The sequence below is a fragment of the Lactuca serriola genome, chromosome 3 (genome assembly GCF_051521515.1).
Source record: "Lactuca serriola cultivar US96UC23 chromosome 3, Lser_US96UC23_V15, whole genome shotgun sequence".
NCBI classification, from domain to species: domain Eukaryota; kingdom Viridiplantae; phylum Streptophyta; class Magnoliopsida; order Asterales; family Asteraceae; genus Lactuca; species Lactuca serriola.
Window position 1 is genome coordinate 136,991,813 of NC_136410.1, and position 144,179 is coordinate 137,135,991.

General features: G+C 38.0%; 1 protein-coding gene across 1 annotated transcript; it reads right to left on the reverse strand.

Annotated features, from left to right (window-relative positions):
• Positions 1-103,527: 103,527 nt before the first annotated feature.
• Positions 103,528-103,905, reverse strand: LOC145095733 (uncharacterized). The gene has a single exon (XM_079033565.1). It carries the CDS (start codon positions 103,903-103,905, stop codon positions 103,528-103,530), a length of 378 nt encoding a protein of 125 aa, XP_078889691.1.
• Positions 103,906-144,179: the final 40,274 nt, after the last annotated feature.

Genomic DNA, 144,179 nt, shown 5'->3' on the forward strand with positions numbered 1-144,179 from the left:
GATCTCACGCTTCCTGGCATTCGCCTGAAGCTCAGCAAAAGTATGGTAAGTGGAGTTTGACACAAACTCCCGGATATCTCTTCTCAACACTCCCAAGTACCGGCTCATCCGAGCCTGATCAGTGGACACCAGCTCGGGGCAGAACATCGCCCTCTCATGAAACTTTCGCGTGATCACCGCAACAGAATCAGTACCCTGCTTGAGGGTTAAGAACTCCTGAACCAATCGTTCCCTCTCCACCGGGGGAACGTACTCATCTCTGAACATGGCAGTAAACCCCTCCCATGTTACTGCTGTAGTCTCTGCCAAAGTGAAGTTCGCCGTCACGAACTTCCACCAGTCCTTCGCTCCCAGACGGAGCTGGTTCAATGCGAATCGTACCCTCAGGTGCTCCGGGCATGAACAAGTATAGAAGCACCCCTCTATATCCGCGATCCACCTCATCGCAGCAATCGGATCCTGCGTCCCATCGAACTCTGGTGGCTTCGTGTTGCTGAACTCTCGGAACAGCAACGAGTCACCCCCCTGTGGCCTAGCAGCGGCCACAGCTGCGGTAGCTGCAGCGGTTGCAGCCTCAGTCAATGCGGCGTACCGCTCATCAAATGTCTCCATCAGGGTGGTCTTAATAGACCCAAACATCTCTGGGATCTCAGCCCGGATCGCCGCCGCTACTTCCTCGTGAATCATCTGACGAATCTCCTCGTCACTCACACCGCTCGTACTCGCTCCGTGGCGTGGTCTAACCATGATGTCTCTGAAATACAACATAAACCATCAGAGACTCCATCGAGTATAATCATACTCGATACGCAACCCTACTCAGTCCCCGACATCCAAGGATTCTTACTTGGGTCTCCCACTGACCCGGTGTCCTCGGTAGTACGGGCCCAATACTACCGACCACACTGCATCAGCGTTCATCCCAAGTCTTCCTCCCCAAACTCCGGATAGTGAGTACTCTACTTCTGATATGCACTATCTACCCGCATACTAGCAACGCAGCTCATATAGGCAAACTTCCCTAGACTAAGGCATTACAAATCAGGCCACCCTAGTCCTATCATGGGTACCTAGTCTTCTAGCATGCATAACAATTCATATCATATAATATTGTAAGGTATTTTGGGGATCTTTACCGTTCGGGCGCTAACTGATCGTACACACTGCTTCTTTCTTGCTTACCACAAAACCATTTACAAAAGTTTATGCCTTTATTTAAAAAGTTTTCCTCAAATCCTCGGTTTGAGTTCAGTTACTCCCGAATGTGCACCTGAATCCCTCAAACCTGGCTCTGATACCAATTGTAACAACACAAGTTTTCAAACAAATTTTTCTTTTTAAAAATATATTTATATCCATTCATAACAAGGCATAAATAGTTTGAGTATTCCGCCAAATACAAATAGTCAAAATCCCAAGATCATAAAAGCAGTCTTCAGTGTGTATCGATCACGCCGGCGCCTTCCCACGGTCCTCGCTAGTACCTGAAATACATGTACAACAACTGTAAGCATAAATGCTTAGTGAGTTCCCCAATATACAACTTACGCACATACGCCTTTCCAGGCCCGACCTTCCGGTCCATGTGTCTCAGGGGACATCCGTCCCTGCTGGGTAAACCTTCCGGTCCTACCCACGCCGACCTTCCGGTCCATCACACAACATATCGCCTTCCGGCCCAAAACATATTGCCTTCCGGCCCATAATATAATCGCCTTCCGGCCCATGACATACATAGCATGCATATAACAAATAACTTACCACATATAGCATACATATCACATATCATATCCGACCTTCCGGTCACACAGTCAAACCCTTCCGGGTACAGTATAGTGAGAAGACTCACCTCGTAAAGGCTGAACGCTAGCAAATCCCGAAATGACTCGTGCACAACCGACGAGCTACAACCTCCCTATAACATCACATATCTCATTAATACTTATATCTTCTAAGTGTGACTATCCCTAAGAAGTCAGACTTAGGTCAACTCTGGTCAACGGTCCACGGTCAACTCGACCGGACTCGGCGAGTACCATGGCGACTCGGCGAGTCTAGACGTCCTCCAACTTTCTGAGATTCCTTATCTACTCGTCGAGTATCCTCCTCAACCCAACGAGTTACTCCTGGAAGAATCGCGGGGCCACCCCGACTCCACTCGCCGAGTCTGAAGAACAACTCGGCGAGTCCCAGTAAATCTTCAAGCTACTCGCCGAGTCTGAAGAACAACTCGGCGAGTCCATGCCATGCAGACGATCAACTGCTTCCTGAATTACGTATGGTCCCGAGATATACAATCATGGGACTTTCTGGACTTCTAAACACCTTATTACTGGGGTATAAACGTCTGGGTAATAACATCATAACCCATCTAATCACTAAATGGGTTTCATAAACCCTAGATTCGTATACACATCAAAATAACATAAAGGAATCCGAAATATTACCTGGAATATGCCCCCTCTGTGTCTCCAAACCGCAGAACTCGAATCCCTTGCTGTTCCTTTAGCCAAAACCCTTCTCCTCCTTGCCCAACAATTTCTTCAAGCCCTAATATCCTCCAATCTTGCTCTAGATGCCCACAGCCGTTTAGGGTTCCTCTCAATCGACTAAAGACGGACAATGACGGCATATAAGAGCATTATATACGATCCAAAACCGAACGGTTAGGGTTTCTGCTGAACAGCGTCGACTCGCCGAGTCCATATCTGGACTCGTCGAGTCCAGTCGCGGACCCGTGACCCAGTCTGCGATCCTACTCGGCGAGTCTAGGCTCCAACTCGCCGAGTCCCCTCTTAACTCACCCCAAAAACATAATTAAACAATACCTGAGATTTCGGGCTGTTACACCATGGACCATTCCTCATGGGTTTATAGCCGTAAACTCTATATGTTCATGGTCTTTTTGATGTTTAAGGTCCGTTGTTCAATGGTGGTTGGTTCTAGTCTAAGTTCTAGTCAATAGGAAGGAAAAGAGGGCATCATTGCACATTTATAGGGAGTTTACGGCCTTGGGAGATCCTTGGCCGTAAACTCTCTTCCAACCCATGATTCTTGATGTTTCTAAGTCCTAAACAAGTTCAATCTAGTACATAACAAGCTAGGACAAGAGTACTTACGATATAGGAGCTTGAAAGGGTCGGTTTTGGCCAAGAACAATAGTGTGTGTTCTTGGTGAAACTTGAAGATCTATGAAAACATGATTTTTATGGATGGAATCATGAGAGAATGCTAGATTAAGAGGTGTAACAACAAGTCAAGGAAGAATACTTACTAGTTTTGAAGATCTAAGGTGAAGATCGAGATGATAGTTGAGAGAGAATGAGGAAAAATCGGCCAACGAACGAAAGAAATGAAAGAAATGGCCAAATCTTGTATATATGGGGTGAGTTTACGACTCACATGGAGTTTAAGGTCGTAAACTCCAATGTGGTGGCCGTGAACTCATGGTCATGGTGTTTTAGGCTTGATCATTGTACTATAGCTTCAGCAGATAAATGATAGCAGGAACGGTCTGACACTATGTTGAGTTGACTGACTGAGCTTTCAAAGCAGTAGAAAATTTCAGGTTGTCACAATTTACTTGGGGATCGGCCAAGTACTTTAGATGTCAACACGAAAATATCAGGTGGACCATAGACATCGTTTCTCAGTTATGAGAAGGAACACATAAACTTTGACTATATAGTTTTTACCTACTCATCTAATCATATATGGAAATACCCTTTATGACTACCCATTAAGGATAGTGTAGGAGCACACAATGCACAACATATTTTTTAAACAAAACCCTATATGCATCTTTGTTTGAAGAGTTTGTTTCTTAGTTTAATTAATAGTAGTTACTTTCTAAATTGAAATTTAGTTCCTTGTGTTTGACAACCGACTTACCTAAACAATCCTATAAATTGACTAGGTACATTGCCTAACTGCAATGAGTTAGTTAAGTAGGTTAGGTTTATAAATTTAAAAGTTGAGAGATATATTTTTGCACATCACTTATATTTATAGTCATAGTCGTTATTATGCACCTATAAATAAGATTTATTAGTGATTCGAAGTCAAAATACTAACTGATCTACTTATAGGAGTAATGTCTAGGCTGGATTTAGTGAGGTGTTCAAAGTGGGATTTCCAAACAGTATACTTTGTATACCAAACATACCCTACCTCCGATATGATCATACATGGTTATTCCTTATTTGATAGATCTTGATGTAGACATTAGGATCATTGAGGAATCTAAACTATCATAATTATAGTCACATGGAATATGAAAATAGACTAATACTTAGTGCTATATACTTCTAGGCCTTTTGAAAATATGTTATGGCAAATCGTTACCGTAACCACAAATCACCCACTTTTCTCAGGTGAGTGCGTAGTTACTTTCAATAGCACAATTTAATTAAAGTATTTATTAAATGATAATTGTATTAGTTATAATTTATGTTGCTTGTATACTATAATAGTACTTCTTATTAAGAACTGTTTTGGAAACAGATTTACCTTTACTTATAGTCTTGGTTAGTTATAGACTTATAAAGGGTGCTTAGTTCCAAATAAGTTGATTATCTGTGAAAGCAAGGCTCCGCGGGGACAAGGTTTGAGAACTCAAATCTTGAATTAACTTAAGATCAATGTCTGCTAATAATAAGGATCCAGTCAACTCTGGTAAACCAGTCTTTTCTCAGAATTAAGAAGTTCAAAAAAGTGCTCAATGATACAAAGGTGACTACTCCTTAAATAGTTAACGAGTAACTACAAGACAAATCTGATAAAGTGCATGGACTAAGAGATATCTGAAGATCAACAGACTGACACAATCATTGTTATTGATCTTGTCTCTTGTAGTATACTAACATACAAAAGGCACAATACAAAATAGTACTTGTGACAATAAATGCACATTACAAACTGAGAATAACTTCAATAAAAGATGCATCTTGAAAAGATCTTCATTTTGGAATGGACTCCACTTCGGAACACTCTCGCCTCAGACATGCTTCATCTCAGATTGCTAAAGGATCACTTTTCATGTATCAACAATATCCCCGTAAGTGACCTTAGAAATCAATCGACTCATCACTTAGCTTCATCAAGCACAAACAGATAACCACTTTGGAGCTAGCTTTGGACTTCGATGTACCATTCGAGATGCTTAATGAATTTCTTCTTGACGTGTTCAGAGGAATCATTCTTGGCAACATTTGAAATAAACTTCTCAAGAATCTTGGTGGGAACGAGGTGTTTGTCAAGAACTCTAAAGAATTATTTTCGATTAGTCTTTTTCTTGAGATTGACATAACCAAGTTTTGATTCTTCAGTCGGTCCTTCTGCTTAAATCTAGGCTTCAGGAAGCTCAGTGGTGATTTTGTCTAAGAGATTGTCCTTTCCGAAAAGATGAGCAAACTCCACATCAGATCTACATAATTCACCAATGTAGTCCCTAAGAAGGTTGTTTGTGGCATTGTATGCTCAATGCTTGATTCATTTGTTTGGTGATCTCGGAAATGAGCAGCTATAGTGAGGATGTCCTTTGGATTCATCGAGGGAAAGTCTGCATTATTGATGGTGGTAGTGGATTGTTTGTTATGAGATATGAAATATATGTGAAAAATATAGTTGAGATCAAACTCGCTTTAAACCTTATTACCATATCCAATGATGTTGGTAATTACTTTCCGAAACCACACTTTGTTTTGGGGTCGTGCATTGGTGGAAGAGAAGGTTCTCGATCTCTCGTGCTCAGTTCAGATGATGGTTTGTGGATCATCTAATGGATGCAAAGGAGCGAACTTGATGTAGAAGCATCCATGAGGAGAGATTGGTAAATCAAGTTGGTTTTCATCAATTGTTGGATGATCGAAGTACAATAAGGGGACAAAATGTATGTCGTGTAAGATTCCTTCTCGGAAGAGAGGAGAAATGCCCAACATCGGATTAGGATTGTCTTTGAGTGCTTGAATTCGGATGATTTCTTCAAGTGCTTGTTGTCTTTGTTCGTTAGACCTGCCCACATACTTTTTAAACAACTTCACTGGGCTGTCTGAGCTAGTTGCTATCTTCTTGCCTTTGTCTTTTGATTGGTCAGCTTGAGAATAGATGGAAGTGATGATTTGTTAACCAGATTGGGTAATAAATTGCTCGGATGGAAGAGGAATCAGAGGATCTTTAGGGATCTCATTAGGTTTCCAAATGGGAGAACCTTCATCTATTTGGAAAATCCTCAGAGTAGGAATTAGAGGAGGCATTGGTTGAGTGGCTATGAAGGCATTGATTTTAAGCTTGGTTTTGACCTTATCCATGTCTTGGCTCCTTTTAGAAGCTTTGGATAAAGATTATGGCCAAAAAACTGAGGACCATTTCATCTTCTCTGCTTCCGAAAGGACTTTGGTAGGTTTTTCCCTTGATAGCTTGAACTCCCAAAATATCTTTTTCATTAACATCTTCCTCTTCAAGAATTTCAACTTTCAAAATTTCTTCATCTGAAGATTCATCTTGGAGCGTGTAGTTCGAGATTGTTTTCCATTGTACTTGCTTTTGTTCTCCCCCTCTTGCATAGGATGGCCAAGCCTCCAATGCAAGCACCGTATTAGATTTTAACTCACTTAAACGTTCGAACACCATTTGAAATCTCATGTGGATATGATTGGAAAGAAAATCATAAGCCTCGACAGTTGGAGCTTGAGCTTTAAGATGAGAGAAAGTTTCATCTAAAATAATGAGCATTTCAATGAATTTGTGGTTCAGAACATCCACAATATGGTAAGTTGAACGGATGAGTTTGATGTGAACCTCTTGCATGACCATGTTCATGGCATCTTTTTGACGAATTTCTTTTTCCAACCTTTGAATTTTCTTCTCATATCAAGCATTAGTCTGCTTTATAAGTTCGTTAGTAGCAAAGATCATGTCATCATGGATCTTGAGCATTCTGTTGATGGTGAAGAGGTGATGATCCAGATTATCCTTGTAACATTCCTCCGCTTTTTCTAGTGTACGGTTTAGGCGAATAGAGATAAGTTGGTCTAACTGATTGGCCCTGTCAAGTTCCAAGGGACCATCAGCTTTAATCTCAGAAAGAGACTTGAGGACAAGTTCATGTTCTAAATTAAGACTTGCGATTTGCTTAGTGACATTGTCAACTTTAGAGATAGTAGTGCCAATGATGTCTTGGAGTTCCAACAAGGCAAGCGAATCCGCAATTTTTCATCGAAAGATCATGTGTCCAAGGTGGAACTCTCAGAATTCTTATCATCATCATCTTCATCATCATTTGATTCTCTGGATTGCAATCATCAATTGGATCACCTTGATTTTGATTGGATTGGTCACCTTACAAGGTAGCTTCTGGATGAGGAGATAAGAGCTTGTTTCCTTCATGATTTCCTTCTTCTTCAGATTCCTCTGAGGAAGAGGAGAGACCAAAATCAAAACATGGTTTTGAGGATGAAGGTTTTTGCAACAGGTTGAAGGCAGCGGGAACTGGAATGACACCAATAGTGGTATTATCATCTTCAAACACAATCTCATATGAAAGATCATCTTTGGCAGTAGGCTTAGGAACTTCTGCACTAACAAATGATGGAGGAGGATCATCCAAAGCATTTATGGAATCAGGAACATCTCCTTTAGCAACAACTTCATTCCAAGGAGGATCTTGTGACAACCCGAAATTTTTTATCCTGTACAGTCAAACACTTCATTGAAATTCAAACTCATTTCTGTTACCTTTTAGCACAATTAGGAGTTTATTTGAGCATTTTGAGCCTTGTACACTTAAGGGATAAGTGTCGGGGTTTATCTGCTGAAGTTATAGCTCAAAGAACAATCCTGATACAACTTGACAAGGAGTTCACGGCCACCACAATGGAGTTTACGGCCGTAAATTCCACCTTATATGATGAGTTGTTGGCCATTAGTTCACTTCTTTCCTTCCCTTGGCTGAAATCCTCTCAAGTATCATCCCGATCTTCGTCCCCAATCTTCAAATCTTGTAAGTTTCTTGTCCTAACTAGTAGATATCTTACATGAACTAGTGATCTTACATGATTTCATCCGTGAAATCATTCCATTTGTGTAGATCTTCAAGTTTCACCAAGAACACACACTAGTGTTCTTGGCCAAAACCGACCATTCAAGCTCCTAGATCGTAAGTACTCTTGTTCTAACTCCTTGTACACTAGGTTTAACATGTTTAGAGCTTAGAAATCACAAACAAACACACGATTAAAGGAGTTTACGGCCAAGACATGTTCCTGGGACGTAAACCCCTATAAGTGAGGCAAAATGCACCCTAGTCCCTTACCAAACCTTGGAACTTAGTCTAGAACCATACCCCATTGAACTAGGGACTTCAAGCAACGAAATGGTACTTCATACCATGAGTTTATAGCCGTAAACTCATGGGGAAGTGGTCCCCAGGCCTTAAACTCAAATTAAGGTCATTCTTGGACCTTAAACTCACCTAGCCTCTTATTTAAGCCTTGGAACACTTAACCACTTAAGAAATCAAAGCTTTAAGCCTCAAATGGAGACCCATTAGAGAGTTTACGGCCAGGAGTAAACTCCCCTAGGCCATAAAATCCATTAAGTATGGTCCATGGACCATAAACTCAATTACAAAGCCTTATACTCCTTTGTTGCAACCCAATGGCCTCTTAACACTTTAACCAAAGTGTTTTCCACACATTAGGGTGTTTATACTTGTCTAATTAGTTTTATAATCACTATCTATATATACATATGTCTTTATATGTTATTAGGATCATTGTGTGTGTTTAAGTCTTCATTTGACACCAAGCACTTATCCGACACTTCCATCCGATCCACTCACTACAGGTGAGTTCATACCCCTTAATTAACCTTTTAAGTGTTTTTAAATGTTTATAAATGCTTTTATGAGGGGGAATACAAGTTGAATCATGCTATTTAATATATCAATCATGTGATTAATAATTAGCATACAAATGGATTTACTACACGTTTAGCTGTTTTACCAAACTTACTACTTCAAATGACTTTCTCAAACGTTTTTACATGATTAAAACTCTTTATCATACTCTCTTACATACTGTATGTTTCCTTTCAAACTCAGTTACAATTATGTTTCAAACAAAGGTTTTTCTTATACTTAAAATTGTCTTATCAAACAAACTACTTTCAATCGTTTTATAAACTGACATGAAGTCATCATTTCTTAGTTATTAAATCTTTCAAAGGTTTTACCAAACTTCTTTTATATTTTTATATTTTCAAATGCATGCCCATATATGTATAGTTATATAAGTAATGCTTAAAGGACTTAGGACGGCTAGCTCGCTTTATTTCCTTTTCCTCGTTGGGATGTGGCCTTAGGGCATCGGTTACTCGTCCGAATGTCGTCTAAATATTAGTTATATATATATATATATATATATATATATATATATATATATATATATATATATATATATAAGTTCCATCAGTCATTTCAGTACCTTTGGGTAGCAAAGGCATACTTTCGGTTATACACATACATTACTAGTAACTATAATAGGTATAGGTAGGAGATACTACTTACCATTCCAAGTACAAAGAATCACACAAGAGTCAGTTCATTCATGAGTCTATACTGATACAATACATACTATATGAAGAGATACAATTACAGAAATATAATTACAATACGAGATAACATAAGAGAACACACAATAAAGTGAAACAGGGAGGAAGATACAATACACGAGAACAGAACAAACATAATAAGGTGCTATAGCATGGAACAAGTACATGATCTAACTATACCAATGAATCACTAACACATTGTTTTAAACAAAAGGTGATAGTTATATTGGGTATACATGATCATATAATCGTAAGGTGGATGTTCACGGCTTGCAATCATTGCAGGGGTCGCGTTTGGTTCCCAAAATCTCTTGACAGGCGAGCGTTTAGTATAGGATCTAGCCATCACATTATACCTTAATACTCAATTAAGGCAATTAGTAAAATAGTAGTCACTTAATACAATACTAGAGTACTACTTTAATTTACCCCTTTACATTTATTTGGTGACTACTTCACTTAAACATTAATGTACAAACTATATTTTGATAATGATAGTTACACTTGTAAAAATTACACACTTTTACAAGGAACAAACATACAAAACAATCGAGTCTTGGTAGAAGACTACTTTCAAAACAGTCGGGTCTTGGTAGAAGACTACCTTTTATGCTAGTAGGAAATATGGGATTTTCTAGGGTTTTCAAATGTTTACAATTACTTACAAACATGTTCATACTTAGCCAAACTTTTATTCAAACATTTACAAGTATTTTCCTTACAGTTGTACAAATCAAATACACATTAAAATACTTATGAATTCACTAGCTTTATTGTTGATACTCGCTTGCAAAATAACTTGTATTCTCAGGTCACAAATAGATAGGTACGATGACCAGTTTTTGTGAAGACGGAGCAGTCAAGACTCATCTTTTACTTTAAATATTCATTATGTTGTTTTATACTATGAAAGAACACAGTTGTAATTAAAATTATACTATTAATGCAATGGATGATGTTGTTGCTTGTTTACTACTTTACATTATTGTGATACTTTACATGACGTCCTCCGCCCCAGAACGTTTCCGCCGTTATCAGTTTTGGCGTGTTACAGATTGGTATCAGAGCATTGTTTATAGTGAATTAAGTATATCAACCCATAAAAGATATACTAACTATAAATACAATGGGATGAAAAAATACTCTGACCAAGAGTTTATACTTTTAAATAATAAAATATTTAACTAAGTATACATACCTGCATTCATACTAAAATCCGTGTCACAATGACTAGAACAAAAGTATTACGATTGTTGAATATCACAAGTAAGCTCGGGGATGTATGGTCAGTCTTGGGAGTGGCATAGCCTGATCAACTATGCTGGTCCGAGGAGTGATTTGCACATGCCCAAGAATGGTTGTGATGTGGCAACAAGTCTAAAAATTACCAACACTACCACAATGAGAACATTAGAACATAGCATATGTCTAAAATACTATAGGAGTATTTTGTGTTACCATAATTACTTACTTGAGAACTAAAAAGATCTTCATTACTAGGTCAATAGTTGCTAACTGGATACACTCAGGTTACATGTAACTAGGATGTCATAGACTTAGAATCTGTGAATTTTTGCTTTACCCCTGTTCCTTGTGAATTCGGAGTTAAGGTCACTTATTCGAAGGCCTATCCTTTTTTGAATTACATATAACTGGTATGCACTTTACAAATAGTGATGTAACCAATGAAGATTATCTAATAATTATCTAGTTAGTTCGTCTAATAATTATTTCCTTACCCTAATTCTCGCGTAGATAACATGGCTGGACTCCATCCCCACGGTAACCCGTACCTTCCGAACGAAGGCAATGATGGATGGTTTGGAGAAGAACCAGAGGAAGATCATCCAATTCCTTTGAATGATTACCATGCTGAAGACCTTTCGGATGATGATAACTCCGAGCCTGAGGTTGAGAACCTACCCCCAGTAGCTCCCATTCCAAATCCTAACCCTCGTCCAACTTTTCATGGCTCGATGCCTCCTTGGGTAGAATGCTTGGAAACATGGAGCGTAGAGCAAGATCAACCAATGTCGTTTAATGGAGAGCGAAGCTTCTACAACTTAAGCGGAGGGAGCTCAGCAGACAGAGTTCTACCAACCCTGATCCGTAGAGTTGCCCGAAACGAAATTCAAGGTAGGACGACTCTCCATCGTATCGCAGAGGTTGATGCGAATGCAAGAATGCATACCATCCACACCAATCGCCTTGTACACACTCGTGACAGATCTGAGAGAGACCATGAGACCCTACTGCAAGCACTAGCCGAAGTCATAGAGCTCCGAGTACGCCAGAGGGTGTACGGAAGACACTTGCTCGATATGGAACGTCAACTAGCTGAACTAAGGGTTCACCATATGGGTGACCATCGCTAGTAGGAGATGCTTTACTTTCCTTCTTTGATTTAAAGAACCGTGTTCCTATCTATGTCCTATGTGGAATTTTCCTGTGTGACTACCTTGTACTGTAAGTACTTTTAGTTAGGCCTTTATGTTGTCAAATACTTTTCTACTCCGGATGTGATGTAAGACCTACTACAAGGTCAATTTTCCCAATCTTATTACATCTTAAACATCGATGATATTGACAGTCGGCTAACTTCCGTGTCACTCTTTGTTCAAATACTTTCATCATACTATCGTTGGATTCTATTTGAAACCCACTCTAATCAAGTTATTGGACTAGGGTAATTTAACTCGGGAATCATTTCCAAGTCTCTTTCAAAGGTTGGATCATGTTATCCACCAACCAATGGTACCCCGGTTTGGACGACAAGCGTCTTGTGACCATTCAATGAACTTACTTCTACTCCGCACTAGGACTGCATCATAGGGATGTAGGTCAAACCTTCGAGAACATACTTCTACTCTTTACGTGAACGATCAGAATACATCTAGGTTCAATGGTACCATTTACTAGGAATTCTAGTTCATTAAAAAGGATTCGTAAGAAGGTTATTATTATGATTTCCTCGCTGATACATTCCCTAGTTATATATAACGAAGACCTAGTAGACAATAGACTGTGAGATTTCTAACTTAGTTTCTTTTCCTCGTTTGGATGTGAAACTAGAGTAGAATCACACATTTTACTATCCGCCCAATCTTGATTATATCATAATGTGTATAAGCTAAGTTTTCATGTATAATAACTCATCTCTTAGTCAGAATCAAAATAATATAGGTTCAATCATAATAGCTCACGAACTCCTTTTCTTTCCGTATGACAGAACCATGTCGTCATCAAGAAATAGCCAACGGAGCAACGAAACCTCTATCCTTCATATCGATGCTGCTACGTTACAAGCCGTGGTAACAGTTGCCACGACAGCTTTCCTTGCACACCTTAGCTCCGACAACGCAAACAAGACTCGCAAAGGAGTTGACAATTCCGATTATTGTACCAATCCGGGAAGCCAACAAATGACAAAAATCACGGACTTGAAAAGCCGTAAAACAGAGAAGAAGAAACGAAATCGCTAGGCCCGAAAGGAGCGCAAGCGGTCCCAAAGACTTGCCATGCAACAACAACAAGTGGTAACTCCTGGCATTTCAGTACCGGCACGACCCATTTCCCAAGTCCCTGACATCGAGATCAGCCCTGCACATGATGGTGGTGGTAAAACTGAACCCTATAAAAGGAAATTTTCAAAGTGGATGAACAAAGAAAACACCCGTGTCCACGTAACTCTGACTCAAAACCTCACTTCCACCACCAATGCTAGTACAAAGAACTCCGGTGCAGACGGGAAGATACTAAGGATCACTGCCGCAGGAGAAACTACTCCGGACCCTCGTTAAAGTATGAAGGATTTTCGTTGTAACAAACCCATAAACCATTTAAAACTAGTGCAACTAGAGTCTTATCTTTTGCGAGATCCCGTCAGTAAAGGGACCCTCGTGCTGCGTATACTTGCCTTTTGTAGTATACCTTGTTCGCAGCAATAGTCTTGTAGTAAATCTAAAGTACTGTAACTCTGTTAAAAGTTGCACTATTATGTTTTGTCTGTAACGCCTTTATGATCAAATCTAGTGCCTTTATTTCCAAGGTATTCTGATATTATCATTCAACTTGAGTCAATTCAATCCCCACAATACCAGTTTCGTGCGTAAATCTTTTTCTCCGTAAACATGTTTCTAGCGAAGCCGTCATTTTAGAACTCTGAAGTACTCATGGTAGAGTACCTCATGATTCTTATCCTTTCCGAGGAAACCTCAGCAAACCTCCCCGGAGTACCACACGTACAGTACGTCAAGTTCAAACCAAGGACCCTCACGGTTGATCTATCGCTGAAGGATGTATACACAAAGGTGGTATATAATCAAGGTTCTACATGTTTATAATTGATGATTCCCCTTTAACTTCTTTTCCTCGTTGGGATATGAGCTTAAAGAAGAATCATTTATTCAACTACCTTTTCAATCTTAATTATATACGACTCGTATACACGAGACTGTGATTGATGAACCATGTATGACTTCTAATATGAACTTCAGGACGGAGACTGCCCAAGACTACGAGTAATCGCATTGTCACGTGAACAAACTTAGAACCCAATACAACTCCTGTAACCAGATCGCCCTACAGTCTAACGCCCACGGAGATACAAGAACCGTCCGGACAACATAACGACTACTCAACAATGGAATTGGAAGACCAGGCTTCTCACCCTAGAGAGCTCCGATCTTATTCTTCAAGAAGGTAGACAGATTGTTTCGTAGGTGCATCGACTAACGGAGACCTCGATAAGATTTCCATTAGATTTCATTACCCTCTGCCTCGCATAGATGAATGAGTTGACCAACCGCAAGGAACAATTTACCTTTCAGAAATGGACCTGAGATCCGAATATCACTAGTTACGAGTGTTAGAGAAGGATGCCCCGAGGACAATCTTCCAAACTCGATGCGGACGCTATGAGTCTGTAGTGATACCCCTCGAATAAGACCAATGCTCCTGTAGTATTCATGAACTTAATGAATAGGGTACGCTATCCTTACTTGGATCAGTTCGTCATTGTCCTTGTAAATGACTTACTTATCTACTCTCGTAGTAAGAAGAAAATCATAAAAAGCATCTACAACAAACCATGGAAACATTACGATCAGAGAAGCCCTACGAGAAGTTGTCTAAATACGAATTTTGGAATTGAATAGTCAAATTCCTAAGGCACACTATTAGTGATGTCGGAATTCTTGAGGACCCTTCTGAAAATCAAAACCGTTGGGAATTGGTCAACACCGAAGACGCCTACGGGAATTTTCCAAATTCTAGATCTCGATGACTACAGTCTTAGGATCATTAAGAACTCCTCTTGGATTATGGAACCTCTTACGACTTTGACCCAGAAGGGAATGGCCCTTGACTGGGAAGAGAAGCAAGAGGAAGAAACCTTTGGAATTCTAAGTGAGTGACCAAATTCTTTGGGAAAATATCACCCTGGGAAGGCTTGACACGCTTCGGAAAGCATGGAAAGCTACATCCAAGATAGTTAGGACCTCGAGATTCTTGCCAGAATCAGCCCTGTAACTCGCAAACCCAACTTACCCCGCGAACTCAGTAACGTACATTTTACCCTCCATTTTTCGTACTTGAAAAAGTACCTTTCCGTCAGGACTCTTGTAATCCCACTCGACGAGATCGAGACCAACAAGAACCTCACCTTTGTGGAAGTACCGTAGTCACCATAGACCCAGAGATAAGATGAACGAAGCAAAGCCGCTTCCCATTAGTGAAGGTTCGTTGGAATGCCAACCGAGGACCTGAATTCACTTGGGAGCGCGAGAATCAATCGAATAGGAAGTATCCCCACCTCTTTTCTCGATTATTCATACCTACTTCCTTACCTAAATTCTAATTTCGAGACGAAATTCCCTCTAACGGGGGGATAATGTGACAACCCAAAATTTTTTATCCTGTACAGTCAAACACTTCATTGAAAGTCAAACTCATTTATGCTACCTTTTAGCACAATTAGGAGTTTATTTGAGCGTTCTGAGCCTTGTAGAAGACTACCTTTTATACTAGTAGGAAATATGGGATTTTCTAGGGTTTTCAAACATTTACAATTACTTACAAACATGTTCATACTTATACAAACTTTTCTTCAAACATTTACAGGTCTTTTCCTTAAAGTTTTACAAATCAAAGACACATTAAAATACTTTTGAATTCACCAGCTTTATTGCTGATACTCGCTTTCAAAATAACTTGTATTCTCAGGTCACAAATAGACAGGTACGACGACCAGGTTTTGTGAAGACGGAGCAGTCAAGACTCGTCTTTTGCTTTGAATATTCATTATGTTGTTTTATACTATGAAAGAACACACTTGTAATTAAAATTATACTATTAATGCAATGGATGATGTTGTTGCTTGTTTACTACTTTACATTGTTGTGATACTTTACATGACGTCCTCCGGCCCAGAACGTTTCCGCCGTTCTCGGTTTTGGGGTGTAACAAATCATCCACTATTTTGTCGGGAGTTGAAACTTCTGCACTCGTAGTCTTCTTTAAAGAGTCATGAAATGGTTGAAGCTATTGATTTTTCTCCTCGTTCAATGGAAAAGTGAAGGAGAGGCGATTTCTGATAGCTCGTTGGCGCAAGAAAATTAACGCATATTCAACTCGGTCTCGAGAGAGCTCATGATGCCTGGTGTGAGTTTTGCTAACATAATCAATCCAATCATCATTAAAACAGCCGATCGTCCTTTACCTGTGGTAGGTGTTGGATTGGTTATGGCTTCTGAGGTGAGAGGGACAACTCCTTGCTCAGTTAGCTTGTAATTAGAGGCAGGGGCCCCTGATTGTGCTTGTGTAGAAATGAAAGGGATATTCAAGATGACTAGTGAGTGTGTTATAGGGGTCACCAAGGGACTTTGTTCAATACCAACACCATATTTTTTAGAAGATGAGGATTGATCATGAGCAGACTCCCTGTGTGTGTAGATGTCATTTTGAAATTTCGAAGGGTACTTTGGAAAAGTGGCTGGATGGGGTAGGTTGAGACCCAGAATCAGGTCAAATGTCGATTTGTGAATCCTGTTAAGAGGATGCACCAACTTTGGTTCTCTTTTTGGCTTGGAATTTAGAAGGAGATGCCTTTTGTTTGGAAATATGTTTGATGCGTCCTCCCGAGGTTGTTGATTTGTTATCATCCAAGGCTGTCTCATCTGAGATCGGTGTAGGTTGTGTTAGATTGAACAAGAACATCTCCAAATGTTGTTTGAGATGTGGTGAGTCGGAAGGAACAGTGGGCAACATACGCTGAGGTAAATGTCTAATAGGTCAAAAAGAAGAGTAAATTACACGAATAGTCCCTATGGTTTGGGGTCATTTGCACGTTTGGTCCCTAACTTATTTTTTTAACTTGGAAGGTCCCTATTGTTTGTTTTTGTTACACGCTTGGTCCTTACTGTTTGCTTTTGTTATGCGCTTGGTCCCTATCTTATCTAAAAAGACTATTATTTAAATAGGAAAAAATGGTGGGGTAGGTAAGGTAAGGTGATGGGGTGAGTTTGGGGTGTGTTTATCTAATTTAAATTAAAAAATCAAGGCCAAAATAGTATTTTTAGATAAGATATGGACCAAGCACGTAACAAAAACAAACAATAGGGACCTTCCGAGTTAAAAAAAGAAGTTAGGGACCAAATGCGCAAATTACACTAAACCATAGGGACCATTCGTGTAATTTACTCCAAAAAGAATTTTGAGTAGGCAACCTATAAGTTTTGATACTCTTGAAAGAAGAGTATACCTCTCAAATGTCTAAATTGAGTGGAATGGCTTCATGTCTCTTAGAGTACAGTTGTTGAAACTTCAGAGCCTAGAATCTCGAACTTGGGATCTCGTTTGGTTTCCTCTTGACAGAAAACTTCCTGAAATCTTGCCATAACTCTTCTGGCAGATCAACAACGTTGGCTTTTCCAATGAAGATGTTGTATACCACATAAAGCGAGTCTTTGCTCTTAATGTCTGTACCACCATGTTTTCCAGACAAACCTCTAATTGGGTTAAAAATATGATCTTGAGTGTTGTATGTAACCCATGCATGTGTTAGATGGTCTTATTGGGTTAAGAACATAGGGTCTTGGACATTAAACATGTTATAGCCATGCAAAGTCATAAAGTTGGAAACTTTATGACTTAGGATATCATTTTGGGCTTGGATCTGTGTTTTCGATGGAAGGGCTTAATGGAATAAGCTCTTAATAAAGTTTCGGGACTGGGCAACATATGTTAGGCGTATCTGGAGGTACGCTGCACGTACATGCTCAGCGTCCCATTTTGGTCAACATCAGAGTACGGTGGGCATACTCTCTTGGTATGCAGGGCGTACTCTGCTGTAAAAGAATATTGACTTTTGGACCTTGACCATTGACTTTGACTTCGAACAGGGTTGACCAAGTTTGACTTAAGGGTATTTTGCGTATTTTGAATTATAGTTAAGCCTTAGTCTCTATCTGTTGAATAGGTAACCAATAGAGTTGGTATTCGAAGCAGTTTATTGTTCAACTATTTGTCAGACTATGAGGTGAGTTTTCCCCACTGTACTTTCGGGTCAAAGGCACCAAGGTCGGCCTATTGGATTGATATCCAGGTTTGCTGTATGTTGCGATGTTGTAGTGATCTAATAGATCGGTATCCTAGTATATAGGATGTTTCTATGTTATAGTAATCTTTTTGATATGTATCCTAGTATTTAGGATGTTGTTATGCGCTAGTGATCTGTAGATCCACCTGTTATCTATTTATTGGCTATATGTTTATCTGTTGCATATGTCGATACATTATGGTTGGGTTGAGACTGTATTTCTTTGTGCTGCCAGTTAACAAACCCGGTAATGTCATATCGATATGTTGTTATGGTTTACTGGGTTGAGGCGGACCAGCTAAGATTGAAGGCTAAGACACTAAGGGTGGTCCGGATAGACTAAAGGCCTGTGAGGCAGAACAGTCAATCTGAAGGCCTAGAGAGCAGTCCAGATAAGCTGAACACCCGATGAGGCAGACCAGTCAGCCTAAAGGCTCTGTATGCACAATGTTGTTTGTGATGTTATGTGGTGGTACATTGGGGGAGCTCGCAAAGCTTTGTGGTTATAGTTGTTTGTTATGGTTTCAGGTACTTCAGATGATCAGGAAAAGCAAAGGCATGATCATGCACATTCTTCGGATTTTATGTCATTGGATTTTAGGATACTCTGATTTACGAGCTATACTTTTGAAACAACGTTCTTGTAAACAATTATTGACTTGGGGTTGTTTGAAAAAATTAAAATTTTACTCTGTTTTTGGGGACATTACAAGTTGGTATTAGAGCCCTAATTTGAGTGAATTGGATGAACATCCATGTGAATCCATACTCAAACAAAGGATCTGTGAAACTTTTCAAATTAAATTCAATTTATTTTCAAAAGTAACAAAGGCAGGATGAGATGTGTATGATCAGGCAGAGCAAGAAAGTTTACCTTAAGTTACCACACTGTTATTTGTTATGATATGATAGAACTATATGCTAGTGATAGGCTAGGGATCTTTAGGAATTGAATGATATAATTTCCTGAAGTATGATGCCTGATAGCCTAGGAGGAATTCTTATATGCTATATGAAATTGAGATCATTATTATGGTCGCTTAGTGTGTGCATCATAGTTTTACGTAACAAAGATTCTATAGCTTGAGAATGTTTGATTTAGCTTTATTTAATGTTCTTGTCTGATTAAGGGATTAGAGTACAGTTAATTATTCGATTGTCTATGGGATCCAACATTATGTATAATTAACATGCACAAGTGGTTGCACGGTTGGTGGAAGTTTGATGGGTGGGTGTAGTTCATAGCAAGTCAGCATGCAGAATGATTAGCCACTCTTGAGAGATTAAGGACAGGATGCATGTGTATCCTAGATGCTTGAGCCTAGAGCTCGGGAATTTCGTATGAGGATCCACCTCATTTTAGTGTGTCTTAGTTCTAGTTGACTCCACTACTCGAATGCTACTTGCTTTATGCTTTGTAGGCCTCATATTGATGTGAGTTAAATATCAAATGAATACAATAATTATATGCTATGAAGGTTAAATAATCTTAGAGTGAAGGATTTGGTCCTATTGTGTAGCTCTTGTTTGAGTCCAACCGTAGTAGGGTTGAGTCTTTTTAGTCGAAATATTATTTAAGTTTTGTTGTATGTAATTATATTTATGAAGTGGTTAGCTGACATTAATAGGGGTTCTTTAGCAGCTGTTGACAGGGGGGTGGGGAATCCTTGGAGGGACTAAGAAGTGCTTTAGTGTGGTTTTTATTCTATTGAGCATGTATTGGAAGTATTATTATGAGTAAATGACTTAGAAGACTCGGGATGAATCTTGAGGAAAGTATGGATAGGTGTGGAAGGTATTATTGGGCCCGTACTATTGGAAGCACATGATTCGTACTTGAATCGACGAAAATTCTGGGGATTCTAAGGAGCCGGTAGGGAAAGATAGCATGGTTTCATACCATGACCCAGGGCAAGTGTTTTTGTATATGTTGATCTGATTGGTGATGGTTGTTCAGACGGATAATGGGTCTGGTGGTTGTTTGGGATTTAGCAGCCATGTCAGTTTGGGTTTGAATGGTGCTGATCTAGGTTAATTAGTTGAATTTGAAGTCTTGAGTGACTTGCTCGAGGTAATGTCGATTGGGTCGTAGGACTAAAGAAATAAGAAATTTTTATGACCGCCTCGGGGATTTCAACAGTAGGTTGAGCAGTTGACAGATGGATTGGAATGTCGAATTCCTAAAAGCGGTTAGGTTCTTTCAGCTTGTTTTGTTTGAAGGAAAGATAGAGCATACATGTGATCTTTAGAGTTGGGGTGTAGACCTAGCTCAGGGATAGACGATTGCAGTTTTTTGTAGAAGTACGGTGCTTTTGGAATTCACAAGAGGATCTTTGTCGTATGGTTGTTTGAGATGAGATCAAGGGTTTGATTTCCATGGATACATGCAGGTCAGGTGCCAGCTGATGGGTTTCAGGCGAGCAGTGTAGTAATTCATTTGTTTCTAGATAGGAAACTGGTGTTTCTATTGTGCATTTGTAGGAAATTCTTGATGTTAGAGGCATCCATGATTGCGGAGTTTCCGAGGTTTCCATATGAGATTCAGAATCTTTTGAATTTGCTTGGTCTTTATCTGGATGATTATCTTCCATTGAGATATATCCCAAGGATCAGGGATGCTATGTATCTGGGTGAGTTGATTAGGATTTTTGTTGTTTGTAAGTTCAGTCAGTGGTAGTTCAAACCTAAGTGGGGGAGAGTTGGATGCCAACGTTTAGAAGATCAACGACCTCTTCAAGTTTTTGTTCTAAGAGAATGGATCATAGGGAATTATGGTTCGGGTATGAGAAACTTTGGTTCAAGATTTAGGCATGATAAGAGTACAGAGCAACTTGCCATAAGATGTATGTGGACATGAATCCAAGAGTTGTCTTCGTGGAAAGAAGCTATTGGACAAGGGGCTCCTGGTAATCAGCGGCTCTTTTTGGAAGCATCGAGGAATAGATCAAGAGGATTTTGGGTTGCTCAGGTTGAGTATCGATTGTTGCTATATTTGTCAGCCTGTAATATAACTTAACATTTATAGTCTAGGATGGGAAATTAGTGATTGGTCGATTAGTTTTGGAGTTTGGTATATTTAGTTTTGCATGGGTATGTTCAATTGTATATCGGGTCATGGGATTAATTTATATGCATCTTTGATAATTGATCATTTCATTTATCATCTATATGGCGGAGGTTCTTCGAAAGTTTCGAGTTGTGTCAGTTGAATTTCAATCGAGGTGTCAACCTATCATCAAGTTCCGTATGTTCTATATTTTATTTGGTCTATGGGTATGTTACCCCCAATTGTGGTGTGGAATTTTGGTTCATAGCAAGCTCAAGTTTGGAAGTTGCCCTTCATTATTGGAAGTTTGGATGTTGGGGCAGTGATGTTCAATTTCCCAGGTGTGACTTTGATCTACGTAGAATCTAGTTTTTGGCATGTTTTTTCGGTAGGATTCGTAGTGGGATTGATCCAACTAAAGTTTTGGCAGCATTTCTATATCACCTTAGAAGTATTCTTGATATAGTTATGTATTAATAGGGACTGTGCAGTCCCCATCGAGGTATGGGATCTTGTTTTGATTGTCCATGAGAATGTTTTCCATTATTGATTGAGGTTCTTCGTCTCGTTAGAGCTTCTATTACTTCAACTTTGAATAAGGTTGTAGGTTCCTTAATGGTGTGTATTATGGTAAGATCTTTAGATATTGTCGTTAAGGGAGTGTGTGGGCTGGACAAGATAGCAGCGAAGTACTTGTTTCGAATTATATGCATGGTGGTTATTTGGGTTATAGCCTTTGAATTCTAGAAAGAATGCGGCCATCTGTCCCATTTTCGGGTTATGTGTGACCATGTGTCATCAGATTTTGTGTTGGTAGCAGCCCATACTATGAAATGGATTGTGCATGATAAAAGTGTATCTCATTATGGTGCTTGGTTAGCGTTGAGAGGGATGTTGATTTAGGTTTCTGTAAGGAGGTAGAATGATGTCAAGTACCTTTAGGCCCCGTGGTGTTGATTTTGATCATGTGGACAGGAAAATTTATTTAGAATGGTATACTATTTGTGCACCGGAAGTTGCTTAATTAATGGTTGTTATGGTGGACACTATTTTCTTGTGGGTTGTCCATTAGGAGTCTGGTATGAGGTGATGGTTCTAAAATCCCACGTGATTTGTTAGGTGGAGGTACACCTAAGTTGATGAGAGATTTTGATGCAATGTGTGATTTCTTGGATTGACCATTCTTATGCATATGGAGGCAGCGGGTTGGTAATGGCATGTTAGGAAGTCAAGAGTATATTTAAAGCTTTTGGGAAAAATTCATGATCGGAATGTTTTGATCAGTTTCTTTTCAGCACATTTTGGTGGTATACCTAGTTAGGGACTAGGGGTAGGTTCGAAGAATGGATGATCATTATTCTTAAGGTAAGGTTTCTGAGAACATACAGATGGATTCCTGGTTTCAGTAAGTATAGTGACGAGGATGGTTTGTGGTTACAGTACTAAGAGTCCCCGGTTTGTGTGATTTCTCTGGAAGTTGGGTATTCAACATTAGAGAGCGGTCGGGGTTATGTTTCGAATATCAGTGGATAGTTCAGGTCGGATATGGTCGATCGGTTCGGCTTGCAACGTTCTTAGAGATGCTATAAGGTAGTTGGGGAAGTGTTATAAGGGTTCAAGTGGCTCGTGTAGTGTTTGGATTATGCTTAAGGAATGGTTATTTGGGTTTCTACAGATTATTAGGCTGTCAGTTGAGAATCTTTATACTCTATGGTTTTGGCCGCACGTCGTCATGTTAGTGTTGGTATGAAAGCAGTATCGGTATAATATCGGAGGGTAATCTAGACATATGGTGAGTATCTTGCAGGGGTATTCTAGACATAAGTTGTGGACCCGGTGCATATGATCGCGCTTTCAAGGGAATCTTAAGACTCAGTGATTAATTGGTTGGAACCATGTGGTTAGTCAAGGTTGTGCTAGTGGGGGTAAAATCATTCAGTTCAACCGCATCAGTTAGATGTTTTTATGGCTAAGGGATAGAACCTAGGGTTCGCTCGTCGTTAGGGGTGGGTTTCCAACAAATTTTGAGTTTAGACAACAATATTGTAGTTGATTGGCGGTGTAGAGGTGATTCTCAAGATGTATCTAGAACTAGATAGTTCGGTCAGACCGGTTTGTCGTGGTAAAAGGATGTAGAAAGGAATGATTTCGAGGACGAAATCTATTTTAAGTGGGCGGGAATTTTAATACCTCAATTTTCAAATATTACATTGTAACCTTTGGAGTGAGATTTATTTGGAAAAAGGGTCCCATGTGGAAAATTAGGGAAAAAGACGTGCCTACATGAGTACGTTGGGCGTATTCCTATGGTACATTGGGCGTACTATGGCCAGTCCAAACCCTAATTATTTAGGGTTTATGCATTATATATTCATTTTTATGGCTCAAGACCCCTTCCCCTCCTCAGGCTCCACTTTCCATTTCATCCATCTAAAACCCTAATCCACCTTGAGAGTGTTCTTGAGCTTTTGTGGGTACTTTTGATGATTTAGAAGGAAGGAGAAGAAGAGAGGGCCACCTAGGATTAGTGAAGGACCTTAGATTCATAATATTATCACCAATTAACATCATTTAAGGTAAAAAGCTTTGAACTTGATGATGATTTGCTTAAGATCATGTTAGTCATGAAGTTGTGAACATTTTGGTCCTATTAGCTTGGCATTTTGAGTATGGTTTACTCTAAGTCATTTTAGCCGTACTTTTAGACATTTTAGAGTGTTGTTATGAATATAAATATGATCTTGAGTGTTGTATGTAACCCATGCATGTGTTAGATGGTCTTATTGGGTTAAGAACATAGGATTTTGGATATTAAGCACATTATAGCCATGCAAACTCATAAAGTTGGAAACTTTATGACTTACGGCATCATTTTGGGCTAGGATCTGAGTTTTGGATGGAAGTGATTAATTGAATAAGTTCTTAATGGAGTCTTGGGACTACGCAGTCAGCGCCCCGCTTTTGGTCAACATCAGAGTACATTGGTTGTACTCTCTTGGTACGCAGCGCGTACTCCGCTGGGAAGGAATATTAACTTTTAAACCTTGACCGTTAACTTTGAATTTGACCAAGGTTGAGCAAGTTTGACTTAAGCGTATCTTGAGATATAGTTAAGCCTTGGTCTCTATCTGTTGCATAGGTGACCTGTAGAGCTAGTATTTGGGGTAGTGTATTATTTAGCTATTCGTCAAACTACGAGGTGAGTTTTCCTGACTGTACTTTCGGGTCGAATGCACCAAGGCTAGCCCATTGGATTAATATCCTAGTTTGTTGTATGTTTCTATGTTGTAGTGATTTGTTAGATTGGTATCTTAGTATATAGGATGTTGTTATGTTATAGTAATCTGTTAGATATGTATCCTGGTATTTAGGATGTTGCTATGCGGTAGTGATCTGCAGATCCACCTGTTATTTGTTTAGTGGCTATATGTTTATCTATTGCATATGTCGACATAGTGCGGTTAGGTTACGATTGTACTGCTTTGCGTTACTAGTCAATAAACTCGGTAATGTTATATCGATATGTTGTTATGGTTTATAGGGTTGAGGCGAACCGGCTAAGATAGAAGGCCGACACACCCAAGGCAGTCCGGATATCTTGTGAACAATTATTGAAAATTTTACTATATTTTTGGGGCGTTACAAAGCTAATGTCAAAGGGTTCTTGACTTGTTGAAGAGTTAAAAAAAAGGTTTAGTTGTTGGTGTCGAGACAAGTTGTTCAAGCAGATCAAGGTTTCAAAGAAAGTAAATATGTGTCTCAAGGAAGAGTATGGACCGATGGGAAAAGAAGGAAGAGTTTGGATTGTTGGGCAAAGCCAAGAAAAACATTGTCATTGTCTCTTTTCTTGGCCAAACAAAGAAAAAAAAATACTACAGATGGTCACGAGACTTTTCTTGTGAAAGGAAGAAAGAAGGGCTAGTGACAACGTCAAGTCTAAGTTAAACGTAACTTTCTTCAATAAGAAATAATTAAATATGTAAAATATTGATATAAAAAAATACTTTTTTTTGTTTTAATTTAATTTAATTTTTCCTTTTTGTTAAATATAAAAAATATAGTTTTTCAAAACTTTTTAATCAATTTTCGTTTAGTTATTTAAAAAAATTGTTTTTCAAAATTATTAGTCAGTTTTTATTTCTTCTTGTTAAATTTATTTCCTTTTAGTTCAATGAAATTTATTTTTTATCTTTATTCTATTTTTCTAATTTTGATTTAAATCTAAAACAAGTGTTGTGTAGGTATTCTCTGCAAAGGTCTTCAAATGTATATTTTATATCAGTTTGATAAAAATACAAATAGCAGAATGCACTAGAATCAAATCATCAACTTTAGGGGAAAACTTTTAATGATGTGTATGGTATTCAACTTATTTATGAACATTAGAACTTATTTACCCCCTAAAGTTCCTACCAGTTACATTTTCCTTGTGTGTACAAAGTTCTTTGGTTTCAGGCACTGATTCATAGTTGAAAAAGAGATAGCATGTGTAGGGTCCATTATATGTTGCGTCTTGGGCTCGTTCTTTAGTCCAATTTTGTATCCGGATTGGGCCTGTCCATCCGTGAGTTATTTTCTAGGTTTTAGTATTTATAGATGCTTGCATGCATCTTAGTACGTAAGATTTGGAGTCGATCATTCATAGAAATTTTCTGTTTATCGTTTGTAACCCTAGTAACCTCTACAACAGAAGTTCTTTGTCGAGCTCTGCTGAGGCTTGAATCTATTGAATCATTCGACATATTTTGATTCACTCTTGTGTTTGATATTTCTGTTTATGTTTTTGTGATTAACCTGTTTAAAGATCTAAACGATCAAATAGTTTCTTAACTCATCAATTGGTATTAGAGCGGGAGACTGTGTAATTCATACACATCTCTTCTGTGAAAGAAGTGATTAGGGTTTATTCTACATTCATTGATATTTATTGAGCCGTCACTCATTATTGACGTATCTCATTAATTATTCATCTTGCCCTAATATTACGTATTACAAAGTTTGATATTATAACAGGTTACACGATCAAGCATGGACAATTCTCAATCCAATCCCATCAACATATCTAACAGCATCGGATCAACAACCAAGATTCCAATTCTATATACTCAAGACTATGAAATATGGACACACCACTTTGAAGACTACGTTATTGGATATGAAGATAATGGGTATCTGATATGGGAAGCTATCATATCTGGCCCTTTTGCTCATTCAGGCACATCTAGAATTATTAAAACTCAAAAGGAGTACAATGATTTGTTGAAAGATGTGAAAGACGTCACTCAGGATGAAAAGGAGAAGTTCCAATGCAACATTAAGGCATTGAGACTAATTCGATTTGCTCTTCAGTCCGACACATTTTGATTAGTTAGTTCTTGCAGTACAGCAAAAGAAATCTGGGATCGGCTGCGAGAGTTGTACTCCACAAATGAAGATCTAGAGCATTCAATTCAGACCCTACTTCTCTTTGAATTTGAAGAATTCAAGCAGATGCCGGATGAGGTTGTTACACAAAAATTTGATCGGTTCAATCATCTTCTCAGCAAGATGATCAAGCATGGCATCGAAAGAAAGCTTATCAAACAGAAGGTCACATTCTTAAATGGTTTGAGACCCAAATGGAGGGCTGTTGTGTCGACGGTTAAAGTGCATGAGCATTTTAAATCATATTCCTTGGCAAAACTGGTGGGGATTCTGAAATCCCAAGAAAGGATTGTGTTGCAAGAGAAAAGCGTGGTTTCAAACTTGGGGTCTTTGGCGCTTTTGTCCAAAGGTAAGAATGCAGAAGAAGAAGAAGATTTGAATCTAGGAGATTACGATTTAACAGCTGAAGACTATGCTATGATGGTATCAAATCCCAGAAGGTTCATTAAGAAGAAGTTCCCTAACAACAAGAACCGAAATTGGCAGGGAAGCTACAGTTCTGAGAAAGTGAAAGAGGAGCCGAAAGTTGAAGAATCAAAGAAAGAAGCGAAAGGTGAAGCTGACTCTGGTGTCAGTTGCTTTTACTGTGGTGGGAAAAATCATTACGCAAAAGATTGTGTGTTGAAGAAGATGGCAGAGAAAGATGAGGAGAAAGATGAAGAAGCAAGTATTATGAAAAGAGTGGAAGAGATAAAGAGGAAGAAAGCTGCTACTAATCCCTCTATGAATGCTCTTATTGTGCAAGGTTCGGTAGATGATGATGAGTTCCGTGGCGTACTGGTGTGGTCAACCGAATCAGAGGATGATGAAGTGAGAAAACCTTCTCATGGAAAGGCATATGTGGCGAAGAATAGTGATGTGAGTGGAAGATGTCTGATGGTGACAGATGTATCTCAGATGAGGGGATACAACACTGATGGTGGAAACGAAGAGGCTAAGGAGCGAGAGGACGTATGCTTTACAGCAAAGCCCCTTAGTGTGCAGATCAGTGAGCTTGATGAACTGATCAATAAGGTACAATCTATTTTCATTTCATTTAAAATTCCACAAAAATCATATGAAAAGGAATTAAATAACTTGAATTCAAGAATTTCAAATCTAGATAGTTGTTTAACTCAAACACGGGTCATGAATTCTAATCTAACTGACCAAATAAGCAGGGTGTCATCCAAGAGTGAGGAGCGAAGGATGTGGATAGAGCAGAAAGAGTTGGAGCTAATTAAGTCTAGGGATGAAAACATTTATTTGCAAAAAGACAATCTCAAATTATTAAAACAAAGGAATGTTTTTTGTTTGATTGCCAAAAGGCTTTATGCTAACATTACTCAGCTGCATTTAAATTGTGAAATAGGACAGAAGATACATCGCATGATTTTACCCTTCCTTGAGTTTAAGGAGGATGAAATTGATGCCGAAGCATACAACTGTGAAAGTGTTGTATCTTCTGTCTTATGTCAAGATCAAGAATTCTGAACTGAAGCGAAAGCCTCCCAAATAAGCCTTATTAAAAGATGCCTTTCAACACTTCTTAACTAGTAATTGATCGTAATTCAACGGGAAACCACACAAACACTTTAAGGTATCTCTTGACTTTGAAGGAAGAGATTCGTGCCCGGGATCCACAGTTTCATGTCTTTATTGACATCACAAATTCCCACATATATATAGATTTATTTCTTTATCTTTGACACTCTATGCACGAAAATCTTTTTGATTTTCCAAAAATATGGTTTCCTTCATTACAAGCTATTTTTTTTGGCTCCGGGATTTAATGCTATATTCTAAACGGGATGTGGTTGTTAATGCTACATGTGTTCGCTTTTATTTAGTGAAGACAACTAAGTTTAAGGATTATCTGCTGACTCAGCCGGGAGCTTATTGGTTCAGGAATTCAAAAGGGCATTTGATGGGAACGCGTGCAAAACGGAAGAGTTTTTCTCTCTCATGCGTAATCATAGGGGTTGCTAAACTGTCACGCGTCAATCACCTCAGGAAACACTTCGTGTTTCAAGAAGATTCGGGGCGGATTCTTCTCTCTCCTCTACCCACGGTATAAAGGGTAAATCCTAAATTCTTTTACCTCTTTACTGCACTAAATATTCAGAGAGCAAGAAACGATTATTTCTCCCACTGTTCATCTTCTTCTCCAAAACACTCTTCAATGGTGGATTCTTCTTCTGTTCACGCTACCTCCCACATTCTGCCTATCCGACCTCAACAAAGCCTGATCATTGATCTCACCCCTCATGCCTACGACGCCTTCATGTTCCCAATTGTGGATGTTCTTAAGCACTCTCCACTGGTTCAAGCATTAACCAAGGCTGAAATCGTTCCAATGAAGTACTTGTCGCAGATCTTCTCAACTGCCCACTATGACAAGTATGTAGATCGTATCTTCTTCGACATTCTTGATACGAAATCCTCCATCTCCAAACAGTGATTCTGTTCGCTTCTAGGGTGCGAGCCTGATGAATCAAGGGTTAACCCTAAGTCTATTCCTGTGGGACAATTGTTCTCCATGTTTTACAATATGGGTTACACCGAGATTCTAACCACTGTGACCAAGTTCAAGAAATCATGTCTTCCTCCTCAGTGGAATGGCTTGTTCACTGTGCTGTTCAAAGGATTATCAGAACGAAGTGCAGGTTCTGATGGGGCTAGCCGACTGTTTATGACAATTCTCTATGGGCTGTACCACGGCGTCAATCTCGACTATGGCTCCGTTTTATGGCAGAAGTTGATTCAAAGTCTTGCTTCTACTTCTCGCCATTATGATATTTCTTATGCCAGACTCCGGACACTGGTCACAAAGTGGGCAATGGACAAGTATCATGTCCCTGTCGTTGTTGATTCTCCACTCTCCTCAATCACAGTTTTCCACACAACGAATATTATTGTAACTGATGCTTCCAAATTTCAGTTCGTTGGCTCAATCCCTGAGTCAATGTATGCGTGTGTTCCAAGAGATAGTCGCATCATCAATACTTACAAGGAGTTTCTTCGATCAGGCCCTAGAGAGCTCACTCTAGAAATGATCCAATCTATCCACGATGCTGACAGGCCTGCTCCCAGGGGAAAGAAACTAGAAAAGGGGAAAGACAAGAAAGTTGTCAAAGGAGCGAAAGGTCCTTCTCCAAAGAAGCGAAAACCATCGAAGGCAGCTCAATCACCTCCACCTAAGAAGAGAAAAACTCAGCTCAGGCGCAAACTCATTCTTGCCTCTTCCTCCAGTGAATCAGAGGATGAGACTTCAGACTCTGAGGAGTCGCTTCGAGGTGACACTCCTCCTCATTCGCCTTCACCTGAGGTACTTGTTTCAACTACACCAGTGTCTCCTCCCCCAATCTCTATCTCTATTTCCATTCCCCCCATAACCTCCGCTACTCATATACCGCCCACCTCTATCCCTGTACCACCTCCTATCTTCACAGAAGCTACGACAACAACCACCACTGGAGTTAGAACCAACGTATCTGATACAGGGGCTCATACTTCAGCACCCAAACACACACCCGCTACTGAACATACTTCCATACCCGAACCTACTCCCATAGCCGAACCTTCACCTTCACCTTCTTCTCCCAACCACTCAGCAGATGATGAAACTTTTCTTGGAGGAGAAGACATGACGTTTGACTCGGTCAACTATAGTTCGTATCAGGTTCAAAGTGATGATGACGATGATGCTCCAGTCACCAAAAAGAATCTCAAGGAACTTCATGAGAAAATCGACAGTCTCATCGCTTCCTCCTCTTCCTATCTGTCCACTATCTCAGAGGCTGCCATTCAGGGGCTAGTTGATATGTTCAACAAGGCACATGAAGCCTCCATCAACTCTGCCACTGCTGCTATCGACGCATCTACCAAGGCGTGTGCTGTTGCGACCGAAAAAGTCGAAAAACTATTTGCCGATGCTAACAATCTTTTGCAGTCTTTTTAGGGAGCCGCAGAAACCAATGCAGCAAAGGTTGACTCTCTTGTCGAGAAGCTGGCCACTTCATTCGCATCCGAATTGCAATCCTTTTCCAGTCTTCGTCAGTCTCTCGACGATGACAATAAAACCTTCCAGGCAACTGTTGAGGAACGTTTGAAAAAGCTGCAAGAAGATCTCGCTTCAGAGAACTCCGTGATGGATGCTCTAGCTCGCAAGACCACTACTCTCAAGGTCAAGAGTCTTCAACTTTTCCAATCAGAAAAGGAAGTTGCATCTCTCCAATCTGAGCGAGCGGTCATCTCCACATGTGTTTCGAATGTCCACGCCGCCCTCTCCAACATTATCGAAGCACATGATCCCATTTTGAACTATTCTGTGAGACGCACTCTTGCTGAGAAGCTTGCTCCCGCCCTTTCCCTACTCAACAAACTTGAAGGGCTTCTTGAGTTCGTGGCCCATCCAGAACAAGGGGGAGAAGATGTGTCTCAACCGCCTCCTGCCTCTACATCAACTAAAGCAACCGAACCTCCTCCAACAGGTCAACCTTCAGGTTCGGATGCTAAAGATAAAGGGAAGAATATTGTTGAAGACAGTGATGGTGATGATGACCATCGCTGATCTCTTCAAGAAACAAGGTCGGGAAAAGGATGCAGACATGAGTGCTTGTGTTGCCAGAGAGGCCGAGGCGAACGAAAGAAAAATGAAGGAGGCTCATGATCTTCTTGAGAGTAGAAAAACTCTATTTCCTCCGTGGACTCTCGAGAAGCTCATCAAAGAGGCTATTGATACTTCCAGCATCCTATGGCTCGAACCGGTGATTTCCTTGGACAGGGTCAATTCTGTCGACTCTCAGTTTGATATGCCCCTGACCCGAAAGGCCTTCATTTTTCATGCTTTCTCTCATGTTGCTGATGTCCCTTATCCTCACCCACAAGTTGATAGGGAGCTCGTTGAATTTTATCTGAGGTCTGCTCAGCCTCAGTATCAGACATGGAGTGCTCAGAAGATAATTAACGTTCGGGGTCCTCAAACCGTTTCGGGAGGGGGACTTCACAAACGTTCGGTTCAAAGTGTTGAGGGGGTCTGCTAAAACAGAACATGCTATTTCGCTTGCTGATCTTCCCAACCTGAATCCACATGATTGGATCATTCTGCACAACATCCTCCTCACCAACGAAGCTGAATATGGGCCAATCATAGATCACTTCAAAAGGATGTTAGTTTGCTACATCATGGAGGTCGACAAGATGGATCAGGAGATCGCAAGTATTTTCAAGAAAAAGCCTACCGTCTCTCCTGTTGGTTCTGCAAGTAATTTAAATATGATGCAGATGGGAAGAATCGACCCGAAGCGGAACTCTGTCATGTTCACAAGGAATGAAGGCCAAAAATGCCTGTTCGCCTTGGCAGATAAGCATCTGTATACCACTGCATGCTTGGAATATGTTCTGGGAATCATCAATCGATGCAAGCAGAACTCTGCAGATGACAAGAGTATTTTGATGACATGATCCAGTGGTATATTCAGTTCAGACAGACCATCCTTGCTCTCATTCCTCGTCTGTTCGAAACCATCAAGAAAGTTCCTGCAGCTGGACCTAGCAAGCCGAAGTAGAATCTCACTCCAATTGACGCAAAGGGGGAGATTGTAGGGTCCATTATATGTTGCGTCTTGGGCTCGTTCTTTAGTCCAATTTTCTTTCCGGATTGGGCCTGTCCATTCGTGTGTTATTTTCTAGGGTTTAGTATTTATAGATGCTTGCATGCATCTTAGTACGTAATATTTGGAGTCGATCATTCATAGAAATTTTCTGTTTATCGTTTGTAACCCTAGTAGCCTCTACAGCGGAAGTTCTTTGTCGAGATCTGCTGAGGCTTGAATCAATTGAATCATTTGACATATTTTGATTCACTCTTGTGTTTGATATTTCTGTTTACATTTTTGTGATTAACCTGTTTAAAGATCTAAACGATCAAAGAGTTTCTTAACTCATCATCATAGATGTTTGATCATGTGATGTTTTTAGATAGTTTTAAATGGGTCTTGGTGACGGTCTACCTAATGTGTCGATACACATTTGGTTCAAGATTTGCAAATTCACTTCACCATTTTAATGAAACTGAATAGAAATGTCATGATTTATAATCATACAATATGTTCATAAAGCGTCTCAAACAATTGAGTCACAAGCGTAGGGGAGCATGCAAGTTCAAGAAAGATAAATGAGCTAAGAAATGACAAGCCGGTAGAAATGGTTTTAAAGCTAAGACCTATGCTTCATATGGTTTGGTCTCTTGTGCTAAAATCATTGTAACTTTTACGTTTTGACGATGGTTTTTCATAAGCCAAGTATGTAACTGTTCACAATTCATTATCCATGGAACAGATGAAGTTGCATATGGCTTATGTCTCGTGTCTTCTAGCAGTTAATGACCTAATGAGACTTCACTTCAGAAGTCTTTAACCCAACAGGTCTTGTTTATATCTGTTGAGACTAAATGAGCCATCCATCTCTTGTGTTGAATCTGATAGCAAGGTCTATCGTTCACCTAGAGATATTTACCTAGACACAAATGAAAATTCTTATAAGGCAAGGATGTTATTCCCTCTCTTAGCTAAACTTTTTCTCATGTCGTTGACCTCCTAGACTGAGGTATGGCATGATACCATTGAATGAATTGACAGTGAATATTTGATTCTAGACTGCAACTAGCTCTATGATGCAAGGATTAAACCAGTTCTTTCTGACGGTTTATCACTATCAATGATTCACACTGATTTCATCTCAGCATGATAAAGAGATCCTACTCCTTTCCCACAGTTCTTCTTTATAGAACTTAACGATTCATTGAGCAATACCACTCATTGATAAAAGTTCAAAACGGTATGCCGTTGGGGACATTTAAAAACTAAAATGTATTACACACATCATTCCCTTCTTGTCCTTATTCTTTTAATAAAAAAAGTTAATGATTCATCGTATAAAACCATATGCTGATGAGACTACGCAAAACTGTGTAAATGATCTACTATTGCAACAAAACAACATTGTGATACATCTATCATATTCTATTATATTTGTTTGATGTTTTCTTCTCATTTCAAGTTACTTGGTGTCTTAAAAAATTCAATAAAAGAAGGCATTGACTATTGATGTTGTCATAAAGGGGGATAAATGTTTAGTTCTGCTACATTATTACTTGATCATTCAAAGAATAGCATACACTCTTGAAAGAAGAAGATTATACATATGAGGGGAGCAGACCTCAGACGTTATTTATCTTAGGGGGAGCAAATATTAACATTCTACTTCAGATATAGTTAGTTCATTTATTATTTCATTCTTTATTAGTTGGGTTTTGACATCATCAAATAAGGGGAGATTGTTGGGTCATATATTTTTATAGATTTGATGATGCAAAATATATACATTATACTTATAGTTTATCTGATCATTGTAGACAATTAGTCTTGTCTAAGGAAGTGAAAATAATACACTTCGACAAACGGATCGGTCAGGGTTTGTTTAGTTAGTTAATATGAAGATATACTAATGGAAGTTCATATGTCACGGACTGAAGAACATCCCCTGATGACTGAAAGACCCTGCAGACACTATCAGCACGAAAGGCACGAAGACACCATTCACTGAATACTGATCAGTGTGTCCATACTTTGAAGGTCGTACACTAATGACACACTGCTTAGGTAATACACTGATGACAGATGTTGATGGTTATACACTGCTAAAGCTTAAGCTTCTCTAGCTGAAGCTGAAGCTGCTCATCATGACCCTGACACTGACGCTGGAACTGAAGCTGATCAGCGTGATGATGTGCTGGTGTTATCAGATTTACTTGGTAAAGAAGTATTTTGAAGATCTGATCTGATCCATTCCTTATATACCAGATCTACAATTATCATCGAAGAATCAATCCCATCAAATTAGGGATTTGATATATTTATAAGATATGTGTATCTATAGAATCATCTATCTCCTAGGTTTAGACTAGTATTTATACTAGCTTCTCTCATTACTTGATAGTTGATGATTTGTATTGTATTATGAAAGTTTTAGGTTCTGTAGAGACGGGTCTGAGAGTTATTGGAGAGCTCACAGATTATACACGTTGACTTTGTGTCAACTGTTTTGTGCACCTGTTTTCTTTGTAAAAACCTTTCTTAGTGAAAGATATCTTTGCCATAATCCTTTTTTCATCTATATTTTTTTCTTATTTGTATTCCATCTACGAATCTACAAAGGGTTTGGGACCAACCTCAGATTACTGGAATCTATAAATTGTACCTAAATGAAGACACTTATTTCTTCTATTGTTCTTTCTTATATGCACTTTCCTTTTAGTCCTTGTCGAGTGAATTAACTCACATTATGCACCATACTTCTATTAGCAAACGGATATAAGTAAAGGATGTGGAAAATGCAATAAAGAAATCAAACATGTCTTCTGTTCTTTTCCCCTCTACCTATGACTTTTCTCTTAGAAAGGGAACAAAAAATCCCAGCTAACATATCCATGAAAGAATTCATCACTATTAAAATACTTCTTTAATACATATTTTCTACTTTCGTGTGTATGTTATATCATAGTGTAGTATATATGCTTCTAAACTATGACACATTCAATATAATAAGCATTATGGACAACAACTAGTTCCCATAACTAGTCTTTAGAATTTGTCTTCGAAATTGGAAGAGTAATTCGCATTTAGTTTATTTTCATTATTTATAAATCATATGTAACTAGTTTATATACAATAGAACCCTTATATATAAACAATATACATAACTTATATAAATCATTCCTTATGATTTATTTTGATACGTAATATTATAAATTAATATTGCTATTAAATAAATAATTTCCAATTAATTACAAGAATTATATTTATTTATCAAGGATCGGATTCTTATAAATAATATATATGCATCAAGTTGGTGTTAGTGTGGCCCTTTAGGATCATATATTATCCATCAATACCATTCTATAATGACTCTTAGGCATATGAATCTCTTAATCTCCCACATACACAAGACTCATTTAAGATTAATATAGATAGTGGTGAACATCTAGCAAGATTTCATTTCCCCTAGTAATATACAACGTAGTGCCGTTCTATCATCATCCAATTCCGAAAAGCTCAAAGCCTTAGTTTATGTAAAAGGTAAGTTTAGCAGTTGTTCCTTTGTTACATACATCCTGTTGAACATGAGACTTGGATCGCAATCAATCTCATTTGGTGATCAACTTTGGGTAACACATGTTAGATGTCTAGCTCTCAACACATAGTAGGAACAAATCCCATCTTGACTACATAAGCCTCTTGAGTAGTTCACACCGTACCCGAAAATCGTCTTTATAACTATTCGGTTAAGGATCAACATTTAACCACATGCAAGCACAACACTCCTTAAACTTAGGTACCACTATGTATCTCAGGTATTAAGGATACAAAGATAGTACCTTTTATCAAGTATCTCTCACAAAAGTGATCCATGAGACGATCTTGATGCGGGTCAGTTCAATACTAGTTCTCTAACAGGTACCTAAGAATCTTGGTTACAACCACTTGCCTACTCTCATGTTGTGAGAGTCAAATAATCCAGTTCATATTAGTATTACTTCATAATTCCCCCCATGATCGTCTCCATATTTAACATTATTCTAAGTATAGTTGTATATCTTGGAGAATATGATTGGTGTTTTGATGTGAAATAGAGTTTATTAGCTTGATTAAGTATACACTTGAAGTCACAAAATATTTCTAGGTTATCCTTGAATGGAAAGACTCAACTTAGTTTTTCAATAAACTCATTTATCCAATCATATTTGATTATAGCCTTTGAAGTACTAGTGTTTTGAGTCTGTAATAGACTGTGCTATTATTGTTTTGCTTGAACCTCATTCCAACAAAACTTACTCTTCTTCCATAATGAAGTCATAATTCTATTATAATACATAATTATACCTATCTGTTATGAAGTTATAATCTTGTTTAGATCTTTACATGAAGATCTTCTTCTAAACTGATTATCTCATGTAAATTCTCTTAGTTCTTCTTAAGTAATCTTAAAATGTCCTTATAGTCATCCTGTCACTTACCCATGTATAAAATTGGTATCTTATGATACGTTCATAGCATGATCATATACCTAATCTTGTGCATAATATGGCATAAATGATGGATTCTTTTTTCAAAGCAAATAGAATAGAAATCATTTATCTAGCTCAAACCTACGTGCAGGTTCCTTTTGAGGCTAGCTCAAATGTTGATCTCTTTAAAGATATTGTCAATATATACATAAATATTTAAAACTTTTAACATTCATCTTTATCTATCTCTTCCAAAAATATATCTTGTATTTCCTAAGTCTTTCATCTTAGAATCACTTTCCGAGTCAGACGAAACTGCCTTGCTCAACCGAAATATAGTTTCTCATGATTAAGTACGTCTCATTAATAGAAGATTAGGAATATCACTTTGTTCTCACTAGATCTTAATAAGCGCAAATGTTATCTTTATTTTGATATAAAAGCATATCTTGTGTGTTTTCAAATTAAAATGATGATTCCAACCTTGATATGTTTGCTTTATATCCAAAAAATGAATCTTATTTCATACACATTTTGTTAGGGTAACTTGGATTAAGAAAACCTCCAGGCTAAGCTATAAAGATATTTTCAAGTAGATGTATAGTAAGGAAAGTGTTTTTTTTAAATATATTTGCAATAACTCATAATCAGAATATGTAGTTATGGTAAATAATTTTCTTGTTGATGTTAGGGGTGTTAACGGGGCGGTTCAGCTCGGATAGTAATAAAATGGTGAACCGTGACCGCGGGGCGGATACCTCATGTGCACTACCCGAAACCGAACCGCATTGGCAAAAAAACCGAACGGAACCGAACCGTGTGATGACGGGTAACCACGGTTCGGTTCACTGGTACCCGCTAAGCATAAATGTCAAATTCAATCAACACTACCAACTCTATTTCAAACATTTCTTTCTAAAAATAAGTAAGTCGTAAACTAAAAAAACACAATGACAGTTAAATAGCATTCATTATAATTTGTTTAATAATTATAAATAATTAAAATAACAGTAAAACATGATGATGAACCTAGAAGTGAACGTTCAGAATTGTTGATGGCAATTGGGCAGTATCATGCTTCTTGATAAATGTTTTTTTGCAATCATCCTAACCATGCAAAGAATCAAAGACAGTGACTAAAAAATTACATACAAGATCTTTAATATTTATATTATGTTTAGTTTCTATAACAATAATATTATTTATTTATTTATTTTGTTTCGATCCTTCATATTAAAAATAATGCTTCAAGATTAATGAAAATAATATATATATATATATATATATATATATATATATATATATATATGTTGAGTATTTGAGATATTGAAACTGATATGACATATTTGGTTATTTAGGGAAGCCTTTTTCGGGTTAATCATTTTATGATTCCCTACGGTGCCTTTATAGTAGAAGTTCTTAATTAATCGAGCTCTTCTAAGGCATTGGTTTTATATTAGGCATTTATTTTATATTTATGGTACATATTTATTGTTACCTATAAATAATCATTAGGTTTACTTTTGGTGTAAGCTTTTGACCAGATTAGGGTTTTCTCTGTACGTTCATCTCATAATCAATACAAGAAAAACCTATATCAGATTACTTGCATATGTTGGTGATTGATTCTTGATTGTTCTTGATATTACGCATTCGTCATCCCAGATTTATTCCTAACAAGTGGTATCAGAGCGGGTTCTTGTAGATCTCAACAATTTTTGCAAGAATCGATATCGTTTATGGCAAAATTTTATCTTAAATCTCACCATGTTCTTCAAGTTTTGTAAGTTTTCTGAAAGAAAAAGTCTACTACTTCGTTTTATTGCCAAATCTTACTCAGATCTGTTATCTTCTACCCATTCTATCATATGATTTGCTCTTAATTTGTGTTCTGGAAGAGAGTCAGAAGAAAATTTCGTGCTTATTTGAATTTTTGTGTTTAGATCTACTTTATCTCTCTAAAATCCATCTCAGATCTGTTTTCTCTCAATAAAAACCCTTTCAGATCCGTTTTCCTCTCTCTAGAATTCTTATCAGATCTACTTTCGCTCTCTTCAAGTTCTATCATTTGTTGAAGATCTAATGGATCTTTTATTCCGTAACTCCATTTTAGAACTTGGATTAAAGGTCACTAAACCAATCTATGGTGTCAACAAAAGGACTTTGTTTCATTTTCTTAGAGATTTTGACGTTAAGGGATGTTACTGAGTTATATAATTCTTTTGTTGATAAGAAAATAAATGAATACTCACGGGTTAATGAACGTGAATTGAAAACGAATGAGAGAATAGTAGAACAATTTCGTATTATCTATGAACATTTAGATCGAGAAAATAAACAGATGTTGAAGATGAAAAGGGACGAAAAAGAAAAAGAAGAAGTTCATGTTGTTCTTCAAGTTTCTGAAGAAAAAGTGACTCCAGATGTTCTTGTTGAGTGGGAGTCAACTGGTTCATGTGTTTCGGATTAGTTACATTCCGAATCTAGTTGTTCTGAAGATGAATCTCAAAGCAAATCTTTGGAAATCTTGAAAGTGAAGACATTATGTTCTATTGGAACTCAAACGGATGATTCTTTATGTTCTGAAGTTGTTTTTGAAGGAATGATTCCGTACAGAAAGCCAATAATTCAAGATGTTCAGATTTATCAAACTCCTAAGGATTGTGTTCAAAAGTCCTCAAATGTTCAGATTCAGAAAGGTGAAAAGGTTGTTCAGATTCAAAATTCGTTTATGAAGCCTAGAAATCGGAAAAGAAGGAAGAAGAGGAAGAAGAAAAGGAGTAAAATGAAGAAAGTTTGGATGCCCAAAGTACAAGTGCCCAATGCTTGTGGAAAATTTCAGAAAGTTGAAGTCAAGAATGTTCAAAGAAAGTTCCATTCACATTTTTCTTCATATGAATATAGTAAAAGTTTGAGAAAAGAGAAAAGAGTATTTGGTTCGTTCAATAAAGTTTTTGGAAATTTTTGTTTTCCAACTAAAAAGAGGGTATAATTTTCAGAAGATGATAGATTTTCTTCAAATAAGTGGGTATGCAAGAAACAAACTTCAATGTTGAACCTTAAATGGGTACCATAAGTCCCATATAATGTTTTGTCCTTGATTAAAAAAAACGAAGATGGGGACAAAATCTTGATGAAATCTGGTGGATTTGGTTCAAAGATATGATATTGTGTTGAAGAAATCAAATTTATTGTTTTTTTTGTGTGTTGGAATTGAAAAAAGTTGAAAAGGTTGAAAAGATGGGGTGAAAAGGGACTTTTTTTGAAAAAGGGGTAATATTCTGACATATTGCAGTGAACAGTGGGTGCAAGCTGTCATATGTACTTTTGACAGGGGTTAGTTTCAGAACTTTGGATAAATAAAAGGCTCATTCATGTGTTCGTTCTTTGAAGTGAAATTCAAGAGACGAAAGATCAAGAAACGAAAGTTAGTTTGCTCGTCCCTATGAAGCGAAGACAACAAAGACGCGATCCTTACAATCAGAAACGAACTCAAGTCAATGAAGCAAAGTTAGTTTCGCTTGATTGCTAGTTCTAGTGTTTCGTTCCTTGAAGTTGAAAAATCAAGAAGCGAACCTATCTTCCATAAGCGAAAGTCAGGAAAACTCATAAGCGAAACTCAAGTTAAGAAGCAAACCTCACAATTAAGAACCGAACCCAAATCTACTATTCTTAACCGAACGTTCGGTTGATTTCGGTTTAGGTATGAAATTGAAGCGAACCTTCAATTCGCTTTCGGTCCTTGATTAGCTTTCGGTTCATGAACAATCGATTGGGAGCGATAGGAACCAATCTGGATTCACAGTTGGAACCAAATGCCACAAGAGGTGAAGGTTGGTTTGTCAAGAACCGAACTCACCAAAATTTGCAGGTCAAGAAGCGAAAGTCGGGGGAAATCGGATTCTCTATGTAACACTTTCGTTCGTGTTCAAGCTTTACATTCTGCTTTCGTTTGCTGATTATGATTTGCACTTGGAATCAAATTCGCACAAGCCACTTTCATTCGGAGATCAGTCGCACACTTGGAACGATGTGTAATCTTTAGAATCACATTTCTTGACTTGATTTTGAAATCGCATTAACCGTAAACGAAGGCTCGCTTATACTTGAATGTGTAATCGATTTGGAATCGGAATCATAAAATGGCTTTGGTTAACAGGTTTCAGAATTGTTGTTTGGAATTTTGGCGATCGTAAGTTACATGGAAATCGGAACTGAATGAAGGTTTATTTCTATTTTGACTTTTCTAAGTCAAAGAACGTGATGATTCGTTTCTCAGGTAAAAGGTGAAGAAGATGAATGTATTTTACAGTTTCGATCTATAACGCCCAAAATTTTCAAACAATTTTTCACATTTTCAAAAACGTACTTTCATTCATAAATATTATAAAAATGTCATTGTATCACATATCCATCCATAGAAACACAACCCAAGATCATAATGTATAAAAACTCCTCATGTGTGTACTGATCATGTCGGCGCCTTCCCGCGATCCTCACTGGTACCTGAAACACATAACACAACACTATAAGCATAAATGCTTAGTGAGTTCCCCAAAATACCACATATAACACATAATAGCCACTCGAGGATATAACTCTGTGGACCCTCCGGTCCTAACATCGTGGACCCTCTGGTCCTAACTCTGTGAACCTTTCGGTTCTAACTCTGTGAACCTTCCAGTTCTAACTCTGTGAACTCTGGAACATACACAGCATGAATCACATAGAAATAATGTAGTGCATCACAATCACATAAATAACATACAAGATACTCTCTCATATAAATCTAATTACCACTCTAGGTAAAGTATAATGAGAAGACTCACCTCGGTAATCTCGAACTCGGTAAAATATGGTCTAGCCTCCGCCTAATCACATGAAATAAGAACTCTAATCAATACAACTCTCAAGGCTAGACTATTCCCTCTCTTAGCACTCCCAGAAGGGTAAAATACCATTTTACCCCTCTCGTGACTCAAAGACCCTAACATTGACCAAACCTTAAAAGTCAACAAAAGTGAACTCTCTGGGTTACGCTGCGCGTACCAAACCTATACGTTGGGCGTACCCGACGACCTCACAGAAACGAGGAACGCGACCCCCTACGCCGTGCGTACTGGGATTATGTCCCGCGTAACTCCTAGTTTCAGACACCTTAGCTTTTGGGGTCTTAAACAGTTAAGACACGCGTCCAACTTTCAGATTTGGCCATCCCAAAGCCTCTTAATCCATAAAGTTGGTGACTTTAAGCCTTTGCATGGCTGTAAAAGTCACCAACACCCATAACATTCCATTTCTAACCCTAGAAAAGCTCATAACTCAAGCATGACCCCATAACAACGACCAAGTTGGGATTTTTATGGATCTACAACACATAGATCACTGAAATGGGACAGATCTAGGTCCTTGGAGTCCCTTATGCTCATAAAGTCTCCACCTTTGGGACTTTAACCCTAGAAATGGTCCATGCAACACCAAACCAAAATAAAGAGGAAAGTAATGAAGAACTTAGATCCAAACTTGAACTTCAAACCCTAGCCTCCACAAGCTCCTCTCATTCTTCTTCACTAACACACAAAGACACTTTTAGCTCAAAACACTCATACACAAGCTTTAGGACAAAGGAAATGCTCTCTGAGGGTTTCACTCTCTGATATGGTGGCTGAGGATAAAGCCTTAACATTCCTTATATAGTGCGAAAGCTAAAAATTAGGGTTTGCATTTGGGCCCGCTATGCCCAGCGTAACCCTAGGTACGCCCAGTGTACCTAGGCGAGTATGTGTCCAAATTAAGCGCATGAGTACGCGCAGCATACTCTCCAGTATGCCCAGCGTACTCATTTGCTACAATTTCCGCTCAAGAGCTAATCTTGACAACTTGACAAAAGAGAAGGGTTAAATAGTTGTACCTGAATTTTGGGATGTTACATGGTCCCCTGAGTTTGAACAAATTGGCAACTTCAATTTAGTTTGACAAGTAAAAACGCGCCTTACTGATTCAACAAAGATGATGGGTAAATTTACATTTCGTGTCCCCGAAGTTTGTGTGGCATGACTGATTTATCCCCATATCCCATTATTTCACAATATTTTTGGGATTTTACCACTTTTACCCCTTGTTTCCAAAAGGCTTTCATTTTTTATTCTTTTCTTTGGTCTTATTCTTTTAAAACCCTTCGAAATTATTGCTTCTTTTCTATTCTTTTGTCTAAATTTAAATATCGGAAAATACAAAATTATTCTTTGTTATTTTTCGTTTTTAATTTTTTGAAGATTGAGTTTACTCTAAAAGAATTTATTTCATCATATCTGACGGGTTTTGAAGATTGTTGGTGATTCTTCTTAACTTTCTGGATTCTCTCCATGGTATTTGTTGAAGATTCAAGTGGGAGTGATGATTATTCAAGGGGGAGTTCGTCTTTGGAAGATTATTTTTTATTTCTCTCGCTTTGAAGACCCCATATGGATTCTCGAGAAGAGAGGAGCCATGGTGGTCCCCCCAAAATCGGTAGACGCTACGGACTTAATTGGATTGAGCCTTGGTATGGAAACTTACTAAGTGATAACTTTCAAATTCAGAGAAACCCTGGAATTAATAAAAATGGGCAATCCTGAGCCAAATCATGTTTTCCGAAAACAAACAAAGGTTCAGAAAGCGAAAATCAAAAAGGATTGATCATTCTCACAATTTAGGGGGGAAAATGCCAAGAAGATTGAAAATCGTGATCTTCGTCAGTTTAACCATCTAGTGGGAGATTGTTGAGTATTTGAGATATTGAAGCTAATATGTCATATTTGGTTATTTAGAGAATCCTTTTTAGGGTTAATCATTTATGATTCCATACGGTGCCTTTACAGTAGAAGTTTTTAATCGAGCTCTTCTAAGGCATTGGTTTTATATTAGGCATTTATTTTATTTTTATGGTAGATATTTATTGTTCCCTATAAATAATCATTAGGTTTACTTTTGGTGTAATCTTTTGACCAAATTAGGGTTTTCTCTGTACGTTCATCTCATAATCAATACAAGAAAAACCTTTATCAGATTACTTGCATATGTTGGTAATAGATTCTTGATTGTTCTTGATATTCCGCATTCGTCATCCCATATTTATTCCTAACAATATATATATATATATATATATATATATATATATATATATATATATATGTATATATATATAGACACACACGGTTCGGTTCGGGTATCCACGGATACTAACATATCCAAACCGAAATCGACCCGTAGATAGTCGGTTTTTTCGGTTTCGTTTTTTTTCTATTTCGACTTATTTCGGTTTCGGTTTTTTCGGTTTCGAATTGGCTGGATCGGCTCGGTTTTGCGGTTTTTTTGCACACCCCTAGTTGATGTGACAACCTGGAAAATATGTCGACAACCACCGTGAATACTTAACAAAAAAAAGGAAACATAATAAGGGCAGTCCTGTAACCCCAAATATATTCGGAAAAAATTGTGCATGGAAAATTATGTCCACTTGAAAACTGGCTTATATTTTTAGAGGTATATATGTTACCACGATCACAAAAATGTAAGTCTTATAAAAATCCGACTCAGTATGAAAGGGTTGTGACTCTTATAGTAAATAAATATCTACCGTGAGTGAGATATTACAACATCAAAAACTACGATGAGAGCGGTTGATCTTTTTCAAAAGTCGCCAAAAGACGAAAAGTAGTACTAATCAAAGTAGGATTTAAGAGACAAAGAATGCCTAAAACAAAACCTATAGGAGAAAGTATTGATTTTTATACAAGCGTAAATATTATAAAATGCAGGCTAAAAACTAAAGTTAGAATTAGCCGACACAATGAAAAGGAAAATTGTAGAGTAGGTTGAGACCAACACAGATATATAAGAATCATTGAAAATGGAATTCGTATGTGAGAGTTACAAATTATCAAAGTTTATAAAAAGATCTCGCATGCACCCGTAGGCAATGTGCGGCTTGCATTTGACACCTTGATTCTCCAGGATACGGATGATGTGGGACCATGAGAAGAGGACATGTGTCAATACCGGGGTGGTCCACATGCACTGCACGACGCATATCTCGAAAACTTCCTATAAATAGCAAGCTCAGACTATTCTTTTCTCACACCTCAACACACACCACACTCTCTCTTCATTTTTTGTGCCACTAACTCCCAATGCGCCTCTCGAGTTTCGGACTCCTAAACTCTAACTTACGTCAATGGTTACACGAATTACAAGTGAGTTCACGACCCGATTTTCCAAACTATCACATTAGGATAATATTATGCCCGGTAGAAACTCTGCTCATAATCAGTAAATATTAAGTTAGCAGCAGAGATATGTATAGATCTATATGGGATTGAAACTCCCACCTGTGGTTGCTAGCTACAACCTGACTGCAAGTCGAAGCAGGCATAACTTTCTAAACACATTTGCGACGTCTGATGCAGTGTCGTGGTATTCAGGATCAACAATCATAAGTCGATTATAGGAACTCATCGTAACTTTTTTAAACTAAAACTAGATATCGAATACTAATAATTAAATAAGTAGTGATAGTACCCTTGAACTCGAGGAAATGAGTTCAAATTTCCCTTATCAAACTTAAAAGGCTTTGCATAAGGAAGTAGTACATACAACATGATGAAAGAATATTAGGGGAATATTACCTTGGTACTGACAATGGGTTTCAAAATCAACGAAAGTAATATAATACGCCGGTCTATCCATATATGTTCAGATTTAGTCACTAAACTATCTGAACCTGCTACCAGAAAGATTAAAGGAACAATTAACACGCAACATAAGAATACAACAACAGTAGACATAATGAAACAACATAAGAATACAACAACATTCTAACGTCACGCCGCTCGGCATTTCCACCGGCATGCCGAGGGTGTGACAGATTGTTATCAGAGCTAAAGGTTATAGCAAATTAGTATTTCTTTAGGAGAAACCACTATAACCTAGGGACATATACTCTATAAAGATTTTTTCTCAGATCTACAACTAAAGTTTCATTAAAATACACTACCGATAGACTACTTACAGGATAGGCGACACATTTGAACTATCTGTAGGACCCGATTTCCAGGTGCATTTCTTTATATTTAAAGTTTATTTATTTTGTAACTATTTGCTTTACGCGAGGCATAGTCCGCTAAGTTACGCAGGGCGTAACTCATCAACTTATTCACGAGACTTAACGGAGTACGTAGGATGTACCCAGGTTATGTAGGGCATAACTGCATAGGGTGCAAATCCTAATTTTGGGGTCTTGGAACCTATTTAAGGACCTAAATCTCATTGAGGCCCTTCTTAACTCTAGCCTCCACCCTCTTCATTGGTCTTATTGAAACCCTAGCCCCATTTATGAGAATGTAAGGCTTTTGTGAGATTTTTTGGAGAAGCATTGGGAAGCCTCAATTTTGAAGATCCGAACTTTATGATTCATCATTGACCTCCAGGAGGTATAAAGCTTGAACCCTTGTGTTTCATTTTGTTAGATCTAGAGTTGGTTCATGGTTTGTTATGCTATGGTTGCAAGACTTTGGTTTTATGGAGAGTATAAGCAACTCCATACCTTGTGAGCACCATATTCTATTGTATATGAAGTTGGAGAGTCCTAAAAAAGGGAACTTGGGCACTCCCATCCATTCATGCAAAACTTCTTAAGCATTTGAGTGGTCGTTGGACTTAGGGTTAGGTTTTCATAACCTCATGAACCATGCAAAGGCATAAAGTTGGTAACTTTATCAGTTAAGACGTCCATTAGGTCCAGATTTGAGATTTTGACATCTGGTCTTTGTTGGATTAATGTCTAAGTCCATAACTATAATTGGTAAGACTTGACCCGACCCGGCATGGTCCATTTGGGTTGCATACCATCATGCACTTGGATAGACTATAATGAGAGAAATAAGACACTTATGGTTATTAATATATTATAAGCTCTAGTATATTAATAATAAGAATAATAAGATTATTTAATTAGTATTGATCAAGAATTAATCTAGGATTAATTAAGTGATCAAAAGAAGACTAATTAAATATATGGGTTGATTGTGTAAATCATCCATACTTGTATAGTGGGCTAATGCTCCATGGATAATCAAGTTGGGCTAAAACCCATAGGATGGTCCATGGATGCTCCATGGTGTATTTGTACCCATGGATCATGGAAATGAAAGGTCATGTCAATTAGGGTTTACATGGTGTAACCCTAACTATATAAGCATCTTATTCTTGACCAAAATCGGCCACTAGTGTGTGAAGTGAAAGGGCTAGCCGATTTCATGAGTTGTAGAATTCTCTCAAGTTATTCTAAGTGTTTTGGTGATTGTGATTCCATTTGAGGCTTCCACACTATTGGGGCTAGGCACTCAAGCTTCATGAAGACTTTCTACATCAAAGAGGTATGTATTCTATCTTGTTACACTCATTGTGTTGTATGCTAGATTAGGATTATACCTTGGATGTTCTTATTTGTATGTATAATAGAGAAAACATAGATCCAAGGTATTTAGGTTTGCATGTACACTTAGGAGTGTTAGAATGCTCAAAACCCAACAGTGGTGTCAGAGCCTAGGCTTGTTTTCTCTTATACTTGATGCAAACTGCTGAAAAATGCTGAAAAACTCGATTTTCTGGCTTTCTGGGCACTGGACTCGCCGAGTCCACTGATGAACTCGCCGAGTCCATGAGTAAAATCATCCTACTCGCCGAATACGTTCATCCACTCGACGAGCAGGAGCCCCAGACAGCATATTTTCGAGGTTTTTGGCTAGAATTGGACTAGGAACATTATCCTAAGTTGTTTTTGAACTTATAAACTTGTTTTGATGTGGTAATGTTCATGCTAATCCAATTTCAAAGATAATTGTCAATAGATTCATGTTTTGAATTAGTTTAGTGATTAGGCTAGTTACATGAAAAAGTTTGATTTGAATTATCTTGTTCTTATGAGTTGCTTAGATTAATAGAAAAGTTGAGTGAAATAGTTGTTTTCAATCCATTTTAATCTAAGAGTTGATTCCAAAGTGTGTTTTTGTAACTTGTCCTCAAGTTATATGAAAAGTCACATTTAAGAATCATAAAACTCATAAAAGTTGGCAAAGGTTACAAAAATGAAGAGTCTAGTTCTAATTAAATGGTTTTATGACTCCATAATTTGTCCTTAAGTTATGGAGGTTCAAGAGTCTCTTCATTAAATAATAAATAAATAAATAAGTGTAACCTTAATTACTTTCATAAGTTATAAAAATAAAGGAAAAAGTTAATTCTTTTATTAGTTTAAAGTCTTCCATAACTTGTCCTCAAGTTATGGAACTTGAAGAGTTTTTGGATTAAAACTACTTTAAACACATAAGTTATGGAATTAATTAGTTTTGAATAGTTTCAAAACTTTCCCTCAAGTTTTGGAATTTGTAAAGCTTTCACTTATGAACACTTTAATTCCAAGTTAGCCCTTAGAATTTTAAAAGTTAAAATTCAACCCTTATACTTTATAATATTATAAGTTAATAATAATAATAATATATATATATATATATATATGTGTGTGTGTGTGTGTGTGTATAAAAGTAAAGTCAGTCTTACCGCTAGTACGCCTCATTCACGAAGCGGGTCTATAAGGTGGGTATAAGGTTGTTGCCTATAAAATGGCAACTTAATGGGTGTCCACTCTCACCCACCTCTTGCTTGACTGGTGGAGGGTCGTTAGCCAAACGGGTTTGACAGGACTATAATTCTCCCTTCATTAAAAGTATTAATGATAAATACTAAGTAACTAAACTCTTATAAATACCTAATCTTAGTTACTTAGGAAAAAGTGAATAAGGTGCTAATCCATGAAATTACACTTTGCACTTTGTTTAAGTCGGTTAGTGGAGCGTGTGTGGTTAACCGGCAAACTAACTCGTATTTAACAAGCTAATCAAAGGATAACTTAATGTTAATCATAGTATCGATGGAGCGTGTGTGGTTAACCGGCACATCGATTAAGGGGTAAACACTTAAGGGTACCAACTAATTTGCATGGTTACTTCACACCTTGTTTTGTGATCCTCGGCATCCCAGTCACAAAACCTAAAGGGCACACTCGAGATTGAAACATGCCTTTGAACAGTTCAATGAATCTCAAAGATCTAGGAGTTTCAAAACCAATTAAAACCTAATAATACATTTCGTTTATCTTGGTGGAAATTGGTGAATTGTCATTCACCTACCTTAAAATATTTTATAGCTTGGATTACGGCATCCCTCTTCTAAGTTATAAAATAGTTTGTTGGGTCCTAGCCTTAATATTTCATATTGGGTGTCATATTAAGGACTTTAAAATCAACTATCTTGAATATCTCCCACAACATGTATGGTTTAGACATTTATGATCTTCCCAAATCTCTTGAAACAAGCTTTCCTAAATGAAGATGATGTCCCTTGGAAATCATACTTCATTCACCTCCTCCAATTATTCCCCCCAACCCACAAGTTCTTGAAAAGTTTAAGGTCACTCAGGCCCTATTGGCAAAGAAAGGTCTAGGTGTGGTCACATCTTGGAGATGTAGTCACATATTGACAAGCCGGGAGAGTTGGGTGTCAAAGTCTTGAGAAAGTTAGTGGTTCAATCACTTTCTAAGTCACATAGTGAGTTCCTTTGGGACACCTATGAAACAGACTATGACAAGACCCTTAATGATCTTATCTATTTGTTAAGATCAACTTCCTAAAACTTTATTGACATTGACAATGATGACATTGGATATCTAGTAAAGCTCTCTCGACCCGGTGGAAAGGGATCGGCCATAGTCAACTCGGTTGACCAAATGGTAAAGAGAAAAGCTAAGTATGTGATAGTCTCGTGTACCATTATCAAAGGGTCCATATGTTTATATTGCCAAAGGAAGGGGAATTGGTCACGAAGCTGCCAAATTTACCTAAGGATGTTAAAGTCAATAACTTTGACACTACTTCAGGTAAAGTTCACTATCTAACTCTGCTAAGTTTCTATTCTGAGATTCTTGATACATGATGTGACTGGGTCACATGGCGATGTTTTAAGAATCGAAGAAAAGTGAAGAAACTTAAAGAAAGAATATGCTGAATCTGATCGCATAGATGGATTTCTATCGCGTAGCTTGAAGATCGGATTCTTGAGCTACTTCTTAGGTGTTATGAGATATTGCTTAGGAACAGATAACAACAAGTTTTCATATGGATTGTAAGGATAAGTTTTTCCGCAAAGTTTTAAAATAATAGAAAATTTTTGATTTTATTTATTTTAAAGTATCCTTACAATGGCATTTGAGGAAAAATTGTTGCTTATATGATTCCATTAATAGCAAGAGTGGAAATATGAAATTGATTCTTTCATTTGTGGTAATGTCAAAATTTACCAAATTAGGAAAGATTCTCATCACCCAAGTTTCAATTGGACCGGAACTTGGAATCATGCAAGTTGTATAGCATGATGAATGAGAACTTTCAAGTATTGGAAAAATTAAGACTAATTACTCGGTCACATGGATGTGTGAGTCAAGTAAAGGACTAAGGGATCGAGTACACATTCTTGTGCACCGATTTAGTCCACCACAAAAGATTGATAAGACTATTCGTCATAGTTTACTAAAGCTCAGTAAATATGGTTATACTTACAAGATTAAGTGTAATTCTGAGACATTGGAAAAGGTTTCAATGTATGGCAGAGCGAATAAGAAGAATCAAATTAGGCAGAAGGATAAAAGTTTCTCAAATCTAAAAAGATGGGAGAGTACTTAAGTATCAGTTTTGTGATCATCTTAATGATTAAGAAACCATATCAAAATTAGTTCTCTAAAGAATATCTTAGCGCATTTTAATGACTAAGAAAAAGGAACTTGAATTGTTGAAATGGTTAAATCAAGAAGATGAGTCATACTTCGTACCAATACAAGTCTTAGAGTCATACTCTAAGATTGTAACTTGAGTGACATGTCTCAAAAGAAGGTTTAAAACACTTGTCAAATGTAAGAGTAAAAGTTTTCTACTCTTGTACATTTGAAATTGGTAAGTTGTGATGTTTTGGATAAAACAAAGACCAACTTAGACCAATTGTGTGAAGTGTTTGTCTTGATTAGAATCCACACTATCTCTTGGATATTTGACAAGGGAGTCTTATAGGTCAAGAGGACAGTGGGAGTCTTAAAGGTCTTGAAAGTCTCAAGAACTAATCAAGAATAGAACCTGAAGTTCTTCACTAGGACACGACTTGTGGTTTATAACCTATCGTGTTGACATATTCTATGCCCATTCCAGTTAAAGTTGGCTTTCCATATGAGTTCTTAGAGTTCTCATTTTGTTGCACAACAACTTGGAAGCAATGGCAGGCCCTTGAGCTGCCAGGAGGCAAGAAATTAAGATTGAGTTCAATCCATATGAGTTTAGATTTGTCATTATCCTTTTCCTGTGACTATGGTTTTGACAATTCACATGGATAAGAACACATACACCATTAAATCTAAGTGTCATAAGGTTCCTCTCCGATTCATGAAAATGATGGTGAGGAAACACTTTCACTATGTAGATTTTAGCTAGATAGCAATTGTGATATTTGCATTCTCAAAGTCGATAGTGGAGCGTGTGTGGTTTACCGGCACATTAACCTGGACTTGTGAGAAGTGGCAAAAAGGTCTAACCATTATGATTATGACATCCCTCTTCATAATAGTTTAGAAACACAAGTGTGCTATCTAAGGGAAGGTGTATGATTTTCATAAAGTTTTATCAAAACAATCTAGTATCAGAAATCTGAACTTTGGTAAGAAAGTCAGGTGATTTCTGAGTACATGTCAAAGCTAGTGGGAGCATAAGTGTTATGCTAATAATCATCATGTTAGTGGGAGCATGATAATTATGATAAGTATTGCAAGTTAGCAATGTTAATTATAGAAAACAAAAGGTTTCAATTGGGAAAAGTTGTTTTGCTATAATTAAGGGAGAGGAAATTATACTTCATCTCAAATCTATAAGCTTAGATCGTGAGGTTTTAATCATTTAGTCAAGGATATATATATATATATATATATATATATATATATATATATATATATATATATATATATATATATATATATATATATATGAATTTCATGTTGGAATGGCTCAACATAAGGAAATTCTGTATATGGGTCCATTATTTGCATTCTAAAATTCAATTATGATTACGGCATCCCTATTCATAATCTGAATTATGAGAACTTGGCAAATAGAAATGGAAATGTTATAGCAAAAGACTGGTTTAGTCTTTATGTGAGACATCATGAATCGTGTCCCATATGCTTCGGATATAGGATCGATTACATGTGCTATATTCATCCTTTCTAAACTTTTCCAAATGCATGGGGCATTAAGAAGGGAAAAGATTTAGAACTGGATATGACTAAAAGGATTAAACAATTTTCGAGGACAATCTAAGGTTTACCAAAGATTGGTTGCTCAAGGACAGTTGGAAGTATAGTGATAATTCTGGAAGGACCATATTGACATAATCTGTAAGGAGGCAACTCTTGGTCAGAAGTGATAGTCAAAATGGAATCTGGAAATGTTTCAAAGTTAGAATTTTCAATCTGTGTAAGATTAAGGAAACCTAATGCAAGAAGGATGTTTCCAAGGAGCTGATCTCCTTTGTAATACTCTGTAATGATTGTTGTCAAGTCTTTCTGACTTTGTGCATAATCATTACAAGGGGATCAATGCATATAAGTTTAGAATCTAACAGATTTCAGTAAATGGCATGAATTTGGAATTCTTGTATTTGCAGTAAGGATTTGGGAGTGTGAAAATAGAATCATTGAAGTTATGTTCAATTGATCTGGTTCACAAAGTAAAGATCATAGACAAACATAGTATGCATACTTGGTGTATGGCATGACTAGTGTTTAGAAAACATAGTGTACATGCTTGGAGCATGGGACGACTATTGTTTTAAATTCAAGAATAAAGTTGATAGCTGAAACAGTATACAATGAATAATGTGTAATCATATGGTGATAAATAAAAGGTGTTTTATTTATCTTCAAAGGGTTGATACCATATTGGATTCAATTATTATTATGTTTCACTTTGCATGTTTTGACTTCCCGAATAAACTAGGTTATTCATCCGGAATGACTAAGTTATTCAAACCATCCACAGTCGGTCATATGTTGGAAGTAGATATGAATTAAGATTGTCATGGGTTGGCTTGTAGAGGTCTAAGGTGTTGGACAAAGGGCTACAACACTCATGAGTGCTCATAAGTTCTGAGTATTCGATTCAGCCCGCGCTCATTGGAATCACTTCATGGATTTTATCACGAGTGATCATGAGACGATAATATCTTATATTTTTCAAACCTAGAGATATGAGTTGTTACTATGAGTTGATAGTACATTGATTGCACGAAAACGCATTTGGTAACTCGGTGCTATAAAACGTGCCTTTGTGTATGATTCAACAAGTAGTAGAACAAGCCATATGAGTCGAAGTTTATCCATTCCTTTTACCTTCGGGATAAAAGCGATATCTGTGGGCCCCTCGATGATTTGATGACGACAAATGGAAGTGCTCGGCCGGGCAAGGACTGATTTGATTTGTTCAATTAGTCAGTCGTCATAAATCGAAAATCGGGAAACAACAAATGGACAGAGAGAATGATTATAACCCATGTCTCAGTCCATATGATATCTAGAATGGAGGAATATATGATCCCTTATCTAATGGACAAGTCATTGACAAAGGTCAGAGTTCATCTACAAGGTCAGAGTTCGACAGAAGCTTTTGAGAGCTATGATTGCCAGTTGGTTCCTGAAGTCATACGCAATAATAGTTTTAGACTTATCCAAGTGGGAGACTGTTGGATTAATGTCTATGTCCATAACTATAATTGGTAAGACTTGACCCGACCCGGCATGGTCCATTTGGGTTGCATACCATCATGCACTTGGATAGACTATAATGAGAGAAATAAGACACTTATGGTTATTAATATATTATAAGCTCTAGTATATTAATAATAAGAATAATAAGATTATTTAATTAGTATTGATCAAGAATTAATCTAGGATTAATTAAGTGATCAAAAGAAGACTAATTAAATATATGGGTTGATTGTGTAAATCATCCATACTTGTATAGTGGGCTAATGCTCCATGGATAATCAAGTTGGGCTAAAACCCATAGGATGGTCCATGGATGCTCCATGGTGTATTTGTACCCATGGATCATGGAAATGAAAGGCCATGTCAATTAGGGTTTACATGGTGTAACCCTAACTATATAAGCATCTTATTCTTGACCAAAATCGGCCACTAGTGTGTGAAGTGAAAGGGCTAGCCGATTTCATGAGTTGTAGAATCCTCTCAAGTTATTCTAAGTGTTTTGGTGATTGTGATTCCATTTGAGGCTTCCACACTATTGGGGCTAGGCACTCAAGCTTCATAAAGACTTTCTACATCAAAGAGGTATGTATTCTATCTTGTTACACTCATTGTTTTGTATGCTAGATTAGGATTATACCTTGGATGTTCTTATTTGTATGTATAATAGAGAAAACATAGATCCAATGTATTTAGGGTTGCATGTACACTTAGGAGTGTTAGAATGCTCAAAACCCAACAGTCTTAAGGTATAAAGAACTTAAAGTGGAAGTTGGCAAACAACAAAATACACAGGGCATAATCTGGGGTATGCAGTGCATAGCCAGTTTGCCACCCATTTTCTGAAGTAAGACTCTACGCCTAGCGTAAAGTTTGAGTACGCAATGCATAGGTCAACGGGGTTGACCGTTGACCTTTTTTACCAGTTTGACTTTTGGTCAACTATGACGTTTTTTGACTTGGAAGGGAAAAAAGGGTATTTTGCCTAAATATGAATTCATCATGGTATTCTTGACTTGTTGAGTTGGGATAATTAACTTAGTTATTAATTAGGGCTTGGTTTGATATGTATAGTGTGAGGAGATTCTCGTACCAGCAGCTCGGGTGTGAGATTTATCTGTTATCGATAGAGGTGAGTCTCTTTATTATACTTGTGGGTCGAAGGAACCAATGTCGTCCCATTAGATTATGTTTGTAAGATTCTAGTTGTCTTTGTGACTCTTGCATGTGTTTGTATGTATGTTGGGTAGGCTCCGTTATGAATACCAGGCGGGTCCCGATGTCGGGCGGGGCCTGATGAATGTCGAGCACCCCCGATATATGTATGGTATGTGATATTTTGGGGAAATCACTAAGCTTTGTGCTTATGGTTTTATGTTTATAGTTCCAGCTACTTCCGATTCCAAGGGGAAGAGCTCGACGTGATTGTTGGATGTGGTGTCTAAGCCCATAACTATAATTGGGATGTACTTGACCCGATTATAGCATGGTCCTTTTTGGGTTGACTTCACCAATGCAACTTGATAGGATGGATTTTGAGAATAAGGTTGTTTATGGTTTATTAATATATTACAAGTATAATATATTAATATAAAACCATATTGTTTAATAAGTATTGATCAAGAATTAATTTTGAATTAATTTTGTGATCAAACGAGATTAATTAAATATAGGGGGATTGATTATGTAAAGCAATCATTCTTGTACTGTGGGCCAATGATCCATGATCATGTAGGTGGGCTAAACTAATCCATGGATAGTCCATGGGGGTTAAACCCATGGAGCATGAGAATCTGGAAAGTCATGGGTTATTAGGGTTTGCAAAGTGTAACCCTAGCATGTGCAACACTATAAACAGAGCCCCTCTAGAGCCAAAATCGGCTACACCATATCTAGGAGATAATCAACTTATTCTCTCAAGCCTCCTTTTGCATTTTGGTTTTTGTGAACCAAAAGAGACATCACACTTGAGGTGCTAAAGCTTTCAATGGTCAAAAACACTACCCTACTCAAGAGGTACGCATCTAAACTAAAGTTTTATATTATATAGCTTCAATTGTATGATAGATAGGGAGAATGCTTTGGAAAAACAAAAATTCATGTATAATTAGAGAAAACATAAATCCAAAGCATTTAGGGTTGTATGTGCACCATAAGAGTGTTATAGTTCTCAAAACCCAACAGTGATTGCATCGCATCCGCCAGTATTCTGCTTTTATGAGATGATTTGTACTATGATAATTATTTTATACATTCTCATACTTTGATGGTTTTTGAACTGAATGATTGGTGGTTTTGATTTACTTAAAAAAAATTACTTAGTAATTTTGGGATGTTACAAGTTGGTTTCAAAGCCTTGGTTTGAGGGATTCAGGCACAATCTCAGGTGTGTCTGAACTCAAACTGAGGAATTGGTAATCTTCTTAAAAGAAAATGAATTTTTTGAAAGATTATTTTAAATAAAAGGGGTATGATGCATGCAATCATCCGAGCTTAAGAAGGTATTTCCCAAAATACCCAAGCATGTTTAAGTGTTTCAATATGTATATATGAGTATAGCATGCTAGATTAAGGCTAAGGATCTACTCAAGATTTCACGATGGAATGCTAGGACAGATGCCTTTGTATGCTTATTGTTTGAGCCTTTAGAACTGCATGCTATTATGGATTTTAGATGATTTGATAGAGTGGCCTGATTAGGTAGTGCACTTGTCTAGAAATTGATGCTCAAATGTTTCTTGCTTTGTGCTTATAGGAACCTCCGTTAGTTTCAACTAACTATTAGGCGAATATGGTAGATTACATATTATAGAAAGTAGATAATTTTAGATGGCTAGGTTTAAGTCTATTAAGCAGCTCTTGAATGAGTCCAACCGTTGTAGTGTGAGAACTTGAAGTTGAAGAATTATCTAGTTCCTATTACATGTAATTTTATTCTTAAGGTAGTTAGTGGATATTACTGGGAGTTTTTTCTGCAGCTGATGGCGGAGAGAGGTGACAAGGGAATCCTAGGAGAATTTAGGAAGTATGTTAGCACTTCAAACGTGTAGTCTAGCAGAACTGACAGGTATTTTAAAGTGAGGGAGTAACTTATAGGATTCATGGCAAACCTTGAGGAAAGTACTTATAGGTGTGGAAGGTAGTATTGTGCCCATACAACTGAAAGTACATGATCCGTACTCGAGGCAAGGGAAGGCACAAGGATACTAAGGAACTTGCTAAGTGTGGAAATTTCTTCACGTGTTTTCAGATTGTTGCATTATTTATTTTAGTATGGTGGTCACTTTAGGTGGTTCAGGTCCTGGTAAGGGATCGGGTTCGGGTTCTGGAGTCGTGCTCTTAGATTATCATATGCAAGTGTTCATTTCATCGGAGATCACTCATGGAATTCTGTAGAAGACTGTTGTGATCTTTAGTACAATCAAGGAAGGCATTATGAAGATGTTGGATGAGTGTTTGGGCACATTTCGTAGTGAGATTGTGGCTATGATGGGCACATGCTCTCTGACCTTTCGAGATTTTCGTGCATGTTAGGATTCTGAGTTCTTTGGGAAGAAGGACCCCATTGTTAGCAGGTGATGGTTGGCGAACATCACGAACGCTTTCCGGAATAGCTTCTGCCCCGAGGTAGACCATACCGTGGGAGGTAAGGTTGTTCATACGATGACATGGAAGGGTTTTTTTCATGAGATTCAGGGATTACTTTTCACCGATGATCGAGGTTTAAAAGTTAGCAAGAGAGTTTCAGGACGTTCGCCGGACTACAGAGACCATGGCAGAGATCACCGCCATGTAATGTGAGAGGGATTTATTGGTTCCATAATATGTGGAGGATGAGAAGATGAAGAAGACAAGGTACCATGATATGCCGAAGGATGAGATACGGGAGTTTGTCATCATGTCTAGTTGTAGGACTTTCGATGAGAAGATAGAGAGGGCCCAGGAGCAGGAGATTGACTTGGAGCTTCTTAAGAAGCGGAAGTCGGTTCAGGATTAGATATCTTAGGGGGCGGCGAAGAAGCCCAAGACTATTGATTCGCATTCAAGAAGCCAGCAAGGCCAGAGCCGCAATGGAAAGTGCGACAAGATGCACGAGGGGTTTTGCAGGGTGGGTGGTATTGGCTGCTTCAAGTGCAGCAAGAATGGTCACTAAAACAAGGATTACAATCAAAAGGACCACAAGAAGGCTAATTTTCCAAGTTTGAGAGTGGTAACGGTGGCATCACTCGCTCCAATGACATTGAGGATCATCGACGGCCACCAAGGCCAGGCGGAAACGCCATTTGTGAGGCGTCGAGCTTTCCAACTGACAGTCAAGGAGGCTCGTGCAACACCGGATGTGTTTAATGGAATGTATCTTCTTTTTCTCTCATTTATTGCTTTATTGATTATGCTTATTTTGTATGTTGCTATTTAGGGACGTTTATACTGAATGGTGTTCCTATTGGATAGGGTGTCAAAGCCCATAACTATAATTGGTATGTACTTGACCCGAGAGTAGCATGGACCATTTCGGATTGCCTTCACCAGAAAAATTTGATAGGATGGATATTTGAGAAAGATGTTATTTGTGATTTATTAATATATTGTCACACCCCGAAACCCAGGGCGGAAACGTTCCAGGGCGGAGGTGACTTCATGTTGAATATCATAACCAATGTACATAGTAAGCAAAGTAAACAACCATTACATTACTTATGAAAGTTTACATTTGTTTGAAAGCCAAGTGTTACAAGTGTGATACATATGTATATATATTAATAGAAGTAAGACATGTCTTCTACCTACTCCGTCTTCGCCAAAAGGATCATCGGTACCTGTCTAATGCGGACCTGAGAATACAAGCAGTTTAAAAATCAGCATAATGCTTGTGAGTTCATAAGCGGTTTGTTTTTTGAAAATGTACAAGTTTCCTTTCGGTTTCTAAAAAAGTTATGTATCCAAGAAAATCCCATATTTTCTTATATGTAAAGTTTACTCATTTGTTTTATTACATGATTTTGGTTATGAACAACTGTTATCCCAGGAAAATCCCATATTTTCCTAAGAGTTGGTTACCCATCTGAAATGTAATGTAAAAGATGTATACTGAAAACCTGGTTATCCTTGTGAAAAGTATTAGTTTTAACACGTATATAAAACTAATAAGTACAAAGTAAACTAGTTACTGAATCCATTATTACTAACAAGTAAATCTCTGTTATCCAAATTGCGAGTTCCATAACCATACGATAGACTAGATATGGCAATAAGTAGTCCAAATCACTTTATGACTTTCGTCACCCTTGAACCTTTTGGTTCGGCTGTAGCTAGCAACCAGGTGCGGGGTAGTCAGCCCCGTATAGATCTATACACTCAAGTCACGCTCCCTATCTAAGAGATTCTAGTTACAGAAGCGGTCATCCACTCGCGTATCTCTGTGGAGTGTTCCCGAGGACGTGTCTCCAATTTATAGGAATAACAAATTTACAAGTAATAATACAGAAAGATCCTGTTACAAACGATGATCATCCACTCGCGTATCTCTGTGGAGTGTTACCGAGGACAAAACAATGTACTAGGTTTCATGTTCAAAGTTCAAAGGTTATGCTTTTAACTGTTACAATGTGGAAAACCATTTGTGAAAATATAAAATAGAACATTTTATAATGTTTTTTCACAAATAATATGATAATGTGTTCTGCAAGTTCAAACGGTTGTTGTTACGACTATCAGTGTTAAAAGCATATGAAGCATGAAATATAACACATATATAACAAGTTTTAAGTACAAGTATTCCTTGTACTTTGCTTGTATTCTCCCCCTGAAAACAATGAAAACCATTGAAAAAGGGTAGGGGTATGAACTCACCAATCGGGAAACGAGTCGATTTGGATGCTAAGTGTCAGTCCGGGACTTGATAAAGCGCGAGGTTCCTATGTAATATGAAATGATTCACAATTTTATCTAATTGGACTTCAATCCACTAATTAGATAAGAGTAAACACTTCTAGACGCGAAAAAACTTCAATTCAAGTGTTTGGAGTGACCCGGGTAGCATCTATGGATGAATATGGCTTGGATATGGAGTTTACTCTTCAATAGTACACTCCTTTAGGAGTTTACGGTCCAAATGAGCCACTCCCCATGATTTTACGGCCGTAAACTCATGGTGGGGGTGTTCTTGGTTGCAAAATAGCCTTATAACACTTTAGGGTGATGCTAGACTTGGTTTCAAGGCTTTGGAATGAGATTTGAACATCCTAAGGACCATTTGAGGAGTTTATGGTAGTAAACTATGAGTTTATGGCCGTAAACTCTTATGATCCATGTATTAATGTGTTTTAATGATCCTAGGTCAATTACAATGCACATGGGAAGGTTCTAGGGTTGATTCCATGGCTTAGGAAGTGATTGGGACTTGAACTGACCTTAGAAAAGTAGTTTACTGTCTATGAAGATGTTCTTGGGAGTTTACTACCTTAAACACATGAGTTTACAACCATAAACTCATGTTTTTCCATGATTCAAGGTTTTTTTGTGGTTGTAGGTTAAGCATACAAAGTTCTAAGTCCAATTCCAAGGCATACAAGGTGTTAAAGGCACTTTAACACCCATTAAAGGAGTTTATGGTCTAAGAAGATGTGTTTACGGTCCAAGAATGTTCTTGGGCCGTAAACTCAAGTTTGTTCCATTTGAATATGTTTTGGTGCATTTCTTGAAGGATTATAGGGTTCTATGCACTCATGGAAGTTCATTGAAGGTGTTTAGGGGCAAACTAACACCTTAAAAGGTGTTTAAGGTCTATGAAAGAGGGTTTACGGTCCAAGCATGTTCTTGGACCATAAACTCATGTCCATACTTCAAATGGTGCAATTTTGGGGTCCTAAGCTCATGCATGCAAGTTTCTAAGCCATATCTAAGCACTAGAAATGGTTTGGCGAGGTTTTGGAGCTTCAAAACCCTCTTTAGGGTTGTTCACGGTTTTGGGAGGGTCCCCAAACCGTAAACACATGTTCATGGTGTTTTTGGGTGATTCCAACATAGATTTGCATGCCAATCAAGTTATACAACAAGTTAGGATAAATTGCTTACCAAATTGAGGCTTGAAAGGGGGTTTTTGGACCAATTTCAAGTTCTAGAGAGAGAGAAGTGAGAGAAAGTGATTTTTAGAGAGAGAAAAAGCTTCAAAAAAATGATGTCACTCAATCCCTTATATATGGGTTGAGTTTATGGCCCGGTGGAATTCTACCCGATACTGACGTTTGACGAGGCTTTTGGTCACACCCGATAAAGTTGTTTGATAACTCGGCGGAATAAAACTAAAATTTTTCCAAATAATATTTTGGGGCGTTTTCATAAGTTCCTAATGTGTTTGGATACTAATTAAGTCATAATGGCAAACTCAAAAATTAATGACTTAATTTAATAACGTAAACGTAAATATTTCGAAAACGACATGTTTTTATTAACGGAACGGGTTACAATAACGAAAACAATTTCGGGTTGTCACATTATCCCCCCGTTAGAGGGAATTTCGTCCCGAAATTAAAGATTAAGATACAAATCTCGAATCTGGAAATAGATGCGGATACTTCTGTTTCATCAAGTCTTCACGCTCGCATGTGAATTCCGGTCCCCGCTTGGCATCCAGCGAACCTTCACTATCGGGATCCGGATTTGCTTCGTATGTTTGATCTCTCGATCTATGATTTCGATCAGCTCCTCCACAAAGTTTAGGTTTTCGTTGATCTCGATCTCGTCCAGAGGGATCACGAGGGTTTCATCGGATAAACACTTTTTAAGGTTCGAGACGTGAAAGACGGGGTGGATGTTACTAAGCTCTTTGGGTAGTTGAAGTTTATAGGCTACAGGACCGATCCTGGCGAGGATCTCGAAAGGTCCAATGTACCTTGGGTTAAGTTTCCCATGCTTCCCAAAGCCTACCATGCCTTTCCAGGGCGAGACCTTCAACAGAACACGATCTCCAACCTGGAACTCCAGAGGTTTCCGTCGTATATCGACGTAACTCTTCTGTCTATCTCGTGAAGCTTTCAATCGTTCCCAGATTTGGATGATCTTGTCGGTAGTTTCACGGATAATTTTAGGACCAGTGAGAGCACTGTCGGGGAATTGACTCTTGGCTAGCTGCGTGTCTCCTACCTCGGACCAGCACAGAGGGGATCTGCACTTGCGACCGTAGAGGGCCTCGAACGGAGCAGCCTTGATACTGGTGTGGTAACTGTTTTTATGCGAGAACTCTATCAAAGGCAGATGTGTGTCCTACGACTTTCCGAAATCAATGACACATGCTCTAAGCATGTCCTCCAAGGTTTGGATAGTTCTCTCACTCTGTCTGTCGGTCTGAGGATGATAAGCCGTGCTCATGTCCAATTTTGTTCCAAGAGCCTTCTGAAGAGACTGCCAAAATCTGGAGGTAAACCTGCTATCTCGATCAGAGATAATGGACGCAGGTACACCGTGCAGTCGAACTACCTCCTGGATGTAGATCCACGCAAGTCTTTCCATCTTGAACGATTCTTTAATCGGAATGAAGTGAGCGGATTTTGTCAAATGATCGACAATTACCCAAATGGTATCGTACCCACTCGCAGATTTGGGTAACTTGGTGATGAAATCCATGGTAATCATCTCCCATTTCCATTTAGGTATTTCGGGCAGCTGGAGCAGACCCGGGGGTTTCTGGTACTCAACTTTCACCTTGGCGCAAGTCAGGCACTTGCCCACGAATGTAGCAATCTCAACTTTCATGTTTGGCCACCAGTATTGTTTCTTGAGATCCAGGTACATCTTGTCCGAACCTGGGTGAACAGAGTATCTAGTCTTGTGCACTTCTTCCATGACAATCTCCCTGAATCCTCCAAACTTTGGGATCCAAATTCGGTCCATGAAACAGTAGACTCCATAATTTCTGATCTCAAGTTTCTTATCCATTCCCCTCAAGGCTTCGCTTTACTCGTTCTTGGATTTGAGGGCTACTATCTGGGCTTCTCGGATTTGCATGAATAAGTGGGAATGGATTGTCATCATCAGTGTCTTCACTTTGCGGCTCGAACTTTCCTTTCGGCTAAGGGCATCTGCTACCACATTGGCCTTTTCGGGATGGTAGCGGATCTCACACTCATAGTCACTGAGTAGCTCTACCCATAGCCTTTGCCTCATGTTTAAGTCTTTCTGATCAAGGATGTGTTGCAGGCTCTTATGGTCAATGAAGATCATACACTTGGTTCCGTAGAGATAATGTCTCCAAATCTTCAATGCAAAGACTACGGCTCCTAACTCCAAGCCGTGCGTGGTATAGTTGACCTCATGTGCCTTCAGCTATCTCGAGGCATAAGCAATTACTTTTCCCCTTTGCATAAGCACACAGCCTAAGCCCTGATTAGACACATCTCAATAAACAACGAAGCCCTCTATTCCTTCGGGCAGGGACAGGACTGATGCGCTGCACAAAGCTCGCTTTAACGTTTGGAATGCGGATTCTTGCTTTTCACTCCAACAAAAGGGTACACCTTTCTGTGTTAGAGTGGTTAGAGGTTTGGCGATTCTGTAAAATTTTTGGATGAACCTCCGATAATAGCCGGCGAGACCCAAGAATTGACGGATTTCTATGGATGTCTTCGGTGCCGACCAATTCTCTATCGCTTTGATCTTGGAAGGATCCACATGAATACCCTCCTCGCTTACCACGTGACCGAGGAAAGTCACCTTCCGGATCCAAAATTCACACTTGGAAAATTTTGCGTACAACTTTTCGGATATAAGGGTTTCCAACACTTACCTTATGTGCTATTTGTGTTCTTCTTCGCTTCTAGAGTAGACAAGTATGTCGTCAATGAACATTATAACGAACTGGTCTAAGAAAGGACGACACACCCGGTTCATCAGGTCCATGAACACAGCCGGTGCATTGGTTAGACCGAAGGGCATCACTACGAACTCGTAGTGTCCATACCGAGTCCTGAAAGCTGTTTTGGAAACATCACTCTCATGAACTCGTAGCTGATGGTACCCTGACCTAAGGTCTATCTTTGAGAAGTAGTTGGCTCCCTGAAGTTGATCGAAAAGGTCATCTATTCGCGGAAGGGGATATCGGTTCTTGACGGTCAACTTATTTGGTTCACGATAGTCGATGCACATTCGGAAGGATCCATCTTTCTTCTTTACAAACAAAACCAGAGCTCCCCAGGGTGAGGAACTCGGTCTGATGAACCCTTTGCTGAGTAACTCGTTGAGTTGACTAGATAACTCCTGCATTTCTGCTAGAGCTAAACGATATGGAGACTTGGCTATGGGGGTAGCTCCATGGATTAGGTCGATGCGAAACTCAACTTGACGTTCAGGAGGAATTCCCGGGAGCTCTTCGGGAAAGACATCAGGAAAGTTGCAGACTTCGGGGATGCTCGCGAGGTCTTTGACTTCCTATTTCTCGTTAATGACATGGGCTAGGAATGCTTGGCACTCCTTCCGCAGAAGCTTTTGAGCTTTGATGGAGAAATGATACGAAGATTGGATCTAAGCTTATCTCCATAGATCATGAGGGTCTGACCAGAAGGAAGGTTGAGACGGATGGCTTTTTGGTAACAAAGGATATCAGCATGATTGGGACTCAACCAATCCATGCCAATGATAACATCAAAGCTCTTTATGGAGACTGGCATAAGATCGATGGGAAATAAATGATCGTTCAGGGTAAGGGTGCATCCTATGAATATATCACGAGCATTTTCTTTCTCACCATTATCCATCTCGACGGTAAACGTTTCGGTTAATAATTGAGGATTATGTTTGAGTTTATGCTTGAAAGAATGACTAAAAAAGCTTCTTTCGGCACCCGAATCGAAAAGAATACTAGCATAAGAGTTGTCAAGAAGGAACATACCCGAAACAACGAAGGGATCGGCGACTGCCTCCTCCCGTCCCATGGCTAGGACTCTCCTGGTATTATCAGCTGTCGCCTTCTTGGGGCAGTTTCTCTTGAAATGCCCAACTTCTCCACAATTATAGCAGGCTTGACCAACACCTGCTCCAGAAGATTGATTTGCGGATTGGACTGGTGCTTTGCAAAATCGGACCTTATGCCCTTTTTTACCACAGTTGGTGCATGATAGCTCACGGCAGGGGCCGGGGTTATGGTGGTATTTACACTTTTCACATGGAGGAAGGTTACCAGCATACGTGCTAGTAGGTGTTTGAGCTGTGGATCCCACAGCAGAAGCAGCAGCAACAGGGGTAGTAGCAGCATGGACTGCTACAGTCTGCTGCTTCTTTGAGGATCCTTCAGAAGGCTGACTCTTCTTTTTCTTCCAAAACTTTCTTTTCTCACCACTCCTCTTGGTCGGTTCAGGAGTGGTGGTTGTTTCCTCAACATCATCATTGTGGTCAATCATAGTCTGGGCTAAGTTTTTGGCACTGTCATATGTATCCGGCCTCGCAGATAAGACATTTCCTTTGGTCGGTTGGGTCAGCCCCCAAATAAATCTATCTATCTTCTTACTCTTCGGGGTAACCATTATCGGACAGAGTAGCGCCAGGTCATCAAATCTCGAAGTGTAGGCGGCGATATCAGAACCTTTCATCTTCAGGTTCCAGAGCTCATGCTACAGCTTCTGTATTTCACCCCGAGGGCAGTACTCAGCTAGAAGAAGTTCTTTCATGGCTTCCCATCCCATAGCATTGGCTACAGGTAGGGTCAAGGATTTGACTTGGCTGCTCCACCAAGTCAGTGCCTTATCGATAAAGGTGTCGGCGGCAAACTTTACTTTGTCAGATTCCGAACAGGCACAGATTTCAAAGATAGATTCGATTTTCTCGAACGATCGGGTGAGGGAAATGACACCTCCAGTGCCATCAAATGACATGGGTTTTGCGTTCATGAAATCTTTATAGGAACCCTCCTTTCGGTGTCCCTGACTGCCTTCTTGATTTTGGGTTTGGGTACCACCTCCCGAACCACCGGTGTTCATTTGAGACATAGCAGCTGCTACCGCGGCAGTAGCAGCTGCTTGAAACATCACAGGATCAAATTTAGGAGGGGATGGTGGCGGAGGGTTGTTTGTCTTTGAGTTGGGTCTCTTCTTTGGAGGCATCTTGATCTAATAAGATCAGGAAAGAGAGGATGGTAAGTCCTCTAAATTGAATCAAGAGATATGACATATATATATTCCGAATAAGCGATAAAGCAGGAAAGAGTTATCAAAGCAGACAAATTATCGCTAAAGGAATGTTCAAGGAGCAACGCTTGAATGAGGATTTCTACAAAGGATTGGCTCGAGAAATACTCCCATAGTATTTCATGATTCGCTATGACCATGGTTCGTTGTTTGGGGTATTATGGTAAGTTTTAAGCATGCTGAACACCACAGTCACTCCCAGGCACATGTTGGTCGTGTCTCGAGTAAAGATAGTTGGCCAGGCTATATTGATCCTACACACGACTACATAACTGCCCAGGTTTAACCGCAGCGTGCAACACCCATTTACTTATGTTTTGTTCTACTTGTAGTTACGGATCTCGACAGTTAGGTATACTTGTATACTTTTGAAAATACTTATACTTTGAAGTATACTTTTAGTTCAGAGCACTTAGGCCCCTTAGTGTTTATAGTCTTATACCATGTAAACTTTGGTATACTTTATTCACTATAAACAAGGGCTCTGATACCAATCTATCACACCCCAAAACCCAGGGCGGAAATGTTCCGGGGCGGAGGTGAGTTCATGTTGAATATCATAACCAATGTACATAGTAAGCAAAGTAAACAACCATTACATTACATATGAAAGTTTACATTTGTTTGAAAGCCAAGTGTTACAAATGTGATACATATGTATATATATATGAACAAAAGTAAGACGTGTCTTCTATGTACATCGTCTTTGCCAAAAGGATCATCGGTACCTGTCTAATGCGGACCTGAGAATACAAGCAGTTTGAAAATCAGCATAAAGCTAGTGAGTTCATAAGCGGTTTGTTTTCTAAAAATGTACAAGTTTCCTTTCGGTTTCTGAAAAAGTTATGTATCCAAAAAAATCCCATATTTTCTTATATGTAAAGTTTAGTCATTTGTTTTATTACACGATTCTGGTTATGAACAACTGTTATCCCAGGAAAATCCCATATTTTCCTAAAACTTGGTTACCCATCTGAAATGTAATGTAAAAGATGTATACTGAAAACCTGGTTATCCTTGTGAAAAGTATTAGTTTTAACACATATATAAAACCTAATAAGTACAAAGTAAACTAGTTACTGAATCCATTATTACTAACAAGTAAATCTCTGTTATCCAAATTGCGAGTTCCATAACCATACGATAGACTAGATATGGCAATAAGTAGTCCAAATCACTTTATGACTTTCGTCACCGTTGAACCTTTTGGTTCGGCTGTAGCTAGCAGCTAGGTGCGGGGTAGTCAGCCCCGTATAGATGTGTACACTCAAGTCACGCTCCCTATCTAAGAGATTCTGGTTACAGAAGCGGTCCTCCACTCATGTAGCTCTGTGGAGTGTTCTCGAGGACGTGTCTCCAATTTATAGGAATAACAAATTTACTAGTAATAATACAGAAAGATCCTGTTACAAACGATGATCCTCCACTCGCGTATCTCTGTGGATTGTTACCGAGGACAAAACAATGTACTAGGTTTCATGTTCAAAGTTCAAAGGTTATGCTTTTAACTGTTATAATGTGGAAAACCATTTGTGAAAATATAAAATACAACATTTTATAATGTTTTTCACAAATAATATGATAATGTGTTCTGCAAGTTCAAACGGTTGTTGTTACGACTGTTAGTGTCAAAAGCATATGAAGCATGAAATATAACACATGTAAAACAAGTTTTGAGTACAAGTATTCATTGTACTTTGCTTGTATTCTCCCCCTGAAAACAGTGAAAAACATTGAAAAAGGGTAGGGGTATGAACTCACCAGTGGGGAAACGAGTCGATTTGGATTCTAAGGGTCAGTTCGGAGCTTGATAATGCGCGAGGTTCCTATGTAATATGAAATGATTCACAATTGTATCTAATTAGACTTCAATCCACTAATTAGATAAGAGTAAACACTTCTAGACGCGAAAACACTTCAATTCAAGTGTTTGGAGTGACCCGGGTAGCATCTATGGACAAATATGGCTTGGATATGGAGTTTACTCTTCAATAGTAAACTCCTTAAGTTATGGAATTCAAGAGTCTTGGATGGTTACAAAATTTGTCATCAAGTTTTGGAATCCAAAAGGTTTTGAAGAGTTTCAAAACTTGCCCATAAGTTTTGGAATTTGAAAAGTTTAATTAAAAAGTTTTAATATGAAATATTGAATTCTAAAACATCTAGTAATTGAAAGGTTTCAAAAGATGCAACTCTTAGGTTCATAACTTAAAAAATAATTAAATAGTTTTAATTTTGAATTTTTAATAGCCTAGATGTTTTTAATAGTTCAATTACACCTTATGGAATTTATTAAATTGATTAAAGTGTTTAATTAAAAGAGTATTAATAAATCCATAATTATATGGTTTGAGTTTAATTAAATTAAAAGTCTAGTTTAATTAAAAGATTAAACCACCTAGTATTTTAAATGTTTAAAATACACCCTTATACTATATAAAATTAAAAGTTTAATATATTATATATGTATAAGTAAAAGGTCAGTCTTACCATGAAGTCGATCTATAAGGGGATATAAGGTTACTGCCTACAAAATGGTGGTTTAATGGATGTCCACTCTCATCCACCGCTTCCTTGACTGGTGGAGGGTCATTAGTCGAACGAGTTTGACAAGACATTTAAATCCACATTAAAAGTATGATGAAATACTAAGTAACTAAACCTTTTATAAATTCTCAATCTTAGTTACTTAGGTAAAATGTGTATTAGATGGTAACCCATGAAATTGCACATTTCACCTTATTAGTCGTTAGTGGAGCATGTGTGGTTAACCGGCACACTAACTTGGGACTAATGAAGGATGACAATGGGTAGCTCGTTGTTTTTCATAGATCAATGGAGCGTATGTGGTTAACCGGCACATTGATTAGGTGATAAATGACTTTGATAGTACCAACATAATTTGCATGGTAATTCATACCTAGTTTGTGATCCTCGGCATCCCAGTCACAAACATTAAGGGTATAATCGAGGTTAAGCATGCCATTGAAAAAGTTCAATGAATATCAAAGAATCTAGGAATTTCAATTCATTTAAAACCTAATGTTCTTTTTCTTTTCTCATGGTGGAAATTGGTAAATCATCATTTACCTACCTTCAAATATTTTACAATTGGATTACGGCATCCCTCTTCCGAATTGTAGAATATTGTGTTGGGTCTTAGCCTTAATATTTCATTCTGGGTGCTATATTAAAGACTTAAATCAATTAACTTGAATTTCTCCCCTTATAGATGTCTAGGTCATACAACTATGGTCTACCTTATCCTGTTAGAAAAAGCTTTCCACATGAAGATGATATTCCACAATAGCATACTTCACTTCCTCCACCACCTCCAATAATTCTCCCTGCCCACATGCTCGTCGACTTGAAAAGTGCAAGGTCACTCAAGCCCTATTGACAAACAAACATGAAGATGGAAGGTATGTGTGTGCACATGTCTTGGAGATGATGTCACATATTGACAGGATGTGAATGTTAGGAGTCATTGTGTCAAGGAAGTTGGTTGTTTACTTGGTTCTTCAATCACTTCCTAAGTCATATAGTGAGTTCATTAAAGATTACTATATGACAGACCGCGAGATGATCCTTATCGATCTTACCTATTTGCTAATTGTTGTTGAATTTGCAATGATTTGGTGCACTAGTAAAGCAAATGTGATTGGAAGATCTACTTCCCAAACTTCCATGGACATTGACAATTGAAACATTGGAAGTCCAGAAAAGTCTTCCCAATGGAAAGAGAAAGACTAAGTCTGAGATTGTCCCGTGTGCCATTCCAAAAGAATCTGTTTGTTTCTATTGCCAAGAGAAGGGGCATTGGATGTGAAGCTATCGTATCTACTTGAAGGACCATAAGGATGGTAAAGTCAAAATGTATGACTCTGCTTCAGGTCAATCCATTATCTAACTCTATTAAGTTCCTATAACTAGATTCTTAATACATGATGTGATAAGATTACATTTTGATGTTTTGTAGGATCGAAGAAGTGACAGGAAGCTTAAAGAAAGAGCATGATCAGTCTGATCGCGAAGAGATGGACTTCAATCGCATGATTCGATGATCAGAGTTTTGAGTTGCTGCTTAAGAGTTATGATAGATTGCTTAGGAATATTTAGAAAAAATAGTTTTCATATGTACTTGCATTGTAAGGAAAGGTTTTCCAAATTTTATAAATAAAGGAAAATTTTGATTTTATCTTATTTTATATTTCCTTGCAATGGCATTTGTGAAAATTGATGTTTGTATATTTCTATTTTTAGCAATATGGATTTGATTCTTTCATTTGTGGTGGTGTCTAAATTTACCAAATAAGGAAAGATTCTCATCACCAAAGTTTCAATTGGACAGAAACTTGGAATCATGCAACTTGTATTGTATGATGAATGAGAACCTTCATCTTTGGGAAATTAAGACTAATTCCTTATTCACATATATATGTGAGTCAAGTAAGGGACTAGGGGATCTAGTACACACTGTTGTGCATTGAGAAGGTCCACCACAAAGAATGAAAATACTATTTTTCATGATTTACTAAAATCTTAGTGAATATGATTATGCTTACAAGATTAAGTATAATTATGAATCACTGAATAAGTTTCAATGTATAGCAGAACAAATAAGAAGAATCAATTAGGCACAAATATAAAAGTTTCTCCAATCTGAAAGTAAGGAGAGTACTTTAGTATCGTGTTTTATGATCATCTTAATGATTATAGAACAATATCACAATTGATCCTCTAAGGACATCTTACTGCACTTGTATGGCTAAGAAGAGGAATCGTGAATTTTTGAAATGGTTAAATCAAGAAGATAAATCATACTCCGTTCTAAAATCAAGTCTGGGACTCATACTCCAAGATTGTGTCTTGAGTGACATGTCCTAAGAAGGTTTGTAACACATCATGAAATGTGGAGTAGAAAAGTTTTCTTTCTCTTTCACATTTGGAATTGGTAGTTGTGATGTTTTGGATAAAACAAAGACCAACTAAGACCAAACTAAATGAAGTGTTTTTCTTGATAAGAGCCCGCACTAACTCTTGAATATTTGATTGTCAAGGAATGGTTCTTGAAGAGAGAATCTTATATGTCAAGAGGTCAGTGGGAGTCTTAAAATTCATTGAAAAGTTTCAAGAACAAATCAAGAACAAACCTATTGTTAATCACTAACACACGACTTGAGGTTTTTAACCTATCGTGTTGACATATTCTTGTTTCTGTACCCATTCCAGTTAAAGTAGACTATACATGTGAGTTCTATGAGTTCTCAATTGTTTGCATAAGGCAAAGCACCTTGATCAATGAAAGCTCATTAATCAGTAAGGGTGAGCTGCTTAACAACTTGGAAGACATGGTAGGCCTTGTGCTGCCAAGTGGCAAGAAGTTAAGATTGAACAAGTTCAGTCTATATGAATTTGAATTTGTCATGGACCTTGTCTTGTGATAATGGTTTTGAACGACATATTCACATGGATAGGATCACATACACCATAAAATCTAAGTGTCATAAGGTTTATCTCCAATTCATGAAAATGAATGTGAGGAAACGCTTTCACTAAGTAGATTTTAAGGAGATAGCAGTTGTATTAACTGTGTTCTCAAAATCGATTATGATTATGGCATCCCTCTTTATAGTTCGAATTGTGAGAAATGGCAAATAATTCAAACATTCGGGTCTTACTGTTGTAAGCTCTGAAATAGTTTAGACACATATATGAGCTATCTAAGGTAAGGTGTATGATTTTGAGAAACCTAGATAAATTCTTATCGAGGCATCCTGTCTCAGAAATCTGAACATTGGTAAGAAAGTCAATAAGTATTAATTTCTAGAAGTCCAGTTGATTTCTGAGTATATGTCAAAGCTAGTGGGAGCATAAAACTTATGCTAGTAACAAAATAATTGTTATGCCGGTGGGAGCATGATTATTAAGTGAAGTCTTGCAAGTTAACAATACTAGGTATAGGAAACAAAGGCTACAAAGTTGCAAAGTTGCAAAATTTCAAAAGTTGTTTCGCTATAGTAAGGAAGAGGATACGTATAATTCATTTCGAGTCTAAAAGCTTAGATTGAAATTTTAATTTACTCATAGACATATGTGAATGCTATGTTGAAATGATTCAACATAAGAAAATCTATATATGGAAATATTATGGCAAAGGACTTGTGACAACCCCAAATCTAATTCCGTTGCAAATCCCATTTTCACTAACGGAACGTGTCACTATACGTTATTTTATGCAATATTTGGAATCGTCAATATCCGAATATCTAAATTATGCATGGCTTAATATTATCATAAGAAATATAACTCGTATGTGTTAACCCCGTTTAACCTAATAGAGTTGTATTACCTTTTCAACCACTCCATCCGGGTAAAAAGTTTTAACCCAGGTAACTTTCAACATCGGGTAGCCGTGTATCGGGTGCGATTCCCGAGACATATGCAATGGGTGTGCACAACATTTGAACACTCATTTACTACACACCCACTTTCTCTCTCTACATTCTCTCTCTAGACTCGAAAACGACCCCGATTCCGCTAATTTCCGACTTCCAAACGTAAGTACTCATCCTCTATCTTATTCTAGACATGCTTCATTGAATTTGAGGGCCAAAAATCATAGGAATCAAAGTTCAAAGAGGAGTTTACGGCCTAAGAAGCCCCTTAGGCCGTAAACCCCCAAAACCAAGCCAAAGATCAAGTTTTTCCTCCTTGTATGTTAGTAGACTAATTAAGGCATATATCTAGAAGGGTTTGGACACTAAAACACAAGAAAATGATGCTTAAAAAGGAGTTTACGGCCCAAGCATGTGCTTAGGCCGTAAACACCTCAAACACCCCATAAATCTATGTTTTAAGCCCCAAAAACACTTCTAGGATGTTTGGTAATTTAGGCATAACATCAAGGAAGGCTTAAGTGCATTAAACATAATCATTTGAACACAAAAAGAGGAGTTTACGGCCAAGGCTAAGCTTGGGCCGTAAACACCCAAATTTTTGTGTCAAACAAGTCCCTAAACTACCCTAATGCATGAAAGGAATTTACCTAAGGCCTTTGGGAGTGTGTTGTACCATTAAACACCTCATTTTGATACCAAATGAAGAGTTTACGGCCAAGGATGTTCTTGGGCCGTAAACTCCCCAAAAATGTATGCCAAATTGCTCCAAACTCACTATAGGGCCTTCTAGGATTTTTCTAAGACATATGGGACAATGTTGTACAAGTAAAACATTCATCTTGAAGGATTTATAGGAGTTTACGGCCCAAGAACAAGTCTTGGTCGTAAACTCCCCAAAAATGTCACAAATTTTGATGTTAATCCTTCTCTTTTGGTCCAAAACACCCACCACTAAATTAAGGAAGTGATATAAGGCCTTAAACATACACTTTGGGACACCACTTGAGTTTACGGCCAAGCCTAGGGGGCTTACGGCCGTAAACTCCCAATGGGTGGCTTTTAGGCCATAAACTCTAAGAGAGTGAACTCATGGACCCTCCCGTAAATCATTCATGGCCTTGTACCACTCCCGGGAACCCTTTCTAGGCCTTAAAACCCCGAAGACGACACTAGAATGTCCAAATACTTTAATGAAAAGCACAAGATGATTAACCTCTTGTAAAATACATATTTCATATGACATTAGGGTCCTAAAAGGTGCTCAAGTGGTTATTTGATACCAAACGCTCAATCGACACTATTACCCGATTTACCCGATTCACCCGATTTCCGCGATTTCAGGTGAGTTCATACCCCTTTAATGAACCTTTCAAGTGTTTTACATGTTTTAGGGGGAAGATACAAGTTGCTTGTAAATGTTTATGTAAAGTTTTACAAAACGATTTCCGAGTTACAAGGATTAATCACATGTGATTCACTACTCTTAACTCAAATCACATGTGATTTGTCCCTATGCCCTAGGAAAACGGATTTTACCTTTTACAAACTATTTTTAAACAGTGAATCAGAATTTAAATGTTCTTTTGGAAAAATACTTTTATTTAATCAATTTGCTTACAAAAGGTAACCACTCTGATATATTTATATAAATAAGACTTGGAGGACTTAGGACCGATATCTCGCCTTATTTCCTGTTCTTGTTTGATTGTGGGCTTAGGGTAGTAGTTATCCGTCCGACTGTCGTTGATTTCTTACTTATATAAAATCTGTATATCAGTATGGGATACGAATATTACTGCTTTCACTTAATACTAAAGTCACTAACGTGCTAAGAAACATCCCCACTAAGATAACCATAATAGGTATGGTTAGGGTCGCTACCGCTACTACTCGCTAAATTTATGACTATCTACACTATAATACTCACTATTACTAGACGATACACTAGTAAGAGAATTCACTATGATCAATACTAAAAGATTTCTACACTATAACCATAGAGAAAACACTAAACAAACAATAATACACTAACCCGCTACAAGATACTCTATTCGCTATTCACTACACCCGGAGTGTTCCAGCAGGAGACGACTCTTCATGTATAGATCTATACGGGGCAGACACTATTACATCCCGACTGTTAATCTCAGTCCGCGCCGTACAGGCCCAGGGATGCCACTACTTCACTATACTCTGCATGACCGGGAAGGTCATGGGATCCTCTATTATCCTCACTATTGGTAATTTACAAGGAATACCCTGCAACTACTCTAAAATACTACACTAAATGCTAAACTGCATCCCGAAGTAAGTAAGTATCTATCACTAAAGGAAGCTTGCACCTCTATCACTGATTTCCCGGCTCAACCTATTCCATCACACTTGTTAATTGGAGATCGCCAATGTAATTATAAACTAAAATGTTTTCAAAGGAATAAAGAATACATACTTTTCACAGATTGCCACTTACAATGTTTTTCCTGGAAAATATGGGATTTTCTAAGTTTCTACTACTTATGAACGTAATGATACGTTTTTAACACTAATGCCTTGTATACAAAAACTCACACTAAACTCTTATGAACTCACCAGCTTTATGCTGATAATCGCTTTCAAAATAACTTGTATCTTCAGGTCAAAGATAAACAGGTACAGACGCAGCGTTTTTGGAGAAGGTGGAGCACACAAGACCCATCTCTTATTTTTGATTTACTTTTGGGTGATTGTTAAATATTACAAAACACGCTTGTAATTAAACTCACTTTGTAATACTATGGTTGTATGTTTCTTGTTTCTACTATTATGCAATTGTGATGATACTGTTCGCTACGTCATCCACCCCGAAACGTATTCCGCCGTTATCGGTTTTGGGGTGTGACAGATTGGTATCAGAGCATTGTTTATAGTGAATCAAGTATATCAACCTATAAAAGGTATACGAACTATAAACACTTCGGGACTAAAACACTCTGACTAAAAATATATATTGTTAAGTATCTAAAAGATCTAACTAAGTATATATATATACACACATCACTATGAAACACAGGAATCAGTATCGTCCTAGAACAAAACAAAAGTATTAAGACTGTTGGGCAGCACAATTGGGTTTAGAGACATATAGTCACATTCAGGATGATGTAGCCTGATCAACTACGTTTTCCTGGGAATGACTAGCATGTGCCTAAGTTTGGTTGTGATGTTGCAACAAGTCTAAGACTTACCAACAATACCACAATAACGCTACCATAAGAATACTATAGGAGTATTCTGTATCTCTAGATTATACGTATGTGTTAACAAAAACGGTCATTACTAGTAGGACAATAGTTGCTAAGTGGATACACCACGATTACATGTGATTAAGGCGCTATAGACTCAGAATCTGCAGCCTTTGCTTCATTCCCTGTTCTTGTTTGATTGGGGGTCTGAAGTTAGGGTGGTTTATTCGAAGGACTATCTTTCTTCGATTACATGTAATCGGTATGCACTATGCAAGTATTGGGTCAACTGATAATGATTATCCCTATAAGTATCTTAGAATAGTACGTCTATTAATCTTCTTTTCCCCCTTTCTCGCGTAGATAGCATGTCTGGCTTCCACCTACCCGGCGATCCGTACTTTCCGAACCAGGGCAATGGAGGATGGCTCGAAGAGGAGTCAGACGACGATCACCCTATTCCTTTGGATGATCATCATGCTGAAGGCTTCTCGGATAGCTCGAGCTCCGAGCCAGAAGTCAACAACCAACCTCCTGAAGCCCCGAACCCTAACCCTCGACCGGCATTTCAGGGCCCCACTCCTATGTGGGCAATGTCCTTGCATCGATGGAGCGAGGAGCAGGGTCAGCCCTTGCCTTACAATGGAGACCGAAGCTTCTACAACATAAGCGAAGGAGGATCGGCGGATCGGGTTCTGCCCATCATGATCCGAAGGATTGCCAGGAATGTTAAGCAAGGTCAAGCAGCTATAAGGTGAGTTGTGGAAGTGGATGCTAACTCAAACCTCAACACGGTTCGCATCCGCCAACTCGAAGAAGCCATGGACAGGACAAGGAGGACCAACGAGGCTCTGCAGCATCAGCTGGCAGCATCCCGAGCTGAAGTTAGGGAACTCCGAGCACGCCAAAGGACTCAAGATCGACACCTTCAAGAAGTTATGCGTCAACTGGAGGATCTGAGGATTCGCCCGACAAGCAGCCGTCGCCAGTAGAAGACATCTAGTTACCTCACTCTCTTGTTTAAAAGACTAGCCTTTTATCTCTATGTTCCGTAGGTCTCTTGTCTGTAAACATTCCTAGTTTAAAAGTACTCTATTTGAACCTCCAAACTGCCAACATTTTCTCTATGGTATGATGTAAGACCTACTGCTAGGTCAATTTTCATGAACATCTGTTGCATCATTAATACCAGTGTATTGGCAGATGATTTCTCTATTGCTATAGCTCTTACCCTGATCTTGGATTATGTTGATTTAATCCATGAGACACTCTATTCATATTCGCAATAGGCTCTTACTATTGCTATCATTTCTATGATCTTCCAGTGAAGGATGCCTCCACGAAAGCGTCCCAGCAGAGGAAGACCTGAAACTCAAACCCCTCCTCCACCACCTCCTCCTCCGCAGTTCGATCCGGTGTTGTTCCAAGCGGCTGTGACTGCGGCTGTAACAGCAGCCATGGCCCAAATGAACTCGGGTGATGCGAGCGGTGGAAATTCTAGATTTGGTGAAGTCCACCAGCGAGTGCAGGGATGCACTTACAAAGACTTCATGAATTGTAAACCTGCTTTCTTCGATGGTACCGGAGGAATTCTGGCGTTGTCCCAATGGTTCGAAAGGACCGAAGCTGTATTCGAGATGTGCTCTTGTCCCGAGGAGAGCAAAATCAAGTTCGCTACTGCTACCCTCAATAACAGGGCTTTGTCATGGTGGAACGGCCATGTCAACGCACTCTCCTTGGTCACAGCCAATGCCATGGGCTGGGACACTCTAAAAGATCTCATGAGAGGAGAGTACTGCCCTAGGGGCGAAGTCCAGAAGCTTGAGGAAGAACTCTGGAACCTCAAGATGAAGGGGACCGACATAACGGCTTATACGGCCAGGTTTTGCGACTTGGCGGCTATGTGTCCCAACATGATCCCCTCTGAAAGCAAGAAGATTGAACGTTACATCTGGGGTTTAGTGCCCCCGTATCGAGGAAATGTTCTGGCCTCACGCCCTACCACTTTCGACAGCGCCAAGGAATTGGCCCAGAGTCTGATCAACCACGAAATCTCCTCCACTCCAGCAACAACAACCACAACAACCACTGCACCATCCGGATCATCTGACAGAAAAAGGAAACGATGGGATAAGAAGAAAGGCAAGAAGACTCAAACCGCCTCCAAGGACCAGCAAATTGTGGCAGTCCATGCTGCCACCATCCCAGCCGCACCAGCTGCTCCAGCCCCACCGAAAGCTTACAGTGGGAATTTGCCTAAGTGTCCCAAGTGCCCTTTTCACCACAACGGTCCATGCCGTGAATTGCAGTGTTCCAACTGCGGACGGAAGGGCCATACTGTCCGATTTTGCAAGGCCCCTCCCAAACCTATTACACAGGTTCCTGGTACGGGAGTGACCCCGACGTGTTATGGTTGCGGCGAAGCGGGTCATTTTAAGAAGAACTGTCCGAAGACTGCAAATGCTGGGGGAACTGGAAGGTTACTTGCTATCGGTCACAATGAAGCAGTAGCCGATCCCACAGTGGTCACGGGTACGTTTCTTCTCAACAACTCCTATGCCTGTGTCTTATTCGATAGTGGTGCAGAAAGAAGCTTCATAAATCAAAACTTTAAACACCTACTCAAACAAACCCCTCAACCACTAAAAGAAACATTCGTTGTAGAAATGGCTAATGGGAAGACAGAAAGCTCTAATGAAATCTATATAGGTTGTACTCTCACGTTAGATGATCACCCCTTTTTAATCGATCTTATACCAGTCTCAATCAAAAATTTTGATGTCATTGTTGGTATGGATTGGCTAAGCCTTCACTACGCCGACATCCTATGCTCCGAGAAAGCCATTCGCCTGAACTTTCCGAATCGAGAGACCCTAGTGATATACGGAGATAAGCCAAGTACAAACCTTCGTATCATCTCTAGTATTCAGGCTCAGAAATACTTGCGCAAGGAGTATCGCGCCTTTCTTGCTCACGTCGTCGACACTAACCAGAAATCGAAAGATCCAAAGGACATTCCTGTAGTATGCGATTTTCCTGATGTCTTTCCGGAGGATCTCCTAGGCCTACCTCCTAAACGACAGGTTGAATTCAGAATCGACCTAATCCCAGGAGCTACCCCCGTAGCTAAGTCGCCCTACCGAGTAGCGCCCGCCGAGATGCAAGAACTATCCGGACAACTCAACGAACTGCTTAGCAAGGGCTTCATAAGACCGAGCTTCTCACCTTGGGGAGCTCCGGTCTTGTTCGTGAAGAAAAAGGATGGGTCGTTTCGGATGTGCATCGATTATAGGGAACTCAATAAACTCACGATCAAAAATCGCTATCCTCTCCCTCGTATCGATGACCTATTCGATCAACTCCGAGGAGCCAGTTACTTCTCCAAGATTGATCTTAGATCGGGGTACCATCAGTTGCGGGTGCTCGAGGAAGATGTTCCAAAGACAGCTTTTCGAACCCGCTACGGGCATTTCGAGTTCGTAGTGATGCCCTTTGGACTGACTAATGCCCCTGCAGTATTCATGGACTTGATGAATAGGGTATGTCGTCCATATCTAGATCAGTTCGTCATCGTCTTTATTGACGACATACTTGTCTACTCTCGGAGCGAGGAAGAGCACAGAAGCCATTTACGATTAGTCCTGGAAACCCTGCGATCCGAGAAGTTTTATGCGAAGTTCTCTAAGTGCGAGTTTTGGATCCGGAGAGTAGAATTCTTAGGGCACGTGGTCAGTGAAGACGGAATCCACGTGGACCCCTCAAAAATCAAAGCTATTGAGAACTGGTCAGCACCAAAGACGCCTACGGAAATTCGTCAATTTCTAGGCCTCGCTGGCTACTACCATCGGTTCATCCAAAATTTCTCTCGGATTGCGAAACCTCTCACCATGCTAACACAGAAGGGTGTATCATTCGACTGGGAAGAGAAACAGGAGAAGGCATTTCAGACCCTGAAGCGAGCCCTATGCACCGCACCAGTATTATCCCTTCCCGAGGGGACAGAGGATTTCGTCGTATACTGTGATGCATCCAATCAGGGGCTCGGTTCTGTCTTGATGCAACGAGGCAAGGTTATCGCCTATGCCTCGAGACAGCTAAAGAACCATGAAGTGAACTACACCACTCACGACCTCGAGTTAGGAGCAGTCGTCTTTGCACTAAAAATCTGGAGACACTACTTGTATGGGACGAAGAGCGTGGTGTACACTGATCATAAAAGCCTCCAACATATACTGAACCAGAAGGAACTCAACATGAGACAGCGTCGATGGTTCGAATTACTTAACGATTACGACTGCGAAATTCGATATCATCCAGGGAAAGCCAACGTAGTAGCAGACGCCCTGAGCAGGAAAGAATATTCTGGACGAAGAACCAAGTCACTGACAATGACTATACATTCACATCTATCCACGCAGATCAAGGAGGCTCAGCTGGAAGCCTTAAAGCCTGGAAATGTGGCGGGAGAATCCCTGCGCGGAATGGATAAAAATCTGGAGGTTAAGGGTGACGGAGCCTATTACTTTATGGACCGAATCTGGACTCCACGCCATGGAGGTTTCAGAGATTTGGTTATGAGGGAAGCACACAACACTCGTTACTCTGTCCACCCGGGTTCGGATAAGATGTATATGGATCTCAAAAAGCTCTATTGGTGGCCAAACATGAAAGCAGAGATCGCTACCTTTGTAGGTAAGTGCCTTACTTGCGCGAAGGTCAAAATAGAATGTCAAAAGCCATCAGGACTCCTCCAACAACCGGAAATACCAGAATGGAAGTGGGAGCGAATCACAATGGACTTCATCACCAAGCTGCCCAAGACAGCAGGTGGATTAGATACCATTTGGATCACCGTTGACAGGTTGACCAAGTCCGCCCACTTCCTACCCATCAAAGAGACGGATAAGATGGAAAAGCTCACTAGGACTTATATAAAAGAAATAGTGCGATTGCATGGCGTCCCTATATCTATTATATCAGACAGAGATAGTAGATTCACCTCTAGATTTTGGCAATCGTTACAACAGGCACTAGGGACGAGGCTGGACATGAGTACAGCCTACCATCCGCAGACTGACGGACAAAGTGAGAGGACGATCCAAACATTAGAAGACATGTTGCGAGCTTGTGTGATCGACTTCGGGAAATCGTGGGATACACACTTACCTCTTGTGGAGTTTTCCTACAACAATAGTTATCACACGAGCATCAAGGCAGCTCCATTCGAAGCTCTCTACGGCCGAAAGTGCAGATCCCCTTTGTGCTGGGCCGAGGTGGGAGACACTCAGTTAGCTAAAGGACGAGTTCCTGATAGCGCCCTCACTGGTCCAGAGATCATTCGAGAGACGACCGAGAAGATTGTACAGATACGTGAACGACTAAAAGCCGCTAGGGATCGACAGAAAAGCTACGCCGACAAACGAAGGAAACCCTTGGAATTCCAAGTCGGAGACCGGGTCCTTCTGAAGGTCTCGCCCTGGAAGGGCACGATATGCTTTGGGAAGCGTGGAAAGTTGAACCCAAGGTACATAGGGCCTTTTGAGATTATTGCTAGAATCGGCCCCGTAGCTTACAAACTAAACTTACCCCGCGAGCTAAGTAACATACATCACACCTTTCACGTCTCAAACTTGAAGAAATGTCTGTCAGACGAGACTCTCGTGATCCCCCTCGACGAGATCGAGATCAATGAGAACCTCAACTTCGTGGAAGAACCTGCTGAGGTTTTGGATCGTGAAGTAAAACGGACGAAACAAAGCCGCATCCCAATTGTGAAGGTTCGGTGGAACGCCAAGCGAGGACCGGAATTCACTTGGGAGCGCGAGGATCAAATGAAACTCAAATACCCTCATCTCTTCGCTTAGTAGTATTGTAACATCGTATCTGTTTGTATTCTAAATTTCGGGACGAAATTCCCCTAACGGGGGGATGATGTGACAACCCCAAATCTAATTCCGTTGCAAATCCCATTTTCACTAACGGAACGTGTCACTATACGTTATTTTATGCAATATTTGGAATCGTCAATATCCGAATATCTAAATTATGCATGGCTTAATATTATCATAAGAAATATAACTCGTATGTGTTAACCCCGTTTAACCTAATAGAGTTGTATTACCTATTCAACCACTCCACCCGGGTAAAAAGTTTTAACCCAGGTAACTTTCAACATCGGGTAGCCGTGTATCGGGTGCGATTCCCGAGACATATGCAATGGGTGTGCACAACATTTGAACACTCATTTACTACACACCCACTTTCTCTCTCTACTTTCTCTCTCTAGACTCGAAAACGACCCCGATTCCGCTAATTTCCGACTTCCAAACGTAAGTACTCATCCTCTATCTTATTCTAGACATGCTTCATTGAATTTGAGGGCCAAAAATCATAGGAATCAAAGTTCAAAGAGGAGTTTACGGCCTAAGAAGCCCCTTAGGCCGTAAACCCCCAAAACCAAGCCAAAGATCAAGTTTTTCCTCCTTGTATGTTAGTAGACTAATTAAGGCATATATCTAGAAGGGTTTGGACACTAAAACACAAGAAAATGATGCTTAAAAAGGAGTTTACGGCCCAAGCATGTGCTTAGGCCGTAAACACCTCAAACACCCCATAAATCTATGTTTTAAGCCCCAAAAACACTTCTAGGATGTTTGGTAATTTAGGCATAACATCAAGGAAGGCTTAAGTGCATTAAACATAATCATTTGAACACAAAAAGAGGATTTTACGGCCAAGGCTAAGCTTGGGCCGTAAACACCCAAATTTTTGTGTCAAACAAGTCCCTAAACTACCCTAATGCATGAAAGGAATTTACCTAAGGCCTTTGGGAGTGTGTTGTACCATTAAACACCTCATTTTGATACCAAATGAAGAGTTTACGGCCAAGGATGTTCTTGGGCCGTAAACTCCCCAAAAATGTATGCCAAATTGCTCCAAACTCACTATAGGGCCTTCTAGGATTTTTCTAAGACATATGGGACAATGTTGTACAAGTAAAACATTCATCTTGAAGGATTTATAGGAGTTTACGGCCCAAGAACAAGTCTTGGCCGTAAACTCCCCAAAAATGTCACAAATTTTGATGTTAATCCTTCTCTTTTGGTCCAAAACACCCACCACTAAATTAAGGAAGTGATATAAGGCCTTAAACATACACTTTGGGACACCACTTGAGTTTACGGCCAAGCCTAGGGGGCTTACGGCCGTAAACTCCCAATGGGTGGCTTTTAGGCCATAAACTCTAAGAGAGTGAACTCATGGACCCTCCCGTAAATCATTCATGGCCTTGTACCACTCCCGGGAACCCTTTCTAGGCCTTAAAACCCTGAAGACGACACTAGAATGTCCAAATACTTTAATGAAAAGCACAAGATGATTAACCTCTTGTAAAATACATATTTCATATGACATTAGGGTCCTAAAAGGTGCTCAAGTGGTTATTTGATACCAAACGCTCAATCGACACTATTACCCGATTTACCCGATTCACCCGATTTCCGCGATTTCAGGTGAGTTCATACCCCTTTAATGAACCTTTCAAGTGTTTTACATGTTTTAGGGGGAAGATACAAGTTGCTTGTAAATGTTTATGTAAAGTTTTACAAAACGATTTCCGAGTTACAAGGATTAATCACATGTGATTCACTACTCTTAACTCAAATCACATGTGATTTGTCCCTATGCCCTAGGAAAACGGATTTTACCTTTTACAAACTATTTTTAAACAGTGAATCAGAATTTAAATGTTCTTTTGGAAAAATACTTTTATTTAATCAATTTGCTTACAAAAGGTAACCACTCTGATATATTTATATAAATAAGACTTGGAGGACTTAGGACCGATATCTCGCCTTATTTCCTGTTCTTGTTTGATTGTGGGCTTAGGGTAGTAGTTATCCGTCCGACTGTCGTTGATTTCTTACTTATATAAAATCTGTATATCAGAATGGGATACGAATATTACTGCTTTCACTTAATACTAAAGTCACTAACGTGCTAAGAAACATCCCCACTAAGATAACCATAATAGGTATGGTTAGGGTCGCTACCGCTACTACTCGCTAAATTTATGACTATCTACACTATAATACTCACTATTACTAGACGATACACTAGTAAGAGAATTCACTATGATCAATACTAAAAGATTTCTACACTATAACCATAGAGAAAACACTAAACAAACAATAATACACTAACCCGCTACAAGATACTCTATTCGCTATTCACTACGCCCGGAGTGTTCCAGCAGGAGACGACTCTTCATGTATAGATCTATACGGGGCAGACGCTATTACATCCCGACTGTTAATCTCAGTCCGCGCCGTACAGGCCCAGGGATGCCACTACTTCACTATACTCTGCATGACCGGGAAGGTCATGGGATCCTCTATTATCCTCACTATTGGTAATTTACAAGGAATACCCTGCAACTACTCTAAAATACTACACTAAATGCTAAACTGCATCCCGAAGTAAGTAAGTATCTATCACTAAAGGAAGCTTGCACCTCTATCACTGATTTCCCGGCTCAACCTATTCCATCACACTTGTCAATTGGAGATCGCCAATGTAATTATAAACTAAACTGTTTTCAAAGGAATAAAGAATACATACTTTTCACAGATTGCCACTTACAATGTTTTTCCTGGAAAATATGGGATTTTCTAAGTTTCTACTACTTATGAACGTAATGATACGTTTTTAACACTAATGCCTTGTATACAAAAACTCACACTAAACTCTTATGAACTCACCAGCTTTATGCTGATAATCGCTTTCAAAATAACTTGTATCTTCAGGTCAAAGATAAACAGGCACAGACGCAGCGTTTTTGGAGAAGGTGGAGCACACAAGACCCATCTCTTATTTTTTATTTACTTTTGGGTGATTGTTAAATATTACAAAACACGCTTGTAATTAAACTCACTTTGTAATACTATGGTTGTATGTTTCTTGTTTCTACTATTATGCAATTGTGATGATACTGTTCGCTACGTCATCCACCCCGAAACGTATTCCGCCGTTATCGGTTTTGGGGTGTGACAGGACTGGTCCATTATCATGTCTTTATGTGAGACATTATGAATCGTATTCCATATGCTTTGGGTATAGGATCGATTGCATATGCTATAATATTCACATCTTCTAATTTTCCAAATGCCTTGTGGATAGTTGGAAGTATATTAATGAATGGACCATATTGATATAATTCTGAATAGATAAGATTCTATTAAGAATGGATAGTCATATGGAAATTATTGAAAAGTTTTCATAATGGGAGTTGGATATCAAGAATCTATGAGTATGTTAGAAACTTTTATGCAAGAAGGATGTTCAAAGGAATGTGCTTTGAATATGAGACTTCATATCTATGGAATTGTCTTGTAACAATTTCCAATGGAATGTATTGTGATTCGCAAAGTCTTTGTGACTTGTGTACATAGTCGTTACAAAAGGATCACTTCATATAAGCTTAGAATTTAACAGATTATAGTAAGTGGCAAGAACTAGGTATGCTTACACTTACGATACAGATTTGGAATTGTGAAATGAATGTCATTGGAAATGTTTACAATTGATCTACTTCACAAAGTAAGGATCATAGGTAAACATAGTGTGCATGCTTGGAGCATGTGATGACTATTATTTTAATTCAAGTAGTAAGTTGATTAATCGAAACATTATACAATGAACAATGTGTAATCAGTATGGTGATTAAATAAAAGGTGTTTTATTTATATTCAAAAGTTTTGAGACCATATTGGATTCGATTATTCTTGTGTTTCACTTCGCATGTTATGACTTCCCGAATAATAAGATTATTCAAACCATCCACATTCGATCATACTTTGGATGTAGGTATTGACGCAAGATTGTCATGAATCTGTCTGTAGATTGTCTAAAGTGTTAGACATAGCACACGTTTGCTACAGTACTCATGAGTACTCCTATAATAAGATTTGAGTATTGGATTAAACCCACGCTCATCTAAATCACTTCATGGATTTTATCATGGGTGATTGTGAGACGATAATATCTTATATTTTTTGAAACGGAGAGATATGAGTTGCAGTTTATAATTCGGTTACACATTGATGATATGAAAACGCACCAATAACTTGGTGTTATAAAACATATTGTTGTGCGTGATTTGATAAGTAAATAGATCAACCCTAAGAGCGATAAAAGCAATATATGTGGGCCCCTCGATGATTTAGTGATGACAACCCTAAGCGCTTGGCCAAGCCTGGACTGATTTGAATTGTTCAATTAGTCGGTCGTCATAAATCTGAAATTGGAAATAACACATGAACAGAGAGAATTATTATAATCCATGTCTCAGTTCATACGATATCTAGAATGGTGGAATATATGATCCCTTATTTGATGGACGCGTTGCTGATAAGATCAGAGTTCAACAGCGGCTTTTGAGAGCTATGATTGCTAGTCGGGTTTTGAATTCGTACCTGCAATTTTAGTTATTAGACTTATCCAAGTGGGAGACTATTGTATTAGGTGTCTAAGCCCATAACTATAATTGGTATGTACTTTACCGAGAGTAGCATGGTCGATTTCGGGTTGCCTTCACCAGAACAATTTGACAAGATGGATATTAGAGAAAGCGGTTATTTGTGATTTATTAATATATTATAAGTATAATATTATTTAATTAGTATTGATCAAGAATTAATTTGGAATTAATTTAGTGATCAAAAGAGAATAATTAAATTAACGGGGACTGATTATGTAAATCAGTGAGACATATGGTTAGGGCTCATGATCCATGATTAATTTGTAATGCGCTAATCATATGTGAAAGTCCATAAATTATTAGTCCAAATAAGTTACGGATCATAAGCCTAAGTGTAAGAAATAGGGTTACATGTAACTCTTGGAATTCTACGCTATATATGTAACCTACTAAAGCCAAAAATCATACGAAGTGTGGTTTATTCTAAGAGATGGACGATTTTGTGCGATCCATAACCTCTCTCATCATTTTCCATTTTTTCATGGTGTTTGTGACTTGTTTGAGGCATCACACTTCAGGTGCTAAGCTCTTGAAAGGCCAACAGCTACAAGCTACAAATAAGAGGTATTCTTCTAACTAGTTTTATGATTCATGTACCAAATTTGTATGTTAAATAGGTTTATGCTTTGGATAATTTTGTTGCATGTATAACTAGAGAAAACTTAGATCCAAAGCTATTAGGGTTGTATGTGCACCATAGGAGTGTTTTAGTACACAAAACCCAACCCTTCCAACCATGGTCCTTTTAGATTCGGGCGCCACCCGATCATTTGTATCTCTTGCTCTCAGCAAGAGGTTTGTTGACACTCCTGGAGATCTTGATTATGGATTATCCGCTAGAGGCGGAGATCGCTAACAACCGTGCAATACGTGTATCGAAGTTTCATCGGGGTTGTGTATTGGAGTTATTTCATGAGCAGTACCTGATGATTTGGTTCATATACCTTTATGAGAGAGAAAGGTAAGCATGGGTATGGATTGGTTGAGCCCGAATATGGTGATGACTGACTGCTCTCTCCAGTTAGTTTGGGTTTGAACACCAAGTGGGGAAAAACTAGTTCCTCATGGTGAGGGTGCTCAGCGTGGACTAGCTCTGTGTTAATCTGCGAGAGATAGGGCATATCTATAGAATGTTTGTTATGGGTTCGTGGACTATGTTTTCGAGACTAGAGAGGAGGGGAAGAAGATAGTTGACGATGTGTTGATCGTTCGATATTATCAATATATGTTCCCAGAGGACTTACCTTGAGTACCACCTGAAAGACAGGTTCTGTTTCGTATTGATTTGGTTCCATGTTCAACTCTGAAAGCCAAGGCACCTTATCGGTTAGTGTCACACCCCTGAAGCAGGACGGCAGAAATTTCCGAGGGCGGATGACTTCATTGTATTGTATCATCACAATTGAATATAATTGAAAACATAGCAACCAACATCATACATTAAAGATACCAACATACATTGTTTACATAATTGTATTTGTTTCACAACTTTACACAAAAGTGACAATAAATATGATGTTCCAAAAATGTAGTAAACATCCAAAATCCATAGCCTGGGTACGTGCTCACTGAGTCCCTGAGAATACAAGTCATTTTGAAAAGCGTCAACTAAAAATTTGGTGAGTTCATAAGCATATTTGTATAAAAACTTTGTAACATCTTTGATTTGTAATAATTTGAAAAACTCTAGAAAATCCGATATTTTCTGTGAAAGTGGTTTGTAAGTCTCGTTCCAAAACTATGGATAAGTGCATGTGTGTTCTTTGTTTTCTTTAGTTCGAAATTGAAAAGAGTGTGGGTTCCCAGAAAATCCCATATTTCCTGTTTTATGAAAAAGTAGTCTTAAAACCCTAAGACTAGAGCGGTGATAGTAAAGTGCATGAGTGATGCATAGTTTTATATTTTTATAAAACCAGTAAATTGTGTAATTTCGTAAATGCTAAATACCTTGTTAATCCCTATGTGAGTCGTTACAACCATGCTTGATAAAACTAAAATGTATGTCATGACGTTCTTCAGGTGTCGGTTTCGGTAAGATATTTTTCACCCTAGACTGGCCTAGTCTAGCTGTCGCGAACAGCTCAGGTGTGGTGGGTGTCAACTCCGTATAGATCTATACCCAATTACCTCGCTCTCCCTCCAGGAGACTCTGGTTATAACTACAGGACTTACGGTGTAAGCTAGGTAGGTACGACGAAGGAAAGTCTCACAAGTGCCTTAACAGGTTTACGTGAAATTTTCTGCCGTAAAAATTCTGGTTTGTATACCGTTTTAGTTAAATTATTTATAACGCTTTTTATAAATAATCATAAATGAATTTATCAAAAAGGAATATACGTTGTGTAAATAGAATATTCCTTTAAGTATTCAAACTACTAAAATGTGACAACATGTTACGACTATTTTAGCAATAAAAATAGTTTTTAGTAAAACAACAAAGTTTTGTAGTTTGTTTAACACTCCAAAAATTTTGTTTAAAAGTTTTGTAACACAAAATATACTATCTTGGTGTGCCTCTAGCTTGTCATGATTTTTACCAAAATACTTATAGAAATCTTGAAAATTGATTATAGTCCATTATATGTGTAAGTATAAAGGTTAACATTTCATATGACCAAAAGTTAACCACTTTTTGAGTGTAACACATGTTTTTACAATTTTGAGTGAACAAACATACTACAAAACTTTATTAAACATATACCTTGTGAGTTTTAATATATATTAAGAACCCTTTTTAGTGGTGAACTTGTTTCATCTTCAACACATAACCATGATTCATGAACTTTCCAAGGATAGATTAACTCCAGCCTCATGAGACTTGTAAATCTTGATTTTTTTGGAGTATTAGCATGAAGCATTCAACATTTTAAACACAAGTAGTCACATAAACACGCAAGAGCATGCAAAACATCCAAAGATTTCAACAAAACTTGACTTGTATTCCCCCCAAAAGGATGAAAAACATGAAAATAGTGGGGTATGAAGCTCACCTTGGGAATTTTCGATATGTAGTGGAAGAAGAAGAATAAATTTCGAGCCTAGCTTGTAATCTTGGTGAGATTCTCGAAATGGTGGTGCTCTAAGGGTCATATACACGAAAATGAGAGTGTAAGAGGAATGATCTTGGCATAAGCATGAAGCAAAACATTTGAGTTTAACATAGAACTTACTAAGAACCTTAAATCCTATTTTTGATAAGGATGAACTCGAGATTTTTGGAGAGAAGGAGAAGGATGTTCTTGAGACTTAGAGAGTAAAATTTTTAAAGAGTGTTGAAGGGGGGTGGTGGGTTTACGGCTGAAAATAGAGAAAGATGGGGGTAGGAAGTAGGGGTTGACCTCTTGATAAATTGATGGGATATGCATGGATGTTTGATGGTCCAAAGCCTTGTTGTATGCTATACAAAGATGAGGTGTCATGGCAATTTTCCTTTCTATTTCCGTTTCCTTTTTTTGTCTTAACCAAAACCTAGCAAACCTAAGAGGGTTGTCGGCCCAAGGATGGCCCAAAAAGGATAGTGGGCTACGATCTTTGCTTGGCCCAAAAGAGTTCTCGGCCCACTAATATTCAATGAAAGGTTTTTGGTCGAATTAAGGAGTGTTCGGCCCAAATAAGGCTCAAGTATGAGTTTTTGGCCCAAAGAAAAGTCAATTAAAAGCTTTCGGCCCAACAAGGCCCATTAAAGTGCTTTCAGCCCAATGAGAGGCCCAATAGTGGTTTTCGGCCCATTAGGTCCCAAAGAAGGGTTTTCGGACCAATAAGACCAAATAGAGAAGTTATCGGCCTAATAGGGCCCAATGAAGAAGTCTTGGTCCAATAAGGGTTTTGGGCCGAGAATTCTTGGGCTAAGGCCCAAAATTGATTGGACTTGGCTTATTGGATCGAATTCTGGACTTGTATGAGGTTGTTTTGGCTTGAATCACAATGTTGGAACATATGAACTTAAATAGCATTACAGTTTGAATTTTACTAAATGTAATGTTGCAAGGTTACATAGAGGAAATTGCCTTGTACAAGGATCAACATCTTAACCCTAATTTTCTAGTTGTGACATCATCCCCCCGTTAGAGGGAACTTCGTCCGAAAATTTGTTCTGGAGCAGCCTTCAAGAACTGGGGAAAAGATGGGGGTGCTTTTGCTTCATCTGATCTTCGCGTTCCCATGTGAATTCTGGTCCTCGTTTGGCGCTCCATTGGACCTTCACAATGGGAATGCGACTTTGTTTTGTTCGTTTTACTTCTTTATCCATGATTTCAACTGGCTCCTCAACGTAATGGAGATTTTCATTTACTTTAATTTCGTCAAGCGGGACAACGAGGGTCTCGTCCAATAAGCATTTCTTTAGGTTTGACACATGAAAAATAGGGTGTACATTGCTGAGCTCTGGTGGTAACTGCAGCTTGTAAGCCACTGGACCAATCCTGTCAAGGATTTCGTATGGTCCGATTTACCTTGGATTCAACTTTCTCCGCCTTTCGAAGCGTATCATCCCCTTCCATGGAGAGACCTTTAGCAGTACGCGATCGCCGACTTTAAATTCTATGGGATTCCGTCGTCTATCGGCGTAGCTCTTCTGTCGGTCTCGAGATGCCTGGAGTTGTTCCCTGATCTGAACGATCTTCTTAGTTGTTTCCCGGATAATCTCGAGCCCAGCGAGAGTGTTGTTTGGTACCTGCCCTTTTGCTAATTGTGTGTCTCCTACCTCCGCCCAACAGAGAGGTGATCGGTATTTTCGTCCATAAAGGGCCTCAAAGGGAGCTACCTGGATGCTTGTGTGATGGATGTTGTTGTACGAGAATTCTATTAGAGGAAAATAGGTATCACATGCCTTGCAGAAGCCTATCACACAGGCTCGGAGCATATCCTCCAAGGTTTGGATGGTCCTCTCACTTTGCCCATCTGTCTGGGGATGGTAGGCGGTGCTCACATCGAGTTGGGTTCCCAAAGACCTCTATAGTGGCTGCCAAAACCAGGAGGTAAACCTACTTTCTCTGTCCGAGATAATAGATATTGGCACACCATGTAATCGCACAAGCTCTTTTATGTAGATTTGGGTCAGCTTTTCCATCTTATATGTATCCTTAATTGGCAGGAAATGGATGGATTTGGTCAACCGATCGATAATCACCCAGATGGCATCCAACCCATCAGTCGTCTTGGGCAATTTGGTGATAAAATCCATTGTGATTCTCTCCCATTTCCACTCAGGTATCTCCAGTTTTTGAAGGAGTCCCGAGGGCTTTTGATATTCTACCTTCACCTTGGCGCAAGTCAGGCACTTGCCCACGTAGGTAGCAATTTCTTCCTTCATGTTCAGTCACCAATATTGTTGTTTAAGGTCTAAATACATTTTGTCAAAACTCGGATGGACGGAGTACCTTGTCTTGTTTGTCTTGTGTGCTTCATTCATGACCACGTCTCTGAACCCTCCAAATTTTAGGGTCCAGCTCCGGTCCATGAGGTAGTATGCTTCGTCCTCTTTGATTGTAATATTCTTGTACATTCCACGGAAGGCTTTGTTTGTGATTTTCTCCGACTTCGAGGCTTCTAATTGAGCCTCCTTGATTTGCAAAGACAAGTGGGAATAGATGATCATCGTTAGTGTTCTTACCCGACAACTCGACTATTCCTTTCTTCTTAGGGCATCGGCCACCACATTGGCCTTGCCCAGATGGTACCTGATCCCACATTCATAGTCATTCAGCAGCTCAACCCATTGTCGCTGCCTCATGTTTAGTTCCTTTTGGTTCAGGATATATTGGAGGATTTTATGGTCTGTGAAAATGGTGCACTTTGTCCCGTAGAGGTAGTGCCTCCAAATCTTTAAAGCGAAGACCATAGCTCTTAGCTCGAGATCGCGAGTGTTATAGTTTACTTCATGGGTCTTCAGTTGCCTAGATGCATAGGCTATAACCTTCCCGCGCTGCATAAGTACACAGAATAACCCTTGATTTGATGTGTCGCAATATACCACGAAATCTTTTGTTCCCTCTCAAAGAGAAAACATCGGAGCACTACAGAGGGCTAGTTTCAGGGTTTGAAAGGAAGCTTCTTGTTTCAAACCCCAGGTGAAGGGTACACCCTTCTGGGTTAGAGTGGTGCGTGGCTTGGCGATCTTGGAGAAATTCTGAATGAACCTCCTGTCGGGGTTTTTGGGGTTGCCCAAGATTGCCTGATCTCCTTCGGGGTTTTTGGGGTTGCCCAACCCTAGACCTGGAAAGTTCAGACACAAAGACACGAATCTGTGAGAGACACGACACGAATACATCTTAAAAATTGAGATAAAGCTTATTTCTCATCGTGTAATTGTCTTGTGTCAAATTCGTGGCTGACACGTTTTCTTGACACGAATACACAAATGGCCAGGTCTACCCAACCCACAATCGCTTTGATCTTGGAATGGTCCACATTTATCCCTTCTTAACTGAATACGTTTCCCTGAAATTCCACTTTGCAGATCCAGAATTTGTACTTGGAGAATTTCACGTATAACTTTTCCACCCTTAGAGTCTCCAAAACCTGCGGTAGATGCTAGTTGTGTTCCTCCTTGCTCCGAGAATAAACCAATATGTCGTCGATGAAGAATATCACGAAGTTGTCAAGGAAGGTTCGGAAGACTCGATTCATCATGTCCATAAACGTTGTGGGTGCATTCGTTTGACCGAAGGGCATTACCACGAATTCATAGTGCCCGTAACGAGTTCGGAAGGCAGTTTTGGGGACATCTTCTTCTCGGACTCGCAGTTGATGACATCCAGACCTCAAATTTATTTCGAGAAGTAACTGGCTCCTTTTAATAGGTCAAATAGATCATTGATCCTAGGAAGAGGGTATCGATTTTTGATGGTGAGCTTTTTGAGTTCACGGTAATCGATACACATGCGAAAGGAACCATTTTTCTTTTTGACAAACAAAATTAGAGCTCCCCAAGGAGAGAAGCTCGGTCCTATGAACCCTTTGTCTAGCAGCTCGCTAAATTGGTTGGAGATCTCTTGCATTTCTGCAGGGGTTAATTTATACGGTGATTTGGCAATTGGCATGGCTCCAAGTATTAGGTCATTCCGGAATTCGACCTGTCGTTCAGGGGGTATCCACGGGAGGTCTTCAGGAAATATGTCTGGGGAGTCACTTACCTCCGAGATGTCCTAGATGTTCTTCTCTTCCTTCTTTTTATCCACCACGTGGTCTAGGAAGGCATGGTTCTTTTTGTGCAATCACTTTTGTGCCTTGATGCACGATATGAGACGGAGATTTGCACCGGGTTTATCACCGTAGATAATTAGGGTTTCATCGTTGGGTAAGTGAAGGTGAACGGCCTTCTCGAAGCACAAAATATCGACATGGTGGAGGCTAAACCAGTCCATACCGATGATCACATCAAAGCTTCTAATAGTAACTGCATTAAGTTGATTTGAAATGAGTGTTTATTTAATTTTAACGTCCACCCTAGAAATACGTCGTTGGTTGTTTCAGTTTTCCCATTAGCCATTTCCACCGTGAAGGTTTCGTTTAACTTTTGAGGATTTTGGTTTAGTAAGTGTTTAAATTTGCTCACGAAACTTCGTTCCGCCCCACTATCAAATAAGATTCATGCATGGATGTTGTTAAGGAGGAACATACTCGTGACTACCGTTGGATCCTGCACAGCCTCCCCTTGTCCATTGTTAGGACTCTGCCTGATCCCCCGGCACCCCGATTGTTGGCCTTGGGGCAGTTTCGTGTCTAATGGTCAGTCTCCCCGCAACTATAACATGCTTCACTGGCCCCGACATTGTTGGGTTGGTTGTTTTGTTGAGGTTGTGCTCTACAATACCGGGCGGTGTGCCCTCTTCGGTTACAGCTGGTGCATTTCAGGTCTCGGAAGGTGCCATTATGATGGAAATTACACTTATCGCATTTTGGAAGGGAACCTGCATATGGCCTTGCAGGTGTTGGTGCAGCTGTTGTTGTTGAAGCAGGAGTGGTAGCAGCGTGAACTGCTACGATTTGTTGTTTCTTCTGTCACACCCCTAAACCGGAACGACGGAAACGTTCGAGGGCGGAGGACATCATGTTTAGTATCACAACACATGTATCATAGCAATCATAGTAACAAAAAACCATTGTATTAATATTAAAGTGTTTACAAGTAGTGATTCACAAAATATTGAATCCAAAAGTAAATAACAAAACAAGACATGAAGCTACTATACTTCATCTTCTGAATCCCAGTGCGCATACCTTTCTGCTAGTTTCCTGAGAATACAAGTTATTGTGAAAGATTATATCAGCATTTAAGTTGGTGAGTTCATAAGTATTTTAGTGATGTAAAGTAAGTTGAAAGTTCTTTTAGAAAAGTTCGCATGTTCCTCCAGAAGATCCTATATCTTCTGATATGATGAAAGTTAAGTAAAAATAGCTCTACAATCCTTTCTATGATTGCTAAATGGATACAGTTATATAAAACCCAGAGTAAACAAATAATCGGTTGTGTGAATCTGCCCTAAGCCCACAACCAAACAAGGAACAAGAAATGAGGCGGAAGTCACACATCCCATTGTTTGTTATATCTTCATTGTATATAACCCTGGCGTATTCATTTGGTACTCACGGAGTTAACTGTAATAGTTACTTTATGTTTGAAGAAAACATTCTTTGAGAATAACCCTTATTTCCTTTAGTAAAAATGGTAACCACAAGAGTTCCTTCTATAATCACTTAGTTTACACTAGCTATATATAATCTAATATCAAACGGATAGTTAATTGTGTGAATCTACCCTAAGCCCACAACCAAACAAGGAATGGGAAGTAAGGCAGAAATCACACATCTAACTACCTATTAGATATTAATGATATATAACCCCCATGTATAAACTACAGTATTATAGAACTAACCACTTAAGGTCCTTTAAGTTATACTGGTTTAATAATATGGATTAAACCCTTTACTGATAAGTTTCTAGTTTGGTTTACTCAATGTTCTATTGTTTGGACGACTACTAGAAGCAATGAAATTATGTACTCTTACCGCCTCAGTCAATACTGTTGTGAGTTCTTGTATATAATTGTGTATTTTATTTATTATTATCCGGTACTTTGCAGATGTACCCTTTATAAATAACTCTGGTTTGATTTATTGTTATCACCTTGTGTTTGCTAACCCTGGCACGTTGTATTTGTACCTGTGTTAGTGCAAACCCGGTAAGATATGATATCACCTCGTGTTTGCTAACCCTGGCACGTTGTATTTTTACCTTTGTTAGTGCAAACCTAGTAAGATATGTTATTAGTTCGTGTTTGCTAACCCTGGTACGTTGTATTTGTACCTTTGTTAGTGCAAACCCAGTATAATGTGTTCTTACCTTAATTTGTAATAAACAGTGAGTTAAGGATACGATGTCTTCCTAGGATACTAGGAATATATAGCATAAGTGTGTAGTTCATGATTTATTCTTCTGTTATTGTTATAGTATGTTCCTCCCCGAACTAGTTATAGTATACTCCTCTCTTTACTAGTTATAATATGCTCCTCTTTGTACTAGTTATAGTATGCTCCTATCTTTATAGTATGATCCTCTCTGTATAAGTTATAATTTGAACTGAACTCCTAACTATACCTATTATAGTTTACTAGTATGCTTACTTGAACTGTTACTGACTTAACGAAAAGACTCAATTATCTACTGAGTTATGATTGCATTTCAAAAAATAGAGTTTTATAAACAAGATAACATAACTTTAAAAGAGTTTTTTTTTAATGATTTGATAACTTATAAAAGCATAAGAAATCTTTTAACGTTATGGTTATCACAAATAATATTTACACAATTAACATTGTGTTCAACTTGTATCCCCCCCCCCCCTCTTAAAAGAATTTAAAACAGTTAAAAGATTGGTTATAGGGGTATGAACTCACCTTATGTGGGTGATTCAACTGCAGATTCGTGTAAGGATAAGAACTTCCACGAATGAATTCCTAAGACAGAAACGAGTTCTACTGTCCGGGTGGCTATCTCACCCTTGATTATATACAGTCAGAAATTTCTTAATTTGTTGCTACTTAGTATGTCGTTGTATTGTAGTGATCAATTAGATATGTATTCTAGTATCGAGTATGCTAATAGGTTGTGGCGATCTGTTAGATCTGTATTTGGGTGTCAAGTTTGATGCTATGATGTAGTGATCTACTAGATCTGTATTCTGGTATTAAGTATATTGCTATGCTGTAGTGATCTGTTGAATCAGTATCTTGGTATGTAGGATGTTGCTATGCTATAGTGTATTGTTGGATCTGTATGTTATCTGTACTTATTGGTTATCATCTGGTGGAGTGCGTTAGGGACTATATGTGGTTATATAGGCTAGCCTGAAAACTCTTGATCTAAGCTATCTTACATGTTCCTTATTTGGTTGTGGCTCTAGAGTAGGATCATCTGTTCGGGTGGCTATCTCACCTCTGGCTACTTATGGTTATGCATTTTACGGAGGTTAGCTGGTAGTGAGACTTTGTGCTGTGAGAGGACTAGTAGGCAGGATTAAGTTGTATGATTGATGTTTTCCTATTTTATGTGCCTATTTCATCCTTGTTTGTTTGTATGTCGACATTTGGTGGTGGTGGGTTGAGGCGGTCCTGCTTTATGTTGTAGGCCAAGATACCATGTGCAGGTCAGGTGTAAGCCGAAGGCACAGAGGATCTAGATGAGCGTTTGGGTTGAAACGGTAGGCTAGCAAACCCTGGTATTCCAGAAAACGGTCCAGATAGGATGAAGGCCCGGTGAGGCAAACTAGTCATGTTGAAGGTTCTGTGAGCGATCCAGATAGTCTGTAGGCCGGTGCGGCATTCCAGTCAAGCTGAAGGCTCTGTATGCATGATGCCGTTGTTATGTGTATGCGGTTTTTGGGGGAAACTCACTAAGCTTTATGTTTACCCAGTTGTTTATGCTTTCAGGTGCCAGTGGTGATTACGGGAAGGAGAAGACGGGACTGTACACACTTATCAGCAACATTATAGATCGCACGTTTTCTATGATACTATGGTAGTTAATAAATGTAATTTGGAATAAATTGTTTTCTTAAATAATTAATTTATAAATTGGAGTTTTACCTTAATAAAATGAAATTATTGGTTGTGAAAATTGGGCGTTTCAAGTTGGTAATAGGATTCATCACAAGATTTGAAATTAATGGTGAACATATGGGAAGATAAGTAAAAACAAAGATGATTCCTTTAGGAGTTTATTGGCATAGTTTGAGACGTCATCAGAAATTAATGGTGAAGATAAGTAAAAACAAAGATGATTCTTTTACTCCTCCCTCCCACTAGCTTTACGTATCACACTAATTATATAACTACTTCCATCTCAGGAGCCATATTCTACAAGAGAGTTGCTTCGAGGTCAACATTTGCCATTTCGTCACATGAATATATTGATAAGTCATCGAAATTAGAGCACCCAAAGACCTATTCCTGTTTAGTGCAACCAGGGGTGTCACTAGCAGGGTATAAATAGACCACAAGAGGCTTGCCTTTGAATTTCGAGAGGCTCACAGTTTTTCCATCTTGATCTTTAAATATGAATGATGGGGGCACAAACCCTTTGTTTACCTGCAATTACAAACATGAAGAGAAAGATGTGTGAGATAATGAAGTGGAGAAGCAGGAAGAGAACAATGTTGGATTAAGGCTTTGTAATCGCCTATGGTGGTCGAAAAGGGGGCACGTCTAAGGGGTGGGAGAAGTGTTGGGAATATTAGGGTTTGCGGTGGAGATTTGGATACCAGCTTGGATCGTGATATCACTTTCCGAACTGATATTTATACCTTATGTCTGGGTTACAAGAAATTCAGCCTAGGATAATCCAAGCGGACACTTACGTTTCTAGGCACAGAAAACGTAAGCTATTATGCTAAAGGGTTCTGTGAATGTGTGATGAAAAACGAGAGCTAAAGAACGTCACCCTTCTGGAAACGAAGAGTTGTTTATATATTAAACACGATTAGGGTTTCATTAGGGTTGGGCCGTCATTAGTTGCTTTGAAAGCAAGTAATATTAATCCAGATTAGGGTTACCAAAAATTAAGTGGGACCCCAGCCAGGGGCTCTGCCCCTTGGACCCCGCTAGCGGCGCCTCCCCTAGACCCCGCCAAAGGGGGCCACCCCTTTGGAAACCCCGGACCCGGGGGCGCTGCCCCCGAACCCCCGACTAGTCGTCGAACCGGCTTCTGACTCGATCTTATACATGCATGCACTCCGCACAACCCCGTACATGTATTAGAGTACAAATCATGAATCCCCTTAGCTCACATGTTAGTTCCAGTTACTTAAAACGACATGGTGGCACTAAAATCACCAACAAGAAGCAGGGCCTAAAGAGAAAAAGATAGAATAAAAGGACCATTAGGTTAAAAAAATTTAAAAAGAGGGAAACAAATTATTGAATTTTTGTTAAAGAGGGAAAATTATTAAAATTTTAGTAAAGAGTGAAAATATAAAATTTTAGTAAATTTGAAAAAAAAAATGAAGTTCCCTCCGAATCTTATATGTTTTCAATTTTTACATTCAAACTATCATCATAAAACACTTATAGTGACATCATCATAAATCTTATAAGTTATGTGACCATATTTACCGGATTCTTGCTACACTGAAATCATGTGTGACAAACTCGACTCTACGATTTAGACACATAAACAATTACTTCATGTGACCATATGTCACATTTAGTAACAGTGTTCAAGTGTGTGACATAGATTTGTCATGTTATATATATATATATATATATATATATATATATATATATATATATATATATATATGGCATAGGGAATATGTGGCTGTTATGTACCTAATATTAGGTATAGAACCATTAAAAACTACATAATTTTAACGAAATACAATAAAATCTCTTTACCATCTTTTTTGTATTCTCTATTAGACTAGATGATAGGCTTTGTACATACTTTTATAGGGTTTTAAATTTTTAATTTTGCAACACAAACCATGTATAAGAATACATTATCAACTACATATAAATCTTCATATTCAAATTTAAAATAGAAAACTATAGTGAGATTGATATTATTCATTAAAAACCCAATAAACTTCTTCTCATAACACATAAAAAAGAACAATGCAAATATACATATGGTTGGAGTCAAAAAAAATTTATGAAGCCTACTAGAAGTCTAATATAAAAAACACATTCGAAATACATAGATGTAGGGGAAGAATTATGAAATTGGAAATAATATGAGTTCAAAATCAATAGGAAGAAACTAACAATGAAAAAAAATTGTGGTTTTTTAATCAAAATGAAGTCAATTTTGATGGTTCTATACCTTGGTTAAAATTTTAAAAACTAATGTTACGAACTTACTCTTCGGTTGTCACGTGTTCCAAATTTATATGTGGCTAAATAATCAGCCAAAAATTATTAGTGACATTTAGCCACATAAATGTTCGAAGGTGTGGCAATATATTTCCGAATGGTCACAAGTCCGAGTTCATATGTTGCGAACTGTGAAATCTATTTACGTATCTTTAGCCACATAAATATTCAAATGTGGGACCGTTCAATTCCGACTAAGTATGACGAATTCGTAGTTTTGTACCAGTGAAATATGATAACAAATCAAAGATTAGTTGATATTTTGTTATGCTTGAAGGACAAATTTATATATTAAAAATAATTATTTATTATATCGAAAAAAAATTATCAGTTGGAACAATAAATATAATATATTGAGAAATCTCCAGAAAAGTCCTAAAATTTTAATCTAATTTATGAAAAAGTCCAAAACTAAATTTTATTTACAGAAAAGCACAGAATACCGGTTAAAACTTTGAAAAAACCCTTTTTGGCCGATTTCGCAGATTTTGTCGGTATTCTTTCCTTTTTCGTTAGTTTACTCAAAATTTTGAGAATTTTCTAAAAATTACCTGATAACCAAAATATTAGGACTTTTTGAAAATTACCATGAAATTAATTGATATTTTTATTAACAAATCATTTATAAACATAAAAAATATTTTTATTATAAAAAAAGGAAATACATTTGTTGTTAATTTCTAGGAATAAATTGGTGGTCTAAGTACTCCTCTATTGCTTCTTGACCACTCAAACTCTCTACGTTCTTCCTATGTATTATTGTGGGTATGATGGTGAGATGTACTTAGTTAGCATTCCTCTAATGTTGGTGTTCTTCTTATGTTGTTTAACCTAACTACCAACTAACATTCATATCTCACATGTTAACAACCATCAGCTAACATACATCTATAAAATGTGAAAAGTGAACCGTGAATGATAATTTATATGGAAACAAGTGAATGGTGATTATCTATTTAAATTGTCATTCAAAGTTTACTTTTCACTCTCGATAGATGCGTGTAATTTTATGGTTGTTATCGGGTAATGTTTTGAGGTTAGGTGGTAGTTAGGTTAAAGAACATAATGAAAGATCTATATGTTCGTGTAATGATATTTTCTAATAACATGTGATCATATAGCATCATGCCTAATAGCAAGTAGACACTTACTGATTGTGTATTAATAAATATGATTAACTCTTGTACTCACGCCTAACAGAGTATTTCCCACTATGACACTCACAACGATAGATAGGAAGAACATAGAGACTTTGAAGTGGTCAACAAATAATAGAGAAGTACATAATTGACCATTCTATTCCTAGAAATTAACAACAAATGTATTTCTTTTGTTTATAATAAAAAAATATTTTTTATGTTGATAAATGATTTATTAATAATAATATCCATTAATTCCAAAGCAATTTTCAAAAAAGTCTCAATATTTTGGTTATCGGGTAATTTTCAGAAAAGTCATAATATTTTGAGCAAACTAACGAAAAAGGACAGAATACCAGCTAAATCTATAAAACCGGTCAAAAAAAGCTTTTTCGAAGTTTTAGCTAGTATTCTGTGCTTTTCTATAAACAAAAATTAGTTCGGGACTTTTTCATAAATTAGACTAAAATTTTAGGACTTTTCTGGAGATTTCCCTAATATATTCCTACACTATTTTTAATTTTATTTATTTCAACATGAAACTTGAACATGAATCGTCAACTTACAACAGCCAAAAACCTCGTTGAAATATAAATAACTAAATATGACTCAAAGACATGTTTTATATTTCTTTCCGTATTATTAAAATAAATTAATGTATTAAAATTTCTTAATAAAATTTGATGGTTACAAAAAAAAAAAAAAAATCTTTATTAGCATGTTTTGAGATCTTATAGGGTTTGACATTTGTTTGAAGACCATCCCCCTCTTATCTCATGAGTCATCGTGACATGGCATCCCAAATTACTACGTTCATGTTCATCCTACACCAATAGGATGTTTCAACTTTGAAGGGCCTTATTAATAATTTAAATACTAAATTAAAAATATATAATTCATATAACTTATTTACAACACATTTTAATGCATGTGCATTCATAGAAGATTTGATGATAAGGTGGGGTTATGTCAAGTCATGATTGTGGTGGCATATGAAAATATTTTGTGTGTGTGTTTTATGGACGTGTACCAACTTTCACTGTTTTTAAACACTATATTCCCAGTGTTTGATAATAATAATAATAATAATAATAATAATAATAATAATATTCTAACATTATGTTATTTATCAAGTATATAATGATATATTAGTTGATAAAAATGTTGTTTAAGATAAATATTAAAAGAATACTTAGAAGATTAATGAGCCTGACTATCAATATTTATTGATGTAAACGGACATCGGCCTGAATTGACAGATTTATTAGGGAAAAAAATCCTTGGAAAGAGAGATTATTTTTGTAGCGATTCGCTAAAATATCATACTAGATGGTAGCATATTGTAGTAACATCAGTTTTCTTTTAGAATTTGACAGAATAATTATTTAAATTGCAAAACTTAAATCGAATATTGGGGCAAGGACGGAGGCACATTTTTTAATTACCTAAATTAGATAAATTATTAAAATCTAACCCATTTTTAATTTTTTATATTAAGGGTGATCATTGCTTATTTTCCATTTAAATTGTCTTTAAATTGTCAATAAATCTAATTTACTGTGTAAAATATAATGAATTTTGAGTTTATGTGTTTTGACCAAAGTTGTAGAAAACGTTTTAAGTTAGCTAGTCGGTGGACTATGGTTAAGGGATTAACCGGCTTGGTGGGGATTAATCGAGAGATTAAATGGAGACCTAGATAATTAATTTGTTAAATTTTAAAAAATTAAATATGAATAATATAATAACAAAATTAGTGAATACCGCTAATATCATCATAAAATAAGTTAATATGATTAATACAACACTAATTATTCCTCAAATAGTTTCTATTGAGATACAACTTCTTCAAAATATTATAGTTTCATCGTTTGCCACTGCTTCTTCGTTTTGAAGGCAAAGATTAATCATTAAACGTCTTCTAGTCAGTCGAGTATCACCTAGGGAGTAATCGGAGATTAATAAGGTCTTAATCAGGATTTTTACTATACTAGTTTTGATATGTGCGAAATCCCTCAAAAGCAATATATAAAATGGTTAAGTATCTAAACTTTGATATATAATACGGCAATTGTCCCGAAAAAATGCAAGATCCTCTCTAACTATATTTTAGGGCCTCCTATGAGGAATATCGAAAGCGAGAAATGATACTTCTGTAAGAGTATTGGGTGTGGACAACAAGGTGCAACACCAAGTTGTGTCACCTCATATGACACCTAAGCTAATGGTGTTATGACACCAAGTGGAGAAATAAGCAACAAGATGCAACACCAACTTTTTGAAAATAAATATATTTTTTTTTATTATTTTGTTTTTTTTATTACTTTTTTTTCCGTTTTATAATTTACTTTTTATTTATTTCGATTTTTTTTAAATTTATACAAATATTTTTTAAATATAAATAATAAATAAAACATAATGTTTAAAAATTATAAAAAAAAAATTAAAAATTTTTAAAGATTAAAATTAACATAAAGACTAAATTACACATAATATCCAAAAACAAAAAAAGAAATAACATCCAAATTCAAAAAAAAAAAAAAAAAAAAAAAAAAAAAAAGACAACGCTATTCGTTATCGTTATTGCTACCATAGAAGATATAATCCGCCAAATCCTCTCGAAGTTGTCTGTGTTTATTTGCGTCTTGAATGTCAACAACGCGATGCAAATAATATGTTGTCCTGGTTGAAACTGAACGTGTCTGGGCTCTGTTGGGATATAGTGTGCAATATTTCTCCCTTTATCTTCTACTACCATGTTATACATTATGATACATGCATACATGATATATCGTAAAGTTTCTAAATCCAATGGTCGTGCTGCATGTTCGACTATATGTCACTTCGCCTTCAGCACTCCAAAAGCACGTTCCACATCCTTACGTGCTCCTTCTTGTCTTCTCTTAAAAAATGTGTCTCGTTCTTCAACCGGGTGGCGGAATGCCTTCACGAATGTGGAATACTAAGGATATATTCCTTCTGTAAGATAATACCCATATTTGTATTCGTTTCCATTCACCGTGAAAGGAGCATCCGTGGCTTTTCCATTCAAAAGATCGTCAAATATTGGCGACTAATCAAGAACGTTGACATCGTTGTTGGAACCCGCAACCCCAAAAAATGCATGCCAAATCCATAAATCTTGAGAAGCGACAGCCTCTAACACCAATGAAAGTGATCCGTGATGACCACTTGTGTATTGCCCTTTCCATGCTACCGGACAATTTTTCCATTTCCAGTGTGTGCAATCAATGCTTCCGATCATTCCGGGAAACCCATGACGTTCTTCATGCGCCGCATACAATTCTTGCAAATCATGCAACGAAGGTTTCCGCAAATACTCGTCTCCAAAAGTTTCAACAACACCCCTTGACAATGTATACAAACTCACTCTTGCGGTTCTTTCAGACATTCTCATATAGTCGTCCATGGTGTCGGGTGACTCCCCCATAGCCATCAAACGAATTGCCGCAGCACATTTCTGCAACGTTGTAAACCCCCGTCTACCTCTAGCATCATATCTTAATTGAAAAAATTCGTACCTAAACATAAATTAACTACAGTTTAAAAATATATTGCATATGTTGTAAAATTAAATAAACATGTAGTACATTTTTATTTATTTGGTATAAAAATATAGTAAACAAATGATGCCGGCTTTCCAAGGCGTTGACGATTCGTAAGAACACATCCCTACTCAAACAAAATCTTCTTTTGAAGTCCTTCACCCCGTATACACAATTATCCGCAAAGTAATCGTGATATAGATGTTCGTGTCCTTCCTCGCGATTTCTGTTTAACATCGCGTGTCTTGTTAGTAGCGGGGCTGGGTTTGGTTGTAGCAGGTCGGTAGTGTAATAATGATACATCATCCTAAAAAAAATATCGTCATCTGAATCATCGGACGAGTCGAAAGGATCCATATTTTTTTTGAAGATAATTGAAAGTATGTAGAGAGGAGAAGAGAAAGTGTGTGAAAATTTTAATAAAATGAGAGTATTTATAGGATAAAATGTTTTTTTTAATAATTAACTTTCTTTTTCAAACCGTTGCAAACTCAAACGGTCATTTTCTTCCGTTTCTTCCCGTCGCCACGCCAACGAGAATCACCTCGACGAGATGCAACGAGTAGGGGGGGGGGGGCAGTGTTCCCCCCGTTACGACGGCGTCGAGAGATGCCAGATCACCCGCGTCAAACCTCGTTTGGACCCATACCGACTACTCTAACATTGTATTATAGTAATCTATTATAGTTGTTTGGAGATATAATTTCATTGGTGTATATTTGGTATAAACATAGGAGAAAAAACAATACATGTAGCTGGACCGACTGGTGTTGTTCTGTTTTTCTTTGTTTGTAATTTTGTAACGGCAAACTTCTTTTTGTTGACTTCTTGTTAGTTGTTGGGCTTTTAATGTTTAAGTCATTTCAATATTTATATTTTCGTCAAAAATTTTTAATTTTGTTTAAAATTTGGTCAAAACTTTAGTTTTTTTACAACATTATCCTAAAGTATTTTCTTGTTCAAATTTATTTTTATACAACATTTTAAGACTATTTTATTTTATTTTTTTACAAAAAAATTTTACAGATTTTTTTACATTATTTACAAGTTTTTTTACATTTTTATTATTTCACTTACTTCTTTTTAACTTTTTTAGAATCCTTTTAAACTTTTTTAATAACTTTTTAAACTTGTTTTATACAAATTTTTAAAAAACATAAACAAATAAATATAAATATGTTTGTTTATATTCATTTAACATTTAACAAATATAAACAAATAAATATAAATAAAAAAGTTTGTTCGTTTATCTGTTCATTTATTTATTCGCTAAATTTAAACGAATAAACGTATATAAACTTTTGTTCTTACTCGTTTGATTCATTTATATGAAAAGATTTTCAAAATAAACAATTTATTTGATATGAAAGTTATTTTTCTTTACAATTTATGTAAAAAGAAAAATTCAAACTAAAAACAGAATCAAATTAATATGATAATAAAACATCATTATTTTTCCCTACCCGATGATAGCAATAGAGAAACAGATTTGCATGATATGTGTTTCAATTTTTTCGATGTTTTTAGGATTACTCTTAATTCAACCAAACGAGGAGAATAGACACACCACCATTTTGGGCCTTGTTATTAAAAGGTTGGTAGTACCTAAAAAGCAACTAGTCATAAATATCACGTGGACATCAGTGAAGGGTACTCTTAGACTTTTCCCTCCTATTTTCTTCTACATCTATATTTGTTTATTCAGTCATTTAACTTATTTTCGTATTTTATGAGAGAATAAAGCTGTTTTCTTGGATCTAATTAGTCATTTTGGACAAAACGAAGGGGTAAACCGGTTACCCCTTTGGCACATGGACACTTATTGACTTTAAAAAGTCTAAAAAGACTATTAGAAAGGGAATCAACAACAACGAGGGAGAAAGAACATGTATCACCTCTGCTTAAACCATCTTTCATGCTAGATTGATTAGGCTCTCTCCATAAACGACGTTGTTATTTCCAAGGGTGATTGAAACAATTCTGATTTAGGAACGCCCAACTCGACATTCTTCGTAACCCAATCACTCCAATAATCATTCAAACTCTTCAATTCCACCGATTTATTGATCTTAGCAAACTGTTCTATGTTACTTTCATATTGGATTGGTAACGAGGTTTTTGATTCTTTAGCATATTTTGGGTCACATAAATTGCAGTTTCCCATGGCTCGTGGTCTTGAACTATTAGAACAACAAGTAAAGGGAAGCGAAGACGTGCTTACAAGGTTGTCTAAGTCGGGCATCATTGTGATAAACATATAAACCCTAGAAAAGAAATTAGAAGATTTATGGTGTTTAGGAGATTATAATTTGGCGCAAAATGGCTATTTGATTCAACATTTTCGTTTGTGAAGATTTTGTTGAGGGAAAATGAAAAGTACAACGCGGTATTACACACACAGCTAGTGTTGTCCAACCCGATTACTTGATTTCTTATTCATATTTTTCCTTCCCAAAATCGAGTTTGTTTTCGTTCTTTTTAAACACATTTGAAACTCTGATTGAGCAGTGATTGATCTTTTAACATGAAAATACAGTTTGCATGCTTTATTTCATAAAAATCTGGAAAGGGAAAGCATGATAGTTGATCAACGAGGTGTCAAGAAGATATCCGGAGAACCCAGTGCAAGCTCCATCTTCCAGGTTCCTATGTAATCTTCTGAATTCCATTGATTTGTTGGAGTATTATAATTAGTTGCTTTAGGTTTGAACTTTGAAATGGTATTTGAACATTACTTGAGAGTCTAAAAAGAAGTAAGAATACCTTTGTTTCCCATTTTGGATTTCAAAATTGTGAATTAGGTGTAGATCGAATATGGATATATAGAAGCGATTAGTAGCGCATCTCATACAAAAACAAAATATGAACCGCACGGAAGTTTAAATGATTGGTTTGAATCCTAGATCTTGACATTAACTATAAACATGCTTGAACATTTTTTTGGTATTTGATAACGAAGATCAAACCCATGAAATTAGTTGATCGAAGAAATAAATACAAGAAGATGGAGAGAGACGTAAGTTTGGTGATGCTAAACCTATGGTGATTGATGGCTGAATTTGTGATATGGAAGTGAGAAGGAATCCATATCATTTTGTGGGTGTGAGTTGGAATTGAAAAGGAAGTCGCGTCAGCTTCAAATACTTATGTGGCCTATGAAACTTGCTATAGTAGGTAGTAGTGATTAAAAAAGCAGGTCTAAAACAACTTTATTCCCTCAAAAAGCACAAAAATAAGTTGAGGTACTTAATGGGGAAACGTGTAATACATTGTAGGGCTAATGTGTCATTTTCCCGTCTGCTTTTGCATTTGAACCCAAAATATCCTCATTTTGTCCCTTCATCCCTGATATGTGCATATATATATATATATATGTGTGTGTGTGTGTGTGTATGTGTGTGTGTGTGAGCTATTAGATCTTGATTCTCTGCTCCATTTCCAGCATATTTTGGGTATAAAGTTCTAACCTTGCATAGTATTGGCTTAGATCACTTCTTGAGTTTATTTTTATGCTTTTAGCCATGGGTTGGTGATTGTTGAGAAAGTAGAAGTCCCAAGTGTTTGTCCTTTCCAGATATATGATCTTCATGAACTCTTTTGGCATAAAGGTGCCAACTTTATGGTCCTAAGGGCTTCATGCATTCATTAAGTCCTTCTTTTGGTCTCTTTTAAGCTTTTGAGCTTCTTCTAATCATGAATAAGTGTAGCGTTGGAAACTTTACATGGCCACCTAGCCTCATATGGTAAGATCTGCATCTTGGAGTTGTGTCCTTATGGATTAAGTGCTTAATGATTAAGTCCTTACCCTTTTAAGTTTAGGGTTTGGGTTTTGAACCCATTTTGGTGGTTCTTAGGGGTAAAGTTGAAAATTTTACCCTTCTTAAGTCCATTTCAGTTAAGATCTGGGTTGAGAAGCCCTTAGTTTCGAAAAGGTCGGCTTAATGAATTAAGAGGTTGGTTTTCTGGCGAACTCGGCGAGTTCATGGGGTTTTGCCCGATCTTTGCAGTCTGATGAAAAAACTCGACGAGTTGAAGGGCAACTCGGTAAGTTGGGTCAACTTGGACCGTTGAATTTGACTTTTAATTTATGATTTTGAGCAAGTTTGTCCCACGGGGTAATTGAGGTATTCTAAATTGTAATTAAGGGAAGCATGGGCTTAGGATAAGGCCCATATAGGATTGGGCCCAATTTGGAAAATTGGGCCATTATTAGGCCTTTTGGATCTTTTGGTTTTGGGCCTTCTTGGTTATTGAAGTTGGGCCTCAGTTCTGGTTCTTGTTTGGGTAAGGGGTAAAATGGTCATTTGACCCCAAGTATGGTTAGTAGGCCTTGGAATGTAATCCAATTATTTATTTGGTGTTAATCTTGATATGATAGTTCGGAGGTGTTGTCAAGGCACCAACTAGGGAATTCTTTCAGGAAGCTTCTGTATTCAAGGTGAGTTTCCTTACTGTGTTTAGCGGGTCGAAGGCACCAATGTCGACCCATGTTTATGTTATGCTGATAGAATACTAGTTGTCTTTGTGACTCTTCCATGTGCCTATGTTTATATGCTTTTGGACTAAGGTCCGATGTCGGGCGAAGCCTGATGACTATTTGTATGTTGTGTATATTACATGTGTATGTATTTATATGCTTTCTGAGCTCAACTCGATGACCGGGTGGGGCCTACTAACTCGATGACCGGGTGGGGCCTACTATATGTTTACTGTATGTATGGTATGTGGTACTTATGAAACTCACTAAGCTTTGTGCTTACGGTTTTCAGATTATGTTTCAGGTACTCCAGTTTCAAATGAAAGAGCTCAAGGCGATCGTAGTGCATACACCTGCTTTTTCCGCAATATGTGATCTTCGGGATTGGACTCAGATAATTGAGTTAATTGAAATCCTTTTCAATTTTTAGAACAAAGTTACTATAGTGTTTTGATTATAATAAAATTGAAATTTTTACCTTGGATTTTTGGGCTTTTACTTGGTATCAAAGCCTTGGTGTGCCTGAACTCAAACTAAGGGTTTGGTGAAATTTTTATAAAATAAACATTTAACTAAAAAGGAACTTCTAATCAAAGAAAGGGGTGTGATGCGTGCAATCGGCCGAGCTTAAGTAAATGGTTCCCAGACTGCAATACTTGTTTATTATGCTATATGATATGATTATGAGAACGGCATGCTAGATTAGGGCTACGGATCTGCTCAGTATTAAGTGATAGGAGAGATGCCTTTTATGTGCCTGATTGTATGAGCCTTAGAATTGCATGCTAGTATGGATTTCTGATGAGTAAGTAGAATGGCTCGATTAGTGTATGTTGGTTAGATTTTTCCTTTGCTGGAATGTTGTTTTCTTTGTGCTTTGTGGGGCTCTTAGAAATGTGAGTTAGCTACTAAGTGAATATGCTAAGTCACATGTGGTACAAGTTGGATAATCTCATAGTGATGGACTTGACCCTATTGCACAACTCTCGTTTGAGTCCAACCATTCTAGGATTGAGTATCTTACTCGAAGGATTATCTGATCTCTGTTGCATGTGACTATATTCATGAGGTAGCTAATTGACATTAATGGGCATCCTTCAGTAGCTGAAGTCAGGGTGAGTTCGGGAACCTAGGAAAACCTAGGATATGCTTCAGTGGTTTAATGGTACGGATTAGTGAGTTTTGGTGCATTGGTTTGAGTAAGTGACTTAGAGGATTTGGGAGGATTTCTGAGGAAAGTATGGATACGTGTGGAAGGTAGTATTAGGCTCATACTACTGATAGCATAGGATCCATACTCGAATCAGTGAGAATCTTGGAGAATCTAAGAAGCTGATGGGAGGAGGATACTTTAGTATGTTTTGATTGTTTGCTTGTCATATTTCAGTTTAGAGATGAGTACTCAGTGAGATGGTTTTGGTTTTGGCTCTGGTTCTGATTCGAGTTCCAGATCAGGTGCAGGTGATGAACCTATTAGCGAGCAAATGTGGGAGTTCATATCGTCGAAGATTACCCGCGGTATTTTGGAGCAGACTCTTGTGATCTTTGGTTCAGTCAAGGATGGGATTTTGGAGCTAGTGGAAAGTCATATCGGGGACTCTCGGACCGAGATCGTAGTGATTCAGTGGGGGCTCATCTGGAGCCCAAAGCTTGTGGACCCCTAGAAACCTACAGGAAGGAGGATCCTATTGTTAGCTCTTGTCATTTGGGATCGGGGGTGAATGATGCACCATGTCTTCAGGAGGGTCAACCATAGGATTAGACCGTCGCGGAGGTTTCGCGACCCCTACACGAGGAGTTACCCGACATCATTGGGCCTGTCACTGATAGAGTGGTCGCCAGATTCAAGGAGCGGGCCTCCGTTACTCATGCGGTTGATGGGTGGTCGGGGTAACCCAAGAGCAGAATATTGGTTTAGATAGTCAGATGGGAAAGAGGAAGCGGACTTCCAATTTGGCTCGACGATCTGAGCAGTTGGATGTTTCCATAGCTGGTGTCAGAGGCCCGAGGGGTCATAGTGGTTACATGAAGGATGAAGGGGTGCATGGGGATGAGCACAACAGGTCTAAGTACGGCAGGAGCAGGTTGAAGGGTCACAACCGTTAAGAATGCATAATGGAAGTAGAGTTATGCCATCGTTGTAACGCCCGGGTTTCAGGGCTAAGCATTTTTGTCAATGTAATAGTCTAGGTCAACTATTGTAACTCTTTTTGAAGTAATAAAAATGAAATATTTGAGTATTATGTGAATTATGTGTGTTATGTGTTTATTATTTAATTATAAATGTATAATTAATAGAGAATAAAAATAAGCGTCAAAATTAAAGTGTGAGATAAGCCCGATATCTCTACATAAAGTTTTAGAATATGTCTCCAGGTTTCCGTACATATAAGGAACGCCGAAATCCGAGTTATAACGAAGAAGTTATGACCCGTCGAAGTTTTGCGACAGAACCGGCACGATACCGGGAAGCGTAAATAGTGAATTTACGATAGAGCGAGATTTAGCCTTAGCGATCTAAACGAAAGTCATAGAATATGTTAAACTAAGAACATCGATAAAAAGAACGCCCAAATCTGACTTCGTATGAAGAAGTTATGATTTTTCGAAGTTTCGGAATAGCAGTGTACAACCCAAAATTCGAATATTAGATCGAGTGATTTTTAGCCGACACAACCTAAACGAGAATCGAAGATCTCGTTATTAGTAGCGTAACAATAAAAAGACAGACGAAAATGGACATCGGATAAAGAAGTTATGAGATTTTAACGGACCAATCCTGTCTCGGCCTGTTAAAAATATAACTTTAAATATAAAGTCAAAATTAGCCGATGGAGTCTAAACGAAAGTTGTAGAGTACGTCTCCACCTACGCGTGGATATAAATAACGTCAAAAACAGAGTTCGTATGAACGAGTTACAAATTATAATAGCATATTTACGTATTAAAATAAAGTATAAATCATATATACGTATATATATATATATATATATATATATATATATATATATATATATATATGTATGTATATATCATTAGAAAGGTATCGACGATGCGGTCATTATAAGACTAATGTTGAGTTCTTTCGACATTAGTTTAGTGCAAATATCATTAAATCTATTTAAAATAGTATTATAAAGGGGTGTTCAGTTGATTATATAACTATAAGGTCATTAAGTAATTATGGAGGGTAGTTTTTGTAAATTCAACTACTATAAATAAGAGGCTTGGGCTCTCATATTTCTTGCACCATTCTCTTGATTCAAGAGTCTTTTTCTCCTTATCCCCCGAGCATTTCGGTCCCTCGTGATTCGACTTCTCTTTCTGTAGTTTTAGTATAGTAAGGTGAGCGCTGAAGCGCTGCACGAATCTTTCTTAGAAAGATTCAGCGACGAAATTCTGCCCCTGCAGAGCCCGACTCCTAGCTAAAATCCCCTTATAAGTAAGTTATGCTTACCCTATTTTAAAATATAGTTTATATTTAAAATTAGTATTGTTATTATAAATTTATAATAAATATTTGAGCTATTATTATAACTTATATAAGTGTCGTTATAATATCTTTTTAACTACTCGTGGTACGGGGAATCTGGTTTAAAGGGTCGCATAGTGTTGTTGGATTTCAGAAGTGCTATACGCCAAAATGGTCCTGCCCTCCGGTGTTTTATGTCTGACCCCTGTCTGTACATAGTGGTTGGAAAGTATTGTTTAAAAACATATATAATGATAATGATAATAATAATAATAATAATAATAATAATAATAATAATAATAATAATAATAATAATAATAAGACTAATAATTAGTCACGGTAATATTAGACTAAAATATAGTGGTGATAATACTAGATTTCGTCGAAGGAAATTATTTTAAAGTAAACGAAGCGTTGTCCAAGTACCGAGTCACCACCTTCTCAAGTGAGTGCATAGTTACTTTCAGCTTACAGATAGATATGAAGTATTTTATATAAATTACGTGCTATGTGTGCATATTATCTGAATACTTGCTATCTATGTTGGATGAACGTTTTATACATGTTTTCAATTATTTAAACTGTATATGTATTTTATATCTACAAAATGTGTTGGGTAAAACATTGGTAGATGTAATAGTTGCTGTGTGATAAAATAAAACGATGAGAGGCCTTGTTATAGATGTTATTGATGATCCAGTCATCTAGCAGAGTATACATGACGACCACAGACTATTCTAGACAGTCCAGTGGAATACTAGCAGGCTCGCAACCTGTAGGTGTTTATTCGAACTGTGTGTTTATTTGAACTGTGTGCTCACCATATGTACTCCATCCCCCACATGGTTGCCTTAAGGACATTTATTGCTGAGGAATCCCCTTAGCAGTAGTGTCCATCCCGATGATAATCCTTAGGATAGGTCCCTTATGATAGATGCTTAGGGACATAATGTGAGGATAACGGGAACGGGTAATCGGGTTTGTTTAATTTAATGAAGTTAATAAACTTATTTATTGTGGGTTTAAAACCCTATGTGCTCACCAGGCTCTCAAGCCTGACCCACTCAGTTTTATGTATTACAGGTAGTGGCGCTTGAGCATAGTTATGATGTTTGGATGAGGGATTACGGATATAGGCCTGTAGATATGAAATAATGTAGTAAGGCTTATATTGTACTGTTTATGCTTTTGATCTGTACGAACATGACATCCCAAGTCTTTTAATGAAATACATTTCTATGGAAATGCTTTTGATAAATCTTTATCATATTTTGTTTTGGGACAAATTCCGCAACACTTTTATTTAAAATGTTACTCTGATTTTTAAACAAAGCATAAACAAACCGGTCTTTTCTGGCCGTGATTTTAGGGATGTCACAGTTGGTATCAGATCATTAGTTTAAGCGAACTAGGAATATGGATTTATTTCTAGACTTAAACTTAGAATGCTAAACGATGATTGTGAGGTGTGAGCACTAGAATATTTTAGGAATTATGCCTAAAATGCTTTTATGTGCTAAATGATTTGTGCCTGATATGCTATTATTTGTTCGGATCTATGGTCTGTTGCCGACCGGATCTGGAAACCTTATGTGTTTAGGATTCTAAACGTACGACTACGATATTAGAACTAGCATGTAAACGTTTCGGGGTGATAAGGACGATTTGAACATCAGTCCTAAATAAAGATCTAAATTCACCTTATTCGGTGTATAGATCAAGATGGCAAGGACCCGTAGCGGAAACGTGAATGCAAATGGGAATAGAAACCAACCCCCAGTGATTGAGCAAATACCGGTGATAGAAGCCGTTGCTGAGCCAACCACAATGGTCGGAGTGCAAGCGATGATCCAAGCGATGTTGGATCTGATGGGTTTTATACAAACAATCCTAAGTGTGCATGCAACCCTAGTTTGGATCTATGTTTTCACTATTATATACACAACATTATGAACACAAGAATAAAACCCTAATGTGCATTTCTATTTTCAAAATTTAAGATACAAGATTGGATTACATACCTCTTGTTGTTATATTGCAATAACAACTTAAATCTTCAAATCCCAAGTCTTGAAAGCAAGCACCACAAGTGTAGTGCCTCTAATGGCTCATAAACACCACAAGCAATTGGAGAGGCTTAAGATAGAGGAGGGAGGAGATGGAATTCGTCCTTGGGACCTCTTAGGAGCATGTACACGAATTCTAAAGGCCTAGGGGTCTTTATATAGGGTTTAGATTGGGGTTTCAATCCTTATCCTTATCCAGTTGCTTGCCCACCAAGCAACCACAAGATAAGCCTTGAAAAACCCTTATCTACTTATCCTTGGATGATTTTAAGGATATCCTTATCCTTGAAATCGTCCATCCTTTAACAAGGATAAATATTGCCCTATCTTGCAACTATCTTATAATTACAATTCAGCCCCTCTAGTTTAATTAATTACACTTGATCACAAAATTAATTCCTAATTAATTATTGACCAATATTAATTAAACAAATATGATTTTTCCTTTAATATATTATTCTTATAACATATTAATAAATCACAATAACCTCTCTCTCTATTTAATTTCTCCAATCAAGTTGCTTTGGTGAAGGCAACCCAAAAGGACCATGCACAACCGGGTCAAGTACTTACCAAATATGGTTACAGGCTTAGACACTAATCCAACAGTCTCCCACTTGGATAAGTCTAGTAACCACAAATGTAACGTGCAACCCGATTAGCAATCGTAGCTCTCAAAGACGCTGTCAAACTCTGATCTTATCAGTAACCTATCCTCTAGATAAGGGATCGTGCAGTCCTCTGTTAGATATCATGCTGACAATTCTATGGAATGATTAGTCAAGCATTTAGGTTTCTCGATCTCCGATTTATTTGACATAGAACTTAATCGAACACATCAATTTAGTTCTGACCGGGCCCGACACATAAGTCAAATCAAATCATCGAGCGGCCGAGATATCTCTTCTACCCTCTTAGGATAAAATTTACAGATAAACTTCGACTTATATGCATTTACTTATTCAATAATCAACTATACACAACAATGCGTTTTATAACATTGAGTTACCAATGCGTTTTCGCATTATCAATGTACAATCAATCAGCAAATAACAAACCATATATCTAGGTTTTAAAACTATATGATATTATCGTCTTGCGATCACCTCTTATATATCATATTCCATACGGTGATTCCAGCAAGCGCGGGTTTATTCCAATGCTCAAAACCAGTTCATAAGCACTCATGCACGTCGCAGCAACCCTTTGCTATGTCTAATACCATTTAGACAATCTACGCACCAATTCATGACAATCTTCATTCATATCTACTTCCAACACATGAACGATTGTGGACAATTTGAATAATTCGATTATTCCTAATAAACTCAATTATTCTGGAAGTCAAAACATACAAAAATTGAAACAATAGTTAAACAATTAACATATGACAGTAGCTTTACTTATAAATAAGACTCCTTTATTTAATCATCAAATGTCAATTACATTTATCTATTACACGTTTCTAAAACTATCTAATCTATGCTAATACCATCCTTCAGCCCAATACTCCTAGCATGTTGCAAGTGCTTAACCCTACTCAGTCCCTTCGTAAGCGGATCTGTTGGGTTATCTTCTGATGATATCCTCTTCACTACGAGTTGTCCTTCTACACGATGTCTGATGAAGTGATATTTTATGTCGATATGTCGAGATCTACCATGATCCCTCAGTTCCTTGGTCAAGGAAACCGCTCCTTCATTATCACAGAAAATCTCCATGGGCTCCTTTATGAAGGGTACAACTCCAAGGTCACCAAAGAAGTTCTTCAGCCATATTGCCTCCTTCGACGCTTCGCTCGCTGCTATGTACTCTGATTCGCACGTTGAATCAGCTACTGTTTCCTGTTTGGAACTCTTCCAAGTCACTGCTCCTCCATTTAGGGTAAAGACCCAGCCCGATTGTGAACGGTAGTTGTCCCTGTCCGTTTGGAAGTTGGCGTCACTGTACCCTCGCACCTTCAAGTCATCACTACCTCCGAGGACTAAAAACCATTCCTTCGTCCTCCGAAGGTACTTAAGGATATTCTTCACAGCAATCCAATGTGCTCTGCCAGGGTTCCCTTGATATCTACTAACCATGCTCAAAGCAAAGGCTACATCAGGGCGAGTACAAGTCATAGCGTACATGATTGAGCCAACTGCAGAAGCGTATGGAACTCGGCTCATTTCAGCTATCTCAGCTTCGGTACTCGGACTTTGAATCTTACTCAATTTGGCATTGCTTTGTATCGGTAATTCTCCCTTCTTTGAGTTTTCCATACTAAAACGTTTTAGTACTTTCTCTAAGTAAGTGTTCTGACTAAGTCCAATTAGTCTCTTACTTCTTTCTCTTACTATCCTTATTCCCAAAATGTAAGAAGCTTCTCCGAGGTCCTTCATAGCGAAGCACTTCCCGAGCCAAGACTTAACCTCCTGCAAAGTCGGGATGTCGTTTCCTATGAGTAATATGTCATCGACATATAAAACTAGAAAGCTTACTATACTCCCACTGGCTTTGACATATACACACGACTCAAACTCTTTGACTTTCTCATCGAAGCACAGATTCCATCTGCGAGATGCTTGCTTAAGTCCATAAATGGACTTCTCAAGCTTACACACTCTATTCGGATGCTTCGGATCCACAAACGCTTTTGGCTGAGCCATGTAAACATCCTCAGCCAACTTTCCATTAAGGAAAGCGGTCTTGGCATCCATTTGCCAAATCTCATAATCATGAAATGCGGCAATAGCTAGCATCACTCTAATAGATTTTATCTTCGCAACTGGTGAGAAGGTCTCTTCATAGTCAACTCCGGGAGTTTGAGTAAAGCCCTTCGCAACCAATCGCGCTTTATATATGTGTACCTTTCCATCCACGTCGGTCTTCTTCTTGAAGATCCACTTACACCCAACGATCTTACGTCCAGCCACATGATCAACCAAATTCCAAACTTGGTTATCATACATGGATTGGATCTTGCTATCCATCGCCTCTTTCCATTTCGCAGACTCCGGGCCTGCCATGGCTTCCTTATAGCTATTAGGTTCATCAAGATTTACTAGTGTACCATCACTAATATACGTGTCCCCTTCGGTAGTAATATGAAAACCATAAAACTGGGGTTGAACTCTAACTCTATCGGAACGTCTAAGAGGTAAGGACTCGTCAATTGGTTCAACCGGAGTTTCCTCCTCGGGTTGAGTGCCAGCGGTAGAGGTTCCTTCATCTATCGACTCTTGAATCTCTTCAAGCTCGATTTGCCTCCCACTGTCCTCTTGGCCTATGAGTTCTCGCTCTCGGAAAACTCCTCTCCTCGCAACAAAGACAACATTGTCCTTCGGTCACTTCGAGGTTCAAGTTTGTCATGAGTATCTTGTCTTACGAAAGCCTCGCAACCCCAAACCTTGATATGTGCCAACGAAGGAGCTTTCCCCGTCCACATCTTGTGAGGTGTTTTGGCAACCTTCTTAGTAGGGACTCGGTTAAGGATATGGGCGGCAGTCTCTAAGGCATACCCCCAAAAAGAGATTGGTAGTGAAGCACGACTCATCATAGAGCGAACCATATCTAATAAGGTTCGATTACGCCTTTCTGCCACACCATTCAATTGTGGTGTCCTAGGTGGCGTCAATTGCGAAACTATTCCATACTCCTTGAGATATTCGTGGAATTCAAGACTTAGGTACTCTCCTCCTCGATCGGATCGAAGCATCTTGATCTTCCTGCCCAATTGATTCTCCACTTCATTCTTAAACTCTTTGAACTTTTCAAAAGTTTTTGACTTTTGCTTGATTAAATAGATATACCCATATCTACTATAGTCATCGGTAAAAGTCACGTAGAAGCGGTTCCCATCCTTTGTGGTTGAACTAAACGGTCCACATACATCGGTATGTATTAGCTCCAATAAACCTTCACCCCTTTCGCACGTACCAGCGAAGGGTGACTTAGTCATTTTTCCAAGCAAACAAGACTCGCACGTGTCATCTTCCCTAAGGTCGAATGACTCCAACACTCCATCCTTTTGGAGTTGGGCTATGCGTTTATTGTTAACATGTCCAAGACGACTATGCACAAGGATGCTTTATCCAAACTATTGGAAGAATCTATATTCAAAACATCATTTCCTAAGTTATCAACAATCATAACAGTTTCATAAATTCCATTACATGGTATAGCTTCAAAGTAAAAGACACCATTTAGATAAGCTAAAATATAACCATTCTCATTATTAAAAGAAAATCTAAAACCTTGTCTATATAAACTATGAAATGAAATGATGTTTCTAGCCATTTCTGGCGAATAGCAACAATTGTTCAAATCTAAACATAAATTATTCCTAAGCACTAAAGAATACACTCCAATCTTGGTCACAGGTGACGATCTTCTGTTCCCCATGATTAGATTGATTCTTCCTTGCTCCACATCCCTACTTCTTCTTAGTCCCTGCACATTAGAACAAATGTGGTAAGCACAACCGGTATCAAGAACCCAAGAAATAGCATGTCTAGAATCGTTAGATTTAATTGTGTATATACCTGCGAAAGATGGCTTGATCTTTCCTTCTTTGATGGCTTGCAGGTACTCTGGGCAACTTCTCTTCCAATGTCCTATCTTGTGGCAGTGGTGGCACTCTGCCTCCTTAGGGTTAGGGCAGGGCTTAGCGGGATCAACTTTGGTCCCACTAGAAGAGGCACCATCTCGGGCTTTAACCTTGCGATAGTTTTTAGACGAAACCTTCCTCTTCTTTCCCTTTCCTTGACCAATAGCCAAGACAAGAGCAGCGGGTGGATTGGGAGTTGGTGCAACAGACTTGTCCTTGAAGTTGCTCTCAGCGACCCTCAAGAGACCTTGGAGTTTGCTTAGGGTGGCCTCTTCTTTGTTCATGTGGTAGGTCATCCTAAATTGATTGTACATCGGAGGCAAAGAGTGAAGCACCATGTCGATCGCCAAGTCTTCCCCAAAGTCAACATTCAACTTGCGAAGACGATCAACATACCTTTGCATCTTTTGCAGGTGCACGGTAAGAGACTCTCCATGACCCATCTTAGCGGAAATCATGTTAGTGAAAATCTCATAATGCTCTTGTCTCGCGTTTTGGTGGTATCTCTCCAATAAGTCTTGGTGCATCTCGTATGGATACATGTCCTCATAGGACTTTTGGAATTCGGAGTTCATTGTGGCTATCATGATGCAGTGAACCTTCATTGCATCACACTCATGAGTCTCAAAAGCACTCATTTCAGCCGGAGTAGCGATTTCTGGATTGATCTTCTCGAGTTTTTCATCAAGGACATACTCCTTGTCCTCGTAGCGAGCAATTGTGCGAATGTATCTTATCCATTCGCTAAAGTTCGTTCCATCGAAAGTAACCTTTTGGAAAAGGCTCATCAATGAGAAGGAACTATCGGCAGCGTTGTTTGATTTCGACATCTACAAAGGAAAAGGAGAAAGATAGATTAGAATATGAATCCCTAATTATCACCCAATTAGAAAAAATTAGGGCTAGGATCCAACAACAATATTTACATCTTAGAAAAGGGGTGCCGTAATCTAAATGCAAATAATTTGAAGGTAAGTGAATGACGATTCACTAATTCTCCATCATGAAAAACCTAACTCTAATTTCTAAATGTATTGAGAATTCCTAGGTTCGGATGAGATTCATTGAAACTTTTCAATGACATGTTTAAATCTCGATATGCCCCTCTCGTTTGTGACTTGGATACCGAGGATCACAAAGCGGGTGTGAATTACCATGCAAATTCACATGGTGCCTTCATTGTGACGATCACCTATTCGATGTGCCGGTAAACCACAAACGCTCCATCGAACTATGATAAACAACGAATCACCCTTTGCCACCTTCGCTTAGAACCAATTAGTGTGTCGGTAAACCACGCACGCTCCACTAACTTCTTAGCAAGTTGCAAAGTGTAATTTCATGGGATTGCATCAAATTCACTTTTCCTAAAGTAACTAAGATTGGGAAATTTTTAGAAAACATGTAGTTACTTTGTATTTCTTATTATACTTTTAATGAGAGAATGAGGTTGCCCTATCCTACCCGTTCGGCTAACGACCCTCCACCGATCAAGCAAGCGATGGGTGTGAGTGTACACCCATTAAGCGCCATTTTATAGGCCGCAACCTTATACCCACCTTATAGACCGGCTTCGTGAATGAGGCCTACTAACGGTAAGACTAGCATTTTAATTATACATATATATATATATATATATATATATATATATATATATATATATATATATATATATTTATTAAGCTTGTAATAATATAATAGAATAGGGTGTATTTTAAACATTTTAAAAATACTAGGGTTTTAATCTTCAATTAAAATTTTCGAAATTTAATGTCACTTAAATTAAAATTTTAATTATTAAAACTCTTGATTTAATAATTATCTTAAATTAAACTATTAATTTAAATTATCAAATCATAAGGGATTATCTAAATCTAAAAGATAATTACCATTTAAACATTTAAGTTATCCTAATCCCTTAAATCTCTCTATAAATTTCGAAAATGGGGATGGGATAATTCATGATCTTTAATTACCATATTAACTATTAAAGGATAATTACAAGATATGGGATTATCCAAAACCCTAAAATTTAGGATCTTATCTTGGGGAAGGAGGCAAATCTCGAAATCTAAGGGTTTGCAAACCCTAGATTTCGAAATCTTGGATTGAAAGGAAAGGATTCAAAAACCCTTTCAAGATTTTCGCAAATTAGGGTTAGGAAACCCTAATCTCGAAATCTATGGCCTCCTAGGGTTTATTGGCTATAAACCCTAATTTTTCAAGTTCATACAATTGAATAAAACTAATTGAAAACAAGTTAACTAAAGGCTCTGATACCACTGATGGGTTTTATACAAACAATCCTAAGTGTGCATGCAACCCTAGTTTGGATCTATTTTTTCACTATTAGATACACAACATTATGAACACAAGAATAAAACCCTAATGTGCATTGCTATTTTCGAAATTTAAGATACAAGATTGGATTACATACCTCTTGTTGTTATATTGCAATAACAACTTAAATCTTCAAATCCCAAGTCTTGAAAGCAAGCACCACAAGTGTAGTGCCTCTAATGGCTCACAAACACCACAAACAATTGGAGAGGCTTAAGATAGAGGAGGGAGGAGATGGAATTCGTCCTTGGGACCTCTTAGGAGCATGTACACGAATTCTAAAGGCCTAGAGATCTTTATATAGGGTTTAGATTAGGGTTTCAGTCCTTATCCTTATCCAGTTGCTTGCCCACCAAGCAACCACAAGATAAGCCTTGAAAAACCCTTATCTACTTATCCTTGGACGATTTTAAGAATATCCTTATCCTTGAAATTGTCCATCCTTTAACAAGGATAAATATTGCCTATCTTGCAACTATCTTATAATTACAATTCAGCCCTCTAGTTTAATTAATTACACTTGATCACAAAATTAATTCCTAATTAATTATTGACCAATATTAATTAAACAAATATGATTTTTCCTTTAATATATTATTCTTATAACATATTAATAAATCACAATAACCTCTCTCTCTATTTAATTTCTCCAGTCAAGTTGCTTTGGTGAAGGCAACCCAAAAGGACCATGCACAACCGGGTCAAGTACTTACCAAATATGGTTATGGGCTTAGACACTAATCCAACAGGATCATCAAATGGAGGAAACTAGACGTTTGCTCCAGCAAAATCGAGAGGAAGCTAGTATTCAGATCGATCAACCCGAGTTGAACGAAGGGCAGACTGAGGAAGGAGACTACAGTGGAACTGTTGGTCAAGTCAACCCGCCAATAGTTCAACAAAATAACCAAGATGACGGATTCGAGAGAAATGGATGCAAGTACAAGGATTTTCAGACTTGCAAGCCATCGAATTTCACGGGAAAGGAAGATCCAATCGGAGTCATGGATTGGATCTCGGAGATGGAGTTAGCTTTCACGACATGTGGTTGCAGAGGGAAGCTACAGACCACGTTTGCAGTACGTCAGTTTCGGGGAGGCGTTGTATGTTGGTGGAATACCTTGGGGAAGACTTTAAGCCCCAACAAGCCCCTGCAACTGACATGGGCAGAATTTCTGGTGCAATTCAAACGGAAGTACTGCTCAGCTCAAAACCTGCTCGAGCTTGAGAACCAGTTTCTAACCCTGAAGAAGGGGAGCATGTCAATCGATGAATACATGGACAACTTCACTGAAAAGATGGAATTTGCCTTGCGTCTTGTTTCGGATGAGCTGACGAAAATTGATAAGTACGCAAAGGGATTACCCTGGGAATACGCGGTTCCAGTACGTCAGGCACCTACTTTGGAGGCAACTATCTGGGCTGCCAATTCTGTGGAGGATATGATTAAGGGAAGAGCTGCCAGCAAAGTCGAGGTTGGCGAGAAGAGGAAATTTGAAGGGTCTGCTAAACCCAACAAAAAGAAGAGAAAGTCCGGTTCAAAGAAGTTCGGGGGAGGAAATGAATTTAAATGGTGCGAGAAGTGCAAGAAGAAGCACTCGGGAAAATGTGGTGAGGAAGTAACCTGCTACAAGTGTGGGAAAACGGGGCACTATGCCAATGAGTTCACCACCAACAAGAGGGTGTGCTACGAGTGCCGTGAAGAAGGGCATATTTCCAAGGATTGCCCAAAGAAGAAAGATGCGGGAAGGCCCAACATTCCACCGAAGCCGAAGGCGAGAGCCTTCCAGATGACGCTTGAGGCTGCAAAGGAGGCAGCAGACGTCGCTTCAGGTACCTTTCTTGTAAATGGTTTGCCTGCAAATATACTATTTGATTCCGGAGCCAACTACCCCTTTGTGTCGCATAAATTTGGTGGGAAATTAGCATTACCTGTAGAAAAACTTGATAATGCCCTGATTGTAGAAGTTGCCAGTGGCAAATTCGTACCTGTTAGTAATTGTATTAGGAACATCGTCATTGACTTAAACGGAAACAAATTCCATGAGGAGCTATTACCCATAGAGTTAAACGGTTTCGACATCGTTTTGGGTATGGATTGGCTTAGCGCCAATGATGCCGAGATATTATGCCGAAAGAAGATAGTTAGGATAAACCCACCCGGAAAGGAATCATTTATGGTGTATGGGGATAAACGCAGAGTGAATTCTGGAATCATCTCCCTGATGAAAGCCAGGAAATGTTTGTCCAAAGGATGTGCATCGTACTTGGCATTCGTAATCGATGCTAAGACGGAAAAGAAAGAGGTGCAGAATATACCGGTTGTGTGCGATTATCCGGAAGTCTTTCTCGAAGATCTTCTCGGATTACCACCTGATAGACGAGTGGAGTTTCGTATAGACTTGTTACCAGGAACGACACTGATAGCAAAGGCACCATACCGATTACCACCGACAGAGATGAAGGAGCTTATGACGCAACTTCAGGAGCTGTTGGACAACGGTTTCATTCGACCTAGTTCATCACCCTGGGGAGCTCCGGTGTTATTCATGAAGAAGAAGGACGGAAGCATGAGAGAGTGTGTATAGACTACCGAGAGCTGAAAAAGGCAACGGTGAAGAACAAGTATCCATTGCCGAGGATTGATGACCTATTCGATCAGCTGCAAGGTTCGAGCTACTTCTCAAAGACCGATCTTAGGTCAGGATATCATTAGTTGAAGGTGAGAGAGCAGGATATTGAGAAGACTGCATTCAGAACAAGATATGGACACTACGAGTTCTTGGTTATGTCGTTCGGACTAACCAATGCTCCAGCAGCATTCATGGATTTGATGAACAGGGTTTGTAAACCATTCCTCGATAAATCTGTGATAGTATTCATCGACGACATTCTCATCTAATCGAAAAGCCAGGAGGAGCATGGCAAGCATCTACGAGAAGTGTTGGAAGTATTAAAGAAGGAGAAGCTTTACGCTAAGTTCTCTAAATACGACTTTTGGATACGGGAAGTCCAATTCTTGGGTCATGTTGTTAACCAGGAGGGAATAATGGTTGACCCCGCAAAGATCGAGGCTGTGATGAAGTGGGAACGTCCAAAGACTCCCATGGAGATCCGAAGCTTTCTAGGATTAGCCGGATATTATCGACGATTTATCCAAGGCTTTTCTTCGATAGCTGCTCCATTAACAGCGTTGACCCATAAAGGAGCTACGTATACGTGGAGTAAGAAGCATGATGAGGCATTCGAGAAGCTAAAGAAGAAGTTATGTGAAGCACCAATACTTTCTCTACCCGATGGAGTTGAGGACTTTGCGGTTTATAGTGATGCATCTGGAGTTGGGTTGGGTTGTGTTCTGACCCAAAGAGAAAAGGTGATAGCATACGCATCTCGACAATTGAAAGAGCATGAAAAGAACTACCCCACTCATGATCTGGAGTTGGCAGCGGTAGTATTTGACTTAAAGATATGGAGGCATTACCTCTACGTCACGAAGTGCAAGCTCTTCACTGATCATAAGAGTCTCTAGTATCTCTTTAATCAGAAGGAGTTGAACATGAGGCAACGACGCTGGCTAGAACTACTCAAGGACTACGACTGTGGGATACTTTACCACCCAGGTAAAGCAAATATTGTTGCTGATGCTCTCAGTCGGAAAGTCAATCTTGAAAGGAAAAGGCCAAGAGCGTTAAGAATTGAAGTCATCTCGACGATTGTGGAAAGTATCAGAAAAGCTCAAGAAGAAGCTTTAGAGAAGAATGATCGAAAGGAAGAACGTTTGGGCAAAACGTTAGTGTTCGGTACAAACAGTCGAGGACTGAAGGTATTCCAAGATCAAATTTGGGTACCTAAGACGGGAGGAATAAGAGACCTTCTGATGGAGGAAGCACATAAGACCATGTACTCAATTCATCCTGGTAGCACTAAAATGTATAGGGACCTAAAACCCTACTACTGGTGGCTGACAATGAAGCTCGATGTTGTGAAGTATGTGGCCGAGTGTGTGACATGTGCGAGAGTCAAGGCACAACATCAAAAACCGTATGGGAGTTTAGAACCTTTACCTGTACCCATGGGTAAATGGGAACACATCACCATGAATTTTGTGACTAAACTGCCCAGGACGAAGAACGGACACGACATGATTTGGGTGGTCATGGATCGTTTCACCAAGAGTGCACACTTCATAGCAGCCAACGAGAAGTGGTCTATGGATAAGCTCGCAAATGCTTACGTGAAGGAAATTGTAAGACTTCACGGTGTCCCTCTTACGATTGTGTCAGATCGTGATAGTCGTTTCACGTCGAGGTTTTGGAGGAGTCTGCAAGAGGAGTTAGGTACAAACTTATGTTTGAGTACTGCTTACCATCCGCAAACTGATGGTCAGAGAGAAAGAACAATTCAGACATTGGAAGATATGCTGAGAGCATGTACCCTCGAATTCCAAGGGAATTAGGATGAGCACTTACCTCTGGTAGAATTCTCCTACAACAATAGTTTTCACTCGAGCATCAAGATGGCACCTTACCAAGCCTTGTATGGACAGAAGTGTCGTACACCATCTTGTTGGCTTGAAGCCAGAGAGAAGCAGTTTATGGGCCCCGAGATAGTCTATGAGACTGCTGAGAAGTTGAAGGTGATTAGGGAAAGGATGTTAGCAGCCCAGGATCGTCAGAAGAGCTATGCTGACAAGAAAAGACGACCGATAACCTTCGAAGTTGGGGATTCCGTTTTGCTTAAAGTCTCACCGTGGAAGGGACTTATACGATTTGGGAAATAAGGAAAGTTGAGTCCAAGGTTTATTGGACCATTCAAAGTTCTTCAGAAGATTGGCAACCAAGCTTACAAGCTGGAATTGCTCGAAGAACTCAATGGTATTCATAACACCTTCCATGTGTGTTATTTGAGGAAATTCACGGGAGATGTTCCCGACATAATTCCAATCTCAGAGTTAAGGATGGATGAGAACAAAAGGCTGATCGAGGAGCCTGAGGCAATTGTTGGCCGTAAGACTAAGAAGTTACGACGCAAGATGGTCAACTTAGTGCTAGTCCGATGGAAACATTCGAATGGGCCGAATCTCACTTGGGAAACAGAGGATGGCATGAGGAGTCGCTATCCACATCTGTTTGCTGATGCATGAATCCGGGACGGAATCATCCTAAGGGGGAGACAACTGTAACGCCCGAGTTTCAGGGCTAAGAATTTTTGTCAATGTAATAGTCTAGGTCAACTATTGTAACTCTTTTTGAAGTAATAAAAATGAAATATTTGAGTATTATGTGAATTATGTGTGTTATGTGTTTATTATTTAATTATAAATGTATAATTAATAGAGAATAAAAATAAGCGTCAAAATTAAAGTGTGAGATAAGCCCGATATCTCTACATAAAGTTTTAGAATATGTCTCCAGGTTTCCGTACATATAAGGAACGCCGAAATCTGAGTTATAACGAAGAAGTTATGACCCGTCGAAGTTTTGCGACAGAACCGGCACGATACCGGGAAGCGTAAATAGTGAATTTACGATAGAGCGAGATTTAGCCTTAGCGATCTAAACGAAAGTCATAGAATATGTTAAACTAAGAACATCGATAAAAAGAACGCCCAAATCTGACTTCGTATGAAGAAGTTATGATTTTTCGAAGTTTCGGAATAGCAGTGTACAACCCAAAATTCGAATATTAGATCGAGTGATTTTTAGCCGACACAACCTAAACGAGAATCGAAGATCTCGTTATTAGTAGCGTAACAATAAAAAGACAGACGAAAATGGACATCGGATAAAGAAGTTATGAGATTTTAACGGACCAATCCTGTCCCGGCCTGTTAAAAATATAACTTTAAATATAAAGTCAAAATTAGCCGACGGAGTCTAAACGAAAGTTGTAGAGTACGTCTCCACCTACGCGTGGATATAAATAACGTCAAAAACAGAGTTCGTATGAACGAGTTACAAATTATAATAGCATATTTACGTATTAAAATAAAGTATAAATCATATATACGTACACACACACACACACACACACATATATATATATATATATATATATATATATATATATATATATATATACATATGTATATATCATTAGAAAGGTATCGACGATGCGGTCATTATAAGACTAATGTTGAGTTCTTTCGACATTAGTTTAGTGCAAATATCATTAAATCTATTTAAAATAGTATTATAAAGGGGTGTTTAGTTGATTATATAACTATAAGGTCATTAAGTAATTATGGAGGGTAGTTTTTGTAAATTCAATTACTATAAATAAGAGGCTTGGGCTCTCATATTTCTTGCACCATTCTCTTGATTCAAGAGTCTTTCTCTCCTTATCCCCCGAGCATTTCGGTTCCTCGTGATTCGACTTCTCTTTCTGTAGTTTTAGTATAGTAAGGTGAGCGCTGAAGCGCTGCACACATCTTTCTTAGAAAGATTCAGCGACGAAGTTCTGCCCCTGCAGAGCCCGACTCCTAGCTAAAATCCCCTTGTAAGTAAGTTATGCTTACCCTATTTTAAAATATAGTTTATATTTAAAATTAGTATTGTTATTATAAATTTATAATAAATATTTGAGCTATTATTATGACTTATATAAGTGTCGTTATAATATCTTTTAACTTCTCGCGGTACGGGGAATCTGGTTTAAAGGGCTGCATAGGGTTGTTGGATTTCAGAAGTGCTATATGCCAAAATGGTCATGCCCTCCAGTGTTTTATGTCTGGCCCCTGTCTGTACATAGTGGTTGGAAAGTATTGTTTAAACGCTTATATAATAATAATAATAATAATAATAATAATAATAATAATAATAATAATAATAATAATAATAGTAATAATAATAATTAGTCACGGTAATATTAGACTAAAATATACTGGTGATAATATTAGATTTCGTCGAAGGAAATTATTTTAAAGTAAACGAAGCGCTGTCCAAGTACCGAGTCACCACCTTCTCAAGTGAGTGCATAGTTACTTTCAGCTTACACATAGATATGAAGTATTTTATATAAATTACGTGTTATGTGTGCATATTATCTGAATACTTGCTATCTATGCTGGATGAACGTTTTATACATGTTTTCAATGATTTAAACTGTATATGTATTTTATATCTACAAAATGTGTTGGGTAAAACATGGGTAGATGTAATAGTTGCTGTGTGATAAAATAAAACGATGAGAGGCCTCGTTATAGATGTTATTGATGATCCAGTCATCTAGCAGAGTATAGATGACGACCACGGACTATTCTAGACAGTCCAGTGGAACACTAGCAGGCTCGCAACCTGTAGGTGTTTATTCGAACTGTGTGTTTATTTGAACTGTGTGCTCACCAGATGTACTCCATCCCCCACATGGTTGCCTTAAGGACATTTATTGCTGAGGAATCCCCTTAGCAGTAGTGTCTGTCCCGATGATAATCCTTAGGATAGGTCCCTTATGATAGATGCTTAGGGACGTAATGTGAGGATAACGGGAACGGGTAATCGGGTTTGTTTAATTTAATGAAGTTAATAAACTTATTTATTGTGGGTTGAAAACCCTATGTGCTCACCAGGCTCCCAAGCCTGACCCACTCAGTTTTATGTATTACAGGTAGTGGCGCTTGAGCATAGTTATGATGTTTGGAAGAGGGATTACGGATATAGGCCTGTAGATATGAAATAATGTAGTAAGGCTTATATTGTACTGTTTATGCTTTTGATCTGTACGAACATGACATCCCAAGTCTTTTAATGAAATACATTTCTATAGAAATGCTTTTGATAAATCTTTATCATATTTTGTTTTGGGACAAATTCTGCAACACTTTTATTTAAAATGTTATTCTGATTTTTAAACAAAGCATAAACAAACCGGTCTTTTATGGCCGTGATTTTGGGGATGTCACAATCGTTCTCATCAACCTGGTCATATCAAAGCGAGTTGCCCTTGCTTAGTGGTTGGGGCAACCCAGGTTTCATCGTAGATACTTCGGCAAGAAGAGTAATCTGGGGTTTCTTCAGGCGACATTGTGAGTATGTTCTTTTCAGTTCATATCAGTATTTTTATTGTTTGGAAACTTGCTTTGGTTTGCGTAAGTGTATATTTGGGCTATTTCTCTGCTTATGTTTGACTTATATCTTCAAGAAATGTTATATGCCATCTGCATGCCATGAATCGTTAGTGGTTTAGTAAGGGATTGTTTCTCTTATAGCGGGTTTGGAGTGTGGAGTGCTCTATGTTATTTTGGTGGTAGCCGGAATGGGTTCAGGAGCATTGTGTGGAATGTTTATGGTTAGGATTTAGCAGGTTAGTTGTCTAGTATCTCCAGCATTCTGTGGTTTTAGCAATAGTACTTGGTTTGGCTTTTTGAGGTATCATGGGTAGTTGTTTATTGTTGGGGCTCTGGTTAGAGCATCCGCCCTTTGGACTTTAAGATTTGAGGTAGATATCAGGTTAAGCATCTGGGATCATCATTCTTGAAGGGATTTAGGAAGTATTCAACTAGTCTTCATGGTTTGTGCGGTCTTTTAAGTTGGCTAGTACGGGATCATTAGCAAGAATAAGCGTTGGTTATCAGAGGATCGATCGTTGGAAAGTGAGAAGGATTGGGAATTATTCAATTCTCGTGTGCTGTGAGAATTTAGTCGAATCAAATTGGGGGACAATCGTCCAGGGATTCAGGAGCAGAAGCGGTTTTGAAACTAGGATGAGTTTCGCTTCCCCGTCAGGAGGAAGGCGATCCAAGTCGTTGTTTAGATTGAGGATTGTGTGAGTTGGAAGTTTGGGAAACTTATCAACATTGAGGTTGTGTTCTCTTGGTTCTTGTTAGTAGGCTTTGGGAAACTATTTTGGGGTTCCAGGCGTGGCTCGAGTTCAGTTTGGGCATTCGGTCAAGTGTGTGCTTGACTTAGGGTGTATTCGATTTGATAGATCAAAGGTAAGGCTTTGGGCTGCGATTATGGTAAGTAGAAGTTTTATAAGACTGTGAGGTGACCCGTAACATTCACTAGTTATCAGTTAGTGTATAAGTGTTGTAAGACTACTGGGTGGCCCGTAGTATTTAGTAGTTAGTAGTTAGTGTAGAACTGTTGTAAGACTGCGGGGTGGCCCGTAGAATTCACTACTTAACAGTTAGTGTAGAAGTGTTGTAAGACAACGGTGTGGCCCGTAGCATTCACTAGTGGTCAGTTGGTGTGGAGTGTTGTAAGAATGTGGGGTGGCCTGTAGCATTCACCGATCCTTATTCAGTGGTGAGTTGTAACAAACCTGCATTTCGCTTGCGGTTTTCTTCGGATGGTTTAGGCCAAGGTGGGTTGGTTCGCAAGGCTATGGGAGGGCTACAAAATGTTTGGAATCAGCATATGGTAGGTCGTAGGAGACCGGGTATGAGGTAAGACTACAGTTAGTCCTGTAGCGTTCAGTTCAGCATCAAATTGACGACGAGATGGGTTGGGTAGTTTTTGCCTGTGGGGCTTTCTTTCGGAAGTCGCGAGTCTTTTGGGCTCAGAAAACGAGCAGGAACCCGGTGTTTCAGATAATTGGCAGGCAAATTGGGACCAGGTAGGTCTCGGTGGATTTTGGAAAGCAGCTAGGAGGCAACATGATTTTCGGGCAATATCAGTGTTTCGGGGAGTCTCAGTGTTTCGGGCAGTATCAGTGTTTCATGCAGTATTAATGCTTTGGGATTTGATGTATAATTGAAGTAATTGGGTGATTGGGAAATGCTAAGTCGCTTACAGTGGGATTAAATAATCTCAGAGTAATTGATTTGACCCTGTTGTGTAGCTCTCGTCTAAGTCTAACCGTTGCAGGGATGAATCTTCTACTCAAAGGATTATCTGAGCCTTTTGTTGGTTAAAAGTGTTTTATAGTTGTATATAGTCAGTGACTTTGTTTCCCTTTGAAGCAGCGATGTGTTCATGGATTGGAAGCATTTAGTTGGAATGAAACTCTATGAGATTGGCATGGTAACGGTTCGGTGTGGGAAGTCTGACAAAGAGTCAGACCATTAGGACTTTAGGTTTCAGAAGTCAGGCGAGGTAGGATATGTTTTATTTAATAGATTGGGGATTCGTTCTTCATCGGGTTGGAAGAAATATTATAAAGATGTTTTCAGTGGAGTTGGATAGGTAGTTGTATGATCAGAGATGGAAGTATTATGTTTAGTCAGTTATTCATTGAGAGTTTGGTATGGAGTTGTCTCCGCGAGAGTGGTCTGTCAGGGAGTTAGACCATCATAGATTTCAGGTCTCAAAAAGGTAGAAGTGGGTTGTAGGGGCTAAAGGTTTGAATGTTGGTTTCGGGTTGGAAGTTTTGGTTGCCTTGGGAAGATTGTTCTATACGCAGAATTTTTGATTGTGTTCCGCAGGCTGTTCGTTTTTTTATGTATTAGTAAGGAGTGATTTCGAGGACCAAATCTGACTTAAGTGGGGGAGATTCATAACACCCAGAATCTAGAAGGTTAATTGTGGAATTATATCAATTTCAAGTTGAACTCGGCGAACTGGAGGAGCCAAATCGGTGAGTTGAAGATGAAGAATCATGAGGATTTAATGGGTCTACTCGACGAGTTGAGGAGCCTCAATTCGGCAAGTAGAAGTTGTTATGGTCCCGATGTTAATGATACAACTCAGCGAGTTGGAGGATCCAACTCGACGAGTTAGGCGCTGTTTAGGAAACCAAAGTTTTCGGGTTGTGCACCCTATTTAATTACCTTAAGTTCCAGGTGTTAGCCTCATCTCAAGCCTCCATAGCCCCTAACCCTAATATTGAGACCCTAGAGCATCCTAAAGTGTTGCGAGTCCATTGTGTGTGTGTTTTGGTGTATGTTTGAAGCTCATTCAAGGATGAGAAGCTTGGTGCAAGGTGGTGGTTCAAGAAGGACCTCTTAGATCTTGATTCTCTACTCCATTTCCAACACATTTTGGGTATAAAGTTTTAACCTTGCTTAGTATTAGATTAGATCACTTCTTGGGTTTATTTGTATGCCTTTAGCCATGGATGGGTGATTGTTGAGAAAGTGGAAGTCCCAAGTGTTTATCCTTTCTAGATCTATGATCTTCATGAGATCTCTTGGCATAAAGGTGCCAACTTTATGGTCCTGAGGGCTTCATGCATTCATTAAGCCCTTCTTTTGGTCTCTTTTAAGCTTTTGAGCTTCTTCTAATCATGAATAAGTGTAGCGTTGGAAACTTTACATGGCCATCTAGCCTCATATGGTAAGATCTGCATCTTGGAGTTGTGTCCTTATGGAATAAGTGCTTAATGATTAAGTCCTTACCCTTTTAAGTTTAGGGTTTGGGTTTTGAACCCATGTTGGTGGTTCTTAGGGGTAAAGTTGGAAACTTTACCCTTCTTAAGTCCATTTCAGTTAAGATCTGGGTTGAGAAGCCCTTAGTTTCGAAAAGGTCGGCTTAATGAATTAAGAGGTTGGGTTTCTGGAGAACTCAACGAGTTCATGGGTGAAATCGGCGAGTTGATGGGGTTTTGCCCAATCTTTGCAGTCTGATGAAGAAACTCAACGAGATGAAGGGCAACTCGGCAACTTAGGTCAACTTGAACCATTGACTTTGACTTTTGATTTATGATTTTGAGCAAGTTTGTCCCAAGGGGTAATTGAGGTATTCTGAATTGCAATTAAGGGAAGTATGTGTTGGATTAGTGTCTATGTCCATAACTATTTTGGTATGTACTTGACCCGATGGTGCATGGTCCTTTTGGGTTGCCTTCACCAAAGCAACTTGATAGGATGAATTATGGAGAGAAAGGATTAAATATGATTTATTAATATATTATAAGAATAATATATTAAAGGAGAAATCATATTGTTTAATTAATATTAGTCAAGAATTAATAAGAATTAAGTTTGTGGCTAAAAGAGATTTATTAAACTTAAGGGACTGGAATTGTAATTATAAGATAATTACAATTTGGGCTATGGATTGCCTTATATTAAGGAGTGGACGAATTCTATGGGGAAACCCATTAGAAATCGTCCAAGGCCTTTAAGGAAAGGAGTCCATGGGTTGCTTAGGGCTTAAGCATCCAAATTAGGGTTTCCTTGTTAGATAATCCTAATTGCCTCACTATATATAGAACCCTTATGCTCCAAAAACGTGGTGAACTGGTTCTCTAGGGTTTCCACACGTTTTGGGTAGCCTCCTTCTCTTCTCCTCTTCATCCTCTTGCTCTTGGTGTTTGTGGACCATTAGAGGAGTGACATTTGTGACTCTAAGCTTTCTAAAGTCAATACAAGGAGGATTTGAGATTGTTATTGCTACATAACAATCAAGGTATGATCTAAACCCTAATTATATGTTATATTGATTATCATATGCTAGATCTAGGGTTTATAGTCTTGGATAAATTGCATGTACAATAGAGAAACCTAGATCCAAGCATTAGGGTTTGTATGAGCACATAAGATGTTCTTATAGCTAAAACCCATCATTGGTATTAGAGCCTTGATTGGTTTCTATTGTATTGATGCTTTGTATGTTTGTTCAAGTTGAAAAATTCGATTTTTGTGAATCTGTCTGATGGACTCGGCGAGTCCCATAGTGGACTCGGCGAGTAGGCTCGACTCGGCGAGTCCATTGGGGTACTCGGCGAGTCCAAGCGTCATAAAGAGCAAATATCGGGATTTCTTGCTGTTTATCTTTGAGATACTTGCCTTTATCATATTAGATCAATATAAATCCGATTTTACGATATATATATATATATATATATATATATATATATATATATATATATATATATATATGAGTATATTCTTGATCTAATTGAAGATATTTATGAATTAATAAAATATTTATTTCCTTATGTGATAATTGATTAATTATTTTGATTAAATTGGTAAATTATTTTGCAAGAAATTATCAAATAAATCAAATATGGATAATTATGTGATTAAATGTTAATTTAGATTATTTGTTATTTGATCCCCAATGTTTTGAAAAGGTTTCAAAACTTGTCCTCAAGTTTTGGAATTTAAATTTTGATTAAAAGTTTAATTTTAATGTATATTTAAATTCTAAACCTAAATGTTTTGAAATGTTTCAAAAACTTGCCCTCAAGTTTTGGAATTTAAAAGTTGATTAAAAGTTTAATTTAGGAATGTTAAATTCTAAAACCCTAGTATTGTTTTGAAAAGTTCAAATCACACCCTTATGGTTTTATTAATTAATTAAGGTGTATAATTAAAAGAGGTTTAATAAATCCATAAAAGTTTAGGTTTACAATTTAATTGAATTAAAAGTATAATTGTTAAATTTGACCTCCTAGTATTTTAAAAGTGTAAAATACACCCTATACGATATATGTATGAGTAAAAGTCAGTCTTACCGTTAGTAGGTCTCATTCACAAAGCTGGTCTATAAGGGGTGTTTAAGGAAATTGCCTATAAAAGGGTGATTGAATGGGTATCCACTCTTACCCACCGCACTCTTGACTAGTGGAGTGTCGTTAGCCGAACGGGTAGAATAGGACAAAACCTTCCATTATAAGTATAATGAAGTACAAAAGTAACTAAATGTTTTACAAATTCCCAATCTTAGTTACTTAGGCAAAAGTGAATTGATGCAATTCCATGAAATTACACTTTGTGCCCTTGCGAAGACATTAGTGGAGCGTGTGTGGTTTACCGGCACACTAAATGGTTCTAAGCAAAGGTAGCAAAGGGTGACTCAATGTTTGCCATAGTTCGGTGGAGCGTGTGTGGTTTACCGGCACATGGAATAGGTGATTGTAACATGTGAGGGCACCATGTAAGTTTGCATGGTTATTCACACCCGCTTTGTGATCCTCTGCATCCCAGTCACAAACTAGAGGGGCATATCGAGATTTAAACATGCCATTGAAATGTTCAATGAATCTCAAAGGATCTAGGAATTTTCATAGATTTAAAACTTAAATTTCTTTTTCGTTTATTCGTGGTGGAAATTAGTGAATCGTCATTCACTTACCTTCAAATATTCTGCAACTAGATTACGGCATCTCTTTTCTAGGTTGTAGCGTATTGTGTTGGATCCTAGCCTTAGTATCTCATTTGGGTGATTTACTAAGGACTCAATCAATCAACTAACTTGAATTCGTTTTCTCCCGTTTTGTAGATGTCAAAGTACGACAACTATGGTCTTCCCAAATCCCGTGGAACAAGCATTCCACATGAAGATGATATTCCACATTTCGATCAAGGAACAAGAGATGGTTGTTGACTTGAAAAGTTCAAACTCACTCAAGCCCTTTTGGCAAGTAAACATAAAGAAGGAAAGTCGGTGTGTGCATATGTCCTAGGGATGAAGTCACACATTGATAGGTTAAGAATGTTGGGATCCGTTGTCTGTGAGGAGATGGTTGTTGACTGGGTTCTTCAGTCACTTCCTAATTCATATGGTGAGTTCGTAAGAGAGTACTATATGATGAACTACGACATGACCCTTATAGATCTCACATATATGCTTATTGCTGTTGAATCAGCAATGGTTTGACGCAATAGAAAAGAAAAGTTGATTGGTGAATCTACCTTCAAGACCTCTATGGATATAGACAATGGCAACGAAAGACATGCTATGATCGAAAAGTTTGATCATAAGAGAAAGGCAATGTCTGAACTAGTTCCATGTCCTGTTCCAAAAGAGTCAATTTGCTTTTATTGCCAAGAGAAGGGGCATTGGAGACGAAGCTGCCCTATTTACCTAAGAGATCTAAGAGATGGGAGAGTCAAAACGTATGGCTCTGCTTTAGGTAAAATCCATTGACTAACTCTTTTAAGCTTCTATTCTAGATTCTTAATACATAATAAGATTGATGTTTTGTAGGATCGACGAAAGGAGAGGAAGCTTAAGGGAAGAAGTGAGCAGAATCTAACTGTGAAGGAATGGATTTCGATCGCATTACTTGAAGATTAGATTCTTGAGCTACTACTTAGAGTTAGAATTAGATTGCTAAGAAATATGTATTAGCATAGTTTTTCAATGAATTGCATTGTAAGGACAAATTTTTCTGCAATAAAATAAATTTTGATTTTATATTATTTATTTATCCTTGCAATGGCATGCATGAAAATTGATGTTTGAAGGTTTCCAATATTAACAATAATGGATTTGATTCTTAATTATGGAAATGTCGAAAATTTACCAAATAAGGAGAGTTTCTCATTGCCCAAGTTTCAATTGGACAGAAACTTGGAATCATGCAACTTGGTTGCACGATGAATGAGAAATTTCATATTTGGAAATTAGACTAATTCATTGACAAAGTGTCAAGTGAAGGACTAGGAGATCGAGTACACAAAGTTGCGTGTTGATCAAGTCCACCACAAGAATAATAAAGATATTCGTCATGATTTATTAAAGGTTTAGTAAATATGATTATACTTATAAGATTAGGCGTAATTCTGAATTGATTGAAAAAGTTTAAATCAATAGCAGAACGAATAAGAAGAATCAAGTAGGCAGAAAGATAAAAGTTTCTCCATTCTAAGAAGAAGGGAGAGTACCTTTTATGCTTTATGATAGGTCTTAATGATTAAGAACCATATCTCAATTGATCCTCTAAGTGAGTCTTAATACAATTGTATGTCTAAGAAGAGGAATCAAGAATTGAAGAAATGGTTAAATCAAGAAGTCAATCGTACTTCGTTCCAAAACAAGTCTTAGAGTTAAGATTGTGACAATGAGTGACAAGTATTAAGAAGGTTTATAACATTCATCAAATGAGGAAAGTTGTGATGTCTTGGATAAGACAAAGACCAACTAGGACCTATTTATGAAGTGTTTTGATAAAAACTACACTAACTCTTGAATATTTGTTTGTCAAGAAATGTTTATTGATAAGAGAATCTTATATATGTCAAGGAGTCAGTGGGAGTCTTAATGGTCTTGAAAGGTTTCAAGAACAAATCAAAATAAACCTTATCGATCATCACTAGCACACGAGTTGAGGTTTACAACCTATCGTGTTGACACTATTTTGTTTCTGTGCCATTCTAATTGAGTTAATTATGCATGTGAGTTCTATGAGTTCTCATTTGAACGCATAAAAGGCAAGGACCTTGATCAATGAAAAGTACATTGATAGGAAAAGGTGAGCTTCTTAACTACTTGGAAGACATGGTGGGCAGCTGTGTTACCATAAGGCAAGAAGTCAAGATTAAGAAAGTTGGGTCCATATGAGTTTGAATTTGTCGTAAACCTTGGTTTTGACAAATTCACATGGATAGGAACACATACACCATTAAAATCTAAGTTTCATAAGATTCCCTCCTTCATGAAAATGACTGTGAGGAAATACTTTCACTAAGAGAGATTTTAAAAAGATAGTGATTGTGAAATTGAATTCTCGAATTCGATTATGGTTACGGTATCTAAGGCAAAGGTGTATAAGTTTAAGAAGCCTTGATAAAATATTATCAAAGCATTGGGTATTAGAAACATGAACTTAAGAAATTCAATAAGTATTGTTTTTCTGGAAGTTAAGTTGGTTTCTAAATACATGTCAAAGATAGTGGGAGCATAAGTGTTATGTTTATAATAGTAATCATGATAGTGGGAGCATAAATGTTATGATAGTATGATTATTATGGAAAAATATTGCAAGTTAATTATGGAAAACAAGAGTTATACTTTGCAAAGTCGCAATAGTTGAAAAGTTGTTTTGCTATAATTAAGGGAGAGAATATTATGCTTCATTTCAAATCTAAAGGCTTATGGTTGTGGAATGTTAATAATTTAGTCAAGGAAACATAGTGTGTTCACAAATTCCGATTATGATTACGACATTCCTCTTCATAGTTCGAACTTTGAGAACGTAGCATATAAAATATTATGGCAGAAGATTGATAAAGTATCGAATCTTCATGTAAGACATTATGCATCGTGTCCCATACGCTTCGGGTATAGGATCGATTGCAAATGCTATAATATTTGACCATTCTAAAATTTTCCAAATGTCTAGCGCATGTAGAGGGAAAAAGGACAAGAATCAGTTTTGACTAAGATAATTAAACAACTATCAAAGGACAATCCAAAGTTCTCCTAGGATTGGTCGCTTGTGAGTAGTTGGAAGTATAGTATTGAATGGACCATATCGACATTATTATGAATAGATAAGATTCTATTAAGAATGAGTTGTCATATGGAAAATATGGAAAGTTTTCCATATTGGGAATTGAATATTGAAAATAAAACTTTTATGCAAAAGGATGTTCAAAGGAATGTACTTTGAGTGAAAGACATCATATCTAAGGAATTGTCTTGTAACAATCTTCGATAGAGGACTTTGTAATTTCATTGGCAATAGTCATTGTGACTTTAGTGCAGTGATATTACAAGAGGATCATTGCATAAAATGTTAGAATCTAGCATATTCCATAAATGACAAGAATTTGATATTCTTTCACTTGTGAAAAGGATTGGGAGTTGTGAAATGAGTATGATTGGAAATGTGTTCATTTGATCTATTTCACAAAGTAAGAACCATAGGTAAACATTGTGTGCATGCTAAGAGCATGGGACAAGTGTTGTAATAATTCAAGTAACAAGTTGATTACCCGAAACAACAAATAATGAGTAATCGATATGGTGATAAATAAAAGGTGTTTTATTTATACTCAAGGTTGAAGCCATATGGGATTAGTATTATTCTTGTGTTTCGCTTTGCATGTTTTGACTTCCTGAATAATTTAATTGGTTAAGAACAGTCAAATTATTCGAACGGGCCACAGTCGTTCATATGTTGGAAGTAGGTATGAATAAAGACTGTCGTGAATTGGTGTGTGAATTGTCTAAAGAGTATTAGACATAAGCAAATGTTTGTTGCAACGTTCATGAGTGCTTATGAATATGATTTGAGCATTGGATTAAACCCACGCTCACTTGGATCACTCCATGAATTGTATCACGAGTGATTGGTGAGACGATAACATCTTATATTCTTGAAACCGAGATGTGTGAGTTGTATCTTGCAAATCGGTTGCACATTGATAATATGTAAACGCACCAGTAACTTGGTGTCATAAAACATATTGTTGTGTGTGATTCGATGAGTGAGTGCAAGCGAGCATTGAATCAAAGTTTATCCGTTCCTTTTATCCAAAGTAGGATAAAAGCGATATCTTTGGGCCCCTCGATGATTTAGTGATGACAAACGTAAATGCTCGGCCGGGCTAGGGCTAATTTGATTTGTTCAATTAGTCAGTCGTCATAAATTGGAAGTCGAGAAATAGTACAGAGAGAATGATTAGAAATCATGTCATACGATATCTAGAGTGGAGGAGTATATGATCCCTTATCTAAAGGACACACGTATCTGATAGGATCAGAGTTGACGACGGCTTTGGAAAGCTACAATTGCAGATCAGGATCTGAAGTCATACGCAGAATATTTATTAGACTTATCCAAGTGGGAGACTGTTGGATTAGTGTCTAAGTCCATAACTATTTTGGTATGTACTTGACCCAATGGTGCATGGTCCTTTTGGGTTGCCTTCACCAAAGCAACTTGATAGGATGAATTATGGAGAGAAAGGATTAAATATGATTTATTAATATATTATAAGAATAATATATTAAAGGAGAAATCATATTGTTTAATTAATATTAGTCAAGAATTAATAAGAATTAAGTTTGTGGCTAAAAGAGATTAATTAAACTTAAGGGACTGGAATTGTAATTATAAGATAATTGCAATTTGGGCTATGGATTGCCTTATATTAAGGAGTGGACGAATTCTATGGGGAAACCCATTAGAAATCGTCCAAGGCCTTTAAGGAAAGGAGTCCATGGGTTGCTTAGGGCTTAAGCATCCAAATTAGGGTTTCCTTGTTAGATAACCCTAATAGCATCACTATATATAGAACCCTTATGCTCCAAAAACGTGGTGAACTGGTTCTCTAGGGTTTCCACACGTTTTGGGTAGCCTCCTTCTCTTCTCCTCTTCATCCTCTTGCTCTTGGTGTTTGTGAACCATTAGAGGAGTGACATTTGTGACTCTAAGCTTTCTAATGTCAATACAAGGAGGATTTGAGATTGTTATTGCTACATAACAATCAAGGTATGATCTAAACCCTAATTATATGTTATATTGATTATCATATGCTAGATCTAGGGTTTATAGTCTTGGATAAATTGCATGTACAATAGAGAAACCTAGATCCAAGCATTAGGGTTTGTATGAGCACATATGATGTTCTTATAGCTAAAACCCATCAGTATGGGCTTAGGATAAAGCCCATAAGGGATTGTGCCCAATTTGGAAAATTGGGCCATTAGTGGGACTTTGTGGATCTTCTGGTTTTGGGCCTTCTTGGTTATTGAGTTTGGGACTCAGTTCTGGTTCTTGTTTGGGTCAAGGGTAAAATGGTCATTTTACCCCAAGTATGGTTAGTAGGCCTTGGAATGGAATCCAATTGTTTATTTGGTGTTAATCTTGATCTGATAGTTCGAAGGTGTTTTTAGGACAACAACTAGGGAATTCTTTTAGGTAGCTTCTGCATTCGAGGTGAGTTTCCTTACCTGTGTTTATATGCTTTTGGACTAAGGTCCAATGCCAGGCGAAGCCCGACAACTATTTGTATGTTGTGTATATTACATGTGTATGTGTTTATATGCTTTTCGAGATCAGCTCGATGACCGGGCGGGGCCCACTATATGTTTACTGTATGTATGGTATGTGGTACTTGGGGAACTCACTAAGCTTTGTGCTTTTGGTTTTCAGTTTATGTGTCAGGTACTCTAGTTTTCAAATCAAAGAGCTCGAGGCGATCGCAACATATATACCCGCGCTTTCCGCAATATGTGATCTTTGGGATTGGACTCTGATAATTGTGTTAACTAAAATGCTTTTCAATGTTTAGAACAAAGTTACAATAGTGTTTTTATTATAATAAAAATGAAATATTTACCTTGGATTTTTGGGCTGTTACACCAAATATGCAATTTAATCCAAAATCTAATGATTCTTCTAATCTTGAACACAAAGCAAAAGGTTTTAACACCTAAATTTAGAAAGTAAAAATAGTTGGAACACTAATCTTGATCAGAAAAGCAAACAAAAATATTCCCGACATGAATCTGCTCTCGAATCCTTCAGATCTTGCTCCATATCAGCTTAACGGCCCTCTGGCCGCATTCTAGACTCTAAAAATTGTAGTTTGAGGGTTTATTTTCGTAGGGAATGAATTAGGGTTCAAGATATGTCATTATGGATAATTTATACTCTATTTATGGGTCTCAGCGTCTCCACGGCATAGAGAAAGGAATTCCAATCCGTGGGGGATAGAGTCTTCTCATGCACGAAGTTTTCCGATTTGCCACAATGTGGAAACCGGAAATCGGCATTTTCTCAAAACAGGGAAGTTATCTGAAATTGTGTTTAGTTTTCAAAACATTTTGAATATTTCCAATCGGAGTTACAAGTCATGCGATATGGCCAAAACACTAACGAGGGTCAAGCAGTCCAACAATATCCTTTTTGCGTCTTTTTCGACTCCGTTTGCTTCCTTTTCGCTCTAGTAACATGTAATATCTATAAAATATAATTCAAAGAATTATAAATACCTTTTAGTTCCAAAAAACATAGTATAAAATAATAAGAAAACGATGGAAATATATGTATAAAATAGGCGTTATCAAACTACCACACACTAGTCTTTTGCTTGCCCTCAAGCAAAATTTGATTTTTTTAATCATCATACTATCACATAAAAACCTTAGCTACCACCATCGCACAAGACAATCCATTTTTAGCTCATCCATTACATCACGACCGCAATGCATGTTTTTGTGTTTAATGATTCATAAATACTTCTCCAATCCTAAATACTCACAATCCTCGTAAACACTTCCCAATTATATTGAACAACATTCATTTTATGCATCCCTCCGAATATATCCTAAAAAAAATTTCTTAACCACAATGTAAATTTTGATTAAAACCCCAAGCATACATATAGAAAATAACCTAGAAAAGAAAAATTACAATAAAATAAAATACTCATTTAACTTTTTGCAATTTCGCTTTATTCTTCAATATCTTTAATCTTCAAGTCTTCAAACTTTGTAGGCTTTTATTCTCTCAACATTTCTATTTTTTTCTTTTGTTTTATCACTTACTCTAAACTAAAAACCTAAAAAGAAAAATATATTCTTAAGCAAGGGAGCTTAACTTCAACCCTTATTGGTTAAAGGCATTAGTCTAAAGTGCAATGACTACATAAGCTTTCCTAGATACATTTCAGGTACATGATGCTAAATGTATTATGTTCCTCAAACTAAACAAGGTTATGTTTTTGTCCCATCATTTCAATAGAACGGGGAAGCCACAAATATATTATAACAAATATTGGCTCAATTAAACATCGAAGCTGACATCAGATCGTCCCACACAACACTTGAAACCTAAGTCCCAACACAACAATATAAAAATTTGTTAATTAGATTTCAAAATTGGACTATTATTTCAAGTCTCTATACTCTAATTTTTTTAATCCTAGTCATTTTTTTTATTTTAAATAAATATGCTTACATTCCTATATTTGACCCCCTACCCCACACTTAATTTATTTAATGTCCCCATTGCATGCATAAAAAATTAAATCACATAAAAACTAAAGGGAGAAAAGGGAACATACTACCCTGGCTAGTAGTGGTGAGATCGAAATCGAATGTAGTGTGGTCGAGGCATCTCATGTAATGGCTGGAAAACAGGACTTCTGAACTGCTCCATGAATGACCAAATAATGATCCAAGAGAACGTACTCCAGATAGTGATGGGACAAGTATGCGAAAATCGTCATTGAGCATTGATATACCATGGCAGCATGATGCCCATGCTGTAGTCCTTGACTTTGCAGAACTGGATCGCGATTTTTCACTTCCCTGCATCGTGGCAGTATGATGGCCACGTCGTGGCTACTGGGCTCTAAAAAATATTGCATTTTTAAGCATGATTCCTTCACTTGAGTTTTTATCACATCTCTCAGATTATCGTTTCAAACCCTCTCGTCCTAATCGTTAAACTTAATGAAAGCATCTGAAGGGCTAAAATTCTACACAGATCTAAAACATCAAGAGCATCAACATGGAAAACAAAATTAAACAAAATAAATAATAAAGAATAAAAGTACGCTAAAATAATTAAACTAGAAAACTAGAAAAACCAAAACAACTAAAAAGGATATCACGATTACTCGTCGTCGTCAGAATCATGCAACAATTGTTGATTAAATCCTTTGCATGCAAGAAGTGATTTGTGAAAACAAAAACTTTCGGGACCCGTCTAGCTATTTCCTTTGCTTACATTGCACCATTAACTAATAAATCGAACAAAAATTGACCTAACTAGTCAACACTAGAAAGATTTCGGTCTTCCACTTAACCACAGTGACACATCTCACTATACTACACCTTGTAGATTGAGTTAGACAAATCACCAAAGTAGTAGACTAAACAAGTCAAGAATTCCCTAATATCTTCCATTCACGAAACCCATGCAAAAAGATAAACCAGGCAATACGTATGATAACGAATTCCTACACATAACAACAAAAATCTTCTCGACAAGTGACATGTTATCAAAGATAAGAAAAATAAAACTGAAAATGCAAAAACAAATAACGAATAATCAAATAAACGATATTAATTGAAAACCATTCCCTAGAAACAGAGACAAAAACTTGATGTGTATTATAATACACTAGTCTTTGATTTATAATTTCTAGTCTATCGCATCTACACCACACCTTACAGGCAATGAACCTGATCGATTATAGTGTAGTTTTGATAAGAAAGGATGTCGAACTCAAGTGGAACGGTAGTGAATTAACATTAGCATATTGATTATAAGTTATACTAAACAAAATAAACCAATAAAAGGGGGGTTTTTCTATAAAAGTTCAAACAAATCTAAGACTAAACAAACTAGATAATCTGTTTGGAAATGAATCACTTCAGGTACTTTGGTTCAAATTAGATTACATCTCAAAATAATTGAGAATTACTTTAGTGGAATGGTTATTTATTCATTATTTACCAATTGCTAAATTGATTTATGTATTTGGTCCATACACAAATACTAATGACTATAAGGACTTTTAATTCCATAGTCATCCAATTAGTTATACCTAAATTCAATGCTCAATTCGTATCATGCAGGATTCAATTTGTATTAATCCTAAACGTTATAAGAATTAAACCATCCCAAGATTGATCATCTAAAAC

Bases quoted from the DNA above. Each gene is read 5' to 3' on its own strand.
- LOC145095733 (XM_079033565.1), bottom strand. From the start codon at position 103,905: ATGGGGGAGTCACCCGACACCATGGACGACTATATGAGAATGTCTGAA.